General features: G+C 41.2%; 1 protein-coding gene and 1 non-coding gene across 2 annotated transcripts; one reads left to right on the top strand and one right to left on the bottom strand.

Moving 5' to 3' along the window:
* Positions 1-19,930: 19,930 nt before the first annotated feature.
* Positions 19,931-20,037, top strand: LOC139084368 (U6 spliceosomal RNA). The gene has a single exon (XR_011541714.1). It is a non-coding gene; the product is annotated as a U6 spliceosomal RNA (small nuclear RNA).
* A 54,704-nt stretch (positions 20,038-74,741) lies between these two features.
* On the bottom strand, positions 74,742-143,916 carry BARX2 (BARX homeobox 2). Its single transcript, XM_008518692.2, has 4 exons — positions 143,248-143,916; positions 90,131-90,434; positions 85,400-85,484; positions 74,742-76,830 (listed from the first exon to the last, which is right to left on the bottom strand). Exons 1-4 carry the CDS (start codon positions 143,432-143,434, stop codon positions 76,567-76,569), a joined length of 840 nt encoding a protein of 279 aa, XP_008516914.1. The 5' UTR covers positions 143,435-143,916; the 3' UTR covers positions 74,742-76,566.
* Positions 143,917-144,179: the final 263 nt, after the last annotated feature.

The raw sequence follows: 144,179 nt of genomic DNA, 5'->3' as shown, positions 1-144,179 counted from the left end.
AATGAGGTGCTGTGAGGGATGTGAAAGATTTGACTTTTATCCTTAGAACAACAGAACTCCATTGAAGAGTCTCAAAAAAGGGAGTATGATGAGTCAGGGGTGGGGAGCGACCAGACTAAATTGCATTTGAGGGAAAGATGCATATGGCCAAGACAGCAGTGTGGAGACCAGACTGCAGCAGAGAGGCCAGGTGGGGGACAGTCACTGCAAGAGTCCAGCCAGAGCTAATGGGACCTTGGACTTGGGTAATAGTGGAGATGGAGAGAAACCAATAGATTCCAGGGAGATTTAATAGATATTTAACAGGATTTGGTGATGAATTGGATGTGGACGTGAGGGAGAGAAAAACATTTAGGGATGACTGCTAAGTTTCTGCCTTGTACAGTGGATGAGGAACGGCGATCCTCATCAAGATAGGAAGCATTAGAAAGACCAGGTGTGAACAAGTATGGCATGTTCAAGCAACTAGAAAGAGCTGTTCCGTGTGTGGTCTAAGAAGAGACTACAGGGTTCGGAGGGAGGTTTGGCATTCTCCTGCCTCCCTTTCCATTGCTAAATGTAAACCACTACCTCTTTATCTTTGTGCACAAATCTTCCCCTTTGAGGTTTATTCTTGCTGTCTATGCTGTATTATTGCCGTACCTTACCATCAACAGGTACTGGCTCAGCTCTTGGTCCCTCCCCAAATTCATATCCCACTCTCTGAGTACAACCTTTTATCCTTCTAGCTTGCTCTTAATTTTACTTCCATAACTCCTATTCTTGTTCCCTTCATTTTCTCCTAATGGGCCCACTTCTGGCCTCCCATCCTTCCCTTCTAGTTTACATAGAGTGGTCTATCTCCACACTGCACCACTTTGTCTCAACATAACCTTCTATTTTGTGTTTTAGTCTCCATATTCACCAACACTCTCAATTTCTCTCCAGCTTTGTCTTTCCTTATGTTAGGCATAAGGATTAATCCTAACTATGCCTTCTCCTCTACCGCTCCCAGGCTGCTGCACATTGCTGGAGAAAGTAATGAGATTGTAGACTGGTCTGCAACCTAGCCTCCAGACCCCTGCATATTCTTTGGAGAGGTCTGGGTGTGGGTCAAAGATGGTAGCTGTGATATGCACATGGATGCGTTGCCCAAGGAGAGTAGAGGACAGGATGGAAGAAACTAGATTGCAGCAGGTTGAGGCATAAATGAGTAGCAAAGTGGAGACTCTAAGCAGAGAATACTTATTCAGAAAAGTTGATAGAAAAAGCAAGGAGAAAGATAGGGTAAGAGGTAGCATGTATGAAGGACTTGGGTATTTTAATTGTAAGCTAGGAGAGATGAGAGTGTGTTTATAAGCTGAGAGGAAAGGGCTAATAAAGAGGGAGAGGTTGAAGCTATAGGAAAGAGAATGATTGCAACTAAATTTCCATCAAGAAAGCAGTAATAAAGCAAATAATGCACCTCAACTCAGTCGAAGATGTTGCATATAAAGTGGAAACACAAAATTGTTATACTACATGATTGTAACTACATAAAAAATGTGTACATATGCATAAGGTTTAGATAGGAGTAGAGAAAAACAAAAATTCCTTATGTCAGTGGAGCAGGATTAAGTCTGAGTATTTTCTTTTTAAATTCACATTATTATTATTGTAAAAATGTTTAATAAGAAGAAATGTCTTTTGGAAAAGATGAATGAGCTCATTCTGCATTTTTTTCCTAGGGCCAGAAATTCTAGCCATTTAATATGGAGACAGGTGAATCTGGGTTCACAGCCGGTTTTTCCACTTGCCAAGTTAGTCATTTAACCATCTAAGCCTCAGTTTGCTCAAATATGTAAAATGGGGATAATAATAATTATTCTTTCATAATTATGAGGATTAAATGAGACAAAGCATGTCCTTATGGTCTGTGGCATATAGTAAGTGCTTAGTAAATGTGACTGATTATTATTATTGTTGTTGTTAGCTCCACCAATGCTCTGAGTCAGATGCTCTGGTCTTCAGATGTCTTCACAGCAATTACAGCATGGCACTTGGAATGGGGAACGGCTTTGGCATGTGACGTAATTTACAGCTTGTCTCTGATTTAGCAGGATAAACTTAAATGAGTTAGTTAACTTCTGAGAGTCAATCTTTACATCTTTTAAAAAGAATATTTACCTTTAAAATAAAAATTCTTAACTTACTTTACAAGATTTGGCCCAAGCTTGTCTCTCCAGCCTCACCTCATCTCTCTTCCCTGGACCCCCACACTCCAGACTGACTCCTCCTACTCATCCTTCAGATTTGTTCCCTCATTTTCTGCCATCCATTCGATTGACTCAATTTTCTTTATTTCCTTCCTATCACTCTGCTGATTTATCAATTACATGCTCTAATTTTATTAATATTTCATATGAATATAATGTTTTAGCTACCACCAGCACCTTCTTATATTATATGTCATTGTTGCCCAATATTTTAGTTTCACTGTTTTTATACCCCACCCAATGAACCATTGTTATTTTTCCTGTTTTATGTAGTCAATGTAAGAAATACTTACCTAGATACTTACCAAGTTCTTTAATATTCCTGTTTGATTTAGTTCCTTCTTTTTCATATACACAGTACACTGGCTCTTTCAGTGACTTTCTGTTCAGGATAATTCTCAGTTTTGATTTATCTGAAAATGTCTTAATTTTACCCTCATTATTGCTGGGTATTGGATCCCAGGTTTGTGATGATTTTCTCGTGTTACTTTGAAGATAGGATTCCATTGCCCATGGTTAATGTTGTAAGGCAGCTGTCAGTCCACATGCCATTCCTCTGAAGGTATCTAGTCTTTCTCTATTTAAAAACATTTCCCCATGTCTTTCTGTCTGGTTAAAAATATTTCTCTCTGTCTTAAAAATATTCTTTGTCTTTGAGTTCTGTAGTTTTACTACATTGTGTCTGGGTGTGGATTTCTCTTATCATGCTAAGTACTTATTATGCTCCCTACCTGAGGATTCGTATCTTTATCTATTCTAGGAAATTATCCTAGCACATTCTCTCTTCCCTGTTTTCTCAATTTTCTCCTTCTAAAACCCATAATAGATATAACTTGGCATTTTCAGTCTATTTCCCATGTCTGTTAGCCTCACTTTCTAGTTTCCATTTCTTTATCTTTCTGAACTTCATTTTCTTTAATTTCCTTGCCCCTACCTCCCAGTTTACTAATTCTCTCTTTAGCAGTCTCTAATCTACTTAATACATTTTAATCTCAAAGATTCAATTTTTTACTTCTATTTTATTTAGTACTTTTTCAAATTTGTCTAGTTTTTTTGAAAAACATATTTTAAATCCTCATTTTTTGTCTTTAATAATTATAAATATTTTTATCTTACAGGCTTTTTGGCTTGTTCTATTATTGAAGCTCTTTAGGGTCTAATCTTGTGGTTGGCTAGGTCTGATTTTTTTTTAATACTCCTGATGACTTGTTTCTTTGTGTGTTTGGTGATTCTGGATTGTGAGCTCATCTAAGTAGTGATTTATGTGGCTTTATTTTTGGAAGCCTGTATTGCATCTATATTTATGTATGTATGAAAGGAAGAGTCCATATCCTCCCAGGGAATTTCTGCTTTTGCTTTTGCCAAGATATCAGCCTGGGACCATCTTTTTTGTTAATTTCTCCACCAAGGTCATGCATATTTAAACCCTAAATTCTCTAAAGTTACGTGATTATGAAGTTTCAGGGGTATTTACTCCCCTCTACCAGAACCCAGGCTAAGACAAATAAGTATTCTTATTTCCCTTTACCTACTGGCAGACTTTTAAAAAATCTTATCTTTTCACAAATAGTTTAATTCTGTGATTGTCCTGGATCACATGAGGTGTCAGTTCTAACTCCTCACCTTTAGGGAAGTGCCAAAGGTCCTGCTTCCTGAATGAATATGGGCCTTTCAACCTAAGCTCCATGGTTACCGTGTTCTTTCTAGCCTCTGTACCCTGATCTCACCTCATGCCCCAGGCAGTGTCAGTTTATACTTTTTAAGCTTGCTTTTACTTTATCCTTTGCTTTGAGGACCTGGAGATTTCTCTAAATCTATGCAAGCTCAGTTATGCATTTAAAAGGATATTTGCTATATGTTGCTGAGTATTTCTCTTTAATAGCCCTAATACTATTACAATTAATTAATTACATAATTTTTATTTAGTGTTTATGTCATCCACTGAATCAGAAGCCTTATAAGGGCAAGGATCATGTTTATTTGCTTAATAGTAAACATCCAGGGCCCCATACAGTGCCTGATACATACTAGATAACAAATAAATGTTTGTGGAATGGATGAAGCTGTTATAAGATTTAAATGAGAAATGATGTGGAATTAGCATATAATAGGTACACCATTACTAGAAGGCATTTTTTTCATGATGTATTTTACTTTCTTCTTCATATATGGGTTCTTGCTTCTGGGAAAATGAAAAAGCTCAAATGGTAATACCACATTATGTTATCGGGAGCCAACAATTTCTACCAATCTCATAAGCTAGTTTGATTTCGAGCAGCCCCAGATATGGAGGTTTAAAGGCTATTACTCACACTTGGGTCCACTTACATTTTTTGAAATACATTGCAGAGAGGGTGTGGATAGAAAACAGAAATGGGCATTTGATCCTACTGGGCTAGTCCCTTTGACCCACATCCCAATGTCTTTTCTTCTGGTCTTTCTCTTGTCCAATCAGCTACATTCTCCAGAACCCATGTGAGCTCTTATTGGACCAGCAGAGAATTTGGTATAAAAAGACCCAAGTTCTGGTCCAAGTTCTGCTACTGACAAGCTGTTTGATCTTAGGCATTTCACTTAACATTCTTGTATTTAGTTCCTAATAAGGAAAATGAGAAATGTGGGCTCCATTGAAAACTCTTCCCTAATACAAACAGTTTATGACTTACTATGAAATTTCTTTCTTATCAGACTACCTTCTGCCTTCCATCACTAGCAAATCAACATGCTTTCCTTCTCCAGTTTGTTTTTCTACCTCTGTCTCTCACCATGCCAGTTACCTCTCTCCTTCCCGTCCCCACCTTCACCACTGGCTTATCCTCTATTATAACAGGTAAGCTATTTGAGGGAGGAGCAAGATCTGTACGGAATCTGCAGATTAATAAGTTACCATTATAATAATAATAGTAATTATTGCACCTTTATTTTCACCCTGATCCTTTGAGCTCAAATTACTCCTGCCCTGCCCTCCTAAATTGGCAAATAAATAATTGTGTGGGATCATTTCCTAATAGAGGGATTTGCATTTTCCAAGTGTCTCACACTCCCTGTGACCCCCTGTCAATATCCTCTCTAATTTACCAAGGAGATGACAGGGGAGCAGATGAGGCAGGAGGCTCTTTCAGAGCCTTGTAGGGATTCAGTTCCTCCCTTCTTCCTCTCTGACTATAATAGGAAGCAATGAATGGTCTGGATGGAGTATTTGACTGAGTTTTAGTGGTTCTAGAATTGGTTTTCCTGGAACATCTTGGTGCCCTTGGGCAAGTCACTTGACTTCTCAAAGCCTCATTGTCTTCATTTGTTATAAAAATGGATTAGACCAGATGAGTAGTAAGCATGGACATAGATCACATAGCAGAGTCACATAGATCGCAATTCAAATCTGGGCTCTGTGACTTTAGCAGCTGCATAACTTTGGGGTCATTAACTTCTCTGAGGCACAGTTTCCTTCATTTCCTAGCTGTCTAGCCGAGGTTAGCTCTTAGCCTAAATATTTCTATCTTAATTCACTCTACTTCCTCTCTTGTTCCAGCTAACTCAGTTGTCTCCCATCCTCACTCACTGTTCTTCCTTTTCACCCAACTCTCCTTATCGAGGCAGTTCTCATTCTTCACATTTACTTGTCCCTACTTATCCTCACACACCTTGCAATCACATAGAGTCAGGCCTAAAGTTCACCAGCGTAGCCATTCTTTCTCATATGCCTAAGATCAGCACCAAGGAAGCATACACCCAGTTAATAGTCTCCTCCCACCCTTAACATCACCCAGCCCTTGCATATGATCCTCCAGTGATAAGGAGCACACAGTTGCTGAATCAGCCTTTGCCATTTCAGGTCACCCTCTCTCCCTCTTGTCTGTTTCTTTCAGAGGACTATGGCCCTTTAGTTTTGCATCTTACAGCTTCACCCTCAAAAGAGGACATGGCTTCAATGATCTGGATCTCACATCTAATAATCTTAGAGAAGAAGATATTTGTTGGCCTATCTAGGTAAGGTAAGAAAATGGCGGCTTCTGTAATAGCCATATAAATGGGGTGAGGATGCATTTGCTGGAGAAAGGGGGAAAGCTTGGCTGATTGAGAGAAACTATATTTTACCACATTCTTCATTCTAAAATCATACAAAAAGCAAAAATTAAATATAGCATGTATCACCCTTGAAAATCCCTTAGGGATGCACTGTATTGGAGAATGAAATTCAATGTCTCAGAAAGTCCAAAGTCACCAGTGTCTCCTCCAGTGTTGGAACATATTGTTGCTTCCTCACTAGACAACACTTACGGATTATGTTTAGTGGCCATGTGATACAAAACAAAACAAAAAAATAAAAACCTTTAAGATTCACATTTATCTCACTAAGACACTACGTAGGGGAAAATGTGGGCTAATTGATCCTGAGTCATCACTCAGGATTGCTTATACCTTTGAGTTAATGATCTCTCACTTTTTCACTCCATCATTCTTTCTCTCTTTTTCATGTGGTCATACAGTTGAATTCATGCAAATTAAAAATGTGGAGAAAGCCTTTCCACTCTACTTCTAAAAACCCCTTCAAAGAGCTTACAGTCTGGAAGACAGATGGGTAATGGGCAAGGGGGATAGTTGCCACAATAGAGGCAAGCAAAAAGGTCTTGGGATCCCACTGAAGAGGTACCTAAATCTGTGTAGGAGGGGTCAGGGAAAGCTGCCAAGAAGAAGGGACAATCAACCTGAGACCTGAGGGACAGATAAAACTTAGCCAGAGTGGGGAAAAGGATGGTTCAGGTAGAATGTACCAAATTCAAGAGGCAAGTTAGAGCCTGTTTCACTGGTTCAGGATAAGCTTTGAATGTGGGCAGGATATATGGCAGGAGAGGCAGGGGCCCAATGATCATGGAGAGCCCTGAATGCTGTACTTAGGAGCTCAGTAATTATTCTGAAAGCAATAGAAAACCACTGAAGCAGGGGAGAAGCTTGATCAAGCAGCATAGTAGAAATAAAATTCTAATTGTGATTTGCAAATTAGATTGAATAGCAACAATGTATTACAGCAGGAGATCAATTAAAAGCATTCAATAATCCAGGTAAGAGGTCATAATGGCTTGGATCATTGGCTGTGGACACAAAGGGGATGGGGAAAAGGAATCAGTGATGCTCTCCCAAGTGTCTGGCTTGAGCAACTGAGTGAACAGTAGTACCATTCACTTAGATGAAGAATAATGAGAGTAGCTTTCCGATTGGTTTCATATTACTCTTCATATTTCCTCTCCAGGCATCCCTTTTCTTGCTTCTCTCCCTACTTCCAGATGATGGAGCCCAGAATAGCAAAGGCTTTCCAGTCTTCATTGTGTAGGAGTCTAGACTAAAAGACCTCAAAAAGACTCCTCTAATTTGAAGGCCTCTGATTTCTTAGTCCTTGAAATGATGACTGCTTGGAGGCAGAGAGAACGTGGAGCATAATGGGACATAGAGAAAAATCTATTGGGGGTAAAGAGTTATTTGGATAACAGTTGAGAAACAATTACCATCCCCCCCTTTCTGTTGGTAACTCAAGTCCTGACGCACCAATTTCCTTGCAATTTCCAGTCTCTCCATGTCAAAGCTTTCCTGGCGATGGCTAACCTTGTCCATGGTTGCCTCATCTTAAAGCCTAGAAGGCCTATTTCACTTTACAGGAGATTGCCACACAAAGAGCCATTGAGAAAAGGAAATCTAATAAGTGAGACCTAGAACGTGATGGATTCCTTCTGACCCTTCCCTTTTTGGTTATAGACCAAAATAGACATGAATCCCAGTTCTTAGGATTAACAGATTACCTTTAGAAAAAGAAAGAAAGATAGTGTTAATTAATTTTTATTTGAGGCCTCCACCCGTTTCCTGCTCTCTATTCCTCTTTTGTCTAGTCCCAGGGAAAATCTGTGGGAGAGGCCCAGCCTGCCAGCAGAGTTGGCTCCTGCACGGCCAGGGACTGACTGCGGCCACTGTGAAGCACCTTGCCCTAGCCACTCCTCTTCCCCCTCCAGCTCTTACACAACAGCCCAGCAGGCACACGAAGAGTCCAGCCTTGTGCTTTTCTTTCTGGGCTCCCAGGTTTCTCAAAGAATCCCTTTGTTGGTTAATGTCAGCCTCTCCCCAAAGGCCTACAGTGGGAGCCAAGGAGGCTGAGCCCAGATAGGGTGGAGGCTTCCATAACGGGTGCTGGATGGATGGGGACTTGTTGACGGCCTCTGGAGTAACCTTGGCATCTGTATGTTTTCCAGGGTGAGAGTGGCTTAGCACTTTCAAAGTCTTTTATAAGACTCACCTCCTAAAGGAAGCCCTCCTGATTATTCCCATTCCTACTCCGATTGTGTCTTCATTGGGCATCCTCCCAGGCTGGCATGCATGTAATGCCTCTTTTCCTGAGGCATTTCATAGACCATTGAAAGTACAAAAAGAAGTAGGAGGGGGTGCATGTGCTTGGATCAGAGACAAATTCAAAGCCAAGATTCAATAAAAATCTTGTGCTCTTTCTACTATACCAAGCTCTCTGGTCCACACAATACTCTGGAATCAATTACTTTAGTTTCAGATGCCCAGTAGAGTTGTCAAGTCCATTTGTAGACCTTATACTGCTCTCCTGCAATGCTCAGAGCTCTCTCATGGCCTGAAGTCACTCAAACACAGTGGATTCTGTCTTTTGGGAAGCCTGGGGTATTTTGGGAGTATTTACATGGAGGTCCTCACTGCTCTTTGTGTGGCAATCTCCTTGAAATGACGACTGAAAGTCACCATGTCAGAAGTCCTTGACAGTGCCTACTTGGTGACTTTCAGGTTAGGGTATGAAACAATCAGCCCCAAGAAAGGCAATGGGTCAGGAAGCTTCCACAGCTTGTATCATGTTCTCTATCATTCACGAGTCCTCACCGTCAGGAGTAACAGAAAGAGGCAGCTGGTGTAGAAGAAGCTACAAACGGGAGCATTTCAGAGCATTAACCTTGAAATCAGATGGCCCAAGTGGGTTCAAATCCTGGCACTTCCATTTATTTATTGGATGGTCTTACCACCCTCTAAACTATATGTATTATTCCATAAAGTGGGATTTACAGTAGCTACCTAAGGAAGCCATCGTGAAAATTAAATGAAGTAACATAAATATAAAGTACTTAGCTCGAGGTACTTCTTCTTCAGTAAGTGGTAGCTGGTATAATGAAAGAATTCTGTACTGACTAGCCCAGGGTGAAGTCTGAATTCTGTCTCTCTTGGCTCTGTGACCTTGAGCAAGTCACTCAACCTCTTTGGGACTCAGTTTCCTTTTCTTTGATGAGGGGTTGGACTGATAATCTTCAAGTTCCCTCCCAGCTATAAAATTCTTTAATTCTGTGTGTTTTCCTGCCTCATCTCCATGTCTGACGCCCAACTCACTTATAATCCTCTCCAGGGCAGAGACGATTTTGCTTCCAACCCTAGAGCCACAGACAAAACCAAAACTTAGTGGGTATTTGCTTTTTTCCAGTAGGATAAACTTGAGAGTTGAGACATGTGAGTATTTTTCTTGGTGCCTTGAGGACCAACAGTGTAAACTTGGATCAGCTGAGGGAGTTTCGTCAGCTGCCACAGAGATGCCCTGACAAGGCCAGATCATCAAACATGCTGGAGAAAGACAGGCTGGAGGCCGGGGACTTGATGTCTGACAGGCTTTAATCTAGCCAGAATAAAGGAACACGAGCCCGTGTTACACCAGGGAGCATGACGCTCTGCTCCTCTTTCCTTTACTCTCCACATAGGGGTAAGACAACATGTCTTTGAACAAGCTTACTTTACCATATGCGTGGCACAAAATAGCTCAATGATCATCCCATGCCCTCTCCTCAATTCTTTTTCAAAACAAACAACACATAGAAAACAGACATTCTTCCAAATTCACATCTATTGAATTCATAATTCCTCCGTCTTTCTGACTTTTCCAGACCCTGATGTTTTAGGTAGACTAACTCTGTGGGCTGGAGCAGAAAAGATTTATATTCAGCTCCATTCCTGAGTAAATTTCCTTTGGGAAAATAGGTCTGAAGATGTGGAATCCAGTAGATTATAGCAGGAGCCAGCAGAGGGGCTTGAGTGTGGAAATGAGGCCAACTCAAGGCTCGAAAGGGACAACAAGTGACAACTCAAACCTGAAAGACTGAGGCACAGACATTCCTGGCCATGACCCATGGGACGCACTTCCTGTGTGTGTGCTGTAGGCAGAGCTTTGAGAGCTTCAGCCTAGTCTGGATAACAGAAACATCCGATTGGTCACCAAGCCTTGTGGGTTTGACCTTTAAAATACTTCATGATTCTCTTCCTCACTTTCCATCCCTTTCTGCCACTACCCCAGTGAACTGTCCCAAGGTTTCATAGGTCTGTGAATACAAGTGATAACATATTTATGTAAACACTCTGCTCTTTGCAGTTCTGAATGCTCGCCAGCCACAAGGAAATCCAGCCCTTCCCAGAGTCTCCCCAGGAGTCTGGAATTCTTCAGGTTTGTCATGGGGGCTCAGAACAAGTGCAATCTTCTCCTCAATGTCTCCACCCCTACTGGCTCTGTCACTAATGCTTTCCATGAGGATGTCCATGTTTGACCCAAGAGTGCTGGGTGCTATGCCGAATTGGGGAGAATGACCCTCTGCCCACTGTGCTGTACTGGGTCACAGCTTGTGCCTGGAGTTCCACAGAGGCCCTGTGGAAATGGCTCCTTTACCTTTAGCTCTACTACTTTCTCCCCAGTCTCCAAACCAGTCCAAGAGACATCTATCAGGCTATTCAACCATCCTCCTCAACATTCCCTCTTCTTTCTCCAAACCTCCTGCTTCTTCCCCCGGATGATTTTTCTTGAGGGCGAAAGAGTCCTAAGCACATTGGCACATACAATCAAGAACTTGGGGGCAGGCAGGTGAGGCCTAACTTCGTTTCTCAGAAGCATTCAAGTCCTCCCTGGCCAAGCAAAGATGTCCTATTAGAGTAGTTTGAAGCACCATTATTTTCTGCTTGAATTGTTTATTATAACAGTGCTGACCATTCCCCTGTTACCAGTCTCTCGTCCTTCCAGTACACCCTCCACACTGCTTCCGGTGATCTGCTTCAAATCCAGCACCCACAGCCCATTGTTTACAGGACAAAGAGCATGTTTTTCAAGTACCTGCCAAATGGAATCCTAACTCATGTTATTGACCTTATTCCTGAACGCCACTTTCTTTGCCCCCTAAAATCCAGCCACTCAGTTCTCTTTATAATTCCCTAACTATGTCAAGTGTTGTTATTTCTTGATCTTTTGTTGACATTTTTCTTTGCTTGGTATTCCTCCCCCAGCTGACTCCACTTACCTGCTAGTTGACTAAATTTTACTGAAATTTCAAAGCCCAGCTTATTTTATATGTGAAGAACCCCCAGCTTCCTCTTTGCTTTTCTGCTCTAGAAGAGCTCTGGGACAGTGTTGGGGTTTAGAATAAGAGAATCCCATGTTCACATCCCAGTTCTTCCATTTACTAGCTATGTAAAATATTTAGCAAGTTACTTAACTTCTCTAAGCTTAACTTTCTCATCTGGAAAATGAGGATAATAACCCTTTCCTCATGGGATTACTTTAAAGATTAAATGCAATAATGTATGTGAAGTGCCTGGCACATATGCTTATGACTATTCTTTAGTGATTTATCTTCTCTGAGCTTCAGCTTCTCATCAATAAAAGTGCAACTAAAGCATCTAATAAGCATATTTTTAAAATTAATTTATAAAGTGGTACATGTATAATCACTAATTTCAATATTTTTGCCATATTTAACACATGAAAAGTGCCAGGTACGTAATGGCACTCATTAACTGTCAGCTCCCTCCCCACCTCCCACACTTTCTTTTTTTCCCTCATCAGTTTTCCCAAAGCATTCCCACACACATCTCTACTATAACAGATATTTCACTGCATTAAAGTCATTTAGTTATATATTTATTTTCCCATTTAGAATACAAACTCTGCAAGATATCATATTCAACTTTTATCTTTCTATTATATGAAGTTTCAAACATTTACACAAGTATATAGTATAATGAACTATCATGCACTCAACATGGGACTTTAGCCATGATCAACTCATGACTTATCTTGTTTCATATGCAACCTACCCACTTCCTTACCACTTATCTCTGGCTTATTTTGAAGCAAACCCCAGGTGTGGTATCATTTAATCTATATTATCCTACCAAAAATATTCAAAGTAATTCCACAATATCATCAAATGTCTTATCAGTGTCCATATAATGTTATAATTTTTTGTTGTTGTTTTTGTTTATTGCTGGTTTGTTTTTTCAGTTGATTTGCTTTAATTAATATGCAAACATGGTTTATATGTCATTTAAAATCTCGTGTAACGTATAGATTCTTTTTCTACCTTTTTACTTTGCAGTTTTTGCTTTTGTTGTTGCTTGAAAGAAACAAATCATATGGTATTATTGACATGTTTGTCTTTCCGTTGTATCCCTTGTAAATTAGTTGTTAGATCTTAGAGGCTTGATCAAACTTACATTTGATTTTTTTACCAGATTGCTTCATGGAATGTATAGTTTTCCTTCATAGGATATATAATGTTTGTTTGTCTTTTGTGATGTTAGGAGCCATTGGTGATTCCTGTACAGGTACATTAACCCAATAGAGTTCCTTTCTAATTCTATCATTCCTTCCTTATGTATTAGTCCTTATAATTCTATGAAAAGAATCTCCCCTGGTCAACTCTTACGTTAATTTGAGGCACAATTCTTATAAGAAAGGCAGGATAAATGCTTGATTCTTTACCTTTGTTTGCCAGTTTCCCAAATAATGATTTGGTTCACTAACATCCTCCAAATTCATCAATAAGGACTTTAAAAAATTGGTTTATTTCATTATGAAATCATGGATTTAAACATATATGATGTGTTCCAATCCATTAGTCAAATTGTCCCATCTATGATTAGTGTGAGCTTCTCCATGGTGGCTCTAGAGTCCTTTTGACATAATTAGTATTTGACAGCATTCTGGCTTTCTGGTATGACAAAATATCCCAGGCTCATCTTGTACGTATAATGCCATATGCCTGGGCAAACCAATTCTCCAAGGAGCACTGGTTCCTTTTATTAGGAAATAGTATTTAGAAATGATAATCTGGGCACTAGGGTGCCCATTAATACTGGATTGGTCATTATTTCTAGACCACATAGGGAGCCTGGACTTCCATTGCCACCTGGCAGCAACAGGCACCCCTCCATCTTTCATTGCAGTTTGTCAGAGAAGGCCTAATAGAAAGTCAGGATTTTCATCATCACTCTGTGGCAATGAAGACTGTGATTTCAGTGGCAACCACGTGGGGAACTGGAACTCCTATTCCTGTCAAGAAGTAATGAGAAGTACCCCTCCCCTCAGATGTCAATAACAACCGAGTAAGGAACCTGAACTTCTAACTCCACCAGGTAGTAACAACTCTGTACCTTCCTCCCCCTGCAAGAGCAGTGCCAGAAAAAGCCAGCTGGGGCCGGCCCGTGGCCGAGAGGTTAAGTTTGCACACTCTGCTTCAGCAACCCAGGGTTTCTCTGGTTCAGATCCTGGGCACAGACATGGCACTGCTCATCAGGCCATGCTGAGGCAGCGTCCCACATAGCACAACCAGAAGGACCTACAACCAGAATATACAACTGTGTACTTGGGGGCTTTGGGGAGAAGAAGAAGAAGACAAAAGAACATTCAACTATTGATTGTCAACTAGGAAGACTCAATTGTTAATTATTTCTTTAAAAGTATTTACCTGACTCAAAAGTGCTTCAAATTTACAACTGATACACAATTATTATTATTTTTTTAAATCTTCACATTTAAACTGATCCAGCCTTTTTACTAGCCAAGAAGCTAAATTCTACAGTTCATAATGAGAAATAGTAGCTTTATTCTCTGCAAAAATTTATTAGTTATATTAAAAATTTCTATCATTTATGTAACTAATATGTACTAGAATAGAAGCCTGCCACTAAATTTGTTGTATTGACACTAAAACTTAATGTACAAAAGTACTATCAATGTTTGTGAAGGAAGTATAACATAGCAAAAGATTTTTAACACTTCAATAGGAAATTAAAAATATGCTTGAGGGACTGGCCCCATGATGTTGTGGTTAAGTTTGGTGTGCTCTGCGTTGGTGCCTTGGTTCATGGGTTCAGATCCTGGGCATGAACCTACACCACTTGTCAAACTTGCTGTGGTGGTGACTCACATGCAAAATAGAGGAAGATTGGCACAGATGTTAGCTCAGGGCTAATCTTCCTAAGGAAAGAAAATGCTTGAAACAAATGAAAAAATAGAAAGCCTCCACAAAGAAATAGAAATTCTCACCAAAGAAAGAAGATATAAAGAAAAAGTAAATGGAAATTTTAGAACTGAAAAACACAGTAACTGAAATAAAAAGCTCAGTGGGTGGCTCAATAGCAGAATGTGGGGGCAGAGAAAATAATCCATGAACTGGAAGTTTACAGCAGTAGAAACTACCCAGTCTGAACAACAGAGAGAAAATGGGCAGAGGGGAAAAAGAACAGAGCCTCAGGGACCTGTGGAATGATATCCAAAAATGACTGAAAACTTTCTAAATTTGAAAAAACATAAGCCTGTGGATTTAAGAAGCAAACTCCAAACAGGATAAACCCAAAGAAATCAATTCCATGACTTGTGATAATTACTTCTGAAAACTAAAGAAAAAGAAAAAATCTTGAATGCAGTGAGAAAGAAAAGATACATTATGTATAGGGGAAAAATAATTCAAATTACAGCAAATTTCTCATCAGAAACCATGGAGGCCATAAAGAAGTGGCACAATATTTTTCAAGTGCTGAAAGAAAAGATTTGCCAACCCAGAATCCTATACCCAAACAAAATATCACTTAGGAATGAAGGGGAAAGCAAGACATTTTCAGATGAAAAATTAGAGATAATTTGTTGCCAACAGATACACCCTAAATGAATGACTAAAGGAGGTTTCCTAAAAAAGGAAGCAGAAGAAGGAAGCTTAAAACTTCAGAAAGTAAGAAAGAACACAGTAAGCAAAAAATAAGTAAATACAATATCTTCCCTTCTCCTGAGTTTTCTAAATTGTTTTTGAAAGTTGATGCAAAAATTACAATGCTGTCTGATGTGGTTCTAAATGTATATGGAGGAAATATTTGAGATGATTATATTATAAATGGGAGAAGTTAGAGGGACACAAAGGGAGACAAGTTTTCTGTAATTTATTCAAATGAATAAATAACACCAGTAGACTTTAATGTTATGAATATATAATGTAATACCCAGAGCAACCACTAAAAAACTATACTAAGAGATACACTAAAAATAAATGCACATAAATCAAAATGGAATTATAAAAAACATTCAAATAACCTACAGCAAGGCAGGAAAAAAAGACAGAGAAATGAAAAACGGGAAAAAACTCCAGAATACAAAAAGAAAATGGCAGAATCGAGCCCCAACACCTCAATAATAGTATTAAATATAAATGGCCTAAATATACCAATTTAAAAACAGAGACTAAGGTTGAATTAAAAAACATGCCTATGTCTCTGTGCTTATTTCTACGTATTAGGTAGATCAGTTACATCTCCCAATCTTGGAAATGTGGTCTTATGTAGGGGATGTCTTATAGGCCCCAGCAGTGTGCTCCCCTCCCATCACCCATGCCAAATGCTCCAAGGATGTCCATTTTGTTGGCTCCATGTGCCTCTCTGTTATGGTGGGGCTGCTATGTTTTGCTGCTATAGGTACATGCTGCTACGGGTGCACTATTGGTTGGGGCAGGCCTCTGGCACAGACTGACTATGCAGTCTGGTGGTGCACAACTGCCTTGGGTGTGCTGGTGGGCAGGGCAGGACCTTGAAGGGGCAGTGCACAACTATTTCAAGTGCATTGGTGGGAAGGACAGATCCCCTGTGTGGCTGCTTTTGGGGCTCAGCACCACAAGTGTACTGCAGGCTCACTGGTGATCAGGGCTGATACCTGGGGTGGGCTGCCTGAACTGCCCGACTGTGCTTGATTGCCTTGGGTGCTCTAATGGGCAAGACAGGCCCCTGAACTAACAGGCCAGAGGAAGAAATCCACTGGCCCCTGCCAGTGTCTGTGTCAGCACTGCTGAACTAGGTCACAATAATGGCTGCTGCCAGTGTCTCAGTCCCTGGGTGGGGGGGGGGGGGGTGAGCCCAGCTGGCTCCTGACTCTCTTGGATGTGCTCTGAGCTTAGTAAGTGAGTCTCTTTTACCAATGGACTATGCACTTTTCTATCTGGTGTTTTTGTGCCGGTTTCTGGATTGAGTGGGTTTGTGCATGAGCCCTTTAAGAGCAGGTTTTCCTTTTCCTGAAGTTTTGTAGTTTTTCTAGGCATATTCTCCATTGGTTTTCAAAGCTGAGTTTTTTTGGGAGCTCATCTCTTCTGTGCTGAGTCTAAGGGCTGGGGTGCATCATGTGGAGCTTGAATCCCCTGTTCTTCCAGGAAAAGCTCCAGACCTTTGAGATCACTCCCATCCGTGAAGCACCACAGCTAGGGTGTATTTTTTTCCTCAGCAGGCCTCTATGTCTGCCTCTTCCACCCCTCTCTGTGTTTTCCCTTGTTGTGGAGGGTTTTTTCATCCAGTTTACAGATCTCCCTCAGAGGAAATTGTTCCACAGGTAGTTGTAGGTTTGTTGTGTCTATGGGAGGAGGCGAGCTCAGGAGTCTCCTATGCCACCATCTTCCACTCTCCATAATTTTAGTTGGAGACTTCAACATCTATCTCTTCTATCTTTAATTTCTAGAATAACTAGACAATCAGCAAGGATATAGAAAAACTCAACACCATCAGCAACAAACAGAATCTAATCAACTTTTATAGATGGCTCAACCCAATAACAGCAGAATGTGTACATTCTTCAAAGTGCCCAGAGAACATATACTAACATATACCATATCCTGGGCCATAAAACAAACTTGAAAAAAGTGTAAAAGAATTTAAATTATGCAATGTGTTCTCTGACTGCAATGGAATAAAACTAGAAGTGAACAACAGAAAGATAAGAGGAAAAATTCAAAATACTTGGAAACTAAACAACTCATCTCTACATAACCTATGTGTCAAAGAGAAAGTTACAAAGAAAGTTTAAAAAATACATTGAATTGAATGAAAATGGAAATACAACATATCAAAATAATGGGACACAGATAAGCAGTGCTGAGAGAAAAATTTATAGCACTAAGTGCAAACATTAGAAAAGGAAAACATATCAGATCAATAATCTAAGCTGTCCCTTCAAGAACCTAGAAAAAGAAGAGAAGAATAAATTGAAAGCAAGAAGAAGAAAAGAAAAAGTTAGGATTAGAGTAGAAATTAATTAAATTGAAAACAGCAAAACAATGGAGGAAATCAATAAAACAAAGAGCTGGTTCTTTTAAAGGATCATTAAAGATCAACAAAAATTGACAAACCTCCAGTAAGATTAGCAAAGGAAAATAGAGAGAAGACACAAATTACCAATATCAGAATGCTATCAAGCCCTGCAATAATAAAAAGGTTAATAAAGGAATACTGTGAAATAACTCTATAGATGTAAATTTGACAACTTAGATGAAATATACCAATTCCATAAAAAACATAAACTACCACAACTCATCCAATATGAAATAGGTCATTTGAATATGCCTATGCTATTAAGGAAATAGAATTTTTAATTAAAATATTCCCACAAATAGGAGTCTCCAGGCCCAAATGGTTTCACTGGAGAATTATATCAAATATTTAAAGAGGAACTAACACAAGTTCTACATGATCTTTTCCAGAAATTTGGAGAAGAAGGAACACTTCCCAATTTAGTTATTTAGTATTACCCTGATTCCAAAACCAGATGGAGACAGTACAAAAAAAGAAAACTAAAGACTAATATTCTTCATGAATATAGAGACAAAAATCCTTAACAAAATATTAGCAAATAGAAATCAGCAATTTGTAAAAAGAAATACACACCACAACTAAATGGAGTTTACCATAGGGATGGAAACTGGCTCAATATTCAAAAATCAATCAATATTAGCTTCCATATTGACAGGCTAAAGAAGAAAATTCACATGATATTATGCAGAAGATATTTGACTGTTTATGATAAAATGTCTCAGAAAAATACAAATAGAGCAGAACTCCCTCAACCTGATAAAGAACATCTACAAAAACCCTACAACTAACATTATACTTAATAGTGAAAGACTGAATGATTTCCCTCTAAGATTGGAAACAAGGTAAGGATGTCTGTTCTTATAAGTGTTATTCAATATAGTACTAGAAGTTCTAGCCACAGCAGTAAGGCAAAGAATGGCATGTGGATCAGAAATAAAACTGTCACTATTTTCAGATGACATAATTATCTCCATAGACAATCCCAAAGAATCTAGAAAAACCTCCTACAAGTATCATGTGTTCAGCAAGATCACAGGATACAAAGTAAACATACAAAAATCAGTTATATTTCTATATACTAACAATGAATACATGAACACCATAATTAAAACTACAATAACATTTACTATCACTCAAAAAGGAAATACTTAGGTATAAATCTAATAAAACATGTACAGTATTTGTATGCTGAAAACTATACAACACTGATGAAAGAAATCAAACAAAATCTAAATAAGTGGAGAGACACACCATGTTCATTGGTATGACTCAATATAGAAAATTGGAAGACTCAATATAGTAAAGATGTAAATTCTTCTCAAACTGATATGCAGGTTTAACACAATTCCTATCAAAATCCCAAAAGCTTTTTTTTGTAGACATAGGCAATATTATCCTAAAATTTCTATGGAAAGGGAAAGGAAGTAGAATAGCTAAAACAATTTTGAAAAATAAAGTGGCAGGAATTAGTCTACTCAATTTCAACACTTACTGTGTAGCTACACTACTCAAGATTGTGTTACTGGCAGAGGGAAAGACACATAGATCAATGGAATAAACAGAGAATCCAGAAATAACCCACACAAATATGCCCAACTGTTTTTTTCAAAGGTGCGAAAGATTTCAATACTAGCAACAAATGGTGCCAAAACAATAGGACATATATACACACATTCATAAAAATCTCACATCTTGTCCAAGTCAAAATGGATAATAGATTTAAATATAAAATGAAAAGGTATAAAACTTTTAAAACAAACATAGGATCAAGTACTAGGGAGAGTTAGATTTGACACCAAAAGTGTGATCCATAAGAGGAAAAATAAATAGATAGGGCTTTATCAAATATAAAAACTTTTGCCCCACAAAAGATCCTATTAAGAAGATGAAAAGGCAAGCTACAGAGTGCAAGAAAATATTTGCAAACTACATACCTGACAAAGGATTAGTATCTAAACTCACAATAGTAAAAAAAGCAAACAATCCAATTAGAACATAGGCAAGAGACATTTCACAGAAGAAGATATGCAGATGGAAAATGAGCACACAAAAAGATGCTTAATTTAATTAGCCATTAGGGAAATACAAATTAAAGTCACAATGAGATAATACTGCATACCTATCACAGCAGCTAAAATAAAAAATAGTCACAACACCAAATACTGGAAAGGATGCAGAAAGACTGGATCACTCATACATTGCTGCTGAAAATGTAAAATGGTAGAATCACTCTAAAGAAATAGTGTGCAAAACAGTTTCTTAAAAAACTAAACATGCTGCTCACTTTGGTAGCACATATACTAAAATTGGAATGAAACAGAAAAGACTGCCATGGCCCCTTTGCAAGAATGACTTGCAAATTTGTGAAGTGCTCCATATTGTTATATCTATAAGATATTTTATGTAATCCTTGTGGTAACCACAAAGCAAAAACCTATAGTAAAGACACCAAATGCAAAGAGAATGGAATCAAAAGGCACAGAGTGGCTGAATGGATTAAAAAACAATATCCAATTATATGCTGCTTGCTAGAGATTCATTTCAGTTTTAAGGACACACATAGCAAAAAGTAAACAGATGGAAAAAGATATTCCATGCAAACGGAAACCAAAAGAGATCAGGGGTAGTTATATCAGACAAAATAGACTTTAAGTCAAAAACTATCAAAAGAGACAAAGAAGGTCACTATATAATGTTAAAGGGGTCCATTCATCAAGAAAATATAACAGTTGTAAATATATATACACCCAACATTGGCACACCTAAATGCATTAAGCAAATACTGGCAGAGCTGAAGGGAGAAATATACAATACAATAATAGTAGGATACTTCAGTATCCCACTTTCAGCAATGGATAGATCATCTAGACAGAAAATCAATAAGGCAACATTGGACTTGAACTAAACTTAGACTAAAAGGACTTAACAGACATACAGAAGATTCCACCCAATAGTAGAATAATATACATTCTTTTCAAGCAGACATGAAATATTATCCAGGATAGATCCTATATTAGGTCACAAAACAAGCCTTAGCAAATGTAAGATTGAAGTCATATCAGCATCTTTTCTGACCACAATAGTTTGAAACTAAAAATAACAGGAGGAAAACTGGTAAATTCACAAATATGTGGAAACTAAACAGCACACTTCCTAACAACGAATAGGGCAAAGAAAAAAATCAAAAGGGAAATCAAAAAGTATCTTGAAGCAAATGAAAATGGAAACACAACATACCAAAATGTATGAGATCCAGCAAAAGTAGTTCTGAGAGAAGTTTATAGTGGTAAACACACACATTAAGAAAAAAGAGAGATCACAAACAAACGACCTAAGCTCACACCTCAAGAAATTAGTAAAAGAAGAACAAAGTAAGCCCAAAGCTTTCCTTCCTTAGCAGAAGGAAGGAAATAACAAAGATCAGAGCAGAAATACACCCTGAAAAACAAGAAAAAATATCAACAAAACTAAGAACTGATCTTTTAAAAAGCTAAACAAAACTGACAAACCTTTATCTAGACTAAAACAAAAAAGAGAGAAGACTCAAATAAATAAAATCAAAGATGAAAAAGGAAACATTACAACTGACACCACAGAAATACAAAGGGTCATAAGAGACTACTATGAACAATTATATAGCAACAAATTGGATAATCTAGAAGAAATGGATAAATTTCTACAAACATACAGCCTACCATGACTGAATCATGAAGTAGAATATATGAATAGATTCATAATGAGTAAGAAGATTGAAACAGTAATCAAAAACCTGCTAAGAAAGAAAAGCCCAGGACCAAATGGTTTCACAGGTGAATTCTACTAAACGTATAAAGAAAAATTAACACCAATCATTCTCAACCTCTTCCAAAAAACTGAAGAGGAGGGAACACTCCCAAACTCATTTTTATGAGGCCAGCCTTACTGTGATGCCAAAACCAGATAAGGGCACTACAAGAAAACAAAACTACAGGCCAATATCCCTGATAAATATAGATGCAAAAATTCTCAACAAGATATTAGCAATTTCAATTCAACAGCATACTAAAAGGATCATACACCACAATCAAGTGAGATTTATCCCTGGGATTCAAGAATATTCGTTCAACATATGAAAATGAATAAATATGATGTACCACATTAATAGAATGAAAGAAAAAATCATATACTCCTTTCAACAGATACAGAAAAGGCATTTGACAAAATTCAACATTATTTCATGAGTTCAACAAATAGGGTAAAAAAGGAATCTGCCTTAACATAATAAAGTCCATATATTACAAACCAACAGCCAACAGCATACTCAATAGTGAAAGATTGAAAGCTTTCCCAATAAGATCAGGAACAAGACAGGGAGGCCCACTCTCACTACTCCAATTCAACGTAGTACTGGAAGTCCTAGCCAGAGCAACTAGGCAAGAAAAAGAAATAAAAAGCATCTAAATCAGAAAGGAGGAAGTAAAATTGTCTTTTCAGATGATATGACCATATATATAGAAAATCCTAAACACTCTACCAAAAAAACTGTTAAAATAAACAAATTCAGGAGAGTTGAAGGATACAAAATTGATGCACAAAAATCAGTTGCATTTTAATATACTAAGAACAAAGTACCTGAAAAGGATATAAAGAAAACAATTCCATCTACAATAGCATCAAAAAGAATAAAATATTTAGGAATAAATTTAACCAAGGAAGTGAAGGATCCATACAATGAAAACTACAAGAGTTTGATGAAAGAAGTTGAAGACACAAATAAATGAAAGATATCCCATGTTCATGAATCAGAAGAAGTAATATCACTAAAATGTCCGTATTACCCAAAGCCATCTACAGATTCAAGGCAATCCCTATCAAAATTCCAATGGCATTTTCACAGAAACAGAAAAAACAATCCTAAAATGCATATGGGACTACAAAAGACCCCAAATAGCCAAAGTAATCTTGAGAAAGAAGAACAAAGCTAGAGGTATCATGAGTCCTGATTTCAAACTATGTTACAAAACTATAGTAATGAAAACAGTATGGTCCTGGCATAAAAACAGACACATAGTCCAATGCAACAGAATAGAGCCCAGAAATATACCCCCATGCATATGGTCAACAATATTTGACAAAGGAGTCAAGAATATACAATGGGGAAAGGATAATCTCTTCAATAAATGGTATTGGGAAAACTAGATGTTCACATGCAAAAGAATGAAATTGGACCCCTACTTTACACCACTCACAAAAATTACCTCAAAATGGATTAAAGACTTAAATGTGAGACGAAAAATTGTAAAACTCTTAGGAGAAAACATAAAGAAAAAGTTCCTTGACACTGGGCTTGGCAACAATTTTTTGGATATGACACCAAAAGCACAAGCACTAAAAGTGAATATCAATAAGTGGGACTACATCAAATGGAAAAGCTTCTGCAGAGCAAAAGAAACAATCAGGAAAATGAAAAGGCAACCTATAGAATGGAGAAAATATTTGCAGATCATATATCTGATAAGGGGTTAATATCCAAAATATATAAAGAGCTCATACAACTCTATAACAAAGAAACAATCTGATTTAAAAATGAGCAAAGGACTTGAGTAGGCATTTTCCCAAAGAAGACATATAAATGACCAGTAGGTACACGAAAAGATGCTTGACATCACTAATCATCAGGGAAATGCAAATCAAAGCCACACTGAGATATCACCTCACACTTTTTAGAATGGCTATCATCAAAAAGACAAGAGACAACAGGTGTTGGCAAGGCTTTGGAGAAAAAGGAACCCTTGTACACTATTGGTGGGAATGTACACTGGTGCAGCCACTATGAAAAACAGTATGGAGGTTCTTCAAAAAATTAAAAATAGGATTATCATATGATCCAGCAATCCCACTTCTGGGTATATATTCAAAGGAAACAAAGTTGCTGTCTTGAAGAGATATCTGCACCCTCATGTTCACTGCAGCATTAATCACAATACCCAAGAGACAGAAAAAACCGAAGTGTCCATCAATGTACAAATAGATGGAGAAAATTGGTGTATTTATATAGAATGGAGCATTATTCAGCCATCAAAAAGAAGGAATTTCTGACTTTTGCGACAACATGGTTGGAGCTTGAGGGCATTATGCTAAGTGAAATAAGTCAGACAGAGAAAAACTGTATTCTCACTTATATGCAGAATCTGAAAAAGCCGAATCATAGAAATAGAGTAGAATGGTAGTTTCCAGGGACTGTGGGGTGGGGGAAATGGGAAGATGTTGGTTAAAGGATACAAACTTCCAGCTATAAAATATGTAATTTGAGGAATCAAATTCACAGCATGGTGACTATAACTAACAATACTGTTTTGTATACTTGAAAATTAAGAGAGTAAATCTTAAACCTACTCTCAAAAAAAGGTAATTGTGTGAAAGGATGGAGGTGTTAACTAACCTTATTGTGGTAATCATTTCACGATATATGCTTGTATCAAACCATCACATTGTATATATCTTTAACTTATATATATTGTATGTCAATAATATCTCAATAAATCTTGGAAAAAACAGCAACTTGCAGCTACCGTATGACCCAGCAGATGCACTCCTGGACGATTACACCAATGAAATAGACTTACATTTATACAAATCTGTACACAAATGTTTACTGCAGCTTTATTCATAATAGCCAAAATCTACAAAGAACCTAGATGTCCTTCAACAGGTAAATGGATAAGCAAACTGTAGGACATTCATGCCATGTAATAATCATGCAATAAAAAGGAAAAAAACTATTGATACACACCACAACCTGGGTGAATCTCCAGAGAAATATGCTGAATAAAAAAGTCAATCCCAAAAGTTTACATACTGTATGGTTCCTTTTACATAATATTCTTGAAATGACAAAATCATAGAAATGGAAAACAAATTGGTGGTTACCAGGAGTTAAGCATGAGGTGGGGGCTGGAGAGAAGTGGATGTGGCTATAAAAGGGCAGTGTGAGGGAACCATGTAGTGATGAAATGTCCTGTATATTGACTGTATCAATGTCAATATCTGGTTAAGTGATATTGTGATTTTGCAAAAGTTACCATCAGTGAAACTGGGTTAAGGGTACACAGGATCTCTCTGTATTATTTCTCACAACTTCATGTGAATCTATAAACATCTCAAAGTAAAAAGTCTATTTTTTAAACATATTTTTCTTTAAGTAAGTGCATGCTAAGGGTGAAAATATTTAGGGGAGGGCACAGCAGCTTAATCTGTGTTTGGGCAAGAGAGAACTATGGAATTGCCTCAGTAACAATAGCTTCCCTTTACTAAGCACTTTGTCTCTGGCATGGTTCAAACCCTTTACATGCATTCTCTCATTTAATCCTTTCAGCAACCCTAAGAGATTTAGAGAGCTTAAGTAACTTTGTTCACTCAGTAAGTGGAAGAACCAGGAATGTGAGCTTGGATCTGTTTGACACAAAAGCCTGAAGCAAGGGAGTCTATTGAAAAAATATGAACTCAGTAGCATAAGCTATGATCCTGAAGGAAGCTGCTCAACCCTTCTCCCTTTGCAGCTTCAGGAATAGGCCTGTGAAGCCAAATCACTGTTTGTTCATACAGTCTTCCAACTCAGTACCAGGCACTGAGTTAGTTCAGGGCATCTAAAGATGCAGCAAGATGTATCCCCTGGGCCCAGTGAACTCACACACTTGTAGGGGTGACAGATATTGATCCTTGTACATGTCCTCATTCCTGTAGGAACATAAAGAGAGCTAAATCCAATGCCAAGGTCTGGAGAGCTCCCTGAAAGTCATATTGTCTGAGCTGTCAGCCTAGCAAACTTTTCAAAAGGCCCTCCTTGGAGGTGGAGGCAGGGGTATCTATGCACTTTTTCTGTCAACATTTCACACAAAAATATACTGGTCATTAGCCCCGTGCCTGCACACAAATGTTTCCAGCCTCACACAAGTGCCTGGAAAGTGGAAACACGCACTGAGGAAACTGTAGGAGGAGTCACCAGAAGCCCTGCCCACTCATGATCACTTTCCTGGTGGGGAGGAGGAGCCCACCATGCACCTGCCATGCCAAGGAGTGGCCCTAGCAAGAGAACTCAGAAAGACAATTTAATGAGCTTAGAAATAAAATGAATCTCTTCACCAAAGAGATTGAAACTATTTTAAAAATCAAGCAGAAATCTTGGATATGAGGAACACAATTAATGAAACAAAAAACATCTAGAACCCTTAAGAAATAGAGCTGATGTTATGGAGGAAAAAATTAGTGATTTAGAAGATAAAAATATAGAAATTCTACAGGTGAAGGAGGAGACAGAACTAAGATTTTTAAAAAGTGAAGGAATGCTTTGAGAAATATCCAACTCAATTAGGAAAAGCAACATAAGGATTATAGGTATTCCAGAGGGAGAAGGAGGGAGAAAGGAGTAGAGAGCTTGTTCAAAGAAATAATAGCTGAGAACTTCCCAAACCTGGATGAATTCCCAGATTTACAAATACACGAAGATAATAGAAACCTAGACACATCAGTGCTAAAAGATGTTCTCCAAGGCATATAATAGTAAAAATGGCAAAAGTCAATGACAAAGAAAAAATATTAAGAGCAGCAAGGCAGAAGAAAATAACCTACAAAGGAAATCCTATCAGGCTTTCAGCAGATTTCTTGTCAGAAACCCTACAGTCTAGGAGAGAATGGAATGATATACTCAAAATACTGAAAGACAAAAACTTTCAGCCAAGAATATTCTATCCAGTGAAACTTTCCTTCAGATACAATGGAGAAATAAAAGCTTTCCCAGATAAACAAAAGCTGAGGGAGTTGATCACCACTAGATCTCCCCTACAAGAAATAAAGATGCCCTCACACCAGAAACAAAAAGGCAAAGGTCTACAAAGCTCTGAGCAAGGAGATAGATAGACAGACATAAACAGAAAACTGCAGCTCTCTATAAGAACAGAGAGGCAAAGACTCAAATACAACTTAGAAGATAAAGGGAAGGAAGCATCAAAGTAATTATAAACACTTCAACTTAGTCTCAAACTCACATCATAAAAAATAGAACAATTTGTAACAAGAATAACTCAGAAGGGGAGAGGAAAGGGAAGGAACCTGCTTAGGTTAATGGAGATAAGAGACTATGAGAAAATGGACTATCTCATCTATGAGATCTTTTATACAATCCTCATGGTAACCACTAAACAAGAATCAGAGCAGATCCACAATTCACAGAAAGAGAGAAAATGGAGAAAACCTTCTCATAAAACCACCAAAATGAAATGGCAGTCAGAAATACAAAGGAAGATAAACAATGGAAACAGAGAACAAACAGAAAACAAGATACAAAATAGTGATATTAAGCCCTCATATATCAATAATCGCACTAAATGTAAATGGATTGAATTCTCCAGTCAAAAGACACAGAGCAGCTGGATGGATTAAAAAACAAGATCCAACAATATGCTGCCTCCAGGAAACACATCTCAGCTCTGAAGATAAACATATTCCTAGAGTGAAGGGATGGTAGACAAAACTCCAAGCCAATGGCAAACAAAAAAACCACAGGTGTTGCCATATTTATATCAGACAAAGCAGACTTTGAGTTAAAAAAGACAATAAGAGACAAAGAGGGGCAAAATATAATGATAAAAGGGACATTCCACCAAAAGGACATAACACTTATCAATATATATACACCTAACACAGGGGCACAAAAGTACATAAAGCAATTATTAACAGACCTACAGGCAGAAATTAACAGCAACACAGTAGTAGCAGGGGACCTCAACACCCCACTTACATCAGTGAACAGATCATCCAGACAAAAAGTCAACAAAGAAATAGATTTAAATGAAACACTTGATCAGATGGACTTAATAGATATGTGTAGAGCATTCCATCCCCAAACAGCAGAATACACGTTCTTCTCAAGTGCACATGGATCATTCTCAAAGATAGATCATATGTTGGGAAACAAGGCAATCTTCAATAAATTTAAGAAGATTGAAATCACCCCATCATCTTTTCCAACCACAATGCTATGAAGCTAGAAATCAACCACAAGAAAAAAACTGGGAAAGTCAGAAATATGTGGAGACAAAACAACATGCTATTGAACAACCATTGGATCAATGAAGAAATCAAAGAGGAAATTAAAAAATATCTGGAGGAAAATGAAAATGAAAATACAACATATCAACTCTTACGGGATGCAGCAAAAGCGGTCAAAAGAGGGAAATTCATAGCAATACAGGCCTACTTCAACAAGCAAGAAAAATCCCAATTAAGGAATCTTAATTTTCCTGAATCCAGAATCATTTTGTATCTACTTTGTCTTTATCTTTGTGGAGGAAAGGGGCCAGAAAATGTAGTATAGTGGAAAGATGATGAAGCGTTAAGCTAGCCATACCTGAGTTCAAATCTTGACTCTGCCCAATATGTCAATGTGATCTTATCAAGGCATTTAATTTAACTAAGTCTCAGTTTCCTCGTCTGTAAAGTGGGAATGCTAATGCTCCCCATATGGTTGTTGCAGCCATTCAATATCAAAACGTATATAAAACATCTGGCACATGGGTGGTGGTCTTGAAATGGTACCTATTATTATTTTCTTCCAACATGAAGTTTCTTTAATGGGAAACAAAGTCTTCCATTTCCTAACAAAAAAAAAGAACTAGTGTAGGAAACTGAAACTCTTGCATACTAAAATTTAAGCAGTCATTAAGTCAGTTGACACTTATAAATGATATATCCATTTTTCTCTTTTGATCCAACAGGAATGGTTCAGACATCTGAAGTGCTCAGAGAACCTGGAGGAAGTGGGAGTTTGCAGCATGATGGGAGCCTTGTCCCTAGGCCTGATTACTTAGGCCAACACTCCTTCCAAGGAGCATCAAGCTGCTTTTAATTTTTTTTTTTTTGGTGAGGAAGATGAGACAACATCTGTTACCAATCTTCCTCTTTTTTTTTGCTTGAGGAAGATTAGCCCTGAGCCAACATCTGTGCCAGTCTTCCACTATTTTGTATGTGGGTTGCCACCACAGCATGGTTTAACGAGTTGTTTAGGTCCATGCTTGGGATCCAAACCTGTGAACTTGGGCTGCTGAAGCAGAGCATGCCAGACTTAACTACTATGCCATAGGGCCCACTCCCTGCTTTTCACTTTTTTAAACAACAGTTAATTTTATTAAAAAGAAGCCCATTTCCCAAAGGTCATGTTATCGTAGAGTTACTATGACTATCCTTTTCTACCATAACAAATATTGTGTTAAATGGGATTGAATTTCTCTTCGATAAAGTTGAATTTGTTATCAAAAGCTTTCCCACAAGAAACACTCCAGGTCTAGATAGTTTCACAAGAGAATCTGATCAAACATTTAAGAAAGTTTAGTATTCAAAAGTCAATCAATGCAATTCACCACAATTACATGATAAAGGAGAAAAACCATTTGAAAATTTCCATTGTTGCAGAAAAAGTATTTGACAAAATTCAATACCCATTTTTCTTTTTCTTTTTTGAGGAAGATTAGCCTTGAGCCAACCTCCACCACCAATCTTCCTCTTTTTGCCAACAAAGATTGGCCCTGAGCTAACATCCGTGCCCATCTTCCTCTCCTCTATATGTGCAACGCCTGCCACAGCATGGCCTGATAAGTGTGCACAGGTCCGCATCTGAGATCCCAACCAGTGAACCCCCAGCTGCCAAAGCAGAGGGTGTGAACTTAACCGCTACACCACTGGGCCGGCCCCTCAATACCCATTCTGATAAAACCTCTCAGTAATTTAGGAATAGATGGTAACTTCCTCAATCTGACAAAAAGCACCTACGAAAAACCTACCACTCATATCGTCCTCTATGGTCAAATATTGAACACTTTGCCCTTAAGATCAAACAAGGTGAGGATGTCCACTCTCAGCACTTCTATTCAACATTGTACTGGAAATCCTGTCCAATGTAATCAGGCAAGAAAAGAAACAGGCAAAAAGAACAGAAAATAAGAAACAGAATGGTCTTCATTTGCAAATGATTATTGTTTACATAGAAAATCTTAAGGAATCTACCAAAAAAACCTACTAGAACTAAATAGCGAATTTCCTAAGTTCACAAGACACATGGGAAATATACAAAAAGCAGCTGTGTTTTTACATATTACTAGCCAAAAGTGGAAAATGATTTTTTTGAAATACCATTTATAATAATGTAAAAAATATAAATATTTAGGAATAAATTTAGCAAAGGGCATTCAAGACCTATACAATAAAAACTACATGACATTCTTAAGAGAAACTTTAAAAAATGACCTATATAAATGGAGAGGTACATGATCTTCACAAACTGGAGGACTCACTGTTGTTAAGGCAGCGATTCTCTCTAAGTTGATCTGTAGAGTCAATGCAATCTCATTCAAAACCTATGCAGAGCTTTTGTATAAACTGACAAGCTGCTTCTAAAATTAATGTGATAATGCAACAGACCCAGAATATCCAAACCAATCATACAAAAGAGTAACGCCAGCAAAAGGAAAATGTGTTTACCCTAAAAGCCTTACATGAATGTTCACAGCAGCTCTATTTGTAATTGCCAACAAAATGGAAACAACCCAAATGTTCTTCAGTGAGTGAACGGATATACAACTGCAGTACATCTGTGAGACGGAGTGTTTCCCAACAAACAAAGGAATGATATCTAGATGTGTAACAACCTGGGTGACTCTAAAAAAAAGATATTTTACTGACGGAAAGAAGCCAGGCTCAAGAGTTTACATACTGGATGATTCCATTTATATAATATTTTTGAAAAGACAAAGCTCTCATGACAAAGAACAGATGCATGGTTGCCAGGGTTAGGAGCAGGGAAAGGCTGCACGGTTCTGACTGCGGTGTTGGTTACATAAATCCGTATATGTGTTAAACTTGGTAGAACTGTATAATAAAAAAAAAGTTGCTTTTACTATATGTTAACTTAAAAAATCAAATTTAAGGAAGAGGAACAACATTGAAAGTCTAACTATGTGACTTGAGGACTTCTTATAAATCTATAATAATCAGGACTGTGTGCTATTGGCATAAGAATAAACAGAAGGATCAATAAAACAACACAGAAAGCCCTTGTATAGACTTACATTTATGTGATAACTTGGTTTTCAAAAAGATGCGAAACCAACATAATGCAAAAGGAAAGTCTTTTCAACAAATGCTGTTGGAACAAGAGTACATCTACATGGAAAACAGTGAACTCCTATGCATGTCATACACAATAATTAATTCAAAATGGATCGTAGACCTAAATGTAAATAGCTAAAACTATAAAGTTTGTAGGAGAAAATTTAAGAGAATATCTTTGTGACCAAAAGATAGGTAAAGATTTCTTCACCAAGACTTAGAAACCAATAACCATAAAAGAAATATTTGATAAATTAGACTTCGTCAAAATTTAAAACTTCTAGGGGCTGGCCCCATGGCATAGTGGTGGAGTTTGCACGCTCTGCTCTGGAGGCCCAGGTCAGTAGGTTCAGATCCTGGGCACCGACCTACACTACTTGTCAAGCCATCTTGTGGCAGCATCCCACGTATAAAGTGGAGGAAGATTGGCAGCAGATGTTAGGTCAGGGCTAATCTTCCTCAGCAAAAAAAATATAAAAAATTTTAAAACTCCTATCTAACAAGAGACATCATTTAGAAAATGAATAAGTAAGCCACAGGCTAGGAAAAAAGGCTTGCAAGACATCTATATCTGACTAAAGAATTCTATCCAGGATCTCTCTTTGATGGTGGAGGGATTTGCAGAGCCTCGGTGGATGTCTGCTCTCCCTGTAAGCCCAATTTGTATAGATGGCTTGAAAAACTGTGTCTACGGAACCCAGAACATACTCTGGAAGCTCCTTATTGCCTAAACCCCACTGTGCATTTGTTTTCTGAGGGTTTTTCTCTTTTTTTCCCTTACTGCGGAAGCCATAAAACTAGTTCCTCTGAGAGGCCTGTTTAAAATGCATACTGGAGGGTTTGTTGTGTCAGTCAGGGTTTGTTTGCAAACAACAGGATCCACCCTGGCTAGTTTGTACAACAAAAGGAATGTTAGGAACTATTAAAAGATATTAGATAGGTCATTGAATTTCCAGGAGAGCCAAGAGGCAGAATCTGAGGCTGGGCAGCAACCACACGCAGGGGCTTCTCTAGTAAAAACATCTCTATAGATGCTGCTTGGCGCTTACAACGGCTGGAAGCAGAGGCCAGAAATTCTGCCAGTGCCCCCTGTGAAGAATCAGCTACCTTCAGCAAGCATGCTGTCAGACAGTCGTTCCCCCACGTGTGGCCGCCTCCTCATGTGTCTTACTTCTGAATTCAAGTCCTGGCAGAGTGGATCTCATTGGTAGAATCTAGATCACATTCCTGCACCTCAGTTGGCCTCTCCCTTAGAATAGTAGGTCTTAAAATATAGGAAATTAGCAAAATATTGGGAGGATATTAAAAAATCTTGGCTGCTAACATAATCTCTCCTCTACACAAACCAAACAGATGAGTTAAATGGGTACATGATAGGAGTCACTATGCCTGCATTTTTTGTCTCTTTTTTAAAGTCTAGTCACAAATCTCTGTGATTTCCTGGGGCTGTGGAATTGCTTCTGTTTCAAACTGTGAGAAGTGGGAATTTGGTAAGGGCCCATGATACTCTATTGTAGTTGCTAAAGACACACCTCTGTTCATCAGACCTAGGATTTTTCCCTCTTCTAGAGTTCACATAGGTCATTAATGGACTGATCATCTATTTTAGTCCTTGAGAATCTATGATCAATTAGCTGCTGCTAATGATCATTCTAGTTACCACCCTAAGCCTGCTAAATCATACGACTTATTATGGTGGCTATCCATTTCACTCTCCTTCTTGTACAACAGAGGCTGAAAAATTAAAAATAACATTTCTCAGACACCTTTGCAGGTACAACTCTGGATGTAATTTGGGTTTCACCAATCCAACACTCTTGCGTAAGGTGAGGAAAGCAACACTGAGGCAGAAGCCATGCTTTGCTGCTTCTGTTGATTCTCCTAGCAAGCATCATCGTGGTCATATGGGGTTTTTCTTTGTCAGGGTTGGAAGGATTCCCTGTATCCAATCCTTAACTTCAAGTCTGTAAAGAGGAAGGCTTGGGCGAGCATGTATGTTTTGCTAGTATGGGTCTAGCGGTCATCAGTTGATTCTGGAGTTAGCTGTTGCATATGGTAGCTCACTGTTCTGTGGATGGTGGATAAGGTGGTATATTTCTAGAGCTATCATTTATAGTGCTTGATTCCTGATTCCCTATCTTCCTGGTTCATGAAAAGGTAAAAGCTCAACTGACTGGCAAGTCTTGTTTTATTGTTCTAAAGGTCAATCCTTTAGGCCTTTCAAGGATTTTTGTAAACACCCAATCTCTGTATTTAAATCCCTTTCTGCTAGATTGGTTTCTATTATTTGCCATTGAACCTTTCCTTTTATGACTTTGGGGTTGTTTTTTGTTCTTTTAGATTCCACATACAAGTGAGATCATACAGTATTTGTCCTTCTCAGTCTGACCTATTTCACTTAGCCTAATGTCTTCCAGGTTCACCCATGTTTTCATAAATGGCAGGATTTCCTTCTTTTTATGGCTGAATAATATTCCATTTTGTATACATACACCACATTTTCTTTATCCATTCATCCATCGAGGGACATTTAGGTTGCTTCCATATCTTGGCTATTGTGAATAATACTGCAATGAACATGGGCTTAGTGTTTTCATTTTCTTCAAATAAATACCCAGTAAAACTGCCAAATTATATAGTAGTTCTATTTTTAACTTTTTGAGGAAGCTCCATACTGTATTCCATGGTGGCTGCACCAATTTACATTCCCATAAAAAATGTGTGTGTTCTCTTTTCTCCAAATCCTCACCAACACTTATTTCTCTTTTTGATAATAAATAAGTACTATAAATTTCCCTCTAAGTACTGCTTTAGCTGCATCCCACAAATTTTGATATATTTTTATTGAGTTCAAACTACTGTCTAACTTCTCTTGTAATTTCTTCTTTAATCCGTAAGTTGTTTAGATGTGTGTTATTTAGTTTCCAACTATTTGGAGATTTTCCTAGTATCTTTTTGTTAGTGATTTATAATTTAATTCCACTCTGTAGAGAGAGAACAAACTTTGATTTGAATCCTTTTAAATTTATTGAGACTTGTTTATGGCCTAAAATATGCTTTATCTTAGTAAATGTTCTGTATACCCTTGAAAATAATGTGTAATCTGTTGCTGTTGTTCTATAAATGCTAATATGTCAGGTTGCTAGATAATGTTCAAGTGTTCTATATTCTTATTGATTTTCTGTCTACTTGTTCTATCAATTATTGGAAGAGGCATGTTCAAATCCCCAACTATAATTGAGGATTTGTCTATTTATCCTTTCAATTCTATCAGTTTTTGCTTCATATATTTTACAGCTATGTTGCTAGCTGAATGAACATTGAGGATTGTCATGTCTTCTAATGAATTGACCCCTTTATCTATGAGTATACCCTCTTTTTTATCCCTGTTAATATTCTTTGCTCTGAAATCTACTTTGTCTGATATTAAACTAGCTTTCTTTTATTTGGTATTTGCATGGTATGCCTTTACCCATCCTTTTACTTTTAATCCAGTGTGTCATATTTGAAGTGAGTTTCTTATAGGCACCTTTTAGTTGCTTTTTTATCCAATCTTACAATCTCTGCCTTTTACTTGGAGTGTTGGAATCACTTACATATAATCGAATCTTTCATCTGCTATTTATTTTCTATTTGTTCCACCTATTCTTAGATTCATTTTTCCTCTTTTGATGCCTCTTTTAGATTGAGTATTTTTATGATTCCATTTGAGAGTCACCTTATAATGATAAAAGGTTCAATTCATCAGAGAACAAATTCCACACATTTATTTGCCTAGGGACATAGCTGATATTCTCTCTCTGTCTCTCTCCAGATAGATAGATATTTTATATATATATATATATATATATATATATAAAACATATATATGATTTACTTATTTATATGAAGTATTTACATAATTAAATATATGTTATATAATTAAATATATAATTTATTAACTATTTTAGAGGTTGCTTTAAGGTTCATCATATATATCTTTAATTTTTCACAGTCTAACTTCAAACAATATTATACTACTTCACAGATAGTATAAGAACCTTACTACAATATGCTTGCATTTCTCTCCTTTTGGCCTTCGTGCTATTTTGTCATACATTTTTCTTCTACATATGTGGTAAATTCCACAATGCATTGTTATTATTTCTGCTTGGATAGCCAGTTATTTTTAAAAGGCTTTAAAAATATGAAAATAATGTCTTTTATATTTGTCCACATAGTTACCATTTCCAGTTCTCTTTAATCACTTGTATAAATACAAATTTTTATCTGATATCCATACTTTTTTTTTTTTGCTGAGGAAGATTAGCCCTGAGCTAACATCTGTGCCAATCTTCCTCTTTTTTCACTGAGGAAGATTTTCTCTGAGCTAACATCTGTGCCAATCTTCCTCCTTTATATGTGGGTCACCACAACAGCATGGCTGATGAGTGGTATAGGTGTATGCCTGGGATTTGAATCCATGAACCTGGTCTGCTGAAGTGCAATGCACCAGACCTAACCGCTACACCACAGGGTTGGCCCCTGATATCCATACTTTTATTTATACATGTTATAAACTCCATAATACATTGTTATTATTTTTGTTTGCACTGTCAATAATCTTTTAAAGAGATTCAAAAAATAACAAAAAATAATTTTGATATTGATCCATGTAGTTTCATTCTTTGGTGGAGATCCTGATTTCCATCAGGTTTCATTTTCCTTCCTAAAGGACTTTCTTTAAAATTTATCATAGGATAGGTCTACTGGTGATAAATTCCTTCAGCTTTTGGATGTCTGAAAAAGTCTATTTCACCTTTATTTTTGTAAGATACTTTGCCAGGGTCAAAATTCTAGGTTGAAAGTTTTTTGCTTTCTTTCAGTATTTCAATAGTGTTGCTCCACTGTCTTTGACTTGCAATGTTTACAATAAGAAATTTGCAGTCATTCTTACCTTTGTTCTTCTATACATAATGATTTACTTTTCCTAGTTACCTTTTGGATTTTTCTCTTTATCACATGTTTTAAGGAATTAAACTATAATATGCCTTGGTGTAATTTTTTTCATGTCTCTTGTGTTGCTGCTTTGTTGACCTGGCTGGATTTGTGGACTTAAAGTTTTCATCAAATTTGGAAAATTTCCAACCATTATTTCCTCAAATCTTTTATCTGCCGCTCACCCCTTCTTTCCATCTGGGGCTAATTCCATGCATTTTGTGTTGCTTGAAATTTTCCTACAGTTCACTGATTATTTGTGGAGTTTTTTTCAGTCTTTTCCTCTAAATGTTTCATTTTGGATAGTTTCTATTGCCATGTCTAAAATTGTACTAATCTTTTCTTCTGCAATATCTAATCTGCTGTTAATTTGATCCAATGAATTTTTCATCTTAGACATTACAACTGTTTTAATAACTTTATCTTCTAATTGCATCATCTGTATCATTTCTGCATCAATTTCATTTAATTAATTTCTGTCTTCCTCATTCCAGATCATATTTTCCTGCTTCTTTGTGTGTCTAGTAAGTTTTGATTTGATGCCATACATTATATATTTTTACTATGTTTGGTGCTGAATATTTTATATTCCTATAAATATTCTGTAGCTTTGTTTTGGAATGTAATTAAATTACTTGGAAATAGACTGATGCTCTCAAGTCTTGTTTTTATGTTTAGTTTGATGATAGAGCTGCATTTAGGACTAAATCTTCCCCACCACTCAAGAAAAACCTTTGTAAATACTCTGTGTGATGTCCCATGAATTATGAAGTTTTCCACTCTGATAGGTGAGAACAGGAACTATTCTCAGCCCTATGCGAACTCCAAATATTCTTCACTCTAACACTTTAATGTGATTCTTTCTCATCTTTCTTAAATGTGGTAACTTACTCACATACGTTCACTAATATTTACTCTGGTTTAGACTCAAGGGGGATCCTCTGTAGATCTGCAGAGTTCTTTCTTTCTACGCAAGTCTTTCCTTTTGGTACTTTGCTCTGCAAACTCTAAGCATCTTGTTCTTCTTACTCTCCCAGCTGTCTCCTCAACTCAAAGACATCACCAAATTCTGCCTGGGTTCTCCCTCCCTGCACCAGGTTCCCCAGCAACTCTCTCCAGGCTATAAATTGGCAGCATCATAGGGGTCCACTTATTTGTTTCTCATTTCTCAGGGACAACTTTCCTTTATTACCTGATTTTCACTTTTTTAAGGTATTATTTATTTTTTTTTCTCATTTTTTAACTATTTCAGGTGGGAAAGTAAATGTGGTCCCTATTCTTTCATCTTGACCCAGAGCCAAAGTCCTCGTTATCTGCCGTTGAACCTTGACTGACATGTATGCCAACATTCCTTGCCTCTTGTTGGTTAAATTCTGCTACTTGACCTCAGCTACTGTGGCACCCCCATCATCATCAGAGCTCAGTCAGAGAGATGATTTCAATGGTAACACCTTCCAGAAGTATCCCTAGCCCACAGAAAACAGTGGCTACAATGTAACATCAATCCATTGGTGCTCCTTTCAGTAATGTTATGTCTCAGGGCCTTAGAGAATGGAATGTCTTCTGAACTCTTTCAAGGATATAGTTAAGGGTTTGTGCATGGGTCACATATGACAAATCCACTCTGACATTCCTTTTCTTCCTGAAGTCTTGGGATTTCTTTCTCTCTACATTTTCCCTAACAATGCTTAGCATCTCAACTTCCATTTGGCATAGATACCTGCTGACACTAAATCTTAACCAGCCAAATGAGAAACCATTAAAATTACTCCCAACTATTTGAGCTGGCACATTCAATTGAAAATCTCCACTAAGTAATCCATATTAATGAATTTGGCCCAATCCAAAATTCTATTTCTACCCCCACCCTTTTTCAGTCACTTTCATCCATTATCATGCATATTTCCCAGTTTTTTACTACATAAACTAGCAAAATCTTATCATTATTTTTGTCATGTAAGACTTCACTTCTCCAGATTGACTTTGTAATTGATGCCCTGGCAAATCCTGGGCTCTGGCTTTAGTTACAGGTCTGAAGGCAATAAGAGGTGGTTAGCACAGTGCATGAGGACAAAGTTTTACCTTTATGGTAATATCTTTGAACAATGTCATTACAGGTATTTAGTCAAGGCTGGAACAGCCTCAATAAAGAAGAGGGAAAGGGCTTCTTTTGCTGAGGTTTTAGGAATTGAGATGTTCTCAAATATCCTCATATTGGTTCTCCATGTCTCACTTTCCCAGTCAGTGTCCTAATTTCCCCATAAGAATCCTCTTAAAACTATTACTTCAACATATTTGATAATTCAGCATCCCACTGTGAGCTTGACTTTTAGCTACAACAGCCCTGTGACTGCAAGAGATAGCATAGGAGTTACCTAATTGTAGGATAGTTTCATGAGCTAAAAATAACTTTTGATTTATCATTTTCTTTCTTTAAAACCTCCAACAGAGTTAGAAGCAGCAAGCTCATCCCGCAGTACTTGCATTTTTTCAGGCCCTCCATCATGTAAGCCACCAAAGCCTTGAGTAGGTGGGTCAGGTGATAATTCAAGTAATTGTTACATCGCTGTCCATCAGGGGCTGCCAGAGTCCCATCTTCTCATACTAACTGAATAATCGTTGCCTTGCCTTCAATCAAACTACTTCAGATAACCAACCACAAAGTCCCCGTTTCCTTGAGGCTCTATTGCTGGTAACCATTCCAAGTACCAATCACTGCACCTGTCAGGGTCTTTAGATGCAAACAGCAGAAGCTATTCTGGCACTTCAAGCTAAACAAATTGGCTTAAGAATATTAGGTAACTCACTGAATCTCCTGGAGGCCAAGTAAGCTGGACCATGAAGGTAAGCAGCCAGAAACAATGTCAAACTGCTTGTTCTTGTAATAGGTTATAGCCAGAAACTCCACCACTGCCACTCCCAAAGATCTGGAGACTTCTGCTACCACGCCTGTTTGAAGACTGATCACTCGTGTGGCTGTCCTCATATTTCTTACTTCTGAATTCAAGTCTCATGAGGATGTGTCTGATTGTGAAAACCCAGATTATATGACTGCAGTATAGCTGAGTGAGGTCTACAGTTGGGAATTTTCTGACTTCTACCTTGGTAAGAGAGGATTCATAATACAGTAAGTTACCAAAATGTAAGGAGGAGGTGAAAGTTATAGGATGACCACGAACAATTAATATCCACTATGCTATATCATTATTGACTTTATATATCCATTTATAACCACCATTACCCACAGTGCACACTTGGGAGTTAATAAACATGGACACACAATTTAACTTGCCCAAAGATCTCTGAGCTTTGGGGAGCAGTAAAGACCTCAGTTTAGATTTTATGTCCTTATAGTACTTTCCTCCACAAATGGAAGTGCAGGTGATATAGAAAGTAGCCAGATTAGCCCACAATGCAGTCTTGTCTGAGACAGGAAGGCTAGATCTGGTGCCAAGAATGCCCCTCCCTGCTAGAAATTCTTTCTCTCCTTTACCATGCAATATACTTCAGTGATCCTTGCTGCAATCTTGCCTACTCGTTCCTCTATTTATAAAGCAGAATTTCTGGGTAGAAGAGCCTTTGGTGAATATCAGGCATAGCCTGCCTCTGTGCCAAGATAGGATTAGCATTCTCTGCATCCTAATCACACCAATTGCTCCCAGAAGAGACAGAGGCAGGCTGTGGCTAAAATTACAGTGTCCAGCCCCACCTGACCCCCAGTAGCCAGCCCATCATGCCTACTTTTGGAATAGCTAATGTTCCCTGCCCCTTCTGAGGATCAGGTGGCTGGAGACCGCAGCCAGAGCTCTTCTGTATGGTGATGTGGACTCCAGGGTTTGAAACGGAAGCAATATCACCTGGGATTAAAGGATTGCCGCCTCTTTAAATCTGATCTCTCTCAGAGTGATTAATAAGCTGTTCTCTGGCCCATTTTTCTACCATCATTCATTGAAGACTAATTTGATCCAGGGAAATAGATCTCTGGGTTCAGGGGAATCTTTTAAAGCCAGAAAGGCTATATGGCAAGATCATCATCTGAAAGACACATTCAGCAAATACCTTATTACTAGCTGCTCTGCCAGGACTCTGCACAAAGAGAAGCAGGAGGCACATCCCCTGTCTTGGGGGTATATAACTCAGTGTAGACATGAGGGCTTGGACAGGTCTGTAAAGAACAGACATGTGACGAAGAAGAGCAGAGAGCAGCTGACTCATAGCCAGACCACAAAATATGGTGCTGACATCAAACCCAGTGCTGTTCACCTCCGTGCAGGTCCACGTGATCTCATCCTGCAGCTAAGTGAGTAGCCCCTTCACTGGTGTCTCTGCCTTCAGCAGTTCCCTTCCTCGGTCCTCCCTGAGCGCCCATTACTCTTCTGCTCAAAACCGCCCAGAGTTGCCTTTTCATTTTTGATTGTTTCTTTGGCTGGGTAGAAGCTTTTAAGTTTGATGTAGTCCCATTTATTGACTTTTTCTTTTGTTGTTTGTGCTTTTGGTGTCATATCCCAAAATCATTGTCAAGACCAACGTCAAGGAGCTTCTTCCCTATGTTTTTTCCCAGAAGTTTTGTGGTACCAGGTCTTATGTTTAAGTCTTTGACCTATTTTGAGTTAATTTATTTTTTTTGAGGAAGATTAGCCCTGAGCACTCTGCTGCCAATCCTCCTCTTTTTGTTGGGGAAGACTGGCCCTGAGCTAACATCCATGCCTATCTTCCTGTACTTTTATATGTGGGACGCCTACCACAGCATGGCTTAACAAGCCGTACCATGTCCACACCCGGCATCCGAACCAGTGAACCACAGGCCGCCGAAGCGGAAGATGCAAACTTAACCTCTGCGACACTGGGCTGGCCCCTCGAGTTAATTTTTGTGAGGGCTGTAAGATAGGGGTCCAATTTCATTGTTCTGCTTGTGTTCATCCAGTTTTCCCAACACCGTTTATTGAAGAGAGTATCATTTCCCCATTGCGTGTCCTTGGCTCCCTTGTCAAATATTAAGTGATCGTATATGTGGGAGTTTAATTCTGGGCTCTCTATTTTGTTCCATTGGTCCATGTGTCTGTTTTATGCCAGTACCATACTGTCTTTTTTCCTGTAGCTTTGTAGTATAGTTTGAAATCAGAAAATATGATACCTCTAGGTTTGTTCTTTTTCCTCAGGATTTCTTTAGGTATTCGTAGAGATATCTGCATGCCCATATTCATAGCAGCATTATGCACAATAGCCAAGATATGGAAATAACCTAAGTGCCCATCAGCAAATGAATGGATAAGGAAGATGTGATGTGTATATATATACACACACACCATGGACTATAACTCAGCCCAAGAAAGAAGGACATTCTAACATTTGTGACAACACGGATGGGCCTTGAGCATATTATGCTAAGTGAGATGAGTCAGACAGAGAAAGACAAGTACTGTATGGTCTCACTTGTATGTGGCAATCTAAAAAAGCCAAACATAAAGCTGGAGAGTAAAATGGTGGTTACCAGGGGATGGGGGATGGGGGAACAGAACAGATGTTGTTTAAGGGTACAAACTTGCAATAAGTACTAAATAAGTCCTAGAGGTCTAACGCACAGTATAACGAATATAGACAACAATATTGTATTATAATCATCAAACTTGCTAAGAGACTAGTACTTAATTGTTCCAACCACCAAAAAGAAAGGATACTTATGTAATGCGGTAGAGGTGTTAATTGTCACTGCAGTGACAATCATATTACAATGTATAAATATATCAAACTAACATGTTGTACACCTTACATTTACACAATGTTATATGTCAAATATATTTCAATAAAAAAATAAATAAAAGAATGATACAGCCAAAAAACCCAAGCAAACCTGCAGGGGCTTCCTCTATTTCCACAAGCCCTTCTCAATCTTTTGGTTAAAACAATTCATAACCTCCCACATCATGGAAATTGTACTCTATGATCTGCTAAAAATAACCGAAAGCTACTTATAATTACAGTAAAATATATACCGTTATATTTTATTAATCTGGAAAATAGCTACATTCATTTGAAATAATATATATGTAAGTGGTACATTATTTGTTCTGCCAATCAAGACAATGATTGTTGCATATTAGGATTTCAGTAATTCTCCTTTTCTTGCCCCATCCTCCCTTGGAGGTTCTACGATTCTCAGTATAAGGTTCAAGTTTGTTACAATTTAACTACTACCTTCCTTTCCCACCAGAACCCCTGCTACTCCCCTTTATGGGCCACTTATCTCATTTGGTCCACCTGCCATTCCAAAAGCTTCTTCTCTGCTTCCTCACGTTTACTCACACTTTTCTTGCCCTGATGGCCTCTTCGTGCCGCTACCTCCCTCCACTGTCATCTGCCCAAACTCTTCCAGTTGTTTGAGGCATAATTTAAGTGCCGCCCACTACCCAAATAATCTTCAGGTCTTCTTCAAAAACGCAGATTCCTGGGCCCTCATTTTTCCAGTTCCTTAGTTCTGGGAGAGGCCCAGGAATCTATTTTTTATTTTTCCAAATGATTCGCTTGTCCACAGATTTAGGAACCACCCACTAGAGCTATGGACCCTAGAATTTTGGATTTCACAGACAAACAAGATTTACACACATGCATGTGCATGTACACACACAGACTGAGGGACTCAATGTATACTGCCATATATTTTGCTCAGTCAGGATGTTATAAAACATAAGAAGAAAGGATGTTCTTTTTCTCTGCCCTTTATGTCTCCTGGATAAAACCATCACCCCATAAGCATTCCTTGGTGGAGCTCTGAGCTTGGCTCAGCCGTGGCCCAGGTGCTGGGGGGTTGGGGACACCGTAAGATGGTCCCTGTCTGAGAGGCCTACAGCCTGGGAGGGGTGGGAGAGATTCTTACCTGTAAGAAAATCAATTCAAGTCCATTTCAATCAGTGCTAGGGAAGGTCAGAGCAGGAGGTTGCTCTGCAAGGCCAGGACCACAGGGAAGGACTTCACAGACAAGGTGGAATCCTGGCTGAGTCCCACGAATAGGAGCCCAAGGGCGCAGAGGAGAGGGAGCTGATGTGATGGTGAGGAGGCAGCCTGGATAAGCATTATCAGCCCCAAAGAGCCTTGTCTCCTCAAGAGAGAACTTAACTAGGCTTGTCCCGAAAGAGAACTTAACCCAATGAGGAGGGAACTAAAGGCAGGAATCAGCATTATCAGCTGAGCTCTAAAATTAGGCTCTGTAACTCTGCTGTGTGTCATAATTCAGCAGCCCATGTAGTTTGTTTAAGTGTAGAAGAGCAGAAAGGGCAGGGGGCCTGGATTCAACTCCCAACTCTGCTTGTACAAGTCATGTGACTTTACTGAGCCTCAGTTTCTTCATCTGAACGATGAGAATAATATCTGCCTCCCAGGGATGTTGTCAGAATTAGATAAGATGAATGACTCAGCTCAACCATTGTCGTTTCTTTTTTATTTTTAAAATTTCTTATGTGGTAATTGGTTTATAACACTATATCAATTTCAAGTGCACAGCATTACATTTTGATTTCTCTGTAGATTACATCATGTTCACCACCCAAAGACTAATTGCCATCCATCCCCACACACATGTGCCTAATCACCCCTTTTGCCCTCCTCCCTCATCTTTTCGCCTCCAGAAACCACGAATCCAATATCTTCCTATGTGATTGTTTGTTGTTGTTTTTATCTTCTATTAATGGGTGATATCATAGGTTATTTGACTTTCTCCCTCTGACTTATTTCACTCAGCGTAACACCCTCAAGTTCCATCCATGTTGTCACAAATGGCTGGATTTCATCATCTCTTACGGCTGAGTAGTATTCCATTGTGTATAAATACCACATCTTCTTTATCCATTTGTCCCTTGATGGGCACCTAGTTTGCTTCCAAGTCTTGGGTATTGTGAATAATGCTGCAGTGAACATAGGGGTGCATGTATCTCTATGCATTCGTGTTTTCATGTTCTTTGGATAAATATCCAGCAGCAGAATAGCTGGATCACATGGTAGTTCTATTTTTAATTTTTTGAGGAATCTCCATACTGCTTTCCATAGAGGCTGCACCACTTTGCACTCCCACCAGCAGTGTATGAGAATTCCCTTCTCTCCACATCCTCTCCAACACTTGTTATTTCCTGTCTTGTTAATTATAGCCATTCTGATGGGAGTGACGTGATATCTCATTGTAGTTTTGATTTGCATTTCCCTGATAGCTGATGATGTTGAGCAACTTTTTATGTGCCTGTTGGCCATCTGTATATCTTCTTTGGAGAAATATCTGTTTAGATCTTTTGCCCATTTTTAAATTGGGTTGTTAGTTTTTTTGTTCTTGAGATGTATGAGTTCTTTATATATTTTGAATATTAACCCCTGATCAGAAATGTGGTTTGCAAATATCTTCTCCCAATTGTTAGGCTGCCTTTTTTTTTTCTTGATTGTTTCCTTTGCTGTGCAGAAGCTTTTTAGTTTGACGTAGTCCCATTTGTTTATTTTTTCTATTGTTTCCCTTACACAGTCAGACATGGTACTTGAAAATATGCTGAAAAGACCAATGTTGAAGAGTGCACTGCCTATGTTTTCTTCTAGAAGTTTCATGGTTTCAGGTCTTACATTCAAGTCTTTAATCTATTTTGAGTAAATTTTTGTATGGTATAAGATAATGGTCTACTTTCATTCTTTTACATCTGGCTGTCCAGTTTTCGAAACACCATTTATGGAAGAGACTTTCCTTTCTCCATTGTATATTCTTGGTTCCCTTGTGGAAAATTAGCTGTCCATAGACGTGTGGGTTTATTTCTGGGCTCTCGATTCTGTTGTATTGATCTGTGTGTCTGTTTTTGTGCCAGTACCATGCTGTTTTGGTTACTGTGGCTTTGTAGTATATTTTGAAGTCAGGGAGTGTGGTATCTCCAGTTTTGCTCTTTTTTTCTCAGGAATACTTTGGCTATTTGGAGTCTTTTGTTGTTCCATATAAATTTTGGGATTCTTTCTTTTATTTCTGTGAAAAATGTTGTTGGAACTTTGATAGGGATTGCATTGAATCTGTAGATTGCTTTAGGAAGTTTGGACATTTTAACTATGTTAATTCTTCCATTTTTTTGTGTTGTCTTCAATCTCTTTCAACAATGTTTTATGGTTTTCAGTGTACAGATCTTTCACCTCTTTGGTTAAATTTATTCCTAGGTATTTTATTCTTTTTGCTCCAATTGTAAACGGGATTGTATTCTTAATATCTCCTTCTGCTACTTCATTGTCAGTGTATAGAAATGCAACTGATTTTCATATGTTGATTTTGTATCCCGCAACTTTACTGTATTCATTTATTATTTCTAAAATTTTTTGTTGGATTCTGTAAGATTTTCTCTATATAAAATCATGTCAACTGCAAATAGTGACCGTCTCACTTCTTCTTTTCCAATTTGGATCCCTTTTATTTCTTTTCCTTGACTACTCTAAGACTTCCAATACTATGTTAAATAAGAGTGATGACAGTGGGCATCCTTGTCTGGTTCCTGTTCTTAGAAGGATAGCTTTCAGTTTTTCTCCATTGAGAATGATATTAGCTGTGGGTTTGTCATGTATGGCCTTTATTATGTTAAGATACTTTCCTTCTTTTATTCAGAGTTTTTATCATAAATGGATACTGTATCCTGTCAAATGCTTTCTCTGCATCTATTGATATGATCAGATGACTTTTATTCTTCATTTTGTTAATGTAGTGTATCACGTTGATTGATTTGTGGATGTTGAATCATCACTGCATCCCTGGAATAAATCCCACTTGATCATGTTGAATAATCTTTTAAATTTGTTGTTGTATTCAACTTGCTAGTATTTTGTTGAGGACTTTTCATTGATGTTCGGCAGTGATATTGGCCTGTCTTTCTTTTTTTGTGTTGTCCTTGTCTGGTTTTGGTATCAGGGTAATGTTGGCTTTGTAGAATGAGTTAGGAAGCTTCCCCTCCTCTTCAATTTTTTGGAAGAATTTGTGAAGGAAAAGTATTAAGTCTTCTTAGAGTGTTTGGTATAATTCACCAGGGAAGCCGTCTGGTCCTGGACTTTTATTTTTTGGGAGGTTTTTGATTACTCTTTCAAACTCCTTACTGGTGATTGTTCTATTCCACTTCTCTATTTCCTCTTGATTCAGTTTTGGAAGATTGTTTGATTCTAAGAATTTATCCATTTCTTCTAGATTATCCAATTTGTTGGTGTATAGCTTTTCATAGTATTCTCTTATAATCTTTTGTATTTCAGAGGTGTCCCGTGTAATTTCTCCTCTTTCACTTTTTACTCATTTGTTTATTTGGGACATCTATTTTTCTTGGTGAGTCTAGCTAAAGGTTTGTCAATTTTGTTTATCTTTTCAATGACCCAGTTCTTAGTTTCACTGATTTTTTTCTAATGTTTTTTAAGTCTCTATTTCATTTATTTCTGCTCTGATTTGTATTATTTCCTTCCTTCTATTGATTTTGGCCTTTGTTTGCTCTTCTTTTTCCAGTTCCTTTAGGTGCACTGTTAGATTGTTTGGGATTTTTCTTGTTTGTTGAGGTAGGCCTGAATTGCTTTAAACTTCCCCCTAGAACCACTTTTCTGTATTGCACAAATTTTGGCATGTCATATTTTCATTTTCATTTGTCTCCAGGAATCTTTTATTCCTCCTTTGATTTCTTCATTGACCCAGTCATTGTTCAGTAGCATTTTGTTTAATCTCCATATATTTGTGGCTTTTCTGATTTTCTTCCTGTAGTTGATTTCTAGTTTCATACTTTTGTGGTCAGAAAAGATGCTTGGTATTATTTCAATCCCCTTAAATTTATAGAGACTTGTTTTGTGGTCTAATATGTGATCAATCCTGGAGAATGTTCCATGTGCATTTGAAAAGAATGAGTTTGCTACAGTTTTTGGATGGAATGTTCTGTGTATACCTACTAAGTCCTTCTGGTCTAATGTGTTGTTTAAGGCCAATGTTTCCTTATTGATCTTCTGTTTCAATGATCTATCAATCAGCATAGGTGGAGTGTTAAAGTCTCCTACTATTATTGTGTTGCTGTCTCTTTCTCCTTTTATGTCTGTTAATAATTGCTTTATATATTTAGGTGCTTTTATGTTGGGTGCATAGATATTTACAAGCATTATATCCTCTTGTTGGATTGTTCCCTTTATCATTATGTAGTGCCCTTCTTTGTCTCTTGTTGCAGTTTTTGTTTTAAAGTATATTTTGTCTGATATAAGTATTGCTATTCCAGCTTTCTTTTCCTCTCCATTTGCATAGAGTATCTTTTTCCATCCTTTCACTTTCAGTTTGTGAGTATCTTTAGGTCTGAAGTGTGTCTCTAGTATGCAGCATATATGTGCATCTTATATTTTTATCCAATTGGCCACCCTATGCCTTTTGATTGGAGCATTTAGCCCATTGACATTTAAAGTAGCTATTGATAAGTATGTAGTTATTGCCATTTTGTGACTTTTTTCTGGGTGTTTCAGTAGTTCTTCTCTGTTCCTTTCTTCTTCTCTTGCTCTCTTCCCTTGTGGTTTGATGGCTTTCTTTAGTATTATGTCTGGGTTCATTTCTCTTAATTATTTGTGTATTTATTATACATTTCCAGTTTGTGATCGGCATGAGGTGCATATATAATGACCTACATACAGAACAATCTATCTTAAGTTGATGGTCTCTTTAGTTTGATCTCTTTCTAAAGGCTCTAGTCTTTTACTTCCCTCCTCCCACATTTTATGTTTTTGATGTCATATCTCACCTCTTTTTTTCTGAGTCTGTGTATTTGTTGCCATCTGATCATGGGTATAGATAATTTAGTACTTTTATCTTTTTCTTTAAAGATTGGCACCTGAACTAACATCTGTTGCCAATCATTTTTCTTCTTCTTCTCCCCAAAGCCCCCCAGTACGTAGTTGTGTATTTTAGTTGTAGGTCCTCTGTGTGGTATGTGGGACACTGCCTCAGCATGGCTTGATGAGCAGTGCCACGTCCACACCCAGGATCTGAACCAGCGAAACTCTGGGCCACCAAAGCAGAGCACACGAACCAGCCACTTGGCCATGGGGCTGACTCCAGTAGTACTTTTATCTTTTGAACTTCATCTTATCTTCGTAGGTGGTAGATCTGGTACCTTTACTGTCTTTTTGCCTTTATCAGTGATTTTATTGCTTTTTTTGATGATGATTTTCTTCTTCCTTTCTGTGGCCTTCTCTTTCCCACTTAAATAAGTCCCTTTAGCATTTCTTGCAAGACTGGTTTGTTGGTAATAAATTCCCTTAACTTTTGTTTCTCTGGGAAACTCTTTATCTCTCCTTCCATTCTGAATTATAACATTTCCAGGTAGAGTATTCCTGGCTGTAGGTTTTTTCCTTTCAGCACTTTAAATATATCATGTCACTCCCTGCTAACCTGTAATGTTTTGCTGAGAAGTCAGCTGACAGCCTTATGGAGTTTCCTTTGTACTTAACTTGTTGCCTTTCTTTTGCGGCTTTTAGGATTCTCTCTTTATCTTTAATTCTTGACATTTTAATTGTAATGTGTGTTGGTGTGGCCCTCTTGGGGTTTATCTTGTTTGGTCCTTTCTGTGCTTCCTGTACCTGAATGTCTGTTTTCTTCCTTAGGTTAGAAAAGTTTTCAGCTATTATTCCTTCAAGTGGATTCTCTGCCCTTTGTCTCTCTCTTCTCCTTCTGGAACACCCATAATACAAATGTTAGTGTGCTTGATGTTGTCCCAGAGGTCCCTTACACTATCTTTGTTCTTTTTAGTTCTTTTTTCTTTTATCTTCTCAGCTTGGGTGATTTCCTCTAGTCTTTCATCCAGCTTACTGATTTGTTCTTCTGTATCATCTACTCTGCTATTGAGTCCCTATAGTGAATTTTTCATTTCCAGTATCATATTCTTCATTTCTGATTGGTTCTTTTTCATATTTCCCTCTTCTTTGTTGCAGTTCTCACTGAGTTCCTCCCTTCTTCTCCCAAGATCAGTGAGCATCCTTATGACTTTTTGTTTGAACTCTTGTCAGGTAGATTATTTATCTCTGTTTAGTTTAGTTCTTTTTCTGAGGTTTTGTCCTGTTCCCTTACTTGGAACATATTCCTTTGCCTCCTCATTTTGCCTCTTTCTCTGTGCTTATATCTGTGTATTATGTGTATCAGCTATGTCTTCTGATCTTAGAGATGTGGCCTTATGTAAGAGATATCTTATGAGGCCCAGCAGTCTGCTTCCCTTTTGTCACCAGTTCCAAATATTCCAGGAGAGTCCCCTCTGTGGGCTACACGTGTCCTTCTGTTGTGGCAGGGTTGCTTTTGCTGCAGGTGCCCAGGGAGGTTAGGCCATCCCCCTAGGCAGCTGGTTGTAATGCTCAGCTGCGTGTAGTTGCTCTGGACCCTTCAGATTCTTTATTGGGTTTGAGAAGCCCCAGCACAGTTGGCTGTGAGGTCTAATAGCACATTCCTGTTGAAGCTTTTCTGTTAAGTGAATAGGCCTGCAGCATGGCTGGTTGCTAGGCCCAGGGGCTTACAATTGCTGTTGGCCTCTTGCCTGCAAGGCTGTCATCAGCTCTTTCAGGATTGCAGCTGAGTGGGGCTGGCCCCTGGCATGGAGGTACCCAATTGTTTCAGGCTTTGGAAGGTGGGGCCAAATCCCTATGTGGCTGTTTGTGAAGCACAAGTCTGCTGCAGCTGACAAACCCTACCACCCACAAGGCCACATACGCTGTCAACACAGTCCTGTTCCATGCATGTTCCCTGACCCACTGAAGAGGACTCAGTTGCCCCACTGCGGAGGCCCCACACACTCCACCATCAAAGTCCCATGCCTCACCCACACCCTGCCCTGCAGAGGCAGACCCATTGGCCCAGCTTCAGAGGTTCCAGACACCTCACCTATGTGGGTCCACAAGTTTCCTGAGGGCTTGCTGTTGCATGTCGTACTGTTCCTAGGCAGGCTGCCTGCCCTGGCTGAGCTGGAATAAATCAGTGCTCTAGTGGGTGGGGCAGACCCTGGGCTAACAGACCAGGTGAAGAAATCCAATGGAGTCTACCAGCATCTGTGTCAGCATGCCTGCACTAGGTCACAATAATGGCTGCCACCAATGTCTCAGCCCTGGGGAGGACTCACCTCTCACCAAGATGCACTCAGAGCCTATCAAGTGAGTCTCTTTTCACCAAAGGACTGTACACCTTTCTCTCTGGTGATATTAGGTTGCTTTCCAAAATGGGTGAATTTGTGCCTGGGGCATTTCAAAGCAGGCTTTTTTTCTCCTTATGTTCAATAGCTTTTCTGGGGGTATTTCTCATTGTCCCTTTTTTTCTTTTTGAGGAAGATTAGCCCTGAGCTAACATTTGCTGCCAATCTTCCTCTTTTTTGCTGAGGAAGACTGGCCCTGAGCTAACATCTGTGCCCATCTTACTCTACTTTATATGTGGGATGCCTGCCACAGCATGGCTTGCCAAGTGGCACATAGGTCTGCACCTGGGATCCAAACCAGCAAACCCCAGGCTGCCAAAGTGGAACATGCGAGCTTCACCACTGAGGCACCAGGTCAGCCCTTCTCATTGTTCTTAATAGCCAGCAAAACCAGGTATTATGACACTTGTCTCAGTTGTGCTGAGTTCAAAAACTGCTTATTGTGGTAATGCTCCCCAACTCAGGTCCCCCACTGCTCCAGGGAAGGCTTCATACCTTAGGATTGCTCATGGCCAGCCGTGAAGTACCGCAGCTTGGGGGTGGCTTTTTTCTCTCCAGAAAGGAAATTCTGCCTCTTCCACCTCAGCCAGCCCCGTCCCTTGTTGTGAGGGCACTTTTTACCTGGTTTTCAGTTCTCTCTCAGGAGTAACTGTTCCAAGAGTAGTTGTAAATTTGTCGCGCCCATGGGAGGAGGTGAGTTCAGAGTCCACCTATGCTGCCATCTTGACACTGTCCACTATCATGACTTTAATACTGTGTTACACAGAAATCCCACTCAAGAGACAGAGAGAGAGAGAGGGAGACAGAGGGAGAGAGGAAGGGGGAGGAAAGAGATTGGAAAGGATAAAACAGAACTGTCATTGCTCACCAAGGATACAGTCGTCTCTCTAAAATACCTGAGAGTGTCTACAACCCTGATATTAGTACTAATAAGAGAATTTTAGCAAAGTTGTATATAAAATCAATATATAAAAATCATCAGTGTTCTTATAAACCAATAATTAAAAAATGGGAAATATAATTTTTAAAAGAGATACCACTTGCATCATCAACAAAAACTATAAAGTACCTAGGAATAATTCTAACAACAATGTACAAGACATTTGTGGAGAAAATTATTTAAACAATTACTGAAAAGAATTTAGATAAATTTAAAGAACTTTTATATAAAGACTATATATCCCCCAAATTAATGTACAAAATCAATAAATTACCAATAGATTTTTTCTCACATGATTTTTCGTCTAATTCTAAATTTAATATTTAAAAATGTCTAAAACACTTTTGTAGATAAAGAGATTATAAAGAATTAATCTTACCAGATAGACTCACTAGAAAGTCAGATGATTAAATGAGCATGATATTGTCACAAGGATAGACAATAGACAAATGAAGAGACAGAGAGCCCAGCCACAGATCTACACATATAGAGAAGCTTGGTATATGATGGAGGCATCGTTACAATCAGTGAAAAACGGCTACTCAATGAATGATGCCTATCCAGAGGGGAGGAAAACTGTATCCCTGCCTTATATGAGGCACAAAAAAGTACCATCCAGAGATGTTAATGTTTTGAAAAGAAACATTTAAAACCTGTAGAAGAAAGTATAGAGAACATTAAAAACACAAAGTGAAAGGAAAAGCCAAAAAATGGGAAAAGATTTTTACAACACATTATAACTAAAAAAAGATTAATATCCATAACACATAAAGAACTATTTAAGTTGGTAAGAAAGACGAACAAAGGATATTTACAAACAATTCACAGAGAAATAAATCTGAACAATAAATATGTGAAAATATGCCCCACCTCACTAATAAACAAAAAAATGCAAATTAAAATGACAGTTAAATACCAGTTCACAGCAATTAGATTGCAAAACATTAAGGCTGATAAGACTCTCATTCATTGCTGTCAATTGGTACACTATGGAGAGCAGACTGGCAATGTCTATTAAGTGAAAGATATGGATACGAGCAGACACTAGCAGCTCTGGGTGTCTGCTCTAGAGATACTTGCAAACATGCTCCAGGAGACATATATACAAGCATCTTTTCTAGATTCTCAGTGTCTAAACTTTCATGACAATTGCCTTTATATGGGTCTTTTTTCATTCATGTGCTAGGTCTATAGTAGACTTTCTTAATCTAGAAATTAACGTCCTTAATTCTTGGAACTATTCTCATATTATCTCTTTGATAAATTCCTTTACTCCAAAGACTTACAAATATACATTCGTCAGTAACAAGGCCAGGTCCATGCCTGAAAACCCTACAATACATAAAGTCCACCAGCTGATAATCTTACCCACAGTTTCCAATCAACTACCTAGTGCATCATTTATATAGAAAGGCAAGGATTATGGATATTTGAGGAAAGTCTCCAACATGAAAAATAGAGACAAACCAAACAAAGAAAAGAAGGCAGAAGAAAAGAGACAATGCAGGAGGAAAAAATAAGCTCTTCCCCTGGCAGCCAGTGAACTGGGAGCTGTGCATGGGACTTGGGGTCTGTATTACTCAGGGTTCTCCAGAGAAATGGAACCAATAAGTTATATCTATACATCTCCCATATACATATATACTGGTTCATCCAAGTGTGGGGCTGGCAAGTCCTAAATCTGTAAGGTAGGCTGGCAGGCTGGAATTCCAGCAGGAGTTGATATTGCAGTCTTGAATCTGAAGGCAATCTGGAGGCAGAATTTCTTCCTTTGTGGGGACCTCAGCTTTTTTCTTAAAGCTTGCAACTGATTGGATGAGGTCTACCCAAATTATGGAGGATGATCTGTTTTCCTCAAAGTCTACTGATCGTAAATGCTAATCACATCTAAATGATACCTTCACAGCAACATCATGACTGGTGTTTGACCCAACAACAGGGCACCAGAGCTTAGCTAAGTAGACACATAAAATTAATCATCACGGGGTCTCACTGTTGTTTATGTTCCACATCTCAAACACTTATACAGCACTTAGTCTGCATTAGGCACTTTTCTAAGCACTTTATAAATCCTCCTAGCAAATCATGGAGATATTTACTATCATTAGCCCACTTTTTAGATGACAAAACTGAAGCACAGAGTGTTAAGATTATACAGCCGGAGTTGCCAAAGGTCCAGAGTGCATATTCTTAACTTTCAGACCATGATTTCTCTACTGGTGTCAGTCGGCAATTTTTTTTCTCTAAAGGGCCAGGTAATATATATTTTAGACTTTGTAGGCCATGTACAGTCCCTGTTGCATATTTTTCTCCTTCTTCTTCTTCTCCATCTTCTTTACAATCCCTTAAAAATTTGAAGCCACTCTAAGCTTGTGGTCTGTGCAAAAAACATGCCCAGGGCTCACCCTGTGAATATTTTAACCTAGAAGGTGTGGGTACCTGGCTGTTACCCGTGTTTTTAACGTGCTCTGCAGTGATTCTGGAGCATGCCAAAAGTTGCATGGCAGCAGGCAGTCCTTCTTTCCTTCAGTCATTCCACAAATATATTCTGAGCTTCTGTTTGGGACACACAAAAGTGAACAAGGCAGACGTGATCCCTGCCTTGCAGAGCTTTCAGCCTATCAGAGAGACAGATAAACCAGTGCTTTAAGTATTCAGCAAACTGGAGGGCCTTTGTTGGTGAATAGACCTGGAGCTTCAGGGAAACACCTTCAGAAAAGTAATCAGGCGAGAGGGAGGCTTAGCCCAAGCAAGTTGCATTTCTAAGGTGCGAGGGTCATCTCCAGGCTGAGGGGATTTCCCATCTCCCAGTTGTCTACACATGGACTCTTCCAGCTTTCTGCTGGTCTCCTGTGGGCTTCATATAGTGATTTAAAGCTATTATTTTAATACATGGGGTTCTCAATTTTTCCTTTCAGCTTTGCTGTTCAACTTGATCTCCATTTCAAATCTGCCTTAAGCCCAGAAGTATCATGGTATAATGTGAAAAGAATTCACTACGGGGGGAAGTAGTGAAATGGCTGTCTCAGTAAATTCATAGAAAATGTAGAATTTAAATTAGAAATACTTCATTTCTCCTCCTGTAACTTAACTTCCATGCCTCTTTGAAAGTCCTTATATTCTTATCCCTTTTCTTTTGGTTGTGAACAAACCAGGTAAAATGACCCATCACAAAGCTGCGTGAGGGTCTTGTGAAGTTGGTGTCTAAGCAGAGGAAAGCTGATCTGCTTTCCAAGTATCTGGTTACATGTTTCTAAACCCCCTGCTTTCCCCAAGCTACCCTGACACTGGGGTCTCTAGAGGCAAGCTTTGAAAGTGACCAGCTGCTCTTTTCTACTGTTACGTGTTAATTAGAGTCACCTCTTAGTCTCATCCAACAATAGAACAGAAAGCAGACATGGAAAATTATTTCATTTGACGTCATTTTAACAGATGTGGAAAGTGAGGCCCAGAGACAAAAGTGACCTCACTTTCCTGGATATATTTCCTAAAGAGCTGTGTGCAAATCAACTTTTTCTCAACTAAGTATTATTTTTCCCTTGACTTCAGAGTGTTGAGCTTACCTTATTCTTTTACATTACTGTAAAAACTATGAGTGGTAATGACATTTATCATGGCCCAGCTGCATCATAGAACCTGGCTCCATTTGGTTATCCCTGTGACCTGACCATTTATTCTTTCATCTGTAGTGTTCTCTTGGCCATTAGTCAGAAAGAACAACCCCAGGGAAGGTAGCCAGTGGCAAATGCAGGACACACTACATCTATTGCATGTTACTTACTTAACATACCAGCTATGAAGGAGCCTCCTTTTTGTTCTCCTCTTCAGCCTTGCTGCTTCCGTAGTAAACACCACCAAGGAAGTCTTTGTTCCATCTCACCAATTAGACTTTCAAGACTGTTGGCTTTTCTTCCATATGATCTCCTCATTCTCACCTTTTCTCCATCTTTTACTGTGACTACTATTGCCTGCTTTTCTCAAAATCTCAAATTTCTTTACAGGTCTACTCTTAAAGCCATCTTTTCTCAGTTCAAACCATGCCTTTCTCTTGCCTCAACAGCCTTTGCTTTCTGCAAGAAAAAAAATAAACTTTATCAATGCGTGTATGTCTCCTCCCCTTCCTCTCCCTTCCAATTTCTTCACCTTTCTAAACTGTTCATACCAGAGCCTCATTTGTTCCTTTCATTTTTCTGATCCCCAGTTACAGAAAAACAGACAGACTCTTAGAGCTGGAAGGGAACTAAGAGATTAGCTGGTTCAATCCCCTTATTTTACAAATGAGGAATCTGAGGCCCCAAAATAGTTCATGACAAGCACAATTTTAGGAAGGTAATTGGTGGAAGCAGGACCAAAATTCCAGTGTGTGTCCTGACTGCTACTCTGTCCCATCAGTGACTGTATTTAGAAGGGTAGGATGCACTGGGTAAGTGTGGGATGCTCTCTCCAGATGCTCTTCCCACACCCCTGCTCAGAATCATTGACCATCTCTAATTTATGTCAATACTGCTTTTCTCTTTAGTAGAAGGGGTCACTGTCACCTTTTCCCATTCATTCATTCATTCAACAAACATTTCCAGGTACCAGGACAGGCTGTTGGTAAATAAAGATGAATGTGAAAAATGGCTCCTACTCATAAACAGTTTACAGTCTTGGTGAAGGTTAGGAGGAGGACATAGACATGTAAACAAATAATTAGGAAACACAGTGGAGCCCAGCAGGTATGTAAGGCAAGCCAAGTATCTTAAGAACCAGAAATTGAGAAACAACTTAGGCCTGAAACTACAGGGAGTGTTCCAGGAACTGCAAGTAGTTTTGTGTGGCTGCAGAATGGGCTTCCTGAGGAGTGGACGGGGTGGGAGCAGATGTAAACCTGGGAACGGGAAGAGGACAGATTACAAAGGCCTTGTGGATCATGCATAGGAATCTAGACATTATCTTGCAGGATATCAGGAGCCTTAAAGGTATTTAAGCTCTGGAATTACACGTCCAGATATGTATTTTACAAAGATTACTTTGGGGGCAGAGTAAAGAATGAAAGGGAAGGAAGTGAGACAGGAGGCCAGGAAATAGATTAACAGGCTACTGCAATAGTGAAAGATGATAAGGGCCTGGATCAGGGTGGATGTGACAACCAGCAACTGAAGATATATTTAAGAACAACTGAAGAACTTGGTACGAATTTGGATGTGGAAGCATAATAGGGAGAGAGGAGTTTGGATAGCTCCCAGGATTTTGATGGGTGGATGAGTGGATTTTGGTCTTAATCACCAGAAAGCACAGAAGGGAGGACAGATTCAGGAGTAGGAATGAGGAAGGAAAAAAATTGACCTCAAGCTTGAGACACCTGTGGGACATACAGGTGATGATATGCCATTGATATCAGAGAGTCTCTCAAGAGAGTGATCCTGACTGAAGACGCTGATTTGGGAACCTTGTAACAAAGACGATAACTTAAGCCATGGAGAATGAGACTATCCAGTAGAGAGAGGACTGAGGCTGAATCCTAGAGAATGTCAATATTTAATGTGCTGATAGCAGGAGAGAATTTAAGGAGGAGACTAAGAAGCTGTTGCTAGAGAGTGAAGAGAAGAACTAGGACAGAACGGGTCATGGAGGCCACAAAGAAGAAGTTTCAGGAAAGAGGAGGTAGTCATGATGTTGTGCACAGCTGAGAGGCCAAAGAAGAAGAATAAAGTCACTCAGAACCTCAGAGAGAACTCTGACACTGAGGTGTTGGGAGCAGAAGACCAAATGCAGTAGATTTTGGAGGGGTGAGAAATGAAGATAGAGAGTCTAGACAAGTCAAGGAACTCAGCCATTAAAAGGAGAAATAAGAACACTAGCCAGAGGAGTGTACAGGCTGCGTTAACAAGTATCTCTTAAAGCAAACCCATGCTCTGTCCCAGAAAAATTGCCCTAAGATCTGCATTTCCCCAAATCACAGACACTTAACTAATGATAAAGACAATTGTGGCTCCCATCATCAAATGTAATGGAACGTCACAGGTCTCTGAAAGGCTAGTAGTATCCCTTAAAAACTTCCCAACAGACAATGTTTGAAATTCCCATTTAAAATTTGATCTTTACCTTCTTTTAAAAAGAAATTACTCTAGTTTGATCTACGGATCCAAAGAACTCCCAGTCAAAATCCCAGCAAGTTATTTTGTAGATATCAACAAACTGATTCTAAAGTTTATATGGATAGTCAAAAGACCCAGAATGGCTAACACAATATTGAAAGAGAAGAACAAACTCAGAGGACTGATACCTAATGATTTGAAGACTTACTATAAAGCTACAGTAATCGAGACAATATGGTATTAGCAAAAGAATAGACAAATAGATCAATGGAACCAAATAGAGAGCCTAGAAATAGACCCACGCAAATATATTCAATCAATTTTTGACAAAGGAGTGAAGGCAATACAATGAAGAAAAGACAGTCCTTTTCAACAAGTGGTGCTGGAACAACTGGATACCCACATGCAAAAAAAAAATGAATCGAGACACAGACATTACTCTTCCAAAAATTTAGCTCAACATGGATGAGAAAACTAAAGTGCAAAACTATAAAACTCTTAGAAGATAACATAAGTGAAAATCTAGGTGACCTTGGGTTTGGCGATGCATTTTTAGATACAAAACCAAAGGCATGATTCATAAAAAAAATAATTGATAAGCTGGACTTCATTACGTTTAAAAACTTCTGCTCTATGAAAGATATTGCCAAGAGAACGAGAAGACAAGCCACGGATCACGAGAAAATATTTGCAAAACATCTCTCACAAAAGACTGTTATTCAAAATATACAACGAACTCTTAAAATTCAACAAAAAAGAAAATAAACAACTCGATTAAAAATGGGCAAAAGATCTGAACAGACACCTCACCAAAGAAGACTTGCAGATGGCAAATAGACATATGAGAAGATGCTCAATATCATATGTCATTAAAGAATTGCAAATTAAAACAAGATTGAGATACCACTATCTCATTAGATATTACAATGGCCAAAATCCAAAATACTTATGACGTGATATGCTGGCAAGGATGTGGGGCAACAGAAACTCTCATTCATTACTGGTGGAAATGCAAAATGGTACAGCCACCTAGGAAGACAGTTTGGCAGTTTCCAACAAAACTAAATACACTCTTATCGTACTGTCAGCAATCACACTCCTTGATATTTACCCATAGGAGCTGAAAACTTGTCTACACAAAAACTTGCATGTGAATGTTTATAGCAGCTTTTTCATAATTGCCAAAACTTGGAAGCAACCAAGATGTCCTTCAGTAGGTGAATGGATAAATAAACTGTGGTACATCCATATAATGGAATATTATTCAGCAATAAAAAGAAATGAGCTATCAAGCCATGAAAAAACATGAAGGAGCCTTTAACGCATACTACTAAGTGGAAGAAGCCAATTTGAAAAAGCTACATACTGTATGATTCCAGCTATATGACGTTCTGGAAAAGGCAAAGCTATGGAGACAGTAAAAACATCAGTGGTTCCCAGGGGTTGGGGACGGGGGGAGGGATAAATAGGGTGGAGCAGAGAGGACCTTTATGACAGTGAAAATACTCTGTATGATACTGTAACGGTGGATGCATGTCATTAGACATTTGCCAAAACCATAGGCTGTGCAGCATCAAGAGTAGACGTGAACCTTAATGTAAACTATGGGCTTTGGGTGATAACGACGTGTCAACGTTGATTCACCAATTGTAACAAACGACGTGTCAACGTTGATTCACCAATTGTAACAAATATAGCACTCTGGCGAGAGTGGGGGAGGCTGTGTGTGTGTGAGGGGTAGGCAGTGCATGGGGACTCTCTGTAGTTTCCACTCAATTTTGCTGTGAACCTAAAACTGCTCTAAAAAATGAAGTCAATTTTTTACAAAGGTAAACAAAAATTTGAGAATAAGTCAATATTAAAAGCAATTACCTGAGCCAGCCCTGATGGCCTAGTGGTTAAAGTTCGGGGCTCACTGCTTCAACAGCCCGGGGTTCACTTTCTGGTCATGGAACCACACCACCTCTCTGTCAGTAGCCACGCTGTGGTGGCAGCTTACACAGAAGAACTAGAAGGACTTACAACTAGGATATACAACCATCACTGGGGCTTGGGGGAAGAAAGAACAAAAAAGCAGTTATCAAGGGAGTAGACAAAATGGTAGAGTTATTTTGTCCTAAGTGGTTGAGTTAATATTGATTTTCCAACTTCTCTATTTTCCTGTTTTTTTTTTATTGAGGTACAATTGACAAATAACATTATATTAGTTTCAGGTGTACAACACATGATTTGATATTTGTATATATTGCAAAGTGATCATCACAATAAGTCTAGTTAACATTCATCCCCATACATAGTTAAAAAAATTTTTTTCTTGTGAGGAGGACTTTTAAGATCTCCTGTCTTAGCAACTTTCACATTTATAAGACAATATTATTAACTATAGTTACCATGCTGTACCTTACATCCCCATGACTTATTTTATGGCTGGAAGCTTATGCCTTTTGACACCCTTGACTCATTATGCCCACTCCCCGTCCCACCAACCTGCTATTCTCTTTATCTATGAGCTTGTTTTTTGTTTTTTTTCTTTGATTCCATATATAAGTTAGATCATACGGTATTTGTCTTTCTCTGTCTGACTTATTTCATTTAGCATAGTGCCCCCAAGGTCCATCCATGTTGTTGCAAATGGCAAGACTTCATCCTTTTTTACACCTGAATAATATTCCATTGTGTGTGTGTATGGTATAAATATAAATATATATACACACACATATATAGACATATATATCTCTCTCTCACACACAGCTTCTTTATCCATTCAGCCATTGATGGACACTTAGGTTATTTCTTGTTATATTATATTCAAACCACATGAAAACAAACATCCTCTGGGAGAGATAGCAAAATTAGTCTCTTCAGTTATGCATCTATACAAATTAGCTAATGGGACCATTCCTGGGGAATCAGGTTTGCTTTGGAATAGGAGATCAATAGCAGAGTGACCTGCCAGAGATTACATGTTTTATTTGTTCCTCTTTTTTGGCCAGAAAAGCTCCCATGAAACATCTGGGACCCTCTGATGTTAGCTTTTCCTGGAGGAGGGTGGAGCACCTGAAATAACCAACATTCACTACACACAGAATAATGGATACACAGGAAATGGCCCCATTTTTCGGGGGGAAAAGGTGTGGTGGGACCTCCCTGTCCCCCTTAAAAAGGCAAAAGCCTCATGGAGTGGCTGAAGGGACCTCAGATGGGTGGGTGAAGGAAGACTGGTCTCATTATCCGAGGAAAGCAGAAGGAGACCCTTCTTATTTCAAGAGCTTAAAGAAAAAAGATGTCTTTGCTCAGAGGGAAGACTGGGGAAGTCCAGGTTTGAGTCTCTGAAGTAAGTGCTTTATGCTCCAGCACAGCATTTCAGAGCCCAAATCAATAGCTGGAATTGAGGACTCAGACCCATGGTCTCGCTCTGGGACTGCCTCTCCCGATGTCTTCTAGGCCACCAGTGTACTCCTACCCAGGCTACTCCTGAGACAAAACATCCTCACACCTTCCCTCTTGTGCAGGTCTGATGCCTGACCCATCTTGGGGCAGCAGACATGACTAGTCCTGGTTAGTCTCTGCTGCAGGAGACAACCTGCTCGAAACAACTAGAAACCCTGGTGAGCCCCACAGAAGCGTTCCTCAGATACATTTTCTGGAGAAACTGACTCTCGAATACTTTTTATCAACTTTATTGAGATATAATTTAGATATCATTTTTAAGTCAATCACACTGAGATGCAAGTTAGATACGATTATAGTAACATAGTTTTCATTCTGTGCTTTTGTTTAGATGATTTTCATTTTGATGATCGCCTGGGTGTAGCTTGTGAATGGATACCGCTGCATGATCCCAGTGGTCACGCTGTGTTTGTGTTCACTTTTGGAAATCTCCATGGTGCCTAATTAATTGCCTCTCATCGCCCATCAGTTAAAATCAATTTTGGAAACTAGACAAAGGGACCAGATTGGGATTCAAATACAATGCTTGCTTTAAGCAGAATGAATAAGTCTCAGAAGCCCTGTCTTGGGCCCGGTAATGGGGAGGAGGCTGGTTTCGTACTTCCTGGTATTACTGATAGATGGGTGGGAGGCCTGAGCACCCACGCTCTGAGAACAGATGTGGCACTTTATTTCTACTCTGAACTGTTGTTACACTTGGGGACACTCTTCGGGATCTTTTTAACTTGGGAAACTTTGTGCAATGCAAAACTTTTTTTCACCATCGTCATAGTAAACTCCATCTCTAAACTGGAACTAGGGCTATCATTACTATTTGGCTCTCATCATTAAAGATAGGCCCTAAACTCTTAGTCATTCATGCATTCATTCATTCGTTCATTCATTCAATAAAACATTATTAAGAGCCCAGTATGTGTCAGGGACCATTCTGGGTTTTGAGGATACAATGGTAAGCAAAACCAGGCAGGATTTCTTACAGTCTGATGGGAGACAGAGATTAAGCAAATACACAAATGAAAATATAATTACAAACCACATTAAGCACTTTGAAGGCAAGAAAAAGAGCAGTTAAGAAGGGGACATGATCTTGTTCAGGGAGTCTGCGCTGGTTTCCCTGGACTAGTAAAGTCTGAGCTGAGATATGAAACAAGAGTAGAATTTAACAGGGAAGGCGAAGGAGGGAAACAGCATCCCTGGCAGAGGGAGCAGCACGCACAGGGCCCAGTGAGGGAGCCTGATGCTTTCAAGGTGCTGAGAGAAGGCCAGTATCGTGGGAGTTCAGGGCGAAAGGGGGAGCTGGGAGAAGTGGGAACTGGAAAGGGAGGCCAAGCCAATACCTCCAGACTTTGTAGTCCATGTTAAGGAATGTCCTCTCCTAAGAGCAACTGGAAACCACTGAAGGGTTTTAAGCAAGAGAGTAATGTGATCACCCGGGTTGCAGTTTGGAGAGTAGATTGCAAAAGGGGAAAAAAAAAAATAGGTATAATAAGCCCGGTTACACAGCTACACAGAAATGCCGCAAAGAGAAATGGAGTTTGAAAGAACGTGTGAGACAGAGGTCATGTATGGGATAAGGAGCCGTAGGGTGTAGAAGGGTTGAGAATGCTTTCTGGGAGTCTGACCTGTGTAACTAGATGGACAATAATGCCATTCGCAGGTCAAAGCATAACCTACATTTATTATCTTTTTTTCAAGAAGGAAAGAAGACCAAGTTTGGGAGAAAATTGTGAGTTTAATTTTAATATGTTGATTTTATGATACTTTTTTTTTCAGTAACTAAGTGTAGATATTGAGTAGACAAGTGGATTATATTTGAAGTTATGGATTTTTATGAGATGGATCAGGGAGTCAATATAGATTATAGAGAAAATAGAGAGTGTATGTAGAACCTAGAGAGATGCAAGAATTTAATGGTCTTGGTAGATGAGGATAAGTCTGCAAAGGCACCCAGGAATAAGATGACACAGAGGGAGAGTGGGAGAGTGTGGTGTCATCAAATCCAAAGAGAGAGGACTCAGGAATGAGAGAATGGTCAAATACGTGGAAAGGTCAGGTAAGATGAGGACTGAGAGTTGTCCACAGGCTTTAGAGACATAAAAGTCATTGCCAGCCTTAATGAAAACTGCTTCAATCAAGTGGTGGAGTAGAAGCCAGATTGGAGTTAACTGAGCAATGAGTGGGAAGGAAGGTAATGGAAGCTGTGAATACAGACCACTCTTCCAGGAAATATGGCTGGGGAAGGAAAATGGTCAACAGCTGAAGATAAAGGTCTATTCAGAAAGGCTGCTGGTTTCTTAAAATGAGAGAATTGATATTTAAATACTTATGAGATAGGTTTCTGTCTCCGCCCAAGATGGAGTAACTGACCAAATTTACTCTCCCGCCTGAAACAACAACAAAATGTATGACAAAAATATAAGGGAAAATATATAACAACAAAATATAGGAAACAAGGACAGAGAGCCCTGAGAGATGGGAAACAAATGAGGTGAGCCATATGACTGCTCCAGTTTATGGCCTGGAGAGAGTTTCCAGGCCGTGGTTCAGGGATGGGGAATTCAGGCACCATCAGGTGGACTCCCTAAGTTGAAGAGACAAAGCAGAGATTCAGGAGAAACAAGGCAGCTAGAGCTGGCACGACAGAGTACTAAAAAAGAGAATGCTGTCTGGAGGGAGAACTTCAGGAAGCTGCAGTCTTCCCCCTTGGGTGTTCAGTAGAATACTGATTATTTACAACAGTATCAAAATTATGAACTATTTAGGGATAAATCTGACCAACAATATGAAAGACTTGGACGCTAAAAATTATAAAATATTGCTGAAATAAGTTAAAGAAGACCTAAATAAATGGCGAGATATACCTTACTCATGGGTGGGGAGACTCAATATTGTTAAGATGTCATTTCTACCTAAATTGCTCTATAGATTAAATGCATTTCCAATAAAATCTCAGCAGATTTTTCTTTTGAAATTAACAAAGTGATTTTAAGATTCATATGGAATTGCAAAGGACTCAAAATAGCAATAAGATTTTGCAAAAGAAGAAAAAAGTTGGGGAGCAAATGCTCTCTGATTTCAAGACTCATTATAAAGCTGCAGTAATTAAAACAGTTTGATATTGGCATAAAGATAGAAAATGGATCAATGAAACAGAGTAATGAGTGTAGATATTCATCTGGATATATATGGACAACTGATTTTTGACAAAAAATGTAAAGGCACTTCAGTGGAATAAGGAAAATGTTTTCAATAAATGGCTATAAAATAATTGGATATCCATATGTAAAAAAGAGAGAGAGAGAAAGAAAGATTAAAGAAACGACAAAGAACTTTGATCCATTCTTCACACTTTATACAAAAATTAACTCAAAAATGGCTCATAGACCTAAATGTAAAATCTTAAACTACAAAATTTCTAGAAGAAAACATAGGAGAAAATCTTTGTGACCTTAGATTAGGCAAAATTTTCTTAGATATGACACAAAAAGCACAATCTATAAAAGAACAAATTGATAAATTTGACACTGTCAAAATTAAAAGCTTCTGCTTATTAAAAGACACTGTTAGAGAATGAAAGGACAAGGCACAGAGTGGGTAAAAACATTTGCAAAGAATATATCCGATAATGGTCTTGTTTGTAGAATATGAAAAGAACTAAAAAAAAAAACCCCTCAATAATAAGAAAACAAACAACCCAATTCAAAATGGGCAAAAGGTTTGAACGGACATTCCACAAAAGAAGATATACAGATACCAAATAAGCACACGAAAAGATGCTCAGCATCATTAGTCACTAGGGAAATGCATATTAAAACCACAGTGAGAAACCACAACACACGTATTAGAATGACTAAAAGCGAAAAGAGTGACCATCGCAAGTGTTGGTGAGGATGTGGAGGAACTGGAACTCTCACACTGCTTGTGGAAATATAAAATGTTACAGCCACTTTGGAAAACAGTTTAGTGGTTTCCTGAAAAATTAAACATAAGCTTACCCTATGATCCAGCCTTTCCAAGCTATTCACTCATGAGAAAAGAAAGCAGAAGGCCACACAAAGATACATTAATATTCTTACCACCTTTATTTGTAATAGCCAAAAACTCAAAACAACCCAAATTGGTTGTCCACCAATTGGTGAATAGATAAACAAATTTTGGGTTTTACACACATTAGAATACTGCTCAGCAATAAAAGAGAATGTATACGCAACATGGATGAATCTCAAAATAATAATGCTGAGTGAAAGCCAGACAAAAGCAGAGTGCATACTGTATGGTACCATCTATATAATCTTTAGAAAACACAAACTAATCTCCAGGGACAGAAGGCAGGACAGCGGTTGCCTGGGGGAGAGGGGCAGGGGGGGCTGGAGGACAGGATTAGAAAGGGGTGTGAGGAAACCTTTTGGGGTGATGGACATGTTTACCATCTTGATTGTGGTAATGGTTTTATATGTATATACGCATGTCAAAACTTGTCAAATTATGCACTTTAAATATATGAAGTTTATTCTATGTCAATTATGCCTCAATGAAGCTATTTAAAATAATATGTGACAGATGCAGAGATTGCAGAGGAGGGAAAGAGAAGGTATAATCTATATGATAAGTATCTGAAAGCTGGAGGCGGGGTGTCCAAAACACAGGTCCAGGAAGTAATTTTGCACCGGGGTGGGGATCCTTCTTCAGTAACAGGAGGAAAAAACGAGGCTGGGGACATAGATGTGTATGTTTGGTAGCAGGGCGTTGGGGGTGTCCCATCTGATGGCTTCTTTTTTAATGGAAAGTTGGAGGCAAAATCATCTTCTGAGAGTGGGGTGGAGATGGTTCTAAATAGTCACTGTAGATGAAAACAATGTGTCTAGGAAAAGGAAGAGTGGTTTCCAGAAAGTGTTGAGGACATCGCTATGGTCACTCAGCATAAACGAATAGTGGTACCCCTCTGACCTTCCATGGGATTTTCTCCAGCAGCAATCTGATGCCCTCATGCAGAAATGGAGGAAGTAAATAGTTAATAAGTTCACACAGGGCTAGAGATTTTGCTAGACAGCAATGGCAGAAAGATAAATAGGGAGGAAGTTCAGGGTAATGGAGCATGAAATCTAAGGTGAATAAAGAGTGAAAGGAAGAAAGGAGAAAGCTAATATTTTCTGAGAAAATAAACCTATGGAATGGAGGTTCTGATGGCATCTGAGAATAGTTGTAGGGGACATAGTTGAATTAAGAGTGTGAAGAGTTTAAAGCTGTGATCAGAAGGCCAGAAAGTAAAATTCTTGAATTAGTCATTTTCAAGGTAGGTATGTTTTGGACAGTGACAAGGTTCATGGTGTGACTGTTGAGGCAGGACACTGAGGGTGACTTGGGGTGGAAGTTAAGAAAAGTCCACCTGGTGTGTTACTGGGAAGATTGTCTGGATTTTGCTGTTTGCATCGCTGGAGCATCATTTAACGTGTTCTCTGTCTCTTTATTTCCTGTACGTTGATAACCTGATGTAGAACCTTGATTGGATTCTGGTTTGATTTCTTTTTTCTTTTGCAAGACTCTTTCATAGGTAGGGATGTGTATTTTATCAAGACATATATGATATCTGACTGTGTCTCTTTCTGTGATACTGGCATATATTGGTGATCTTCACCCAGATCCATTAATTCGATGATGTTCTGAATGGTGACATTCTAATCAATTGATTTGTTGTGTATTTACTATCTTCTACAAAGAGAAACATCCCTCATCAATTATTCAGTTACCTGGAGCACAGTTCATATAAGATAAATGTTTGATGTTTTCTCTTGATCAGTTTTTTAAATTGTGAGTTAGTTTTCCAGCAACCCTCCAAAGGTGATGGATTAGTTATATTTTTAAAATTCTGAACACACGGATTTATACATATTTGACGTGCTTTGATCCAGTGCAATTATTATTCTTCCTGTCATTCACATTGTCCCATTTTATTCAGTGGAAGCCCCTTCACGTCAGCTCCTATGTCCCCTACGTTCTTTGACACGATCTTGTGGTATTTGATAGTTTCACTGCCTTCTGGCTCGACAAGACAATCCAAGCCAAACTTAGGCAGCTCCTGCCCCAGACCAGGAACGAGCCATTTCCAAAGTGTCCTGGTTCCTTTTAGTGGGAAAGAGAATTTAGAGACCATCATCTAGGTGCCCACAGTTTTCTTTGCCGTAGGGTTAACCATTGTTTCTTGGTCTTTTCCAAACGCAAAGCTAGGAAACACGTTTTTTTTTTTTTAAGGTAGAATACATCATGAATTCATACTGATGCCAATCACTTTAACATTCAGGAAATAATATGTCAATTTACAAATAAATTGCAAGTGAGAAAAGAGATGGAAGGTAAACCTCTAGATAAAAAGAGACTTAGTGGTTTTACCAGTTTTTAAGCTCAGACTTAATGCCTTGGTTTCAGCCAAAAAACAGCAACACTTCCCTACCTGGTCTTCCAGAACCGAGATGGCTGCTTCTTAAAGTCGAGAAGGTCAATACAAGAAATTAAGAATCAAAATATACTTACCAAACCTACTAAATTTCACTCCTTAATTTTATTGACAGAAATATGATACAGAAAATATTGAGAATCACAAGTGAGACTGGTTTGAAGAACACCGGAGAGATTTAACTGGATGAGGAAGGCCAACGCTGAACCTGGCAAGCGGAAGACCGAAGAGAGGTGTAAATTTATCAAGCATGGCTTCGGAGACATGGACACCCAAAACTCCACCTTGGAAATAAAAAGAAAAGATTTCACCCTGATCTAGAATTTAAAAAAATAGAATGTGGAATGGAGACTCAGTTTTCACTTTGGTTCATTAAATCTAAAAGGCTATGAAATTATTAGATAGTATGAAAAGCTTCCACGTTTCCATTTACGTGTACGGTGGAAGGAACTACTGCTCTACTGTCGATCCTCTGCCTACTGTTTCAGCAGCAGTAATTTAGTGTGATGTACTCGAAATCAAGTTTTCCATTGCTGAGCCTTCACTGTTCTCTTGAGAACTAAATTGTTTTCTCCATGGTTTTGCACTTGACTTGCTGAAAGTAACTGACACGTGCCGGGGTAATGATGGATTGGAAATTACCCAAATTCCAAGGATAATTATTAAATCTTGCTTAAACGCTAAAAAGGTTAAAAGCTGGGCATTTCTCTTCATGTGTTCCCATTCACCGAAAGAGAGTCAGATTCTTTTAGCTATGAGAATGTGACCGCAAATAACTTTAAATTGGTGCTGTTTATTTCAGCATATGTAAAATAATATGTAAAAATTTGAAAGATCCATTTTGAGCACATATTTGCAAATCTTGAAAAAAGTCAAAAATAAGATAAATTGAACATTGGAAACTCACTTGAACTCACAAAAATTTTCTTATGCTATTTCTATAAATACATTTGTTTCACCTTTCTGAATAAAACTATCTGCCTTTGGAGCACACTTTGTATCAGCTGGTGTTTTAAACAGTTAGAACCCGACACTCAGTCTAAAATAGGCTGGATTCTGGAAAGTAAGTCTTGTATAGCTGTCTCTGTGCAGAAGCCTTTTCTAGAAATATGCACTCATTGCATTCTTTGATTGCCATGACCACACAAAGGTGTTCTGGAGTCCAGAAGGGCATAGCAGCCTTGATAACCAAAGTAAATGTTTGCCATCCTTAGAAAGCAATACAAAGCAACCAGCTTCAACACATCTCAAGCTTTGGTATGTGTGAATGAATACTCCTTGCTTCATAGCTGCATGCTGAACATCTGTTTTGATTGTACATTGTATCTGTGCTCTGATTCACAGTGACTTTCTCATATTATGGAATTTATTTGCATTGAACACAAACTGTAAATAAAAAGAAATAAATGGCTGGAAGAGAAACCAAGGGGAAGACGAGGAGGGAGAAGAGCGGGAAAAGGAAGACTAGCTCTGGGGTCTCTGAGGGGCGCCAGTAAGATGTTCTGGATGCCAAGCCAGCGCTCCAAGGCTGGCTTAGACTTCAGAGGTCACTCTGAGAACTGCTGAAAAACAGCAGCATCCATGTTCAGGGCTAGATCAGAGGACTCCGCCTTCCAGGCAGCTTCGACCAGGGGTCAACCAACTTTGCTTTGTGCCCCTCTCACTCTGGGGTGGAAGCCAGTGTCCCCTAGCACTGCTTGCCACTCCATAGTGAGGATGTTGTCCTGTAACTGTGCTTCAGACATGAGCCTCCCTCTGAGTCTCCTCCAGATGCTAGCACCCCTTTCCGAGGTCACTGCACATGATAATAGTCTCCCACACCGCCGACTATTCCCGAGCATCTGGACACACAATAGAAAAGGTGGGAGGGGGACTGGAACTTGTTGCTGGCATGAGTGGGTAGATGGAGGGCTTGAAAATTCACACTCGAGGGGTACACTGAGGTCTATCATCTGCACCCCACACTGTGAGGGCATGCTGTGAAAGATACCCCAGTTTCAGCTGTGTGGGAGCAGGGGCAAGGGCATCTGCACGGAATTTGAGGGACCCAGGGGCCTGCCTACCTTCAGATCAGGCTAAGTCAACTCAGCCTTCTTCTAAGTAAGCACAGGCCCAGTTTGGGGAGGAGATGTATTCCCAGCCATGTTAGTTAACTGAGTTACTTCACCACATTCTCTCAGCTTCCCCATCTCTGCAGTGGAGATGGTAATAGTGCCTACTTCCTAGAACTGCTGGGATGATTAAATATGGTGATGTAAATAGTCTTTATTACAAGGCCTGGTGTATGGTCAGAGTGCATAAAAAGACACCGAACTAGGTCTTGCTGCCTTCAGCAGAGCGATGTGTGTGTTTAAGGAGCCGGGTGCTTAGGAAGAAATGCCACCTGAAGAAGGGAAGCCCTGGCAGAACCAGGATGGTTCAGATCAAGGATGCTAAGCGAGGATCCCAAAGGGGCAAGGACTCAGCAGCCCGACATGCCTTGAAGTTCTTGGCAACCATTTTGAGCAGGTGCACGGCCGCCTCTCAGCCTGCCCCAAGCGGTATGCTGTCAGCAACTGAGACAAAGCAATGAACTCTAGACCCCACGGTCCTGCAGGAGAGATGACACAAGTCTTGACGAACACAGTGAATTCAAGGCAACTCTGAAGGCCCTTGTTACATTCTTGAGCTGTGGGAGAGGCCGCTGCTTGGGTTTCGGTTGTTCTTGGCCTCCTCACTGACCTGGGGCACTATTTCCTCCTCCTCTCCTCTCCCCAATTCCTCCTTACCTTCTTTTTAAAAAATGTTTAAAGGGTTTTGTCAGTGAATGATCTTATTCATAAAGCAGGCGTGATGACAGTTCGCAGAGCTAAACGGGCACTTAACTGTGTGTCTAATAAATCTGCAACAAAAATAAACAGAAGGGAAGAGGGTTCGGGAAAGAATGGAGGTCAGGTATGAAAGGAGCCTGTCACGGTGATTTACCACGGCCCCCTCAGCAGGCAGAGTCTGCCCCCTCTCCTTCTGGTCGCTGCCGACCTGGAGATACCAGAGGCAACAGCAGAGCAGCCAGGTAGCAGTGGCTCCGGGGCACAGCTGGATGGGCTTAGGCGGGTCGGGGGAGAGGAGGCAGGGAAGGCCACCACATCCACTGCCCATCCCTGAAGCACGGAGGTAGAAACAGGCTGGAGCCGCTGCCCTTCAGGATCCACACCCAGATTACGAATGGTATGACCAGGATCTTTCTGCCCTCCCCAAACCACCCTCCACCCAGGATTTGGGTGACAATCTGGGATTAGAGGCATATTCAGGTGAATCTAGCAAACACCTGTTGTCCCAGTGCTAATCTCCCTTCCAGGGGCACAAGGGGCCTACCTAAGACATTAACCCTGTCTTAGCAGCCGAGCCTGGTGGGGACAGGCTTAGGGATGTATCTGCCATGACTCACCTTCCTTGCCCTGAAAGAACGCCATCTCACAAGGCAAGGGCAAGCGTAAGGACTAGAGAAACCTAGCTCCCAAACTCGCTGAAGTGTCAGTTTCTTCAACAAGATTTTGTGAGGGTGGGGACATATTACTCCCCGCCACCCCTCCCCCAGCACTAGCACAGTGCTAGTCACAGACAGATGTTGGGGAAATAACGTGTTGACTTGAACTGTGGCTAACACTGCTCATGGTGGTAGAAGTCCCAAGGACTCTGCTTTCCAAGGGCAGAGGACTGCACTGGCTTCTGACCCTGCCTGGCTTGGGGCCCTCTCTCAAGTCACTGTCATCTTTCCCAGTGTGCCACTCTGCAAGTGGGAAGGATGTCTTTGGCTACTGCCCATCCCAAGGTTTTAGATTTGCCTTCCACCCACAAAGCTGAGCCCCCAGGTATGACTATGACCTTCCCACCATTGCCCTCCCAGCCATTCATCCCAGCCATGAAGGGATGAACTCATCTCCCTTCAGCCACCTCCTAACATCACCTCAGGAACCAGGCCAAACAGCCTCATCAGCACACCACTAGCCACCAAATAAGATTTTGGCTTGGATAGGATTTTAGTTTTTGTTTTAGACAAATGCCTCAGTAGGAATGGTCTTCCTCCCAGGCTGCCCATTGCAACATTGCCTGTGATGTCCTTGAGGGAAAATCTTCTGAGGACATCTTCTTCGGAGCCCTGTTAATACCTTTTCCCAAAAGGAATTAGCAAAATGGGGGAAAATTGACCCTTGGCCACCAGAGCCTTCAAGTATGGGCTCCCCATCACCCTTTGCTCTCCTTGTCCCTGGGGAAACGGGCCCAGCAGTGCTTCCCTCGGGTGTTGGGAACGTTTCCACAGATGACAAAGCTATTTTGCTCTGCCTTCCCTCTTGCCTCTGAAAAGTGCTGGCAACCCTAAGCCCAGTAGCCAAGGAGTGTGGTTCTAACAAAGGTCAACGACCAGGAGAGTTGCTTCATGATGTCGGGCCTCAAGGCTTCATGACAGTAAGCTGTACCCGCCACACTTCTGAGAACTCAAAACCTCTGGACGCCTAAGAAAGATGCCAGCAGGAGACCAGGAGCATCCCTCTAATTGCCCGTCTACAGACCTTTGGAGCTATGAGCACAGAAAAAGGAGCTCAGAACATATAAACTGAAAAACAGCCTCAAGAAATCTACACTCTAACAGGGAAACAAAATAAATCCACGTCCTCTCTGGAAACACAGCAGGACCACGGTGATCATGACAAAAGGTGCATGAAGAGGAGGAGGTGAGAGGAGTTAAGAGGCTGGCCCAGAGAAGAGGGGAGGTAATTGAGGAACGGGCACAGGTGGCGGCAAGCTCTTATGCCGAGAAGGGTAAAGGATGGGGAGCCAAGGCAGGTCGCAAAGGGACGTTGTCTCCTGGACACAGAGCAGGCTGGGTGCAGGCTCGCAGAGTGGGACTGGAAGAACCAAGAGAGGAGGGAGAAGCCTCTGCGGCTGCAACAGAGGTGACACTTGGCAAGGCAACCGTGCAGACAGTGGGGAGGAGTTCTGCAGGGGCTTAGTTACCCCGAGGAAGAGCAACAGGTGCTCCTCAGCCTTCAGGCAAACACAGGCAACTCAGCGCACAGAAATCCTGAGAAGCAAGTTGTGTGTGTGTACAGCACAGTGCAGCTCTCTAACCCCAACGCTCCCGCGCATCAAAGGCTCCTTCAGATTGGGTGAGGACAAGACCTAGGCGGCATCCACACAAAACTGCCAGAGGACCAGGCAGTCACCTAGCGGCTGACCCAGGCAGGAGACCCCAGGGAGAACCCCTGGGGACTGTCTGTAACCCAGTCCTGCGAAGTCCCTGCTCCTTTTCTGCTGAGCGACAACACGCGACCAGGCAGCAAAGCACACTCAGCGGAGGAAAGAGCTTCCTAGCTTCCAGCGCAGCTCCAGCCCAGCCCGGCCGGCCCTGGGTGTGAGGAAGCCTGGGTGGAACAAAGGTGAAAGGTCGTGAGAGGGGCAGGGGAACTCTAAACACCTGTGGAGGGGAAGGGGGGTCACAGACGTCCCCACACCCCCTCTCTGAGACAGTTCTAGAACTGACCAGTCTCTGAGAAAAACTTGCAACCAGCCTAACTCAGGCTGGTTCCCGATAGAGCTGCTCAGGCTCATTTGAGGGCTACGGGCTCGCAGCATGAGATCCATTAGGTGACCGAGTCAAGCTAGGTCTGAGTGTGTGTCTCAGGAAACATTTGGAGACTATGTAGAAGCAAGTCAGAGGGCACAGTGACCCAGAACACGAGCCCATTGTTAGGCAGGCACACCTGGACATTTCCTGAGTGAGCAGTCCAGGGCCTGCTCCAGAGATCCTTCACCTTCTAACACAAAGGACGCAAGTGGTAGGAGCAGACACAGCTGCTCCTGGCGGCCTCACTTTGTGTCCGCAGGGAAGCCCTCGCCCCCCCCCCGACATCCCTGCAGGAGGACAGAGCTGACGTGCAGGGAGCAGATTGCTGCTGAAAGATTTTCCACCACCAGTGACCACCCCCCTGAAAGACGCAGACTTGTTTCCAGGGCAGGAGAGAAGGCAAGCTAATGAGAAAGGCCCTCCGCAGGGCACCCAGCCCCTGGGCCTGGCTCTCAGTGTGGCTCCTGACCAGCTTCGTGATCCAGGGAAAGACACTTAACCTCTCTCTGATTAATGGGCTTCCTGTAAAACTGGAAGAAACAGCTCATTTCATAGCCTGAGGGGGCGGCATCAGCTAAAAGTGCTCCAATCCTCACAGAGGAGAGATGTTGCAAAAGAGAGGAGTGCCAGAGCCTCCGTGTGGTCAGCTTCATTATGTGGTCAGTCGGCCTCGGCCCTCTCCCTTCTTCTGGAAAACTTCAAGCAGCAGCAGGTGAGCAGATCCTAAAATAAGACCCTGACTGCTCAAGGGTCACCATCCTGAATGTCAGAGAATGCTTTTGTTTAGCAAGGCCCACAAAGGTGGATGGCCACAGGTGAAGGACAGTCCCAAGGCCTCCAAGAAAGAGGCTAAGTGAGTGAGGAAACAGCGCGCCATGGAGAGAAACCCTGGGCGTCGGATCACTGGGGAACAGAGCGACCTCCTAGTCACCACAATCCACAGAAAACGTGCAGAGGCGGTTTCTGGATGCCTGTCCTGAGTCTCCAGAACTAGAGGGAAAGGAAAAGATGGAGGTGGAGGGAGAGCAGGTCTTGGCTCTGATTAACACCCACTGCATGCAAAAGGCCCAGCCCTGACCCTTCTGTAAGTCTCAGGGCAAAGCTACACAGAGCTGAGGCCGGAGGACAGGCCCAGGGCATGTAAGCGGAGGTGACCTTGGGCTTGGGGCTTTCAAAACCAGGGAAAAGATTATTCAAGGTCTTAAATCCTCCACTGAAATACCTTCAACTCCTAGAAACAATGCCAAAGATGACAGACCAAAACCTCAGGGCTGGTCAGGGCTGGGAGTCAGAGACGGCCTGGAACCCGGGCTCAGGAAATCCACACGTGCATGTGCATGTGTATGTGCGCACGCATGCGGGCACATGTATCTTCGAGATGATAGTCACCATCAGACACCTCAGAAAAAGACAATATTCTTGAGAGCCCAGGGCAAGAGATGGAAATCCATCACAGGAAAGCAGCATCCGAATGAAAGGCCTTTCTAGGGCAGATGAACAGGACAGAAGGGTTCCTCAGGAGTGAAACTAAATTGGCACAGAAACACCTGCTTACTTTGGCCACTTCGTACACTCTTTGGCTCATTGTGACGCCACCTGGCAGGCAGGTCATAAAACTGTACGTGGGGCGGGCTACAGGTGAAGGAGACAGCTTTCTACATGCGCTCAGGAAATCTCCACAGACGGCTGGGTGTGGTCTGCACAAACTGGTTCTTGGAGGCGAGTCCTTGCCTCCTTTGTTCACAAGGTTAACAAAAAGACTGCATTCTCAGTGCGGATCTCAAAGGCAAAAGGAACAAAGACACTGCCTTGGCAAAGTCAAAGCTGCAGTCACTTTGACTGTCTGTGTTAACGAAGGGGAAACAGGCAGCCGCATTATTAAAACCACGCAGGCCATTCCTGTTTAACTTTGAAAAGAATTGTATGATTTGTTTTTACAGACCTAGTAACAGGTTCTACTTCCTAGCTGAGGCCATTGTAAGAGTCAGTTTATATCACACTAGCCCACAACTGGGCAGAGTGACTGGACTTGATCATTGACAGTCCACATGCACCAGAGGGGCCTCTGCCCTGGAGGACGCCTCAAGCAAACGTGCGAGGGAAATGTGACGAAGACTAGCCGTAGGAGGAGGCCTCGGGGCCAGTCCGCAAGACCATCAGACAAGAAACCGGGGCCCAGTTCTCACTTTAGGAACTCGGGTGCCCACCTCTTTCCTGGTCTTATTAAAAGTGGGACAGCATTTTAAATTTAAAATCACAGAGCACATTTAGCCAAGTAGTTCTCAAATTTTCTTTTATTAAAAGTTACAGAGCCCATCATCCAAATGGCTACTTAATAAAAAACAAACAAAACCAGTAACAATGGTTACCTATAGGGATGGGAGTTTGGAGGGGGTCCCAGGGGTGGGGGCAAGACTTCTTTCTATATAGTTTGAGTTTTCAAACATATAAATTCATTCTCTCTTCAAAAAAGTGAAAAGATTTTTAAAGCTGGAAGCCCACAGTGTACAAAGGCTGACAGTGGAGCTGTGGGGGGAGAAGGCGGCGGGAGTGGTGATGGGCAGAACCCAGCTACGCCGCTCCTCCCTCACCCTAAACCTTCTCAGTGCTGCTTCCTTTGGCTCTCCGCATTTGGACACCAACGGCTTGGCCCCATCTTTCATTTTAACAAATAGAAATGGCCAGCAATAGGATATATTGGAGTATATGAGGAAGCCATTTGGTGTAAACCTAATTCGGCCTGATTTTGTTTTTCCCAAAAGGGCCTGACCCTGGCCATTGAGCACGCATTGCATATCTGCTTTAAACATTTCCTATGGTCAGAACAAAGGCCCTTAAGATAAAGGTGCAACTTTCCCCCACATTGGCATTTCCTTAAGGATAAGCATCTTTCCTTAGACTAAGAACTGACTGCTGTGCTCACCTGTGACCACCCAGCTCACCTGTGACCACCCAGCTCAAGAGAGCAGACCTGCCACCCTGCTGTGTTCACCATGAGAGCAGACCTACCTGCTGTTTCCATCAATCACTGTGCCGACAGAGCAGTCTTGTGATATTGTGAAAAGGACATTTCAATCATATGTGAAACACCCTCTTTGGGCGTATATAACCACTCTGTATACCCTACTTCTTTGGTGCCCTTCCTTCCTTCGGGAAGAAAGGCCCCGGGCCATGGTCCTCACATTTTAGCTCAGAATAAACTCACTCAAATTTTCATTTATAGATTAGTTATGGATTATTTTCGTTGACAATTTTCTAGCTGGGGAAATTAAAGTGCAGGGAGCCCGGCTCTCTCTCCATAGGACATATTCAGGAAGAGCTTAATACCCTCCCCAGATGAATTAATACACCAAATCCTTTTGAAAGATTTATTTTTAATTAAAAAATAAAAGTTATCTTAACATATCTGCATGGCAGCTTCAGGGATGGCAACTTAATGAAGCAAGAAAAACGAGGCTTATCAGTTCTTGGGTCACCTGACCATCTTATAATGGGGACAAAGGCACACGTCTTCAAACAAACCAACCTTATTCAGAAACAATTCTAATCACTCAGAACTCCCTTCTCCCAACTCCTTTTTGCCCACCCTCACCCCCCCCCCAACAAAACAACAACCAAAAACATTAAATTCTCTTTTAAAACTATAGAAATAAGTGCTGAGTCAGCAAGGAACCTGGGCGTGCTGCCCAAGCTGCTCTGCCTCTCTCTGCTTTGAGGACTGGTGGCCCAGAGGCTGGCAGGGAGAGAGCCAGAGTGATCCTCCACCGCGCCACGGTGGGCCTTGTGACATGGACGGGCTTCTTGTACCCAGCCCCGCAGCCATCACCCCAGCTGGGGCAGGCAATTCCAAGGCACTGTCTCCCTTCCTCGAGGGCATCCCGTGGCTAAAGCAGCCTTTCAGGAAGAGAAAGGCCTAAGGCAGGCAAGTCTTCCTCAAATGCTTGTGAGGAAAAGGCCAGTGAGACCTGTGGGAGGCAGGGGAGCGGCGGATCTCTTCTCTCCCAGTTGAGCAGGCTTTGGGAAGCTTCTCTCTCCCTATTCTCCCTGCCTTCTCTCTTTCCCTCCTTCCCAGTCTCCCCCTTCCCCCAAAAGAGTTGTATTTTAGCTTGATGGCGGGGGTTCCGTAGAGGCTACTGGCAACTCCTGGGGCTGGCCTGGGGGCTCTGCTGCCTCTAAGGGGACGTGGCATGCTTTTGGTTCCTGTGTGTCACAGAGCTCCTCTCCCTGGAAGGGCTCCAGGTGCTCCTGCCTCTGGGCCTGGCTGTTCATCTTCTCTTCAGCTTCAATCTCTTCCGATGTGGGGATGGAGTTCTTCTTGGGACGACCTTTGGGTTTTGTGGGCGCTTCCTGTCCACCTTTAAGAACCTATGTGGGGAAAAAAACGGTCATTAAATCTAGGAAATAACTCCCTCCCTCCACTTTGCTGCTCACACAGCATATAAGCCATTCTTTCCCAACAGCGAAGTCACGGGTTTTGGCGAAAAGTATTCCCGACCAGTCAGCTTCAGTCGACCAAGACGCTCTCATTCTTTGAAGGCTCAAAGCACTTTTAGTCCATATCACACACACTGTCAATAAATAAAATGATCATAAACACATAGAAAATCCAACTTCAACAATAAGGAAAGAAATGAAAATTCAAATATGAATGCGATATCCAGTTGACAAGTTAAAAGAAAAAGACAGTATTTGTAGCAAGCTGGAAAATAAGCACTCAGACTCTAGTGAGAAAACATAATTGGCAAAACCTTTTCAAAAGACAATCTGAGAATTCAAATCAAAAAGTCTTAAAATGTACATACTCTTCGACACAGAAATTGTACATAATTTAGCCTAAGGAAGTCATCATAGACTGAGACCATGGCTGATCTGCAAATGTGTTCGTCACAAAACTGGTTAAAACAGCAAACACTGGGGAAAAACACCCTAAAGTATCTGCCATATGATTGGGTAGATAATTATCACATATGCCAAAGAGAAAATACTTGATAACCATTGCAATTACTATAGAGGAGAATGTTTAATGACATAGGAACTATTATTAATGTGTTTTTGTGAAAAACAGGTTATAAACCAGCTTAATTCCATCTGGAGTCTAGACGACTAAACACAGCCCTGTTTGCAGTATCAGGATCTCGGATAAGTTCTAAGCATTTTTCCTTATGTTTTTTCTGTATTTTCTAATTTTTCAACAGTGATCATGTATGAGTATTTCTGTAATCAGAAAAAAAGATGCTACAAAACATATAGTCTTGTATTGTTCGAAGAAGCCGTAGAGCATAGGAGAAAGTGTTGCAGCTCGGAAAGCAGAGTAACTAGATTAAACCCTAACTCTGCTACCTATCAGCTTTGTCTTTGGGAGAGTCCTATAAAGACTCTGAGCCTCAGTTTCCTAATCTGTAAAATGGGGATAATAATACCTTAGCTCACCAACAGCTAATTTATATGAAAATTTATATGAAAGGGCCAGAACTGTTCCTGAATGGCAGATTTCTTCTACCCAGAACAAGCCTCCCAGCCCTCTCACCTGTTTACGTCAGCTTGGACAATGCTTCTCCCGGGAGCCTCCCCTGGTCACCCAAGTCTAAGTTAATTGCCCTCCACACGTGCCCTGTGAGCACACTATCCTCTCTCCATCAGAGCACTTTTCATGGAAGGTCGTCACTGCACGTTTACATGCCTGTCCCTCCCACTCAGTCCCTGCACAGACCAGGCATTCACCAACCGTGAGCAAGCGACGTAACCTTTCTCAACATGCCTTTCCACAGAATTGAAGAAAGATATACAGCAAGCAAAATAATAGGACCCCAAGTGGCCTTTGCTGATTTCAAGGGCATTGCACATTTATTGTCCCACTTTGTGACTTAGACAAGAATCCCATGAGGTAGGCAGGGATAATTTTTAAAATATTTACACGTTGCTTTGCAATATAACAGACACTCCTCCATTGGCTCTGAACCCTGGCTTGGTGTACTTGTTGGTTTTCTGGGCAGCTGGTGAGAAGGGCTTCAGGACGACTCAGATTAGCACAGATAATTAAGAGTGGGATATATTTTTGCTGCTTACATACCTAGCTTAATATTATTTTCCCCATTTGAACACAAGCTCCTTGAAGGTAAATCCTGCATCTATCCCTTGCTTTTTTGCTCCAGTCATTTAACTTCCAACTAACTTTATATGCAGTTGCTAAACATTTATTGACTCCATCTCTTTCCTTTAAGAGCAACAGAGAACCTCCAGGAGCTAAACTGTAAGAATGAATGAAATAATTCAATAAACCATAAGTTCTTTATTTAAACAACTTTATCAAGATAGAATTCACATACCATACATTTCATCCATTTATAGTGCACAATTTAGTGATTTTTAGTTATAGTCAGAGAATTGCGTAACTGTACCAGGATGCAATTTTTTTTTTAAAGATTTTATTTTTTCCTTTTTCTCCCCAAAATCCCCTGGTACATAGCTGTATATTTTCAGTTGTGGGTTCTTCTAGCTGTGGTATGTTGGAATGCAATTTTAGAAGATTTTCATCACCCCCAAAAAGAACCCTCATATCCATTAGCAGCTACTCCCCATTTCTCTCCTGCCCCCCAACTCTAGGCAGCCATTAATCTGCTTTCTGTCTCTACAGATTTGCCTATTCTGGACATGTCACATGAATGGAATCATACAATATGTCGTCTTTTGTGACTGGCTTCTTTCACTTAGCAGTGTTTTCAAGCTTCATCCATATTGTAGCATGTATCACTACTTCATTCCTTTTTATGGCCAAAATATCCATCATATGGATACGCCACATTCTTTTTATCCATTCATCACCTGATGGAGACTTAGGTTGCTTGTACCTTTTGGCTATTGTGAATAATGCTGCTATGAACATGGGTATGCAAATATTTGTTCAAGTCCCCGCTTCACTTCTTTAGGGTATATGCCCAGAAGTGGAATTGCTGGGTCATATGGTAACTCCATGTTCAACATTTTGAGGAACTTCCAGACTGTTTGTTTGGGTTTTTTTGCTTGAGGAGGATCAGCTCTAAGCTAACATCTGTGCCAATCTTCCTCCACTGTATACGTGGGTCATTCCCTCAGCATGGCTGACGAGTGGTGTAGGTCTACTCCCGGGATCTGAACCTGCAAACCTCGGCTGTTGAAGCAGAGGGCACCAGACCTAACCCATATGCCATGGGGCTGGCCCCTCAGACTGTTTTTCAAAGCAGCTGCACCACGTTACATTGCAATCAGCAGTATATGAAGGTTCCAGTTCTTCACATCCTCACCAACACTTCTTATTATATCTTTTTGATTACAGCCATCCTAGTGGGTGTGAAGTGGTATCCCAATGTGTCTTTGATTTGTCCTTCCTGATGACTAATGAAGTTGAGCATCTTTTCATGCGCTTAGTAACCAGTTGTATATCTTCTTGGGGATATGTCTATTCAAATCCTTTGTACATTTTTAAATGTGGTTGTCTTTTTATTATTGAGTTGTAAGAGTTCTTTATAAATTCTGGATACAAGTCCCTTATCAAATATAAGATTTGCAAATATGTTCTCCATTCTGTGTGTTCTCTGTTCACTTTCTTTCATTCTTTCTTTCAGTTTTTGCTGAGGAAGATTTGCCCTGAGCTAATGTCTGTACCAATCTTCTTCTATTTTGTATGTGGGTCACTGCCACAGCATGGCTGCCAATGAGTGGTGTAGGTCTGCACCCAGGAACTGAACCTAGGCCACCAAAGCAGGGCACACTGAACTTCACCACTAGGCTATGGAGCCAGGCCCTTCTTTTCACTTTCTTGATGGTGTCCTTCACAGCACAAAAGTTTTTAATTTTGAGGAAGTCTAATTTATTTTTCCTTTTGTTGCTTGTGCTTTTGGTGTCATATCTAATGTTTTTGCCTAATCCGAGATCATGAATATTACTCTTACATTTTCTTCTATGAGTTTTATACTTTTAGCTTTTACATTAAGGTCTATGATTCATATTAATTTTTGTGTATGGTGTGAGGAAACCCTAAGTTTTCAATAAACACCTCCTTTTAGCTGGGAATCTGCTCAGCCACTGTGGTTTCAATTCAAAAGCTGACAACAGACATGAAGGGGACCTCAAACAAGGTATGGATGCTGACAGAATCTAGCTCTGGGGAGAAGACGTCCCTGTATTCCTTTTCACATAAATCAGTATATCTGATTTTGATTTCAGTCAAATTTTGAAATTTTGATTTCACTCAGGCTGTTGAAAGCACCCAAATGTGCCAAGATGGAATTTATATGTTGAAAGCAGCTCCACTCGGTATGAAAGAGGTTATACAAACTGAGTTGCCCCATGTAGTAATCAAGTTAGAAAAGGGCAGGTATAAGGAAGCCGCCTAATTGGCAAAAGAAAGTCCAGCCCAGCAATTAGAGAACACCACCCACACAGCTTGGATAGACCCCACCTGGCTGTTTTCCTACAGCAGGAAAAAAACTCAAAACAATCAGACCATTTTCTAAATGGAATAAAACATTCCAGCCAAGCAATAATTAGGAGATAACTACACTCTTGGCTGCGTTCTGCACTCGACCCCTGGCCCCTGCCTTCCAGCACACCTGAGACATGCAATTATCTCACAGCTACCCCACACCAGGAGCTGCCCATTTGCATGCACCCTGTGGCCCTTCTCCCGGGACCCCTCCTCCTCAATTATTCCTAGGGCCAACTTAGTCCCCTTGGTCCTGGGAGGCCAGACAACCCATTGCATGCAAGGTCACATGCCTCTTGGAAAAACAGCCAGCACACCGTCGACTTTTATTAGCCATGCCTGCTGGCAGCCCTCTTCCAAACTCTCAAACTAGATACTCCAGTGTCCTACTGCTGAGGACGTCAGGACGAGGCCTCTGCTTCCTTCCCGAGCTGCTCAGGAGGACAGGCAGTTAGACTGGAGAGCCCGGCCCGTCAGCGCACAGAGGAACATTCTGCCTCCCCCATTTTTTCAGAGAGGAAAATGAGCAGTCAGAAGTGGTCCGTCCTGGTCATGAGCAAGCCAAGGGCAGAGCTGGGCTTTAACACAAAATCCCTGACCTTTCAAATCTAACACTTCCCAGCATGCCATTGTGCATCGTGTGCGAGGGGTTCGTAAAATGTGCTGCTTTATTTCTGATTCCAATATTTATCTGCAATTACCCAGTCTCCCAGCAAACCCTACGTCATAGACTCATTAACTGGAGTGTTTTTTACCCTTTTTCTCTATCTTTATCTGCCGCTCTGTGGAACAATGAGTGCCATGCCACTGACGGCCGCTTCCATGAAGCTGAGAAGCAAGTTTGGATTCGCCGGCATGAATCTCTTCCCAGCACACTGTTTGGCAGACTTTCTCCACCCGAAGATGGGATGTCCTTCTAGACCACAAGCCCAAATGCTAAGGCACTGTCGGGGGAAGGCTGGCCAATGGGGAGCAAGGAGGGACAAACAGCCAGGACTGCTCTTAACCAGAGTCCCAAAAACCTGAAGAATTCATTTTCAGCTTCTCTCTCCTGGCCTCCGAAAGCCTGGATTCTCTAGAGACATGAATTTTGGGGATAGGTAAGTAATTAAAATAATAAGAAGAAGAAGAACAGCAGCTAGCATTGCTTGGCCCTATACCATGCGGCAGGCACTGTTCTAAGCTTTACAGGGATAAGCCCAGTTAATACCACAACCCTGTGAGGGATGTATCAGGCATGTATGATGTGGAAACAGGCACACTGAGGTTAAGTAACCTGCCCAAGGTTACACAGACTAGTAGCAATTTCACAGAATTGCTGATTATCTGGAGACTTTCAGTGTGAAAGACGATGGCGTGTGGTGTGTGACCCACCCAATTCTGTGACCTGGAGAGAAGGTGGTCTCCATGTGGACCCTCTCCCAGAACAGACCTGTATTTAGAGAGCTGAAAAAGACCTCTGGATAATGAGGCACTTTCAGCCCGCTGGACAATACTGTGGGTCCTACTGGAACGAAAGCCAAATAGAAATGGAATGGAGGGTGAGTGTCTCAACTAATGTGCAACATTAAATTTACCCAACCCGCTATAGGTTACAAATGCTGACAGGCAAAAACTAGTCAGAGATGCTATCTTGGTTTTGGCAGCGCTTTCCTTGGCAGCCGTGTGAATAACTCTGTGAATCAAGTGCTAATCTTTTTCCAGTTCCAATTAGGTTACTAGCCTTGAGACATCTTTATTACCCAATTATCTTTTTTTCTTCGTCCTCAGTACCTGAGGAGATAGCCTTCAAAGAGTAGTACCAGGGAAATACAGTGAAGCAATCAGGATCCCAGGAATGTCTTGCTGTGCTGGGGGAGGCAGAATTCAGATCCACAACTGAACAGCATGCTCACATTTTAGCTCCAGACATTCTGAAGCACTTCAAGCGCCCCAAGTACTTCTCTCCCTTCCTTCCACTGTGACATACTTCCCGTCTTCACTGGCACATTTCTACTCATCCACTGAAACCAGTTTAGACGGCACCTTTTCTGAGAATGGCTCCCTTCTCTATACTGATTCTGTGCCCTGTTGTTGCCCTGATCACTCTGTATAATGACTAGTTTAGAGGTCTGTCTCCCCCACTTGACTGAGTGCCTTTTTAAATTTTTATTTTTAATGGACAGGTTCATGTCTTGTCTTTGCATCTCCACCGCCCGGTGAAGGTAAGTGCCCAATCAATGACGGCTAACGTGAGCTGAAAGCCTGGCACTCTTGTTTCCTGAAGGGACCTGAATTTGGTTGGCTTGTGGAATGCTCTCTGAGGTTAAATCTGCTAAGTTACTTCTATTTTGTTTTATACGATGTTGATAACCATCAATAAGCAGTCCACCATTGTGCCAGCAGCACAGTGGCTGGTGAAAAACAAGTGACATCAGAGGCAAAGGCACACGCACCGCCCAGGCATTGGGCGGTGCTGACAGAGATGGCAGGCTGTCAATTCCTTAATCATCTGACTCACGAGAAGATTGCTGATAACCAATTTAAACAATGCCTCTGTCACTCAGGAGACATTGATCTCGATGATGATGACTGACGAGGAAGGAGGTGGGTGGTGGAACTTGCACAGAAAGCAATGAAGGGACTTGCCCAAAATCAGCCAGGGAGGGGCAAGCATGGGAATGTGGTCCAGCGTTTCTAACTCTCAAATCTGGTTCTTTTAGAGATCAACCCCCCAAAAGGTTTCCAGCATAAGTTTCATGGGGGTCTTAGCATTCTAGAGGTTTTGGAGTGAGTATATGTGTAATTGAATCCCATCTACCCTTCAATTTCAACTACTCCCTGTAACCTTCCCTATTACGTCTCCCCTGAACTCTTATGGGGTTCCAAATCTATAAATCAATGATCAGGACTTAGTTATAATGTGCTCCCTACCTGCTTCCTGGGCCTTGATTCTCCAGCTAGATCATAAATTCCATGAAGGCAGGGTTCTATTTTATTTCATTACTTCCTACAGTGCCTAGGACAAGGCATAGCTCACAAGAGACACTAACTATATCCTGGTTGATTCATGCAGCATATGTGTGTTTGTATACGCAACTGGCATCTCCACCTCACTTCGAGGGCACTTCAGGAGCCAAGCCACCTCCACCTAAAAATCCTTCCATCTCAGGGTCAGATCACCCCAGAGGAAATGATGAGATTTGCCCACAAATTCCTTTCTGGGAATATAATAAATGCTGACTTGGGTTTTTTTCTAACTTTCCCACTAATATTCATCGGCAATTCACTTATTTATCTTTCTCACTGTTAGCAGGCAATAGCAAGAACTAAAGTTCTAAGAAAAAGATTATTGGACAAAAATACAAAATTGAGAAAATGTCTCAATATCTATTAAAAATTATCTACCAACTTTTTTTTTTCCTGAAAACTTAGTTCCATTTGGTAATTATGAAAAACTTCATATTCCAGCCCTTGAAATCACACCAAGAAATGTGGCTTGTGACCAGATGGGTTAGCAAATTAAAATGTCATCCAGGCAGGCCTGGCCCACCTGGTCCAAATGAGAGACGAGAGGATCAGGATGATTCAGTGGGGCTGTGCGAAGGGCCCACGTCAGAGGCTGTGGTGAGGCTGGTCTCTAAAGAACAGAGCAGGGCTCCCTCCCACCCTCATCCCGCCCCTCCTCTTTGTCTTTCTTGCCCCTTGTGGTTTACAAAACTGGAAATGAAACACTTAACTACTTTGGAAAATTTAGATTTAACAGTACTTTTTATAAAAAAGGGGGGTGAACTATTACGAAGCTGAGTTCCTCAAAATGTAGAGATGTTTATTCTGGTTCTTTTTTTTAGAGATATTTATTCTAATAAGTTCCTTTAAAAACCAAGGATGGAACGGTCATGAGCCAGGCCCTAGAGCAGCGTTAGGGAGACTGCAGTCATTATACTACGTGCCTCAGAGGGACCGGGGTGCTTGCTGACACACACGTTCCCAGCCCCGTCCTGTGACAGAGAATTGGAATCCCGGGAGGGGCCCAGAGTTCTGCATCTTACCTGCTAGCCAGATTACTCTGATGCGCACGCAGTTTGAGAATCACTGCATTAGCGGACACACAGCTACAAGAACAGATGCGCCCTACATGCCATTATAAACAGAGGACTGACTTCTATTCTTAGCTGTCGTGGGAGGGGGAAGGAAGTGCTTTGAAAAGGCTAGCAGGTGGGATTAAAGCTAGCAACTGAGAAGCTTGTGGGCTTTCTTTTTCTTTTATTTCTAAGGAAACTGAAAAAGAATATCCTTCTGGTCAGGAAATCCAGGTCAGGAGGAACGGCTTATCCTTCTGCTCAGCCTCCCTCCCAGCCAGCATCTTAAGAGGCCTTCCAGTCTCTGGAGCCCAAACCACCACACGGTCCTTCCTGCCTTCTTCCCAGCCCTGTAAGAATTCTTTTGCCGTCGTGATGGGCACGTGGATAGACTCACTCTCCTCTTTCTTACCATTTTCTTCCATTTCATCCTGCGGTTCTGATACCAAGTCTTCACCTGCAGTTGAGTGAGTCCCAGAGACTGGGCCAAGTCCAACCTAGAAGGCATGAGATACAGAGGAAGGATGAGGAGGAAGGGAAAGGGCAGGAGGGAGGGGTCCTGCTGACTAGCTCCAGGCACTGCTGCTACAGCTTGGGCCCCCCTCGTTAAACCAATTCTACCCCCAAGAGCTTTGCTTTCCTTCCAAGAATCCTATGGATGAAACTCTGGGAAGCTAAGAAACAGATGTGCACGCCCAAGGACTGTCTACATTGGACCTGTAAAGGATTTCTGAGCCTGCACTGCAAAATCCTTTTCCTGTCCTGACAGTCCTCACTCTGATCCTGTACAAAATGAAGACTCTGACCCAAAATCCAAGCTGAGAAGGACAAGCAAAGCCATATTTTCCTTACTGGAATCTCACTCATCACTCCAGATCCAGCTCAAGTCCCATTTCCTGCGGGTGAGCCTCTTGGGCTCCCCCAGCTCACAGAGATTGTCTCCTCACACCCTCCCACGGGTCAGCCATCACCCGGCTGGCTCCATGTTCTCAACTGGTCTCACTGCTTCACATGAGTTATTTATGCCTCCCTAACTCAAATGTAAGAGCAGAGTATGTCTTGTGCCTCTTTTATAATCACAAAAGTGCCTATCACGTTCTAAATCCAGAACGAGGACTAAAAAAACATTTTGATGGATTGACTCATTCACTGTCGCTGCCCTAAATTATTATAATGCTGGGTTCCAGAAGAAACATTAAATCTGGGGCCCCTCCTGCTTCCCATTCTACTGCTAACTATAGTTTTGCATTTCTCTGTAGCCTCTGAAAAGTCCTGAATGTCAAAGCCATTCCTGGCAAGTGTGCAGTTGGAGGTAATTCCAACAACACAGTAACCTTTTCCTGAGCAGCACAGCCTCCCAGGCTATGTGCTAGGTCCCTGATGGCTGCTCTCTTCTTTACGCCTTTCACAATGCTGTGAAGGAGGTGTAATTATTCCCATCTTACAGATGAGAGATCTGAAGGTCAGAGAAATTAGCTCTCTCAACAACCAAGGCCAAATCCTGTCTACTATGTGTTTTGGTAAATAAAGTTTTACCAAGACACACTCATTCGTTTACATACGTCCATAGTTGCTTTCATGCTACAACCTCAGAGTTGAGTAGTTGGGACCGAGAGCATACGGCCCACAAAGCATAAAAGGTTTACTGTCTGGCCCTGTGCAGAAAAACTTTGTTGACGCCTGGAGATGATCCTACAGTAAGAGGTGGAGCCAGGATTCAAATCCACTTACATCTGACTTGTTCGCCTCCCTCCTGTATAGGAGCTCACCTCCACCTACCACATTTTTGAACAAGTTAGATCTGTCCAAGGGAAGCTCCTGCTCAGGCTTTCATGGAGAAAATGCACGATGCTACACGACAAGGAGTAGCAAACAACCTGAGTGGAGCCTATGAAATGAGAAAGGGAACCAGGCTTCAACCTCAGTCTCAGGACTGTAAGTGTTAAACCCATGTTGCCAAGAAGCCCAGGTCTACCTGAACACTAACTGAAGACCATCTCCTTGAGCCAACATCAGCTGCCTCCCTGTGGTTCCAACCCTGGGCACTGAAGCAGTGTGGACTTCTAAAGCAGCAACTTCGGACAAGCACCCTTGATACAGCTCGAGCAGTGACCACCACTGAAGGTCCCAGGTTTCCGAGGCTCGCAATCTGTGGATCTAAGGTCCAATATCTCACGCAAGCCTGCACAGTCACAAACCTGAGCCATGGGGACTCGCAGGTGCGAGTGCTCAGCTGCAACTTTCTCTACCTGACGAGAAACGAGCAACATCTCACCATCAGGAAGACCGATGGGTAGAGGCAATGAAGGTTCCAGGTGCAGCTGCCTAGCCCCCTGCTTTGATGAGAGTGCACAATTTAAATCTATAATCATAAAAATAGTCTTCCTTCAAGGGACTTCAGAACCTGTCTTAAATCTGCATTCACATATATCTGGTTGTCCAGTAAAAGGGCTACTGGGAGCTGACAGTTTTATTGAAAGTGATTCACAGACTGAAGCTAATAAATTCCCAGCGCCAATAGCACTTAGCTCTCCCCACTAACGAAGTACTTCTTCCCAAGCAGCCATTCATTAAGAACCAAGAACCCAGGGGGCTATCCCACAGACTTCTGGTCTCCCAGGTCTCCCTGGAGACAGGGCCTCCCCAGGGTCCCACTGTGCCTTCCAAGCCTGGTTCACCTGAGGCCATCAGGTGCATTAGTCAATGGAAGTTTCAGTTCACAGCTCTGCCACCGTGTTAGCAAATGGTGTGAGCTCACTTGGGAAAAATGCACCCTTGACTCACTCTGGCTACAGAAACACGCTTCACTGTCATCAGCTTTCTCTCATTACCTGCCACCGTTACAAATTCTCACTTCCCTGCATATTCGCTTAAATGGGGTCACCTAGGAAACTGGAGAAACAAATAAAGAGGAAAAGGGAGAGAGCTGTGGGAGGAGGGAGCGCTCATGGCCCTCGTCACGTACAGAGGTGAGGAACATCTGAGGAGGGCGGGTTAAGGTAGCAGCTTCATGCCAGCCAGATGGTGTCCTCCTCCCCAGGCAAGTGAATCAATCCTGTGTAGGTCACCTGAGAGGTGCCTGGGCAGGTAGCAGGAAGCACCAGGAGGTTTATTAGGAACTAGCATTTCTGTTAAAAAATTCTCTGACTTCTAGAAAATAAGCTTAAAATTTTGCCCATGCACGTTGAAGCTTTTTGATATATCACCACAAAATTCATAAATCATGCCCACTCCACCTGGTTGTCCAGGTACATGAGGTTCTCCATTACATGCTGAGGGCACCAAAATAGCCGTTTAATACCTAGAGATCTCATCTACTAATCCCCAATTCACAGACCTGTCTCCACTATCCACCCGAAGGCACCCCAAATGCTCAAAAAAGAACTCACTCTTTCCTCCCCAAACCCACTGCGTCCTCAGCCTTCCAACTTCAGTTAATGGCATCCTATTCACCTGGTGGCCCAATCCAGAACCACAGAATTCTCAGCTCTCTTCTCTCTTCCTCATGCCAATGTCAACTCTGTCCGTTCCATCTTCAAAACTGTTCTCCCATGAATTCTCTCCTCTCTATTCCCACTGTCACTATCTTAATTCAGGTCTTCAATGACTCCCGCTGGATTCTCTCCTAACTGGTTTTCCTGCTCCATTTCTTCCCTCTTTGATCAATCTTCTATGGTGCCACCAGGGCGAGGAAACTAAAATGTAAATTCTGGCCATGTTGCATCCAGCTCTTAATGGCTGCTGATGGGTGGCCTAAACAACAAAGTCCACATTCTTCAGCCAAGCATACAAGGCCCTTCCCACCTCTGCAGCCTCATCGCCCCCCACACTCCAATTCATGCCTGAAGCTGGAGGTGTCCTGACCACCTGCAGTTCCCTCCATATGCCCCGCGAGGATGCTTCTGTGCCTTTTGTATGCCATCCCCTCTGTGGAATGCCCTCTTCCTGCTGGAATCAAAGCTCTTCTTAAACACTTCCTCTTCTGAGAAACCTCCCCGTACCCCATCTGACACACTCAGCAATATCTTTGTGCTCCTACATCCCTCGGCAACACACCAGCCCAGTGCCCAGCTCCCTGCGCTGTCGCTATTGCAGTCGCCGCATTCCCCATGGTCTCCTGTAGAGCAGGACTCTTGTCTGTACTTTCCGGACCCATAATCCCTGCCACAGTGCCCGGCACGCAGAGACCCTCAGCCAACAGCTGATGAGTGTTTAATTAATCAAATCAGCAAACAAATTCCCGTTTAGTCAGTGATTTGCAGGCTCCTCTCACTTAAATTTTTATCAAACAGCTAATAAAAAGTGGAAGAGATGTGTCTGAGTTTCCGTCCCTTCTTGTTTAATAGGGCCAGGGTCAAACCTGATGTAGACAAGGCAGTGAGCAAAAGAAGAGGAAAAGTACCTGCAAGACCCTCCTAATAAAGAGATCATACATTCCTCAGCCATCTCCAAAGCGAGTCTGAAGGAAGAAGGTAAGACACACGCTCTTGCATATTTTGCAGTTAAGATACTAAATTAAAGAAAGAGGGTCTTGAATTGAGGCCTGTGAGTAAAGCAGGGGTCACAGCCGCCCTCATCTGGATCTCAAAAGGGTTTAAAGAAGGGACTCTCATCCAGGTCCTCCTTGATCTCAGCCAAATGGTTCTGACTTGAGACCCATCAAATTCCCAGGACATCTGACAGCTCCTCAACCTGCTCAACCCAGCCCTTTCAGACTGAGCCGGCTGGGAGCTGGAGGGTGACGAGAAGACTGAGAAGATCGTGGGGCTCAACTCCAGACCTAGTCCCACTGCATCTGCTCCTAAGTGTAAGTGGCTTTAAAAACCAAACTCGTTTCCCAGCTGAGAGCCTGGGCAGCCATTTGCTGAACTTTACCTTGCTTGTTAGACTGGAGTAGTTAAATTAATTTAGGGAGAATCAGAGAGGAGTCTAAGCTCAGCAACAGGCAGGCTCCTGGAGCGCCATGCGATGAAGTGGTGAGGGCTGGGTTCTGTTACACCAAGGCTGAGATTACGTGGGCCAAGGGATAGATTCCTGCATCTCTCCCGCTGTCCTGGTGGCTATACATCCCACAGCGAGAGCCAAAGGAATCTCTTCTGCCCAAGGGCCTCACCTGCGGACGGTTCCCTCCCCGTGTCCTCACCTGTCTGGGGTGGACAAGTACTTCTGCTTCTGGAACTTCTTCTCTAGGCCCATGAGCTGCAGCTCAGTGAAGATGGTGCGACTCCGGCGGGGTTTCTTCTGCCGGGGCGTGGGCTGCTCTGTCTCCGACTCGCTGCTGCCCGCAGCCTCGCCGCCCAGGGCCTCAGCAGAGGCAGCCTTGGTGGCCACTGGCTGACAGGACAATGCCTGGGCGATTCCCGGGGTGGCAGGGACCAGGTGGGAGATGACCGTGGGCTGTCGGGTGATCACTGAGAGGAGAGGATATGCCCGAAGGGAAGCGGGGCCTGGAAGACAAACAGGGAGGCGGGTCACACAAGGAGCAGGGGTGGAAGGAGGCTGGCGGCCCTCGGAGGACCTCTTTCTGAGACCTGTCTGACTGGCAGGGGCTCCTGATCTCAGGAGGTGCAACGCGAGGAAGGAGAATAAGAGGCAACTCAAGGCCTATAACGGCTGGGTGGGCAGGAAACAGGCAGACGTGCTCAGCCTGGTGTGGGAGAACATTCAAGTCCCCCACTGCCAAAGACAGGTTCCTGCAATTCCTCTGGCTGTAAGTGAATCTTTCCCCATCTCTCCCTTTTGAGCCCCTAAATTCTGGTTTCAGAGATATGGGTCAATGGGATTGATCAGATAAAAAGAGGTAGTCAGATAAAGCTAGTAACACATAAGAAATCCAAAATAGATTTGTAATATACAAAGTGCCTCAGAACCACCTATGATCTTCATAAAAATACATGGTTGCAACTATAAATTCTTCCTGAGAAGTCTATAGACCTTGAAATCATAACATTTTTCAGAACTGGAAGGATGCTTAAAGGTTATTTAATTCAGCACCCTCATGCCAGAGACAAGGAAACAGTCCCAGGACGGTTAAGGGACTTGCCTAAGATCACAGACTAGGAGCAAGCAGATTCAGGAGTCCGAGGAAGTTCTTCCGGCTTGAAGCCCAGGGCTCTTCTCACATCATGAGCCACATGAATACATCATGTAGAAGAGGGGGCAAAAAGATTTTAACCCACATGAAAACTCAGATCCAGTATGACTAGCTGCTCCAGCACTCTGTTAAAGAGGAATCTGAGGCTGGGCCAGAGCCTGGCTGAGGAAAGAGAGCTGTGGTAGATTAACAATGTCTGCCACGGCACGCAGAAGGGAAAGGGGTATGGTGGCATACACACTAGTTACGTGCCACTCCTGCTTGAAGAATTTCAAAGCAAGAGTACTTTTCTGTCTGAGAATCTGTTATGTCTTTAAAGTTCAAATAAAAGAGCTCTTCCCTTTCATTATTCAATAGTATCAGGTTTAAAATGTCATGATCATCATCTATGAAATCATTTTCTCTCTCTGGGCCTCAGTTTTGTCATTCATATAGTGAGTAAAATAGATAATTTTGAAGAATCCTTCAAACTCTAAAATACTGAGGCCACAAAAGTACCTCTCATCCCAAACCCATCTTGATATCGGATGGAAAGAGAGAAGACTCAAGGGCTGCCCTCTGGGACTCAGTCCAGCCCTGACAGCTCACTACAAGGGCGAGGCAACCAGCACTCACACCGGTTCTCGGTGAGAACTGACCAACATCAGAGAAGCCCCAGGTGCTACTTGTGTTCTAGCTCTCTCCTCTGGGTTGGCATTTCTCCTCTTATTCAGTCCCATACTTCTGTCATAGTTATTAATTAGAACAGGTAACTTCTCTCGTTCTTTGACTATACTTCTAGAAAAGCCCAGTAGAAACCACAAAGTTGCTAAATAATAAATCACCAAGTGCTATGACTTCCATGAACTCTCCAGCCAATGCTAATGCTTGAGGTTTTGTGTTGTGGATTCTTTTTATGAAAAAAAAAAAAAAAAAAGATCTGGGAATGATATTTTATAGCAAGAAAACTTAGGACACCTGGGCCAGTGGTTCTGGCTCCCCCAGCAGACATTATGAAATGCTACTTCTTGAAAAAAAGTATCTGAAAGCTTCTCATACAGGCATAAGATATTTCTCATTTCACGTTGCTTTACTCCTTTAATTCTGCCATTTCTTTAAAAAAAAAAAAGTCTTTCTTTAGTCAGCAGGCTAACTTATACTCTAGAAACCAAGACACTTATCAATATAGGAAGTGACCAGTTACCTACCCATAAGTAAGGCTTTTAATCACCAGAGTTTGAGCTTTCTCTTTTGAAAGAGAGTCAAATATTCTTTTGCCTAACATTGAATAATATTTTGGAAGTGTGGTAACATCTAGTGTTGGCAAGGAGATGAGGAAATGGGTACTCATATATCATTGGTGAGAGTGTAAGACAGCATAATCTTTTTGAAGGACAAACTAAGCAGTATCTATGAAATTATTGACCAGCAATTCCACAATTCGAGACCCATTTGCCTATGTGCACAAAGATATATGTATAAGCATATTCACTGCAGATTTGTTTATAATAATGAAAAACAGGAAATAATCCATATACCTATCATAGGAAAAGGGTTAAATAAACTGTGGTTCATCTATAGGATAGACTACAGTGTAACTGCTAGTGAGAACTCTCTACATAAACTAATAGACAAACGACATATAAATTAACATGAAAAATATCTAAAATGTATTACTGAGAGAAAATTAAGGTATAGAACAATTTGCACTATCATAAAAAAATATGTGTGTCTGCATTTATAAACGCATTTCAAAAAGAAGTCCAGGAAGTTAGTCACCAAGCTATTAAGTGATTACCTCTGGAGGAGTGGGCGTGAAAAGGAACCTACATGTATTAATCTAATCCTGTGTTCAACCTTGCTATAAATGTTTATTGAGCATCTACTATGGGCTGTACTCTGCTCCAGAAGCTGGGAATACAGGACTGAATAATATGAAGTCCCACCTTCATGGAGCTTACATTTCAGTCAGGGAGGCAGACTGCAAACAAATAAGCAAATAAATATATGATGTCAGGTAGTGCTAAATTCTATGAAGAGAAATATAGCAGATTGTGAAGACGGGGCAGGTAAGGAGGAGGGCAGGTATTCAGACAGGGGAGTCAAGGGAAGGCCTCTACAGAAAGGGCGATGCTTCAGCAGGGAAGTGACTCAATGGAGAGGAAAGCTTTGAGAGGAGAAAGGAAGAGCACCCCAGGCAGAGAACCAGCTCATGCAAAGCCCTAAAGTGGGAATGAGCTTGTGCTCAAAGAATAGCAAAGAGGCAGGGTGAGCAGGGGGGAGTCACACTCTGCTGCAGTCAGATCATAGGGGGTCTCGGAGGCCAAAGCAAATAACTTGGATTTTATTCAGAATGTGATAAAACCCCTGACCAGACTCGAGCTGGGGAAGGATATGATCTGACCTATGTCTTTAAAATCCCTATGGTGACTGTGTGGAGGGCAGACTGCAGGACGTGCATGGAAGCAGAGAAATAAGTCAGGAAGTAAGGCAATATTCTAGACCAGAGGCAACCATGGCACAGGGGCAGAGAGGCAGCAGCCGCAGGAGCGAGAGGTGGTCAGGGGTTGGGGCGGACTTTACACCTAGGGTTCAAAGAACTTGTAAAGGACTGGATGTCGGGTCTGAGAGAAAGAGAGCTGCCATGTGATGCCTGGGTTTGGGGCCTTAGCAAGTAGAGGAATGACAATGTCATTTACTACAATGGGAAAGACTGGGCGCAGAGCAAGATTAGGTGGGAAAACCAAGATTTCTGTTCAGACATGGTGGATGTGTTGAAGAGGTATGGGATAGACCAGTCTGGAGTTCAAGATGAGGTTGGGTTGGAGACACAACCTTGACTCATGGAAGTACATGCGGCTTTAGACTACAGGATTGCAAGAGGTCACCCAGAGAGTGAGTGGAATAAAGAAAGAAACAGATCCAAGGACTGAGCCCTGGGGCACACTGACATCTACAGTCATAAAGAGGAGGGGAAGCCGAGAGGATGGGGAAGAGGGGATGGGATGGGGAAGGAGAGGAAACCACTCTCCCACGGCAGCCCAACACCTAGACAAAGCTTCCGTGGTACTTAACGTTTTACTACAAGCATGTATCATTTTTGTAATTTAAAAAGTAAGAGTTGGACTAAATAAGCTTTAAGTTTTGCTCTCATTCTAAAGTTTTAATATATGTTCAAATTTTCAGAAAAGAATTATGATTTATTGACCCTTGAACTCGTGAATAGTTAAAAATTCTTCTTAAAAAAACTGGGCAACCCAGAAATCCCAGCAATGCAATATCAAATATGTTTGGTTTTATGATGCTGCTAGTAAGACAAACACTGTGGGTGTTCTCCCGAGCAGAGGGGACTCTCTCTCAATCACCTCTGAACCAAAGGGTCTAAGGAATTTTCTCCCTTTGTGATAGAAGATGTTTGAGTGCTCATGCTAGATAGAATCATATTCTTTCTTTTAAAATAAAAACTGTTCAATATGGAGAAAGGTAGCCTTTTTAATAAGTGGTGCTTGAACAACTGGCTGGCCATATGCCAAAAAAAAAAAGAGAGAAGAACCTGACCTATGCCTCATAAACTTATTTAAAAAATCAAGTCAAAATGGATCATAGATCCAAATGTAAACATAACCTATGAATTTTTAAAGAAAACACAGGAGAAAATCTTTGGGTTAGGCAGAGAATTCTTAGCTATGACACCAAAAGCATGACACATAAAAGAACGAGGTGAAAAACAGGTCTTCATCAAAATTAACAACTTTTGCTCTGCAAAAGATACTTTTAAGGGGCTGGCCCCATGGCCGAGTGGTAAAGGTCACGCACTCTGCTTCAGGGTTTCACCAGTTTGGATCCTGGGCGTGGACATGGCACCGCTCATTGTGCCATGCTGAGGCAGTGTCCCACATAGCACAGCCAGAGGGACCTACAACTAGACTATACAACTGTGTACTGGGGGGCTTTGGGGAGAAGAAGAAGGAGAAGAAGAAAGAAGACTGGCAACAGATGTTAGCTCAGGTGCCAATCTTTAAAAAAAAAGATACTTTTAAGAAAATGAAAAGATAAGCTACAGGATGGAAGAAAATATTTGCAAATTGCACACCAGACAAATGATTTGTATCCAGAATACATAAAGAACTCTCAATGTTCAACAATTAAAAAATAACAATAAAAAATGAGCAAGGGGGCTGGCCCCGTAGCTGAATGGTTAAGTTCGCGTGCTCTGCTTCAGCACGGACATGGCACCGCTCATCAAGCCATGCTGAGGAGGCATCCCACATGCCACAACTAGAAGGACCCACAACTAAAAATGCACAACTATGTACTGGGGGGCTTTCGGGAGAAAAAGGAAAAATAAAGTCTTTTAAAAAAAAAATTGAGCAAAAGTTCTGAACAGACACTTCACCAAAAAAGATATCACATGAAAAAGATGCTTAACATGATCAGTCATTAGAGAAATGTAAATTAAAACTACAATGAGATACACCACTACACATCCGTTAGAATGGTCTGAAATTTTTTATAAGCTGACAATACTGAGTGCTGACGAGGAGGCAGGGCAACTGGAACCCGCATACACTGCTGGTGGGCACGCGAAAGGGGACAGCCTCTGTGGAAAGCAGTTTGGCAGTTTCTGGTAAAGTTAAACATACAGATACCATATAACCCCACAATCTCCCTCCTCTAGGTATTAATCCAAGTGAAAAGAAAACATAGAAACCTATATGCAAATGTTTATAGTGGTACTATTAGTAATTACCAAAAACTGGAAACAATCCAAATATCCTTCAACTGGGGAAAGATAAGTAAACTGTGGTACATACACACAACGGAATACTATTCAGGAATAAAAAAGGAGCAAACTATTGATACATGCTACCTCATGGATGAGTCTTGAATGCATTATGGTAAGTCAAAGAAGCCAGACTCCAAAGGCCGTATAATTCCATTTATATGACATTCTGGAAAAGGCAAAACTAGGGATGGAGAGCAGATCAGTGGTGTCAGAGGTGAAGGGGAGGGGAAGAATTTGACTACAAAGGGCTGACACAAGGAAATCGGGGCAGTGATAATGGGACAGTTTTCTATCTTGACTGTGGTAGTGTTTTCACAACTTTATGCATTTGTCAAAACTCATAACCAAACACTACAATAGTGAATTTGTACTGAATATAAATTACAAATAAATTTTTTGTCAATAAAAATTTTAACTGCTATTTTGTTTTTATTACCAAAGTAACACAATTTCTTATAAAAGAAATTTAAAACAGTTCAGAAGTCCATAAAGTAGAGGTCTCCCCTCACAGCTTTCAACCCCAAATCTTAGAGACAAACTCCCACAATTATTCCTATGTCTATACAAACATACATATGTTCCAAATCTAGTAAGATGTGTGCTAATCTATTGATACATACACAGTTACAAAATGTTCATTTTGTAAAATATAAATATGTCTCTTTATTTTTTCTAAATGGATAGCCAAAAATCCCCAAACCATATACTGACTAGTCCAGTGACTTAAAATGCCAGCTTTAAGATACTTTAAGTTCCCAAAGAAGTGAAGTTGGGATTTGTTGTTCATTAGAATTCTGGGAGTTGGCTGGGCAATTTTGGTCACCAGTATTCTGAGAATCCCCTGCTCTCTAGAAAAGAAGCCAAGCAAAGAAGTGCCCCCCCGAGGGCCGCCCTCTGTGGAGGTGGTCACAAGTATGGAACAACAGTGCGCTGCTACGTGAAGGCAGTGGGTGTGCGGGGGGAGTAGGGGCTGAGAGTTGGGGAACCATGCCGATCAGGGAGAGGGCAGATTTTCAGAGGCTGCCATGAGCCTGCAACTTCGGGGAGAGTGAAGGCTCTTTAGAGAGGATTTCTGAAAAACATGTTAGGGGGTATACCATGTAAAATCCAAGAATAGACTTCTTTAAGAAAAACTAAAGATCTTCATGTTCAAGGTTTCTGTAGTCAGATTTTCTTTGTTGTCTTTGAATATAATTCTATACATACACTGAGCCATATGGAGCCCTAGAAATAGTTGGGTTATATTATGTATACCTGTGTCTGTTTCTGCACTCTGTTCTGTTCCACTGAACTAATATATGATCCTATTACAGGACCATTCCACTGTAATTATTGGGCTTTTTAGGGAGTTTATTATCTAGTAGAACAAATCTCTCTTTATTCTTTTTACAAAATTTTCTTGGCTAGTATCACTAATTTATTTTTCCAGTTGAATTTTAGAATCAACCTGTTAGTCTCTAAAAATCAAATCCCACTGAAAGTTTATTAGAATTATACGAACCTTATAGAGTAATTTAGGGAAAGATGAGATTTTTTTTTGATGATTCTGTCCTCTGGTAGGTTGAAAGCAATTGCTGTTATTTAAAAATGGCTGTTGGAGATTTATGCAACTTGGTTCCATAAAGCTTAAACCTAATGAAAACCTTCATTTAAAACAAAAACAAAAACAAAAACAAAAAACTTCTGAAAAATGGTAGTGATTTAAGGCAGCATCCCAGTCACCGAAGTCTATAGTTCAGGAATCCTGCTCCAGTGTTCTGGTGACAAACTGCACTCTCCACTGCTGGCTGAGGGCACCTTCTCGTGTTGGAAGCTCACACGCAAGGCCACTGTGATGCTGATAAATGTTGGTGGTGTCAGGAGGATCACCATGATAAATAAACATAATTTCAGCGAAGCACTGTGTTGAGTTTTTGGTATTTGATGCGTGTCTCTGGTTGGGAAGGAACAAGCACAGGTGGAATAGGAGCCAGGGCGGGTAATGTGTGTGCTGCAAAGGCAACACAACGGGGAGCAGAGAAGTGAGACAAAATATACTTTAGCCAGCTGCTTGCTGTCTTTTCTTGTTTTAATATATGACCTGATTTTCAACAAAATAACATTGGCCCAGAGCTTTAATTTCACAAAGCACTTGCACACAACCATTTCATAATTTCACAAAAGTAACGTGAGATAGTCTAGCCAAATATTTATATTTTGGCTAAAAATCAAATTAAGGTTTTAAAAATAGGGGAAATAGGGGAAAACATAAATTAGCACATACATTAGGGAGCACTTTGGTTACTGAGAAGGCAGATAATGTATAACACTATGTATTAAGTATGTCTTTCTCTTTTCCTGAGAATTATCACTATGTGAAAATGTTGACTGAAGACAGCTGGCCTGTACCCTGGATCATTTACATACACTTGTGAAATTCAAGCACATTATCTGCTACTGAGAGGGAGTAATGACTGCAATAAACCAAAGACATTGTTTAAACAAACAGACTTTAATTGATAAAAGAAGTATAAACATGACCATAATGAATGCATTTTCTAATAGTTGTTTCTCTTCAGCCTATCCCCCAAACCAATGTTTTGCTGTAGGATGGATATCACATAACTGTGCGTATTGTATACTTAGAAATAGTTCCCTGCCAAATGTTTGGCCACTTTGAGAATCTGTTTTTGAATTGGAAAATCTGAGTACATGAGGGGTAGGCTGATATGGAGGGACATCCCAGAGAGCTTGGGGAGATATGGAACATTTGCAGGCTAAACAGAGTATTTTTCCACCACACTGATTCTGAAAACTGTCTGTAGGCTCATGCATGTGAACATGCTTGGGCCAAGCACGGGCATGGTCCAGGGTTGCTGATTCCAGGCACATCTCTCAATGTAAGTCCTCCTTCATGGCAGAAGCCAGTCCCCTCCAGCTCCAGCTGTACCAGAAACTTAAGCGCAGAACCCTCAAAGGACAGTCTTTGCTCCTACACATCTGTGGGCTTCTCTTCCATTCCTCCAACGTACCAGTCCCCAAATTGACTCTCCACAGCCACATTTCCGGTTGACACAAGCAAGGGCCAAAGGTCTGAGTGGATAAGAATCTCTAAGCTGCCTGCCTGACTGATTTACGTTCCAGGAATGTGTGACCCATATATCCGCAGAAAGCTTCAGAGGGACACGAGCACCACACACAAAGACATGAATACAGACGTGTCCAGCTAACCTGAAAGAGAGACTCAGTGGAACAACTGGGTAGCTCTGGCTGAATTTCCTGGGAAATATCATAAAACCACCCACACCGAATTATTCCCATAGGCTCACATTCCTACAAATTGGCTGGTAATTTTGGGTAGTGGAAAGAATAGGACCTTTACCGTTGACTTGTGGAGTGACCTTGAGCAGCTTACCACAACTTTCTTAATTTCAATTTCCTCTTCCATAAAGTCAGGCTAATAACAGTTCTCCCTTACAGATCATTGTGAGGATTAAATGTATTAACATACGTGAAGTGTCCAGTGGGCATTTAACTGCTATTAGTCCCCTTCCTTTCCTCCTTTCACTTTAGTTGCTTGATGCTCTTCTCTGTGAGTGAGCCAAATTAAAATGTGTGAATTTTCTTATCAAGAAAGCAGACCTACTTGTGAACTAGGCATGTATATCTTCTTACTATATGTGCGTTCATATGCAAAGCAAGGTTCAGTGAACCCAAAGTCTAACAGTTTCTGTGTGCCAAATGGAGGTTTTCAAATGCCTTCAGCTATGTACTGAGACTGACAGCAACAAGAGAGCTAAAGGAAATCAGTGAAACAGCTAAGCTGGCCAGACATCCCTCTAAAACTATCAAGACTCCAGAAATAACTACTTTGGATTTGCAGAACTGTATAAAAAATTCACAAAACAGCTTAAGAGTCCCGAAGCCTAGCCCTTTCCCAGGTCAGTCATAGGCAAAGAACAATGAAGCTGGCGAGACACAAGACAGGACCAAAGTCAACTTCTAAAACCGCAGGGAAAACAGACATGAGGTGGTTAAAATGACTTCACCCTGTGTTATGCTGAAAGTGGGCTAAGGAAGGACTGAGTTGAGGGCAGGTGGTAACCAGACATGAAAGTTCAGTAATCCTTTGTCTATATGGATAATCTGTAAGCATGCAAAAGAAGGGCACAGAGGGAGGAAAGGAACTAGAAAGAGGCTCTGAGCGGCCTTTTAACTTTGTGATACACTAAGTTTCTAGCCCAGCAAGAGTTAATGAAATAGATCCAACCTTTACAGCTTATTGCTCTGTATGGCTAAAGAAAAGAGAAAATGTTTTAAGAGGCCAACTCAAAGGCTGATACAAAGTCTCAGCCATTAACTACCTTATTAAAAGGGGGAGGGGCATTTTGATGAGTTAAGTGTAAATGAATTAGAAACATATGGAATAAATTTATTCCAAAATCCATAAGAGCCTGCCATAATGTAGGCTCTGGAATAGGCATCTAGCTAAATAAAAAACTTAAGAAGTTTCATAGAGGTTGAAAAATAAAAATAAACAGATGGAGTGGGAAGAAAACAATTTGTGGATCTGGAAAAATGAAGAAAGTCTGGCAATAAGCAGGGGACATCAGAGCAAACCTAGTAGGCTGACTGCATCACACCATCTTTTCAGATTCTTGATTTTGCAAAGAGACAGGCTCAGTCTTATCACATTCAACCTGCAATGTCATCAGAACTGTAGACGCCCACAAAAGTGCTGGGCTATGCTGGGAGCTAAGTGAAATCAATTAAGCTATCCTGGCAGACAGGTTTATGGACCTTCCTATCCTGCCTAAAATGTCACACCACCCAGATGTGGTCACCATGCACCCTCCAGCCATCACCACTCCTTATCTCCTTCAGCCAAAGAACACACTGGAAATGGCAATGTCTTTCTCCTCCTGGCCATTCTATTTTCTACATACACCCACACCTGCTTTCATCCATACCTCATAATCACTCCCTGGTGGAAAGTTTCCCAGAGCAGCTGTTGTTTAGGACAAAGACCGAATTAATCACTCCTACCTTCATGCATCCCCAGCATTTTGTTTGTGTCCTTATTCATCTTACTTAATTCAAACCTTGCAGTAAGAGTTAATTTGTTTACCCATCTATTTCTCACTAGACTGCAAACTTCTTTAGGACAAAATCAAAAAGTGCATCTTCCTAGTGTTTAACTAACTACATGCCTTACCTTGAACTACTCTTAATCTAGAATCAGAAGATGAGGGCTGGAGAGGTGGTTCTGGCACCTTTGGGCTCTATGGCTTTGGTCAACCACACTTCTAAGCTTCCGTTTTCTCTTCTATAAAATAGCAATAATAATATTTCTCCGCAAACCTGTTGAAGGATAACATTGGATAATGAATATAAAAAATATTTTTAAACAATGAAGAACTATATCGAACATGGCAGTAATTTTTTCAAACAGCCAAAAAGCACTAATTTTCCATATTTTAGAGATGCCTCTCTTCACTAAGGAGTCATAATACTGCTTTCTTGTGCTAACCTAATCCATCCCTTTGCCTCGAAACCTTGTGTTTCACAGTATCTAGTTAAGGTCCTGGTGTCACAGGGACAGAGTCCACACAAGGCTGACCAGGAGGAATCCTCCAGTCCACTGTCACCATCAGCAGGGAACTCTACCAAACAGCTACTCAGCTCTGTGTGAACTGCTAGAGACACGAAGAGAAACTTCAATTCCTCATCTTTGGCCTCAAGAAGCTAATCATCTAATTGCAGAAATGAGACATTAAAATAAAAGGTAAGTAAGAAAACAAGGAAGCCTGTGGCAAACGCTGCGTGGCATAAGAATGGCAGGAATTCAGGACGTATTGCTGTCCTCTAGAGAATGCAGTGCCTTGTCGTGGAAAGAGGAGGGGCTGCGTTATGAGGTGACAGGAAGGAACAGATTCCAGATGCACCACCAAGGAAGAACCAACAGGATCTGGGAAACTACTGGATTGGGGCGAGAGAGGAAGGGCAGAAGGCGTAGGAAGACTCCAAGACTCTAGTGGTAACTGCTGGAATTGCAGCACCACCGGCAGAAATCTGATGTCTGCCATGTGAGAACGTTCTGGGAGAAAAGACAAGGCTATGTTATAGAGGCCTCCTTAGTCTGAGGTGGCAATCAGACACCCAAGTGATGACACCTTGATACCTAGTAGGCAGAGAGAGTCAAGAACTGGAACTCCCCAGCAGGGTTCCGAGATGGATATGTAGATTTTACACAGAACTAGAGTTGAAGGATTGAAAGCAGAATTCGTCTCCCCAGAAAAAAGACTTAAGAACAACAGAGGATGAAGCACCGGGCCTTGGAGTACATCCCTCTCAACAGGGCTGGAAAAGGACATGGAATCAACAAAGGAGATAGACGCTGCAGCCTAAGAAGCAGCAGCAAAGTGAAACAGTACGGGGTCAACGGAAATGCCCAAGAGAACGGCAACAGCGGTAAGCTTCAGCAAGCTTACTCACCGGCAAATCTTTTGACGTAAGCTTTGAAACATCCCCCCTTCTCTGACACTTCTGGACCTGTCTTCATGGTATAAGAATCTCTACCAGGCAGGCTGAGAAAATGTGCATAATGCCAGGGCGCTGGGCAAAATTTCTAGAAAAAGAAAGTGATTACCTTTCTGCAAGTGGCCCTGTGCGTCCACACACAAGCTCTTGATTGCCCAGGAGAGTCATCTGCCAAATTTAAAACATCTTATGCCAAGATATAATTTTCTAAATCCAATTTAATTTCCTTCTTCTCCCTAAGAATTCTAATCCTGGCTTAAATATCTTCTCTATAGCTTGCCATTAGTTGCAAAGAATTAGAAACAAAGTGGGATAAAAAGAGAATAAAATTCAATTCAATTTAACAAACTATGGAATACCTAATGTAGATACTTTCCAAGAACTGGGGATAAAACAGTACCTAAGACAGACTGGGTCCTCGCCCAGCTTACAGTCTGGCAAGGATGGCAGACAGGTAGGAAAGAAGCAGTTCACGGTGCAAGAGAGCATTCAGCAAACGCATGTAACCAGGTGGAGGTGGTCAGCCTCCCCCTTGAAAGAGTGTCAGTTAAACTGAGATTTGAAGGATGAGGTTAGCTGAGATTCCAATCGGAGACGAAGAGAGATTAAAAAGAACAGATAAAAGTATACAAATTTGCCAAATACTAACTGTAAAGAAAAAATTTTTCTTTCAGAGCAAAAGAAAAAACACAGGAGTAGAGAAAAACAGATGAAATGGCATTTGGGCCTTACTGAAGAATAAAGAACTTCTGATGTCGACACCGGTTCCGCTGAGTGGGGAAAGTGAGAACAGGAAGGCAAGTCATTAAACTGCAGCACTCTCAGACAAACCAGTGTCTGGTAAGGCCCCAAAATAAAGTCAGTGATCAGAATATTTCCCTTTGCTGTGACGACTGGCAGAATCAGGCATTTTCATCAGGATGTCTCAGCATCACACAGTTATAACATTTCTATGGTTAACTCTCCTCTTCCTGGTGTCCCCTTATTTTCTGGTAAAAGTGTACCCTTAAAGGTTATGCAGCTAATGCAGTCAGGGGACATAGAACTATGTTGCAAAAAGGACTCAAACTCTGGAGAAATCTGCCCCACTGAAGAGAGGAGGCAAGAGAAGCTCTGTACTTGGTGGAAGGATCTCGTTAGATGGAATGAAAGAGCTCCTCTGTCTTTCTCTTTTACTCAAGCTATTAGGACCCAACAGCAGCCAGTGTATCCCCAAACAGTAGTGAGGAAATTATATAGCAGACTTCAGTATTTACTCATGTTTGAGTCTTGCTCTTACAGGCAATAAAGGATAGCAGTAATAAGGGATAATAGTAGGAATCACAGCAATAAGATTCTGCAACACAATTAACGTGAACCACGTGGACCATGGATACCCACTTGGCCAACTAGAACCAAAGACAGTGGCTCCCAACAGCAAGAAGGCCTTCCCCTTCCCTGCACTGAGGCAAATGTGTCGCTCAAGATCCAGTTCTTCCCGCAACAATCCACTAAGCTTGCTTACCCTCCAGTCCACAGCGAGGTCTCTCTTTCTCTGAATTTTCCTCATCTGTAAATCAGGGAGTCAGATGGTTTGTAAGGTCCCTTTTTGGTACCAAGATGCAATAATTTTATGAGCAATATCACACTCAAAGACAGTGTGTCTCTGACATTTCTCAACTCGATTGTAGAGCCTTGGCCTCATACTTCTATCTCCCACAGTGCACTTCCCATACTTTGCACAGGACATCAACGGAACAAAGATTAGCTGAATTACACGAGTGTGCTAAGAACAAGAGTATTAATGCATGCACATAAACTTCTCCAGAACCACTAATCTTCTCGGCTCACAAGGAAGTAGAGTGATAAACGACTCATCTGAAATCCCCAGAAGTGATCCAGATCATAACTGCTAAAGGCAAAAGACTATCTTTGCATAAATCTCGCCATGCACAAGTAAGACTCTAGGTTATGTGATTTATAGTGAGTGGCACATGCAATAACAAAACACAGAGATTATTTTTTTTTTCTAACCCAGCCTTTGAGGGAGGAGGCAGATGATACTAAACAAAGTCACACAGGAAGTTGATGTCTGAACTAGGACCAGAGCTCAGATCTCCAGGGGTAAGGACAAATGTTCTGTTCAAGTCACTATATTGCCTTTCTAGGCAAGAGCCACCAAAATGGTGAGTACTGTCTGGCCTCAGACACTTATTTTCCTCCTTCATGTGTTTTTTTTTTTTTTGGTTAACTCTTTTATTCTGCAATTGAGTTTTAAAAGTATCATGATTGTAATAATCTGAGAAGACATGGTAAATATGACCTTGAAAGCTTCTGAGCTTTTGCAATTTCTTTTTTTTTTCTCCAGCTTTATTGGAGCATGATTGACCAATAAAAATTGTATATACATAAGGTCTACAACATGATGATTTGATACACGTATACACTGTGAAATGATTATCACAATCAAGCTAATTAACATAACCATTACCTTAACATAATTGCCTTTGTGAGTGTGTGTGTGTGTGTGTGTGTGTGGTAAGAACATGTAAGATCTACTCTCTTAGCAAATTTCAAGTATACATGATATTGTTATTAACTATAGTCACCATCCTGACCACTAGGTCTCCAGAACATATTCATCCTATAACTGAAAGTTTGTGCCTTCGACCAACATCTCTCCATTTCCTCCACCCATCAGCACCCTGTCATCATTGTTCTACTCTCTGTTTGATGAGTTCAACTGTTTTAGACTGCACATATAAGTGAGTGCATGCAGTATTCCTCTTTCTGTGTTTGACTTATTTCACTTAACATATGTGAGTTCATCCATGTCATCACAAATGGCAGGATTTACTTCTTTTTTAAGGCTGAATAATATTCCATTGTATATGGAATATACAGTCATGTGTCACTTAACAACGGGGATATATTCTTAAAAATGTGTCACTAAGCGATTTTGTCATTGTGTGGACATGATAGAATGTACTTACACAAATCTAGATGGTATAGCCTACTACACACCTAGGCTATATGGTACTAATCTTACGGGACCATGATCATATATGGCATCCGTCAATGACCAAAATGTCATTATGTGATGCATGACTGTATATGTATATCCCATATACAAGGGAATATTGTATATACATACATATATATATATATAATATCACGTTTTCGCTATCCATTCATCTGTGAATGGACACTTCTGTTGTTTCCATGTCTTGGCTATTGGCAATAATGTTGAAGTGAGCATGAGAGTGCAGCTCTCTCTTTGAGATGGTGATTTAATTCCTTTAGATAGGTACCCAGAAGTTGAGCTGCTGGATCATATGGTAGTTCTATTTTTAACTTTTTGAGGAACTTCCATACTGTTTTCTGTAACATCTATAGTCATGTGGTCCATTTTTTAGGAAACTTGAGTATATTAGAGATTAATGGCTAACAATCTCATATATTAGCAGACAATTTGAAAGACTTCTGCTTGGAAATTTCTCCTAATTCAGGCTAATACATGCTTAGGAAGAGAGGAGGAAAGTAAGGGTAGATCTCTGATTATATTATAACTCGATGGCCAGGAACATTGGCATTAATTTGTTCATTAAAAAAAATAATAACTCACCCTGTGGTAAGGGCCCTAGAAAGGGTCCCTCTCTCCAAAAGAAGAGAAGTTTGACAAGCCACTAAATCAATCTCATATCTCTTAAATTCCACCCATAATTTCAAGGCAATGGACAGACAGAGGGACAAAGGAAGGAAACTTATTGAGAATTACCACTGTCTAGACTTTGCACATACACATCTCTTTTACTCCTCACAAAAATTATCCAATGACTAGGGCAGGTATCTGGAATCTGAACAGCAATCTGTTTGATTCATGGCCATGCTCTTTAAATTATATCATGCTACCTTCCAAAATTCTAAAATACAATTTACCAGACACTTCCTTTCTGATATTCTAGTGTTCCAGATAGTCAGTGCACATTCATATGTAGATAAAACCTTCTGCTTCTTCCAGGTTATGCTCATGAGTTATGCACTGGGTTGGCTCATATTGCCTAAGAATAGTTAATACTTATCTCAAGGCCCCTTAATTTTCATGACACAGTGCCCAATTCTCAAAAGAAAAAGGCAGGCAAAGGATATATTTTTGTTTCTTCTTAAACGATCTTAATTTTTTCCCAGTAGAAAGCAATATGTTTCAATGTAGAAAATTTAAATCTACAGATATATAGAAAGCAAAAACAGTTGTGTATATTCCCACATACAGAAAAAAGAGCAAAGTTCAAAGATTTCTGAAAGATCAAGGAGGTCTTATTTGGAGAGGCTCTGCTCTGCCTGGAAGAAAGATGGCACCATGGTTTCAGTCTAGGCAAGAAAAAGAGGATAAATAGTTGTGTTTCCTGGGGAACAGCTTGAGTTGAAACAACATATAACATTCTGAAATCCATCTAACACAGAAATAATGACCCTATTACCAAGACCAAAGAGCTGAGCCAAGCCATACACACAAAAGCAAAGAACTCAGATTTGTAGCCAGATGCCCAGGTATTTTCTCATTTTCCATGAGCCATTTCCCCACTGACCATGTGAGAAGTAGAGAGGCATTTTTATAGAACTTGCAACCATTATTCCTAGAGATACATCAACATTGCTTTGGGTTTCCCTTAATTAGAGAAATTTATTTCCCCAGCTGGCAACAAGTTAGCAAATGCTGTAGAAAAGTAAGCACAGAAACAAATAAACACTGCCTCTCCTCACTTGATTCTGAGCTCAGGATTACAGCGTCAAAAACTGTCATTCTATCAAAAGAAAAAAATATAAGGTCAATAAATTGCAGTGTAGAATTTTACCAAGACTGCTTTCAAAGGACAGATTTTTAAAGTAAGTATATTTTTAAAATTTAGGATCTCTTCTGCCTACTTAATAAGATGGATATCAGAACAAGGTTTTGAAATTTAATCAGAAAATGGAAAATTAGGAAAATAATGTAATAATCAATATATTTCACTTTATATGTACTATTATAAACTGAAAAGGGCAACAACTGTAGGCTGTTATGATCATCTGACATGGGATCTCTGGGCTAGCCCAGTGCTTCCCAGAACCTCTTCCTTCTCGCTGTCCACCTTACAGAACCCAATTCCCACACCAAGTATAACAGAGACTCAATGTGATTCTGCAATAGGCCCACATCCCTCCAACAACTGTAATGTGTATTCATCTCTGCTGTTCAGACTAAGCACAGAAGAGAGTATTTTTGACAAAAGCAACTCAGGCCCCAAAAGAGAACAGCTTAAACATGCTGTTTGCCCTGTAGGCACATGCCCCTTTAATTGGGCCATGGCTCTCTTCTAGTGGCCCAATCCAGCAGGCTCTCCATCCACCTCCCCACTCTTGTCCTTTCAGGCCAGATCCTGCCTTCCCTTTCTCACCACACATCTAAGAGCATGAGACGAGAGCCACTCCAACAGAAGTGTCTTCCCTGTCCTGGAGAATGGAGCTGAGAGTAAGTCCGAGCACAGCAGTGTCCCTCTCTGATCTGGCTGTGTCCACATTATTACCCCACAACTCAGCCAAGGACTGGCAGAAGGCAGGAGTGTTGTAATGTCTTTTACAGTAAAATAAAGAAATTGGATAGATATACTTCTAAGATACTCCAAAATCCTCCAAAAGTAGCCTCAGACAGCAGCCATATTATACCATACCAAAATCTCAGTGGAAACCATCCATTCACAGAGGAGAGGAAGAACCATAGTTGGTCTTTTACATTTTTAGGCCTACAATGAAGTTACAAGAGTAAAGTTCAAGGTGTTACCTTTCTAAGGTGGCAATTAAATATAAACCAGTGGTGACAACTTGTTAACCTACTCACTTACTGATCAGGGCTTCTGCCTGGTCAGAGTTTGAGGGGGAAATAATCAACCCCAACATATCAACTCCAAGTACAGTTGATAGAGTCTACACTTTCCTATTATTCTTAGTTTCAAAATTCTTTGGGCACTATAGCCAAAGATAATCAATCAGCAGCACTGAGCCAACTTATTTCTCTTGAGTAATTTCTGAGAAAGTTTCTGTAGAAAGAGGCTGTCCTGCCAAATTTCTCCACATCCCAGCACTAGTCCTCCCACTTGTCGACACACTAACATTTGCTAGTCTTTCTTAAGCAACATTCCCACCTCCACCCCAACCACACCCTATTCTCCCCACAGCCACCACTGAGCGTCACCCATCTGTCAAGGCTGGGAAGACAACCCAGGACCCAGACACAGGCATGATTCCCAAACACTGAGAGGTGAAGTGGCAGAACTCACAGACTCACAGCATGAAGACTTAAATAGTACATTCAGCCTTATCCTCCGTACCAGGCCCTGGCCCTGAAGCCACCTGCAGACCAAATGGGAGGCCTCACATTTCAAGCGCCCACATAGAGAACAGCCAATCCAATCCTTCCCTTAAAAGACAAAGATAAAACAAGGGAGGGCCAACCCCAGTGGCCTACATGTGAAGTTCGGCCTGCTCTGCTTTGGCAGCTCAGGTTTGGTTTCTGGGCATCGACCTACACCACTCGGTCTGTCAGTGGCCACACTGTGGCAGTGGCTCACATATAAAAAGAGGAAGATTGGCAGTGGATGTTAGCTCAGGGTGAATCTTCCTCAGCAAAAAAAACCCCAAAAAACAAGAGATGGGGACTTCTGAAAAATCCGCATCTCTGACACTGAATTAGTCTTTTTGGGCATGGACCCTGAGAAGCCTATGACAGGTGCTTAAGACCAGATCCCATAATAAGAAGTCTCAAGGAACAGCATCACTGGAAGATTCAGGGAAATTAGTGGGTCTTAAGCCACCCATTTATTTCAAAAACATCTAGGGTCATCTATGGCTTCAGACAGGACTTAAGATGGTGTGTTGGCATCTTTTCTTCAGGGGGAAAGAGGAGAAGAATTTATTAAACCAAGTCTTGACAAATATCTCATCTAAATATATCTCGCACAATGAAGGATACGTTCATTCCTCAGCTTACGACTCTGAACAATTTAGTCATAAGGGGCCAAAAGGTTCCAGAACCCAATGCTCTGTGATCTGGGAAATGGTTTTCAAGCATCTGGTCTTTCTTGGGGAGAAGGAAGAGATGCTAATTGTGACAGGAGACGCATTTAATATACAGGTTTTAACAAATGGGCTCAGTAGAGCAACAATATGCTTCCCTGAAATCTCTGGACAGCTGTAGGAAGAAAAGCTTGCTGCCTGGAATAGTTCTGGGGGAGCATTTCCCATGACATCCTTCAGGCTTTGCTAATAAGACAAGGTGAAAGGCTTTTCTGATGCTTCTAGGTCTAAAAGGGGAAAAGGCCATGAGGAGAACAAGTGGCCAGGCTGGCCCCACGCAATGCAGTCACAGAAAGCATCCAAGAGTCTCACTTCTTAGGCAATGCTAGCACACCTAAAACTTGTCATTATCATCATTAACACCATCAAAACATTTATTAAGAACCTAATTATGGGGCCTATCATAGGGAGTGAACTGAGCAAGTTACAAAGCACCAGAAACACACTTGCTCATAAGGTTTATAATGGGGCAGGGAGGCAATCATCTAATTTTAAATTAAGATAAAAGATGTAATATTAAATTAAAAGTAAAATAAATTAAAATTAAAATAGCAGTATTAAATAAAGGTATAAATGAACAACGTTTTCCTACTTATCATGACTTAAAATGAAATGCTTAATGCCCTAGAGCCAAAAAGAACAATGAGCCCATTCATTAATTGCTCTCATTATTTGGGAACTTTGTTGACAGCTCTGTTGTTCACCCTAATTATTTTTGGCCTAAACTCTTTAGTCATCATGAAAATCATTAGTAATAAAGTATTTGAATTTCTCACCCTAGGTCAGGTAGCATCTTCACATACCTAGGATGCTCATCATCAAGGCACAGGGTCTTTCTTAAGCTAGCACAGGACAACCACCTCAACAGAGCGACAAGCAGGCTCTGATTCATCCCCGCTCCTCCCTACCGCGGTCATTCCCAGGGAGCGCTAACACATGACTTGAGACACAGGTGTCAAGGCAGCATTATGGAAGCCCAGGAAAAGGATATGTGGAAGTTTCCCGTCCAAGACTTGGAGAAGGTCTCCTTCAGAAGGGAGAGACCTCAGGTTGTTAAAGAAGATCTGTCCCCAACCTTGTAGCTGTAATGAACACTGAAGAAAAGAGAGCAGGAGAACGAGAAAGAAGGTTTATTGGCATGCTGAGAAATATTACCAGGGCCCTACGGTAGGATCAAAGATTGCACTTATGTAATTCCTTTATCTCAGCAGCTCTTAGATAAGCCACATAAAATAGCTTAGTCACAGGGCCTAAATTAAATAATATCCCGAACTGAACTGAATTGAAGGTCATGCAATCCTGACAAGCCTAGAACTAATTTAGATAGAACTTAATTTCATAAAAATCGCCATTTGCCTTTTTCTTAAAAGGATATACATACATTCTCAACTCCCCACCCAACTGTAATGTAAGGAAATTCAAACTAATATCAAACCTAAATAACTCCTGAGGTATTTATTGTCCACGCTCACATGCCCTGCTATCTCTGGACATAAAGAACAGTCTTTCTTCTCAAAGGGTCCTCCACCTTTCCCACCCTTTCCTGTTCTACCATCACTGACCTTGTTCAGGCCCTTCAGCCTGGATGGCTGAGATCTTTTTAACTGGTCTCCATGTCTTCCTGACAAATACTTGTCATCACTGCACTTCCTGCTTCAAAAACCCCCAAGGACTCCCCAGTGTTCAGAAGTTAGATTCCATGAGATGGCAATCAAAACTCCTGATAAACTGAACCAGGCCCCAACTCACCTTTCCAATCAAATATCTACTCAACCTAACCTGCTACTTCCCCAATGTACAAGACACACGCTTAGCCCGCTCCGGCCTCCCTCTCCTGCTCACACTGCTCCTACAGATGCTGGTTACAAGCCCAGCTCAAGAGCCATACAGCCTGGTTTTGAGTTTAACTCCACCACTTAATAACTTGTGTGACCTTTGACAAATTTCTTCAACCACAACAAGCCTTGGTTTTTCTACGTGCAAAAAAGAGATAATAATAACCCAGAGCTCGTAAGCATACTGAGAATTAAATGAGATAATCCATGCAAAGTGCTCAGCATGGTGCCTGGGAAGAAGTAGGTCCCCACTGTTTAGCTTTTAAATTATAAAATTAAATTAATTCTTTGCTATTCTTTAAGGCAAAACTCAAATTCCACCTGCAACTAGAAGCTTTTTTCAAATATATCCAAGGACACCTCTTCAAACTTAGTGCACGTAAATTTGCCATCATAATTTAGCAGAAAATAACTGCTATTTTCAAGCTCGTCATTTGTGTTTTCCTCTGTCTAAAACAGAAGTTTCCTGGGTGTCAGTCTCCTCGTATCTCCTTCAGAACTGATTTCATGACTGGGCGCACAACTGTCACTCAGTTAGGTGTCCCTAATATCCCAAGCACAGAAACATCCCCTATTCCACGCTTGTCAACATGTATTTTCTAAACTGCTTATCTGGCACACCTTATACTACCACTTAAGTTTTCAGCATTGAATTTCAAGCTTCAATCAAGCCGTTTAAGGACAGGACTCCTATCGTACATCTGATTATCTTCAACAGAGACTCCATGCCTATGAGTCTCAATGCCAGTTGCAAGTTACAATGACCTTGAGAGCTTTTAAAAAACATCAATTCCCAGGCCCCGCCCCCAAAGGTTCTAACTTAACTGACCTGTGGTGGAGAAGTAACTCATCACCAAGTACAAACTACAAGCCAACAAATTCTTGTTGATTTACTGATTGACATGCTTGTGGACTATAATAAAGCCTCCCGCTCTGCCTGTCTCTAAGCCAATAAACCCATTTTCTCTGAACTTTGCCTTACATGAGCCGCATCCCAATTCTTAGAGTTCTCCAGCCCACTGGCCCACAATTCAGTTACAGAATTTCCATGTAAGCACAGCTCCCCAAAGACTTAAAGGGCTATTGGCTGAGCATAACTTCATAGTGCCTATATTATTGTCATTTATGTCCACTCTCTCTATTCTTTGCAGACTCTCAGCTCAACATGGAGGGCACCAGAGCACAACCAGAGAGCCTGTGAAAGCTGCTCTATTAAAGGCCTATCCAAAAACGTACCTGGAAAGAATCTTGTTATAATTCAGGCTGGTCTATAACGTGGCCACCACTGTGGATTCTGGAGAGTGAATCAGACTCCCCTTTGGTTAGCCTGAGGGCAACAAAGGTCACCGCCCATCTCTTAGGGTTCATGTTGAACTACATTCAATAGGTGTGCACATAGAAACCTTCTCATTGAATAGCACCTAAATATTTACTAAGCACCTATAGTAGACAAAATAGACATGGTCTCTCCTCTCAGAGAGCTTATAATCTAGAAAGAGTGTAAATAAACAAATAATATAAACAAACAAATATATAGTCACAATTTGTGATAACTACTATGAAAGAAATAAACAGGGTGAGTGACAGATAATATCTAGGTGAGGTCTGGTGGGTGGGGAGGCTGAGAGAGAGAGAGAGTCTCTAAAGAGGAGAACTTTTAGAAGAAATCTGAAGGTTGAGAAAAACCACTCGTAAAAAGAGTGTTTCAGGTGGCAGCACAGCATACGCAAAAGACCAGCAACAAGGAAAACCTTAGCATGTTCCAGGAACAGCAAAGAGCATGTGGATGAGGCACAACAGGAGTCTGCAGAGACAGGCGGGGGCCAGGCCGGGCAGGGTGGAGCAGGCTTCGTGAGACCACGCACGCACTGCTTGCTGACTGTCCTGGTTCAGTGTCGTTTAATGGCTCCCTTCCAGGGCACGTTAGGGGCCTCAGTCTCTGTTTTATTATTCTTCTTACAACATTTTCATCCAAAATTTGTCTACAAATGGAAAATGTATTCTTACCAAATCCTCTCATGTCACAGAAAAGTAATATGTTGCAGGACATAATCAGGATTTTTAAAGCTTGGAATGGGCTAAAATCAACAGATATGAATATATCCTTCGACAGCTTTCAGGACATAATCCAACGTCTTTCACACGGCATGCAAAGCCCTGCCCACCTCTCCAGCTTCCTCACTCATCATGGAACCAATCATCCAAGTCAGTCCTCCAAATACCCCCAGCCTGTCCACCCCCCAACCCCCCACAAATGTTGTTTCCTGTGCCGGGTTCCCCTTCTTCACCTGGTCATCTTTTATTTGTGCTCCAAGCTTTGACAGTGGTACCAGATCCTCCAGGAACCCTTCTCTCGCCCTCCCCCCAGCTCGAATTCCAAGAGAGGGTTAAACGCCCCCTTTGTGATCCGACAGCATCTTGTGTACATTTCTATCACAGCACTTAGCACACTATATCAGTAACTTCTGTTTATTTACGTCTTTCCTACTAGGCTGAGCTTCATTCCAAAACTGCATCTTAGTCCAGAACTGTATCTTAGAAACAGTATCTAGTAGAGTGCTGAATATTTAGTAAATAACCAAGGTTTATTAAATGAGTAAACAAATTAAATAAAGATAACATGGAAAACACCTGATTTAACAGCTGTTTGTGGAGGGGGATGGGTGAAAGGCGGGACCTGAGTTGATCACTGTTCAAAAAGAGCCAAGCCAAGGCTTCCTTAACACAAGTGCAGAACACGGACTGTGCGTAAGTGGGTCCAATTGTTGAAAGCTGCTGTGACTCCAGGAGAGAGTGAGGAGCAGAGGGTAATTAGAAACAATGTTGCCTGGGGGATTTCTAACAGAACTAGGCTGTGACCTCCTGGAGGGGAAACCTCTGTCTGATTCATCTTTGTATCCATCCCAGTACCATTATACACAAAACTGGTGCTCCATTTAGGTTCCCCGACTGTGTTAAATGAAGACATGAGATGTTTGGTCCAATGTGACTTTGCCAGGGTATGAGAAGCAGTCTTCAAATACCTGAGGGCCCTCACCTGGAGAGCTAGATGTAGCCTGTGCAGGCCCAGAGTGTGACATGAAGACTGAGGAGGCGGCCAGGACTTCCTGAGCACCCACAAAGGAACCGGCTGCTGGGCAGAGCAGCGAGCGCCCTCCCCCACGGGACGTGGTAGCAGAGGCTGCGACCACTGACCACCACTCGGATTCTGGGGAGGAAGGCCCTACAGCGTGTGGGAGGTTAAGCCAAGTGGCTTCTCAGGTCCCATCCAACAAGATTGAGCACTTGGAGAGTCTATACTTGAACAACAGAAAGAACAGAGGTGTGGGGTGCCCAGGAAAATCCTAGAATATCATTTTGGTACACCGCTGTCAGTTTTTCTCGTTAGATGCCCTCTCACTGCTTCCTTAGGTTTTCTCCACAGCTTAGATACTTGAAAACAACAGAAACACACAGCTGCATTTTTTTTTACCTGATTTTTAGAAAGTTCTCATAGACATTAGTACATCTTCAGCCTCTCCAATAGTCTCTCTGCCTCTCTCTCTCTCTCATCATCTATTTTATGTATTTTACAGACTTACCTATCACCTCTGAAGACATACAAATCCAAGAACTTAGGTAAATGCCGTGTTTACCATGAAGGGCAGGCTAACCTGAAGTAAGACCTTAAGAAGGAACAGCTGTAGATTCCATCTCTGCCGAGGCTGGTTCACCAGGCACACAGCGCAGCCGGGCGTCCATTCTCTCCGCAGTCCCTCTCAGACACAGCCCAGATGTCCCTGTGGGGTGCCCTTGCCAGGGCCCCTCCTCCGTGCCCCCACCTGCTTTCACAACAGGCCCCTCCTCCAGGAGCTATCTCACGGCAATGCAGCCGTGGATATACGTCCCCCGCTCAGCCTGAGAGCCCCTGGGAAGCTGGACCTGTGCTTCTTCACCCTGCGTCTCCAGACAGGACACCTGAGGGACAAGACAGCCCAGGAACACCAACGCCTATTTTGGAGCAGACCTGTACTGAATTATTTAATTTCTTTGTGCCCCATTTTTCTAAACTGTGAAACAAGGACAAAAGTAATAATTATGCCATAGGATTATTGTGAGAATTAAATGACATTTTTTGCAATTTTTCTTAATGAAGAGCTCCTTAAACATTTGTTTAAAATAATGGGCACAAAGACAGAGAAAGACAAATACTGCATGGTATCACTTATATGTGGAATCTTTAAAAAAAAAGCTGAACTCATAGAAGCAGAGAGCAGAAAAGTGGTTGCCAGGGCCTGGGGGGTACGGGAAATAGGGAGAGGCTGGTAAAGGGTACAAACTCCCGGTCATAAGACGAATAAGGTTGAACAGTTAGTGTATAATATGGTGACTATAGTTGATAATACTGTATTGTATAATTGAAATTTGTTAAGAAAGTAGAAAATGTTCTCACCAGAAAAATAGAAGTAAACATGCAAGGAGGGGATGTGCTAATTAAGTTGATGGGGGAACCCTCGCACAACGTGTACGTACATGAAGTCATCATGTTGTACACTTTAAATCTCTTGCAATTTTATTTGTCAACTGTACCTCAATAAAGCCGGGGAAAATAGTGGGCAAGCGGCTATTAGATGGATGCACGCACCGTTATCATGGTTTAGTACCACCCACTTGTTTTCTCAAAGATTCACTCAGGAGTTACCATATGCAAGGCACTATGCTACACTCTGTAGGTTACAAATATGTTTAAGCAAAAAAACCTCTTTTGTCCAAGAATTCATAATCTATAAGTAGATAGATAAGTAATATACATAGGTGTCTATAAAGGAAAGCATTCAATTAAATGTGGAATAAAGAATATAAGGGTTCTAGAAATTCAGTAGAGAGAGTGAAAACTGCCTGGAATGTTCAGGGAAGGAGATGGCAATGAGCTACACCATGAACAACAGAGAGGATTTCCATCTGCAGCAGGAATGCAGGCATTCTAGGCAGCGGAAGATCATAACAAACGTATAAAGGCCAACACATGCAAGGCAGGTTAGGGAGAAAAAGTCATGGAACATAACTAGAGGCTAGCAGTAGAATGTGTAACAGAGCTTCTAATCTTTTAACCTCTATTGGCTTTTGAAAGTCATTGTTTCATCTATCTTCTTCCAAGAGCCTAAAGGGTATATCTGAGCTTTCCATTTTATCACACGCATTACCAAAATGATTTTATTTACCATCTTTAAATGTAAACTTATATTATCAATTAGGAAACTCTTAAAATAGTCCTGGTGTTAATGGCCTAAACTCAGAGTGTCAGTGAAGAGACAGACACAGAAGAAAAACTACACAGTTTATGGAGACCGATCAGAGTGGGCATTAAAGGCGACAAATCGAGGGTGCTCCAGAGCTCCATGCCTGTGAGCAGGCAAATGGTGACCCCATTAACAAATGACAGATGTCAGAGACCTCCTTGGGAGGGAGGGGCACAGGAGAGAAGATGAATTTGGTTTCAGACTTGCAGACTCTATCGACCAAGTGTAAATTTATCACCTCTACTAGACAATCAACTCAAGCTACCTGCCCTCCAGAGTGTGAGGGGCCGCGTCTTGGCATATGAAGGAGGGATGTTTTACTACACTTGCGATTATTATAGTTGGAATGTCTCAGAACCGCTCCATGTAGAAGGGAAAGAAATGCTTCTGCCCAAATGCTCTGAGGCCTTAAACCCCTTGGAGCATTAAGGGAGTGGATATCACTGCATCCACTGGAAATCTCACTCAGATCAAGCGATAGTCACAAGGATGCAAAACATGGATCAAGAGGATATATGCATGAACGTATATATAACCCACATATTTTTTGCATACTTCCAAATTGCATTGTTTATGCAGCTGTTCACAAACTCAGCTTCTCTGTTTATTTTTGTCCTTAGAGGAAACAGAGAAGAGAGCTCTGCCTATTAGGCAATGGGAGATCAAAGAGTCCCCTTCCCGGCCTGAGAGGGTATTCTGCTAAAGCCTCCATGTGAGCAAAGATCAAAACAAGCCTGGTGCCCTCCGATGGCTCCTCCACCAGAAAGCTTACAATGGCACCTGTTGGAATCCTCCTTTCACTGCTCACACCAAATGGACAGGCTTTGTGTTTTCCTGGGACTGAAACATGAAATAACAGCTAGGCTCTCCCAAGAACAAAGCATTTCCCACCAGATTTATTAAGACAACACTACTCTCACAGAGCAGGTAGCAACATTGTTGTTTTATAAACCAAGGGGGAGAAGAGGCAGAAAGGTCAACTGGCAGACTTAAGTTATCCAGCAGTTTATAAGTAGACTTGGGAAGCAGGCAGATGCCAGACTTGCTTTCTCTCTTGGGCCAAGGGGAAAAAACTGACACCCTCTCTGTTATCTTTCCTTGTCTCTACTATGTGTCACCCTCTTAATTGGTTCTAATCACCTGAAGCAAGACTACAGAGTGACATCTATTCCCAGCACCATTTTAGTTAGCACATGAGATGGGCCCGCCCCTGTAACCTGTGAATGGGGCATTGTTCACCACGTCAGCCTGTGGCCTCCCATGCTGTCCTCTCCAATCTCACTGGGGTTTTTACTTCAGGATGTGGCAAGAGCAGTCAGAACTGTAACAAAAATGGCTGTGTGTCAGCATGTGTGGCGATGGTTCTCAATAGTTCCCCTGGGAAATTTCAGGGTGAAATGGATACTAGATTGTCTCATGGAAGCTTTCATCATATCATTATTTAGAATGGGTTCCTGGTTCAGCACCTTAACTTTGTGCTGGTGTTATCCTTACCCTACTGACCTTTGTGTGCCTTCAGAAAAGTACAAGTTGCCTTTTGATCCAAAATCCACTTGCAGTGGAAGCAATCAAAGACTACCTCAGCGAGAAAAAGGGTGGGGACTAAGTTGCTGCTTTCATGTCCAGGCACCTACAGTTCCACATCAAATCTACAGCAGGACACGCTGCTCAGTTATATGGTAAACATAACATGGACAGTCGTGTGTGGTAGCAGGGATATACCCTGCAAAACCAGCACCAGCTTGGAAAACACTTCTGTTGAGTGAGCATTGTGGCCATTGGCAGTAGGGCATGTTAGGAAACGGTGGTCCAAGAATGGAGGCTGCCATTGGAAGGCGGAAGGTTGAGAAACCAGCAGCAGCCTTATGGATGAACTGGGAACATCCAGAGGCAGATCCAGATTTCACACAGCCTTTAAATATAGCTCCTTCCGAGAAGACAATGCAGAAATCACCCAATGTCCATGATAAAAAATAAGTTTGCAACACTGCCCTGCTATATCCACTTCTATTTCTTCCACCACCTCCTCTGTAGGCAAGAAGTAGTAGAAAGGAAGAAGCAATCTACAAGTAAACGACTGACAGTGACTACCATGCCAAACAGCTAACTCCTAAGAAGCCTAAAGAGGCTGAGAAAGCCACTGGAGCTCAGAGCTCCATAAAGCAGCGGAGCTGCAGGCGAGCCCACTTAACTCAGGGATGGCAACAACTTTTCCCAAGGACACCTTTAGCAGTCCACCACTGGTCTTGGTATATGCCAATTTCTCCAAATGTTGTGCATTTGCATAAAGAAGTGATTTACAAAATGCTATCCTCCTCCTCTGAACAATTTCTTTGCTGCACACCATTTGAGCTCCCCTCTTGGCCCAAATCACGTCCTTCCTGGAATGTCTTATCTTTTGATAGACTTTAAGCTCCTCATGGATTTTTGGTGGTGGTGTTTGCTTGTTTGGGATCTCCCTCAGTGTCTACAATGTTATCTTCCATACTTTAGACATTCAATTAGCAGTTGTTGACTGACTCACTAAACGATTTATTTTCTCCTTTAGAGGATCTACTAGGAAACTGTTACAAAAGGAGTTAACTAACCAGTTAATTATCTGACCACTAAAATTTCAGTATTTACAACACTATGAAATGTTTCCTTCAACTTCTGAAACATTAAATTTCATACAAGTGTTTCATAAATAGCTCATTTTTCTCTTTATAAAATCCTATAAATGAGAGGTCACTATTATTAGCCCTTTTTTGCAGATGGGGAAATTGCAACATTCCAATATTAAACGGCCTGCCTAGTCATGCACTGATTTTTATACTAACTCACTTAATCATTCATTCAGACAGTTGTTGAGTGCTTATCATGTCTGTACTAGTATGAGACAGCCAAGGCTTTACATACACACTTTCTCATTTTGTCTCCATAACGATCCTGTGTAGTGGTATTAATATGCCTGTTTTAGAGATGAGGAAACAAATGCTCAGAGCGTCTAAATAATATGCCCAAATTTACACACTTAATGGAGGGGATCTCAGAATTAAAGTCTCCTTTGTGCCTTAAAAAGCTGTAGACTATTGTGAATACACAATGATGCCTCTCAAAGACACCTTGAAACATAGAGCTTGAACTGAAGGCGAAGCCTCGTGACTCCAGGGCACCAATCCCTTCACTTCGTCCCACACTACAGCAACTTGCATGTGCCCACGCTCTTCTATGTAAGGATATTAATGTCTTCTGCATATTTGTCTTCTCTTCGTTCACCTTCCCTACCATAAACTTCAATCCTTCTACTTTCCTTTAAGCCAAAACTCAGGTGCTCGAGTCTCTGCCATGCTAAAAATGTGTTTTCTTGACTTACGTCTGTGCCTAACAATTTCTCTCTTTACACTGTTGGCCAAGTTGCTTGCAAGACTATATTATCTCCACTTTCTCATTTCACATTAACTCCCAGATTTGCTGCAATGTTGATTCTGTCCCGACCATTCCAATGAACATGATAGGTCAAGGTCATCAACAACCATTTCCACACCCAGACTGGGTCTCTGAAGTGGAGAACATGGATGTGCATTCCTAACAAGCTCCCTGTGTTGCTGGTGTTGCTGGTGCTGGTGGCCCACGCGCCACACTTTGAGTAGTGCTGCTGTGGACACTTCAGTCTTTAGTCAGTTGGATCCCTCAGCTGCATTTAACATTGCTGGTCTCTTATTCCTTTTGAAATTCTCTTCTTGACGCTCTTTTATCTTTTCTTTTACCTCTTTTTTTCTTTCATCTCTCTCACTGGGGTTTTGCTTAGGTTCCTGATTCTTTCCTGTCCTTTAATCCTGGGACTCCCAAGGCTCCATCCTTGGCCGACTCCTCCCATTGCCCTGTTTCATCATCTTTTTCCTGGATGATGGCAAGAGCCTCCTAACTGGTTCTCCTCCCTTCGGTCTTGTCCCTGTCAAAAATCATCCTCCAAATGATTCTCCCCGAGCCCAAATCCAACTGTTATTCCCTTGCTTAGACCCAAGCAGTGATTCTCCAGAGCCTACAGAATAAAACCTCCACGGCATGGGTCCCCTTCCTTTCCAACCTCACTGCTCAGCACTTTCTCTTTATACTTCACATTCTACTACTATCGACCTGCCCGCAGTTCCCAGGCATGTCCTTTGCTGTCTCAAGCCACTTGATCTTTGGCCTTATTTTCCCCTCTTCCAAGAATGCCCCAGCCTCACTCCCAGGGGCCTCATTCTCCTGGCTAATTCTTATTCGTCCTTTCACATTCAGCTCAGCTCAGGTTTTCTCAACCATAAAACCTTTCCCAGCCTTTTCCTGCTGCCTCCTACACGGACTGAGCTAAATCCCTTCGTCTGTGCTCCTGCAGTGCCTCCACGCTCACCTTTCCAGTGCTCCCCACAGTGTTTAAGTTGACTTAATATGTTTGCAGCCCTTTACTATTCCGTGAGTTCTTTGAGGGGATAATTCACCCTTGTAGCTGCTCCCTCAACCTGGCAAAGAGCAGGCACTCAAGGAAAGTTTTCTGAACCAACTTCAACCTCTATTTCTCCTCTGCCAAATGAAGGTGCTTACTAGATGAGCAGCCACCAGTACCCTTCGCCTCTAAAGCCTGATGGTTCTAATCAAAGAACCAGCTCTCTAGATTCAAGAGAAGCAGCAGCTGCCTGAAAGTTGAACTTGCTCTCTTGGCTCTCCAGAACCACTTGTCCTCCCATTTTGCCCTCTGAGTCAATCAGAAAGTCTTCCCATGAGAAGAGTAATCCAAACGATAAGCTGCCTACTTAACTACACTCCAGGAGAGCCTACAGTGCTCTATGTGTCCCAAATGCAATAATGTTGGGCTAATCTACTGGGAGGCAGAGCCGACCCGGGGCCCGTCGTCTACATACATCGCCTATCATAGAGGTAGTCTCTCATGATGTTCCTTAAACAGCTATTGACAAAAGTGCTTATGCTTTTTCTCTTCCTGAAAATATCCCTGCAGTTGAACTACCAAAATGGCAGGTTAAGTAGGTAGAGTAGTCTAGCATGATTTCTCTGAGCCACTCTCTTATGAAGGAACAAAACAGAGTTATCCCAAGCCTCCTGAGGACAAGAAAACTCACAACTACATAGGCCTCTTCTCTCACAAACCCTACCACAATCACCTGGCTCTCTTGAGGTGTCATAAGCCAAGTATCAGAACTGAAATCAAACTCAGATTTTGCCAATGGTGCTGAACTGTGTCCTGTACGAGTGAACTAACACATTTCCTGAGTTCTCATGCAGATTCTCATGAACGCAGTTAACCAAATGATGAATGAACCAGAATCAAAAATACTCACACACGAAGCTCTGAAACTGCAATAGGAGCAGCAATGATATATTTTTTTATACTTACCTGTTGTAACTAGAATTCTAACACTTTACAGTGAACTGTGAATGGTTAAATTCTCAATTAAATTTACTTCAGCAAACATATATTGAGCATCTGCTCAATGTGTACACAATCATATTTTGTGTTTTCCCAAGTTTCCTATCTAATATTTAAGAATCTCCAAGCACTTCACCAATGAGCATGATCTCTCCTGAAAAAGAGTTCAAAAGAAGTGAAATAACTTACTCATGTCACTCAAGGGGCTCATTACAAAATTAAAAGTAAACTCAGTATATCAAATGAGCCTCCACTCCTGGTAAAACACAAAGCCCTAATTTCATCAAGAGACATGGATGATATCCTGACCCTCCAAGGTAGCAATGATGAAAAGGGGGGAAAATAATGGATTCATGAAGCGACAATAAGTTATGATTCAAAAACGCCCAATTCACCCTAATGGTGTACATTGTCCTTCTACTATACAAGTATTAGGTTGCGTTTACACAGGTTTATTTTTAAAACACAACTTCTAAGGATGCCTTTCAGATAGTACTATCATTAATATTCTAAGATTTTATACAACGATATTTATAACACCATATGAATACTGGTGATAAAAATTATTAACCTGATGGTCATGAGATCTTCAACCATCAAGAAAATATTCAATTATATTCATTATAGCATTTACGTTCTGCCTCTGCTAGAGCTTCCTCTCGGCCTGCCTGTTCATCCTGCGGGTCTCAGCATAGAGGCTGCCTTCCAGGTCCTTCCCTCACTGCTACCCCACGTCCCAGGTCTAGGTGAGGTGCTCCTCAGCACACTGAGCTTCCCCCATCATGGAATTTGCCATACGATGTTGTACTGGTGACTTAGTATTACTTATCTGCATCTCCCACAAGAATGAGGGCAGGAACTTTGACACTTTGTCATCATCATATCTCATTCCTAGCACAACACCTGGGAGACAAATGGTCAATAATTTTTTTGGGGCGGGGGTGAGGAAGATTAGCCTTGAGCTAACACCTGTGCCAATCTTCTTCTATTTTATATGTGGGATGCCGCCACAGCGTGGCTTGATGAATGGTGTGTAGGTCCACACTCAAGATCTGAACCCATGAACTCCAGGCCCCTGAAGTGGAGCATGCAAACTTAACCACTACACCACTGGACCAGCCCCTCAATACATTTTTTATTAACAAACTAGTTGAAACAGTAAGGGCTGTTATTTTCCTTGGTTTTAATCAGAAAGTTTAGTGTGGATCACTCCATCATTTCAGGGTTAAATTTAATGAATAAGGTTTTTAATGTAGACATTGTAAATTCTGATAAACTTGTTTAGAATCTGATTTTGTATAAAATCCAAAAAGTCACAGTCATCTATACAATTTCCTGTGCACCAAAAGAGGTAAGTGAGTTTCTTAACAATTTTATTTCCAAATAGGTCAACACTCTTAAATGAGGCTATAATCATTTTTAGGGCAGTTTCCAGTATCTGCTAGCATAGGCCAGATTCTTTCATGAAAACATATTTAATACCCGTTATATGCATTAGGTGACTTAATTCTTTCAGTTTCTTAGGAATTCTTATGTCCAAAAAGTCTAAAAGGTTTTGCAATTATTTTGATCATCAACGTTATGGGACATGAAGGTGGCAAGAACTATATGTCTCTATTCTCCAGAAGTTTGAGGAAAATCGGGAGGAATGGATGGCGTGTGATAGAGTGTGAAGCTTGCTGCTAGCTCCCCCAGCCTTCCTTCTGGGGCATTGCTGGCTAAGGGTTCAGGGGCTCTGGTCGTCGGAGGCAGAGTCATTGTCTACAACTGCAAGTTCAAACCCCATGTCCTCTAGCACTCAGTGTCCTCATCAAATTCCAGCATATTCTATTACTTCCAGTCCTTTTTCATGTTTAAGCCGTTGTGAGGAGTTGCTATGTACTGTTTAACAGCTGCCATTTAACTCCTGTCCTCCACCCAAATAGGTTACACTTTAATCTTGCAGATTAACTTGAAATGAACCATTATCCCTCATGGTGAAGTACAATTATATGAACTTAGAGAATTAAAAAACAGCAGACACTTTAATATAGATAAGTAAGGCCTCAAATGTAAGGGTCTGCACGCTGGAGCAGACCATTCCAGATAAGAAAGTCTGTTAGCCAAGTGTGACAAGCTGCATATTATAAATTCTTAGACAAAAAAAGTGGGGCAAGGGAGGGACAGGAGCAGCAACATCTGAAAACTGCAGGATAGACAGGAGAAAGCTCAATTGTGTGGAGAAAGCAGGGGGAAGTTGAGCAAGAGAATACTATACTGCCTCCCGTGAGAAAGTCACCGTAAAGAAATACCGGGCAGAGACAAATCTCAACAGTTTAGTAAAGTCAAAATCACACTGTTGGGGCCGGCCCTGTGGCTGAGTGGTGAAGTTCACGCGCTCTGCTTCGGCGGCCCAGGGTTTCGCTGGTTTGAATCCTGGGCGCATTCATGGCACCACTCATTAAGCCATGCTGAGGCGGCATCCCACATGCCACGACTAGAAGGGCCTACAACTAAAAATACACAACTATGTACCAGGGGGCTTTGGGGAGAAAAAGGAAAAAAAAATAATAAAAATTAAAAAAATTTTAAAACGACACTGTTTTTAGTACCCACTATGTACAAATGATATGCTGGATACTAGGGACACAAAGATGAATAAGGCACAATTCTTGCCTCATGGAAGCTCAGAGTCCCACAGGGGAGACAGTCAAATAAACGAGAAACTTCAGTACAGTATATCGACTAAGCTGGTGCTGCTGGGGCACAGGGGAAGCGGGCAGCTGGTGTGTGACAGTGGTGGGGCATGCTACAAGTCCAGCAGTCACTATTACCTCTGCTTCTGCGGCTGTGTTCCCTGGCTTTCTGATGAAGAAACATAAGAAACATGTTGAAGATAGATAGATAGATAGATAGATAGATAGATTAATCTCCGAGGTGAAATCCTTTGTCCATGTAAGATTCAGGAGATTTAGCTCATGCAGTATCTACAGCAAACCCAGGAGCACTGGTATTATTATACTTATTTCCCAGTGGAGGAAAGAGGTGGAGAAACGCAGAGCATCTTGCCCAAAGTCACCACGCCAGCAGCAGAGCCGGAAACTCGACATTTGTGGTGTGGCTCCAAGTGCTGGTGTGTTCCTATCACCTTCTCAAAACCGATTTTAAGCTTTTAGAGGTTCTGCTTAAGAAGAAAGTCAAAACCCACCCCCCCTGGCAAATGCAGAGCTCACCAGCTCATGAGGATTAGAGGAGTAAATTTCTTCCATGCTGAACCATGGCTATTTCAGGATGGGGCAGAGGGACAGGGCTGCAGGGGTGTGACAGGAGGGCCGGGAGATTCCAAGAACATTAAAAGCCTCACACCCAACCCTAAATGCATGGAACTCACTGCCCACTAACCCAGTCTAATCCAAATGACCTCATTAAGATCTCTCTTGCAAAGCTGCCGCGTCCTTAGGAGGGAAAGCCCCAGGACAGTTTGTGGACGAGCTGTGGAAGAGAGGCCTGTGCCATTGTTTGTTGACATTACCGCAGGATCCTTCAAGCTTAGTGCCTGTCTTCGAACACCGCAATGGAAATATTATCAATGCCAGAAACCAGGCTATGGGGACGAAATAAAATCTCTCTAGGGCCAGCCCAGTCGACAGGTGGAGAAAAGCAGTTTTAATAATCAAACCTCAAACTGTCATGATAGATTTCATTAATGATTTTATTTTTTAAATGACACTAAATAATTTAAGATGCACTGAAGTAAAAAATATTATTACGAAAAGAAGCTTGTGGCTTCTAATCCAGAAATGGAACTAGAGATTCTTACAGCTGTTTCAGAGAAGCTGTATTTAAAAGGCATACAGGCCTCGCTGTGACCTCTCTCAAGTCATGTAATTATTCTGGGCTTTGGTTTTCTTTCCAGGAAAAAAATCAGAGTGGACTATAGATTCTTACCTGCTTTAACCCTCTGTGCCTTTGCCTGGCTCTACAAATTACTTCAAAAAGTTTTTAACGTCTACTTTTTAAGTTGAAAAATAGTAAAAATAAAAATTTCTTTTCTAGTCTACAAATAAACAAGAGTGGGGCAAAGACCATCTTACCTATATAACCAATATTTTTTGTTTTTTGCTCTGGATGACAAAAGCTTATTTAATGTTTAATTTAGAGATGAAAATATTTTATATTCTAATTTAAATTATTTAGCATTTTCAAACTTATTTAATTAAAATACTTATAAAACTTTTACTGTAAATTGGGCAGACTTATTTTCCAGTGATTTTTTTACAATAAATGTTTTGATTTGTTTAGAAAATAAAATACACAAATCATAGTCAACTCTGGAAAAAATTAACCCCAAAAGCAATTAAAAATAAACCTATTTAATATGTAGTACATGTTCCAAAATAAAAACTACCATTTATCTGTGCAAGGAATAGATATATTTTCATTAAACTGTAAGACCATCCTTTTCATAGAAAAACTATTTAAATGAGTCCTTCTAATGACTGGTTTTTAAAAAAGGAATTTAACAAGAATGTTCAAAGCAGCAATATCTATAATAAAAATTGGAAACATCCAGAAAGTCTATCAACAGAAAGTGTAATATATTGTGTTATATTTATACACTGGATACTATACAGCAATGAAACACTGAGTGAACCACAGCTACCCAGAACATAGATGGATCTTGGAAATGCAATACTACGTGAAAACACAAGTCACAAAAAGTGCATGCAGGGTGAGTACATTTATATAGAATTCAAAAATGAGCACAGCTAAATATATGATTTAGGGATGCAAACACATGGTAAAGCTAGAGAGAAGCAGGGTACAGAGAACTGAGATCCTGGGCTACCTCTAATGGGGGAGAAGAAGTGGGCAGAGTCAGGGAGGGGCAGTGGGCATCTCTGAAGAAATGTTCTTTTTCTTAAACTGAGTGGTGGGTGCACAGGTGTTCACTGTATTGCGATTCTTTGTATCCTACATATATTTTATAAATATTTTTAGCTACCAACATTTAATCTTTAAAATATTAACAATATGATAAAGTTTATTTAAACCCTACCCATTCTGGAACAGTACCTAAGGCAGTAAAGCATAATGGACAAAATATTGAACTGCATCCATCATTAACTCACTTCACAAATTTGCACACTAACACATTCTAGGGACTTCAGCTATGGAAGCACTTCACTGCTCCTTGGGAAAAAATATGTCCTAATCATTCAAGGGGTAGTTTTACAGCCTAGAAATACAGAACTAGGTAAGGAAAATCAAATGAGTCATAATAAAAGAAAATCAGAAAAAATTTTTAAATATTGCCAGAGATCTACTCTGTACCCAGGACCACAGGTTTAAAAACAAGAAATTCTCAGGAATCTCAGCCCCAAATTAGGCAACAGAGTTGCCTCTGTGTGACAAGGTCTGGATTTCTCCTCTGCTCCTCCACCCATATGTTTTGAGGAGGCTTTTTTGTTTCTATGTTACCATCGTCGAAATCAGAGATTATTCTTTAATGTAGTTAATCTCTATACGACCTAGAATGTTATTTCCGTCTCCTCTCCGTACCATCCCCCCCAGGGGGCCTCTCTCCTCTCCCATCTGCTTCCTCGTCTGTTGAATGAGAAGAATAATAGCATCTCACATGACTGAGGAATTAGATAAGCTAATTCACCTAAGCAATTCAGAGCAGTGCCTGGTATGCAGTAAGTATTACATAAGTGTTTGCGATTATATTTATTTTTGTTTTTATATTTATTTTACTATTCTTGGCATTTTGTGAACTTCATCTCCGATTAAGAAAATCAGATGTAGCATGTACCACATACACTTCTCTTTGAGGTAGAATTTTATCTAGCAACATCAGTAATTTCTTCCTCTGAAGTTAATCTCCCTTCCACTTGGGCACACGCCTCTCCAAGTCCATTTTAGTGTGAAGGGCTAAACCCAAAGGGTTCTCAGCCTAGTGGCAAACCCAACAATGGATAGAAGTTATAGCCAATGAACTCGACCTCTCCCACTTCCTAATGCCTTCATAAGCTCAAAGGCTGCCTGGGACACTTGAAGCCTCACCCTAATAACCCAAGCACCTAAATGAAAAAAAGAGAGCAACTGAGGCACCGAGTGAACGATGCTTCATCCTTCCTGAAAGGTCTGGTAGCCCGACCCTGAATAGCTGAAAATTCCAGCAGGTACATATAGATGTGCATTTCCACAGCAGAATGTATGACTGCAATTAAGTCCTTTACCCTCTATGCAAACCCTTCTGGGTGGGGCTGTGTAATGTGACTAACTTTTATTTTTATTACTACTATTTCAAGGGATGGGCAACAAATTAAAGTCAAGTAAGAAGCATATAAAATGTCACCCAAACCTCAAACTGAAAAATGTCAGTAATTTTGATACTCCCAGCCTTTCATAAATTGTCATCCTTGGATTTCCTCTGGGAAAACCAATGAGGGTTGGAACAGCAAAGTAAAGCCCCCAAAATTCAGTTGAATCCCAATCATGTTATTATAAACATATATCAGGTTATTATAAATATATATATATTGGTGAGGAAGATCGTCTGTGCCAATCTTCCTCTACTTCGTATGTGGGACGCCACCAAAGCATGGCTTGATGAACAGTGTGTACATCCATGCCCGGGATCTGAAACCATGAACTTTGGGTTGCCGACGTGGAGTGCATGAACTTAAAACCAAAACACCACCTGGCCGGCCCCCTATTGTAAATATTTTTGATCCTTCTCTTAGTGCAGAAAAATCTTGTGTTAATTCTAGACAGGTTTAGAAATTTATCCAAGAGCCTGATCCCAATTTAAGAGCGTCCTTGCAAAATTCCCCACTAACCCCCCACTTTCAGGCCTTTCACACATCACACGATGACAGCAGAACCCTGGTCTGTGATGAATCAAAGGTGGTATTTTTGCGGCCTAGAATGACATCATATGTTGTGGATCAGTAATAACCTTATTTCACAACCTGCTTCCAAGAGTCTAGTTCAAGGGTTTGCACACTTTTCCTATAAATGGCCAGAGAGTAAGTATTTTAGGTTTTGTGGGCCACACTGCCTCTGTTGAAACTAGTCACCTCTGCTGTTGAAGCACGAAAGTCACCAAAGACAGCATGTAATCAAACAGCATGGCTGCGCTCCAATAAACCTAAGGACACCAGTAGCTGGACTGCATATAATTTTCACATGTCAAGAAATATTATTCTTCTTTTGATTTCTTTTCTCCCATTTACAAGTGTAAAAACCATTCTTAGCTCACGGCAGTAGAAAAACAGGTGGTAGGCCCAATTTGGCCTGCCTCTGGTCTAGCTGTCTAGAAAAACACAGCAATATATGTAATTCCCCTGATACGACACAGATTCCCTCACATTGTCTTTGCATGTTCACCCTATTTTATCTTTTCAAAGCATTAAATTAATATTCCTTGAGCAATCACTCTTCCCCAACACACTGGGGAGGTAGGTCTGTTTTCTCAATAGCAGAAACTGAGGCACTGAAATGTCACAGAACGAGTCAGTGGAGGGCCCAAGAGAGAGGTTTTCTGACAGGATTTCCAATTTGAACTCTGCTCCACACTGCCTCCTGACATCAAGCGCAGGCAAGGTCCTGCAGGCACTGCATGAATACCATCACTGTGCTTTAACAATAATGATCTCTTGCGACCCAACATGATGAAATTCTTTAATGCGTCATTAATACATATGATAATTAGGCAACTGGGCAGGCCATTGCCCAATCAGAAGTTATCGACTGCTGTCAGTTATGAGGAACGCCTCTGATTATAAGCACGTACTCACAGGGCAATTTCCAAAATGAAACATTCCATTCTCATTTTTAAATTTGCTTTCTTAATGGGACAACAAATGCCGAACAAGCATGTAAGGACCCACACTTCAGTCGAATAACTTGTGTCCTTACCCTGACTCTTCTTCCCCAACTCGCCAGCGCTCCTGCCCCCTCGCCACGTCCCCCTCATTCCTGCCTACTCCCCCTCCTACAGGAATATAACATGTGCACCTTGCTTCTCTCAATTCGTTGGTTGGTCAGAATATTCTCAAAAAGCTGCCAAAGATCCATATCTTCAACTGAGTCCTACTTCAACAATAGTTCTGAGGAACCCAGGCGACCAAGTCAATCCTCTCTACACCAATCAGCACAGCTCCACAGCAGCCACGATGACCCAACCACACGCCCTGCCCCACCTGCTTCTGCCTGGCCCTCACCCACCGAACTCGGATAACATCACTAGAGATTGCTAGCAAGAACCTTCATTACCAATGGTGGGACAGAGGTACCACCCTGTTCACTGGGGCTTCCTGCTCACCAGGGAAGGGGATGACTCATCAAGAGAATTTTCCTCACACTGTGGAGGGGATTCCCCAATTAAAGTATTTCATCAGCAGATAGTTGACTTCCTAAGACACCAGTGACTGCTGAAACACAATTCCAGGAAACATTCATGCAGAACTCCTGTCCACGCAGCCCCTTCTTCACGATGGGCATCAGCACCACTGAGAACACAACTGTGAATGAGCCCCACCAGCAATCTAAAAGCTGTTAAACGGGCTTCATCTGCAACTCCCTCTGAATCACAGACCCAATAATATCCTAGGACGATGATTGTCCCCCAAACAAATAATTGTCCCACACTCCCAACAAGAAAAGGTTTCCATTGAATTATTTTTCTCTCTCAGTACTCTGAAATAAGAGAATAAGAATATTCTCTTTCTTAAAAAAAGGTTATTCTTAACTCTACTCTTCAAAGAAGAAAAGAAATTAAACTTGTTGAGAAATTCTACCACTTTTCTAAAACAGTTCCTGAGATACACAGCTGCATGATGAGACATTTCCTAGGGGTAATTAATCCTGTGCAACTCTTGTAAAAAATAAATAAACAAAGCACATTTTGTGATGCTGTAGCACTGACCTGTTTGTGTCACTCATTTATAAATTTACAAAATTCTGAATTCACATTAAAAAACAGAAAGGTGGGGGCAATGAAACACACCAATTCATGAAGACTTGAACTTAAACAGCTCCCAGACCACCCAGGTTGCAAGAGGCCTTACGAGGCAGCTAGTCCAATGACATAACCCATGGCACGCCCCAGAGAGAAGTGGTTTTTTAAAGTTACTTAATTTTTCTTGAGTTTAATTCACCAAGAATAATGATCTTTCTCTAAAGAGCTGTGCTTCAGTCAACCCAGATGAGGTTATTATTATAAGATAATTATTTTTAATAGAAGCTATCAATTACTGAGCACTTACGTGCCAGGAACCATGCTAAGAGCTTTATAAACATTATCTCATTTAACCTCCATGACTAACCCTAATAGGTAGTCATTATTATCTTCCTTTTATAGATGAGGAAATTGAGTGTTACAGAGGTTAAACGACTTGCCTAAGGTCACACAGACAATAGAATGCAAATAAACCCAGGATTATCTGACTCAAAATCCATACACTAGGATCTCTCCACTAAATGGCTCCATATATTTGTCATAGGGCGTAAATTACATCAATCTCGTATTTAAGCTATCTACACTTTAGTGGTTCCCAAACTTGACTTCTCATTATAATCATTATAATTGCTTTTTAAACACAGAGATTCTCAGAACCCAGCCCAGCCCGACTAGATATAATGTGAAAAAATTACTCTCTTATTCTTTCGTTTAAGTGATGCCAAACAAATGGCTAAATTTTTTTCACTAAACTTAATAATATTTCATGAAAAATATTCCAAGTTTTAACTCTCACGGCAATTGACTGACACTGAGTTATTAAGCATTTTCTCTCCGGTTCACAATAATAAATGAATGAATGAATGAATGGGAATTCCATCCTTGACTCCCACAGAAAAGCTTTATTCTGAGAACCACAGCTCATGGAACTACCTGACCAAAGAAGCCTTGGGAATGTCACACAGTTAAGGACCCTGACATCCAGAGGCAATGAGACGAATTCAGCATCGCACAGCTAGAGGCAGCAGGTCCACAGTTTCCCAGCTACCTCACTTCCTCCAAAGACAGCACTGCCCCTTAGGATTGGTCTGGAATCATTCAGAAACCCAAACAGCACAGGAAACGACAGACGGACCGGCACACATTAAATCATTATAAATATGTGTAAAGGAGGAATAGGTTCAGAATAAATTCCTACTGAGCTGGCATATTCACTGGACCTTGCTTTAGATACAGCATGGAGCCTGCATGGAAAGGGACAGATTCGACTTCTCATCTACATACTTTCATATGACTATATATAGTACGGATCTTCATGTTGAAAGAGACAGACCTGAGTTCCAGTCTCAACTCTGCCACTTATTCATATGATTTTGTTGCTATTTCTTAACCTCCCTGAGTTTCACTTTCCTCACCTGAAAAGCAGTGATAATAATAAGTATTTCATATAGGGTCTCCATTTAGTTTAAATGCCTTAATGCAGACAAGTATCTTGTGCCTGGCACAGTTACCATTTATAAGTATTGTTATTTCTATTTTGCAGCTCTTGAAAAAGTGAAACACATTGTTTATGCAGCTAATTGTTCTAACTGCCAAGGCTCAATGTCCCAGTAAAAAAAACAAACACCAACAATCATCACTCCAATAGGACGTTTCCCTATGCTGTGCTCTAAACTGCGGATTGAAACATGCTTCCAAGATACACAGCTGTCTAACGTGCTAAGAGCAATAATGAGTTGCCATGATATCCAGGGATAACAAAATTAACAACATCCTCCCAAAAAATCTCCCCTCGGGTGATTTACCAAATACTTCAGTAAAATTTTCAGTCCTGAAAAAGAAAGGACTTGAATGGGAACTTCATTAAAATATATTCCCCTCTCTCCCTCAGTGAAACTTGCTAAAAGTTACCATAAATATCCTAAACCCTCACTTGTCTTTTCCCAAAGATCCAACGGGGATCCGTCAGATTTGTTGCCAGTGAACAGACTGTCACAGGTCGCAGGAGCAAGTCCTTCTGCGTTTTATCTTACTTATACAGTCGCACAACAGCTCTTCAGAACGTCTTTCTTGATGATGTTTCCTCCATTCACAGCCTCGAGCATAGCTGGTCCATTTTATGAGGAGTCAGATTTCACCGAAGAGATCCAGGAGGTCGACACAGTAAGACACAAGCGAAAGTTTCCGCCCGTGTGATTCACCCCAGCCAGCTCGTGCATCTCTCTGGGAAGATAAGACGCAGAAGGAGTTGCTCCTGCAACCCGTGACAGTGTGCTCACTGGCAACAAATCTGATAAAGCCACCGTCCTTTCAGTCATGTCCACTTGGCCACAATCCTCTAGATGTGGTCATTAATTCCTGCTGACTGTGGCTGCACTGCCAAGCACCAAAGAAGTACAACACTCGCTCTAGATGGTCTGGGTGGGCGTGGGCCCTAGGCGGCTCTGATGTATTCCCTTCTCTGCTCGTGTACGCATTCAGGCAGACAGGTGTGCTCTAGGAGGGGAAAGGCTCCAGCAAACTTGACGGTACAAACTAAGGAGCACTTTCTTTCCGAAGGGACACAGAAAGACAGAGCTCCCAGAGGGCTACATTTTTGTCAAAATGTCTTAAAGCAATATTTCTAAATCGGAACTATGTTGCAAAGAAAAAAAAAGTCTTGGCTGTAAAGAGAGGCTGAACAAAGCATCTGCCACCCCAGTTGTCATTGTAGAATCACGTGGTCCAGGTTAACTGCTCCAAACCACAGGATGACCATTTATTATCCCACACAGACAGCTCTCTGTGCGGTCACTATGGTAACGGTTCCATCCCTCCCTAACGATCCTGATAACACACACCCAATAAAGTTTAAAATCAAATCATGGTTACAGAATATAAAGAGAACTCAGCCAGCTTAGATGCCAATATCAACATTCTTCTTCCCTGCGAAGAAGCTACATTTTAACATTTTTAGATTCTTTGGTATTCACAGCTGCTCCTAGACAATTTTTTTAAGTTAAATTGTCAATAACAATGGATCACTGGTCAAAGGCCACGGGTGATACAGCACCTCAGCAAATGCAGATGAAAGCAAGATGCAATCAAGGGCAATTTATTGTGATGTTAAAATTCGTTAAGAAGGGAAAAAAACCTAATGACTCTTGCTTGTATGATTATTGACGTATATTTGGAAAAACAAACAAACACACACTTCACCAGCAATTCCTTCTAGCTCAGACACTGTTTACTCATGCGCCAAAGCATTACTTGGGAGAAGAGCAGTCATCTTGGTGATAAATAATATCCCCACCCAGCCAGGGAGGGATGTGTGGGCCAAGAGCCAATCTCAGAAGGCACAGTATTGTTTTAGTGTGAGTTGTACACATGTCTAATTATAAAGTGTTCTTACTTCCCCACTGTGAGACTGTGTACAAGCAGCTCTGTATTTAAAAGCTTCTGTTTTGGATAGGAAAGCTATTAAGAAAGCCATCAAAAGTTCCACAAGATTAAGAGTTTAATAGATATGTGGGGTCTCCCATACTATCATTTCTCAATGTTTATATTACAAAAAATTTCAAACATACAGAAAAGTACAAAGAATAATGTAACGAACAACTGTGAACCCATGACCAAGCTTTGTCAACTCTTAATGCTTGGCCATATTTACATCAGGATTTTTCTTTTCCTTAATAAATGAATTATTACACAGGAAAATAAACACCTGTGGGTAGCCGTCCCCATCCCATGCCCTTTCCTCCTTAAACAATATATAGTATTAGTTTGCATGTTTTCAAGCATTTACATAAATGGTATCAGACTATAAGTATCAATCTACAACTTGATACTTATATTTCTAAAACTTTTTATAGTTTTAAAACTATATTTCTAAAAACCATATCAATACAAGTAGATTTGGCTCATTTCTTTTCATCACCACATCGAATTTCATTGCATGAATATAGCACATATGATTTTATCTTTTTTCCTTCTGAAAGGCAGTTAGATTGTTTTAGATCTTTCGCTATCATAACACAGAAATGAGCATTCTTATACGTGTCCTTTTTGCACATATAAAATGACTTCTCAAGGCACAAACACAGAGCTGGAAGCACTGAGGTGCAGGGTACGTGCGTATCTGCAGCTTGACTGGTGTTGCCACACGGCTCTCCAAGGTAACTGCGCCAAATACTCCTCCCACCATCAGTGTGTGAGAATGTCTGTTGCTCCACATCCTTGTCATCAATCAACCCTCCTCTGCCATTCTTTCACTTTTGTCTATCTGATGGGTGTGAAATGGTTATCTCATTTTAATTTGCATTTTCCCGATTACCAGTGAGGCAGGACATCCCTTCAGGTTTAGTGGCCATCTAGATCTTCATTTCTATGAACTGCCAGTTTTTCTACTTGCCTTTTTCCTCATTGCTTTGTAAGAGATCTTTATATATTCTGTGACTTTGGGAGAGTTACTTAACTTCTCAGCTTCCCATCAGTAAAGCGGAGCTAATAATACCTCTCTCTTTAGGGATGATTCAAAGCTGATCATAAAGACTTAGACCAGAGCCTATTACACGGTAGGCACTCAAAAAAATAGTCACTCTTTCTATTATTGTTAGGTATAAGAATAAGAAATTTCAGGGTGTAAAGTATTTCTAGCATTTCTGAAAAATTTGTAGCTCCCTTTGGGATAAGCATGCAGGTTTCAGGTTGAGGAGTCTCAGCAACTCTCCTTGGCCAGGCTATTTCCCCACAATACAGAGACATAATATTCAGACTCCGTTGTTTTAAGCTACCATGAGGAAAAGTGGAAAACTGATTCCCCTAGATATTGCTTAAACTAAACATTGAAGATGCACTTCCTTCAATCCACAGGTGGCTGTCACCTCGTCTGTGAAATGACCAAGATCCTGAATTTCAACAATGGTTAAGTTACAGAGTGAAAAGAACTGCAGGGAGCGGGAGGTGGATGGTGGAGATGGCAGGTGCGTCAGCATTAGGGCGCTGGTGGGCGTTCCTGCGAGGGAAGCAGAGCCATGACTTTGCGAGATTCCACCAGGCCCAAGACCATTCCATTTCCCCACATGTCATAAGCGATCCTTGAGTAAGAAAAGCAAAATGACAATCATCAAACCACTTTTCACACACAGAAGTTGTTTTTCTTAATAATGGCCAAAAGTCCACTGATACCACCCAAGTGAAGCCAATCCTATTTCATGTACACTGTGAAAATACTTATCTACCCCCAATATCCAGAAGAACACACTCCCAAGGACATGTTGGTAAGCTAGAGAGATGCAACAAAAAGGAACCGCATAAGCTTCTCTACTTGGACCCTTAACATATTTGGTCTGGTGTTGAGATCCTCCCAGATTGGCTTCTATTCAGTTGCATCCTAACCTTTTCTTGGAGAAAGCCCATGGTCATCTTTATGAACTCTGCCAGTGGAGTCAGAAAACATATATAGCTGTCCCCCAGGCCTATCAAGTAGTCCTGCCTCAGCTTCAACTGGTGACTGGCAGGGTCCCTTTTCAGATGTACTTGTATATCATCTAACATTCAGAATTATCTCCCTCCATATTTAATTTCAACTGGCACAAAAGAAACCAGAGATTAGCCTTAGCAACTAAAGAAAGACGCCCTCTATCCTCCTGACTTCTTCAGAGCAATAATGTATAAGAGTCGACTCCAGCCCAAATACAATTAAACCATCTTCTGATGTGTATCGGGGTGCACAGCATTCTTCCCTAAATGTGTGCCAAGTTTCCACTTTCAAGAAGTTAAACTGCCATATAAAAATGCCGCGGTGATGATGAGTAATTAGACGCTGTAATGGAAAATTAACTGTGTTTTTATTTAGAGCATTAATTTTAACAAGACATTTCTTTTTCTAACTGTTATTAAACTGCAATAAAAATAAATGGAATCCTGAGGGTTTGCAAAGGTTTTCTGGGTAAAAAACAAACAAACAAACAACAACCCTGTCTTCCTGGAACCATTGTATTTATTTTGTTAATACCACCAACTTTGCACAAGGTCCTGATCTGAACCCCACTATTAATACGTTCTAATGCCAATTCTAATCTTGTCGTCCATGCTGTGGAGGAGGAAACAACCTTTCCACCCTCACAGGCAGCTAAAACAGAAGCAGGTCCCGGCCAGGCAGGACAGAGGGGCTTCACCACACATGGAGAGTTTTCCCCTGAATATCCTCAGTCTTCTCTTCTTGTTTTCTCTTTGTCCTGCTGCTTCCAAGAGAAGTGTGCCGCTGGCAGCAGGGCTGCTCGTGACAGTTCTGTGAGCGCCCGTGGGCTCCAGGAAGCTCTCAGTTAGAAGAAGGCCAACCCGGCCGTGGGTGTGGGGTTCACCTCTGGTGCCACACGAAAAACACCAGCTCCACGAGACAGGAAGGTAAAGAAGTATTCCCCAAAAGAGAACGTAAAACAAGGCTTGACTCTAAACATCTCATCCAAATCCTCGCAGCCCTCTAACCGTATTCCAGGTAAGAGTTTGTCAACAGACTTAGCTACAGGGCCCAATTTAACGTCACTCTGGAGCAGGACAAGGCGCGGGTATGGCGGGGCAGGCGCCACAACCCACACAAGTTCACAGGCTTCATACAAACGGGGAGCCTGGGACCATGTGACCCACCTAGCATTCATCTCTGTGCCTCTTCCTCCCTGAGCTCAAAAGAAAGTGTGAATAACAGCTAAAAATGCTTCTGGCTTACATTTATTCAGTCCTCCACAGTGAACGCTAAGTGCTGGGCAGGGCCAGGCTCTGGGTCTCTTCCCTTAAGGGGCCCCAGCATGTGTCCAAGTAAAAGCAGCGTTTTCACTCTCCGTGCCCTGACCGCAGACGTTCAGAAGGCACCTTTGTTCTGCCCACAGCCACGCTGAGGGCCACCGGGCTACGTACAAGCTGAATCGAGCGGCTTTGAGAGTTTCAAAGAAACCCACTCTTTTTCTTTTTCCCTATTCCTTCCTTCTTTTCATTTTAATCTCTCTTTACAATTTAAACAACACGTTACAGTCCTTGCTGCTTTTCATACGGATTCCTGGGATATATTAAACTCAACCATCTTTTCACTTAGATTCCTGAGGTGTGTTAAAATGAGCAACTTCATACCATCCACGCTTGTATCGCAAATTCAGTTTTCAATCCACAGGTACAAGCGACAAGGACACTAGCATATCTGTAGGAAACTGGCTTCATAAAAGAGTTCCTATATATACAATTTCATTTGAGTTGTACTTAGGGAGGTGAACATGACAATTTTGCTGGTTTTACACCCTTTGTGTGGATTTTGAAGAGAAAACTCCATATGGTGAGCAAAAGTATCAAGTTGTCACCGTGTTCCGCATCCCAATTCCAAAGTGCCTGTCGTGGGCTCCAGCGAACGACAAAGACAGGCTTGTGAGTGGTTCTACAAACAGTTTAGAGAAATTTTTTAAATATCCCAACTGTTAGTCAAGATTCAGAATAAACTTAAAAATAATAGACACAATAACAGTGCCATCACCAAGCAAGTGTAAATATTTGTTGAATGAAATTATTGAATGAAATGATGCTGAAGATTATAGACACTTGGAGAGGCACTTTAACTTGTGAACTAAATTTCTAGTCATTTTCTCATTTACTGTTAGAAAAATCAGAGCCAGAGAAGAAACTACTAATGAACTATTCACTCGTTAAAACTGACTCCTAGGGAATCCCTCAGCCTCTCTATTTACCAAAGGAGTTATACAATTTAAGAGGCGATGAGACAACAGCTGGGGATCCCAAAAGAGCTCAGCTCCAAACATATTTTAATCCTAGCTGAGTCCCGTATCCTGTGCATCCCTCGATGTATTTACCCTTCGAATGGGAACAGAAGCTGTTATGAGTAATTGTAACAAAAGCCTATTTGCCTCTGGCAGAAATACAAATGCTTGTTGATAACGATCATTTTCCCAAACCCCAGTTTACATTTGTCCTTCAACATTCCAGGCCCAACTCCGAGGTTCCTAAGATCCTACAGGTTTCAGGCTCCCACAAAAGACCTTGCGAGCCGAGATTTGGGAACTTCCTGGAGCCCACTCCATGCAGCGGCAGCCGGCTCCCTGACTCCCAAAGAAGCCACTATATAGGTCCACACCTCGTTCCATTTGTCACTGGGAGGATGCCCAATCTTTGTGATAAAAATGAACCCAAGGACACCACCCCAAAGAACTAGTTTCTTGTGGACCCACCAAAGGATAAAATATTCTCAATGCCACCTCCTAAGATAAACATCCTTCTCCAAATGCCCCTTTTAATTGCCCGGTTGATTATCCCTTGGGTGTGACTATACACTTGTCTCCCAGGTGTGCAACCCAGTTGGAAAAGTCCTCCTGAGTTCTGAGCACCCTCACAAGAAGGGCAGTGGTGTAGAGCATGGACTGAAACTATGTTCAGGCACTGACGTGACTCGAGCACTTAGCAAAAAAGGTATCTTCTACTTGGGGAGAGTCGTCTATAATCTCCGTGCTCCCTTCCAGCTCTATATCTCAACAGTCAGCTCTGGAAGACTGGCCACCGAAGGTCACCAAGAGATTCGGCAGAACCACTCTGCCAGAGAAGGGGAGAGGAACCAGACTACAGGTTTTAGTGGAGTAAATAAAAGGCGAGTGCTGGCCACAGGCTGTAAAATGTCCAAATATCTACAATCGCCTTCCCTACGTGCATGTGCAAGGCCAGGGTGATTCCAGGTTGTAATTAATTACCCGAGGTTAGGTAAATTGTTACATCCTTGTTTTTGTGAAGCAAGTTACTCATTTTTTCCAAATACCTCTCAAATTTAGAAACTGCCTGTTTCTAAAGATCAAACTGAAAGAAAGATCCTTCAAAAATGACCGTGCCGATACATCTGCAATTTATTCTGTCCTGAGAAGCCAGGTTTTTCAAGTGACTCTTCTACCAAGAAACATTAATCGCAACCAGAAAAATAAAACAATGCACTTGAGAGGCAAATGGTATTTACGATACCATAAACTGTGCTGTATTTCTGGCCCTCAATCACTGTCAATGTTCCAGTGTTTATGAGAGATTGTTACCGATTTCTAAATGGCAATATATTTCCATTCTGAATGAGGATTACTGTTCTCAGATTTTTAAAAAAGACCAACATGTTATTACTAAATTAATTCTAAGCATATTCCACATCTCATTAATGGTCTGAATAACAAAACTGTTTTCAAATGGAGGCTCTCTTCAGGGTTAGTTTTTCAAATTTTATTTTAAATTTAATGGCAAACATTCCTTTAGTTTGGCTTAAAAGGAAAGGATTCCCGTTCTCAATGTCTGTTACATGATGTAGGAGATTTATTGAGAAACAAATAAATTTAGAGACAGCTTTGTAGATTAAAAGTACTGCATTTATAATAAGAAAGGGCCTGTCAACATGAGCAATTGTTTTGAAGATGAGAATTCCATCAAGGTTAGAGTGTCTAATAATAAATTACTGCTCAGGTGATTATTTGCCTGATGAAAAACGTTTCCATTTCTCAGTTTACTTGAATACATGCTCTCCTGCCTGAGGAGATTTGGTATCACACATTGACACTGAGACTGCTAAATCTAAGCAACATGGAAACTTTAATTATGTAGAGGCTTTTTAAACGCCCTAGCTTTCTTTCCACCCCAATTTTACATACTTACTGTGCAGCGTGGTAACTTTTATCTTAGTTTTCATTATTTTACCTGACAAAGTTCACTTCTATTAGTTATTTAAATCTTAAAACTGCAAACCAAAGGACGAGAAAGCTCAGGAATTTTAGTTTCAATTTATGCCTTTCACTTGATTGGAACTTTTTATGCACTGGTTCCACTAAAAGTGCTAAATATTTATCTCTACCAGGCAAAAAATATCTATGTAGTTTCATTATGGATGCCAGCAACTTCTTGCTGGTTTTTAATTAATAAAAAAAATACTACGTTCACCCAATCCAAGATTTTTTGTCTTGAACATAACTGTTAAAAACAACAAAAATGCTTTGAAAGTATGGTATTTGCAAAACCCTTGAGGAGTCACTAATGGGATTCCCATGATCTGATACGTGTAAGGCTCGAACTGTAACCGTAAACCCACTGAAGGCTTATGATCCGAAAGCAGCGACTATTGTAGCCAGTTTTTACGGGTTTAATTCCACTGGCAAATCCCACTTTCTATGTTTTAAATCTCAACTAGAGCAAAATCACAACACATTTGCAAAAAAACAATCTCAAGAAAGCAAGCACTGGAACGATGGGGCAAGAAAACCATCGCCAAGAACCACGCCCTCCCACAACCCATCGATGAATTTCAAAAGCTCAAGATCGAGCAAGACTTCTAGTTTGTGACATATGTGCAATTCACCGTTAACACTCACACAACTACATATGAATGATGTTATTTTCCTCTGATTTATTTCCCACACAAGGTTCAATTAAACACTGAACTTACTCAGCCTCGACTGATGACTGGATCACTGTTTTCTGAGGCTATTTATTACTCTTTTTCCAGTATGTTTTCTTCTATGATCCAATTCTATGACTGCTCAAAGCCAGGAGAAGCGGCCTCAAATCAGTCAAAGCAGGGCAAAAGGCACTAGAACTTCTGCCAGCACTCCTCTGCACCTGTGCGTTCAGGAGAAGTTGTTCTCTTCTGTCCAGGGAACCTCCAAGTAGGCAATGTCTGAGCAGGGTGCATTGAGATTTGTGATTAAAGGGGATCTTCTCTTTTTCCTCAAAGGGATTCGAATTATTGTAGCAAATACTTACTTACGCTCAAAACAAGATTCAGCCTGCCTCCCCTTTCCAATATAAACGCAGACTACTCATCCAAGGTCTACACATAGCAGACGCAACTAAACGTAAAATATCAATGTTAAGGATATCGATCTTGTTTCTAAAACTTCTTGTTTGTTTCTTGTTTTGTATATTTCTTGGTTTTTAAAATTCAGTATTACGAGTCTTGTTACGAGCGAGCAGGCCTAATTCCACCTTACAGACAAAACTTATTTTACAAAGGTGCAACTGAATACAGTATTTTTATAACCAAATACATGTAGAAACATCTTGGTTTTTTAAAAGAACTTTACTGTATGTGTTTACATACATATTCACTGATTGTCCTATAGGGACTATCAACAGAACCAACAGAAAATACAGGATTCCAAGCATCGTGCACGTGCACTAGAAGCTTTTGGCCTGAATGTTCCAAAAATGTCTTTCAAAGATACTGCCTAGCATCTATACAGAAACTGAAATATAGTGATGTACACCTGAAATTTACACAATGTTGTAAGCCAATATGACCTCAATAAAAGATTTAAAAAAAAACACTGCTAGTTCTTCACTTTATTTTTTCAATGTAAGTATAATTAAATTAATTTACTTCATGCCACCCATGCAACAAACATAACCTCAAAGGTTCTTTTGGTTTGGAAATACTAAATGTCTCCTTTAGTTGAAAGCATAGTCAATAACTTTTTTGATAAAAATTGCCTCAACTTCTATTTTTGCTATACCTACATTTTGATAAATCCTTAGAATGCCAGGGCACTTTGAAATTTGTAGCTTCTCTTAATATAGTCAACGTTTAAAAAATACCTTTGGATTTATTTTCTGCATAAACCTAGGGTTTTTTCAATATATTTATTAAGTGCACTTTATCTTTATTATCGGCCTCATCTCTTGTGGATAAAGGAAACCAGATTTGAGGAATGTTTTTATCTCTGTTGTATTTTAGTCACTTAAAAAAAAAAACGGGGGTTGACCTCCTCAGCTTGCACCACAAGGCGACGTATTCCAGAACTACTTCTCCAGAGGGAGAGCCTTCTAAGTAAAGTTCAGTGAATTCAGGAGTTTGTTGAGAGCTTTAGGATACTGATTTACTTATAAAATTCCCCGTGGAGCCCGGAGGAGGTCGGACAAGTTAACTCAAGGTGAGAAGCAACGCTACTTCCTGAAACAATGATTTAGGCGCTGGCCCTGGTCGTGTTTGAACTTTTGGACTGAACCACTTCGGCGCTGGGAAGGAGGAAGCGGTCTCCGGCGAGCAGGATCAGCAGGCGTTGCACCAGCGGCCCGCTCTTAGGGGCTCGCCGCCTTCACTTCATTTCCACCCTTGCCTTGGACACCAAGCCTGGCCCTTCCCAGGTTGCAAACGCCTTTGCAATCCCGCTGCTGACGAATCTAGTCCCTTTGCATGGGCACAGGAAAAGAATCCCCGGGCCCCTTCCTCTCGCCCTCGGGTGCGAGGACAGAGGCGGTGAAACGCCCGAAACGGACGGGAAAGCCACCGCACCTCACTAATCCCCCGGTACAGGAATGCAGGGCGTCTTACCGGTACAGGAATGCAGGGGCTTGGGTCGCACGACCAGCGACGGGCACACGGAGTAGAGGGAAAGTTTCTCAAAGTAGTCACAGGTCTCCTTGGAGAGAATCTCGTCGATCATGAAAGTCTTGTAGCGCCGCCTGGCTGCTTTGAGCTGGCCGGGCGAGCTCAGCCTCAGCTCCGCGTGGCAGTGCATGGTGAGCCGGGGCGAGCGCCCGCCGGCCCGAGCGCGGCTGCGAGTGCCCGGCCGGCCGGGGCCGCAGGGGCTGGCGCCCGCGGGAGCTTCAGCCCGGCTCCTGGGCAGCCGGGGAGGCAGCGGGGCTCGGGAGGCGCGCGGAGGGGAGCGGGCACCGGGCGTGCCGGCCGCGCGTCTAGACCCACCCGCAGATCAGCATCTTCGCGGAGCCTTTTTGGGACAGCGCAGCTGTCAATCAGCGCGCGCTTCCTGCAGGGCCCTGTGCGGAGTCGCGCCGAGGGCCGGCCGCCGAGGGGCGTCGGCGCCCACCCCGCCCTGCCCGCCTGTGCAACCGGGGCGCGGACCTGCGCGCCTCGTGCCCGCCGCTCTCGCTCGCCTCGTCCCGCCTCTCAGTGTCTCGCGCTCCTCTGCCTGCCTCTCTATTTTAAGACACTCGCTTTGGCTTTCCTCCCCGCCCCCCTCCTGGGACAAGCTCCAGGTGTGTGTGCAGAGTGTGCGCGCTCCTGTGTGCGCGCGGTGCGGGGAGCGCGCACCGCCCCCGCCTGCGGGCCAGGTCCTGGCGGACAGCTGCTCCGGGCCGCGTCCCAAGCGCACCTCCTTCATGCGGGTGTTGCCACTGCCGCGCCTCACTCCCGCCGCCGGCAACCTGGCAGGCGGGCACGTCCAGGTCTCCTACTAGAGAGAAGTCGAGTCCTCGCCGAGGCCCCCAAGACTGCGAACCACAGAGCCGGCGCCCTCCCAGGAC

This window comes from Equus przewalskii, chromosome 6, assembly GCF_037783145.1.
Source record: "Equus przewalskii isolate Varuska chromosome 6, EquPr2, whole genome shotgun sequence".
Classification (NCBI taxonomy): Eukaryota; Metazoa; Chordata; class Mammalia; order Perissodactyla; family Equidae; genus Equus; species Equus przewalskii.
The sequence above is the reverse complement of the archived record's forward strand: the minus strand, read 5'-3'. Positions and strand labels throughout refer to the sequence as shown.

What these genes read in the sequence shown, in the direction of transcription:
- BARX2 (XM_008518692.2), bottom strand. Translation starts at nt 143,434, where the DNA reads ATGCACTGCCACGCGGAGCTGAGGCTGAGCTCGCCCGGCCAGCTCAAA. An exon ending in GCCCCTGCATTCCTGTACCG is followed by an intron (nt 90,435 to 143,247) that starts GTAAGACGCCCT and finishes TTTGTCTTCCAG; the next exon opens with GCCCCGCTTCCCTTCGGGCA. An exon ending in GGATGAAATGGAAGAAAATG is followed by an intron (nt 76,831 to 85,399) that starts GTAAGAAAGAGG and finishes TTCCCCACATAG; the next exon opens with GTTCTTAAAGGTGGACAGGA.